The 126022-nt window shown below is 39.4% G+C and overlaps 3 protein-coding genes across 3 annotated transcripts; 2 read left to right on the top strand and 1 right to left on the bottom strand.

Moving 5' to 3' along the window:
- Nucleotides 1–13867: 13867 nt before the first annotated feature.
- On the top strand, nt 13868–36399 carry LOC139731026 (NAD-dependent protein deacetylase sirtuin-2-like). Its single transcript, XM_071641909.1, has 9 exons — nt 13868–14232; nt 22625–22871; nt 23260–23418; nt 24785–25020; nt 25907–26007; nt 26597–26647; nt 29513–29629; nt 31470–31709; nt 34473–36399. The coding sequence occupies exons 1-9, from the start codon at nt 14124–14126 to the stop codon at nt 34908–34910; spliced, it is 1698 nt and encodes a 565-aa protein (XP_071498010.1). The 5' UTR covers nt 13868–14123; the 3' UTR covers nt 34911–36399.
- A 4484-nt stretch (nt 36400–40883) lies between these two features.
- On the bottom strand, nt 40884–78662 carry LOC139731024 (chaperone Ric-8A-like). Its single transcript, XM_071641906.1, has 15 exons — nt 78484–78662; nt 65848–66011; nt 65007–65054; nt 63991–64183; nt 63078–63147; nt 61510–61638; nt 60260–60476; nt 59731–59825; nt 58864–59023; nt 57427–57543; nt 56168–56229; nt 54704–54786; nt 53155–53302; nt 52476–52595; nt 40884–51969 (listed from the first exon to the last, which is right to left on the bottom strand). Exons 2-15 carry the CDS (start codon nt 65935–65937, stop codon nt 51849–51851), a joined length of 1653 nt encoding a protein of 550 aa, XP_071498007.1. The 5' UTR covers nt 65938–66011; nt 78484–78662; the 3' UTR covers nt 40884–51848.
- A 311-nt stretch (nt 78663–78973) lies between these two features.
- Nucleotides 78974–121362, top strand: LOC139731023 (formin-binding protein 4-like). Its single transcript, XM_071641905.1, has 13 exons — nt 78974–79052; nt 88367–88541; nt 89222–89400; nt 91178–91373; nt 91604–92421; nt 93652–93763; nt 94291–94475; nt 100293–100397; nt 101412–101545; nt 104014–104228; nt 109078–109622; nt 111713–111879; nt 114582–121362. Exons 2-13 carry the CDS (start codon nt 88448–88450, stop codon nt 114664–114666), a joined length of 2835 nt encoding a protein of 944 aa, XP_071498006.1. The 5' UTR covers nt 78974–79052; nt 88367–88447; the 3' UTR covers nt 114667–121362.
- Nucleotides 121363–126022: the final 4660 nt, after the last annotated feature.

Below are 126022 nucleotides of genomic sequence, written 5' to 3'. Positions count from 1 at the left end.
AAGGAGGGTTAGGTCACATTTTATCAAAGGTAGCCAAATAAAGCAGATACCCTGGATCACACATAGAGTAAACCCCTTTGTTCTGTGATAGAGGGGGCTGCATGGTACATATGTATCATTGGTGTGTGTTAATAACTGAATGAAAGCATGATACATGTGTAAATATACCTTTGCTACAGTGGTTTAAACTGATGAACAAAATAATCATATTATAATTATTGTAAGAATGCAATGACGACATAAAATTCCATAGGCCTTGGCAAAATAGGCCTATACCCATACCATGAGTGGATTTAGTACTGATAACACAACACAGTGAAAATGATTGTCAGCGCAGCTCCAGATGTAGGCCTATAAAGCCTACAGTATGCGCTGCAGCTCGGTGTTTTAACCAGAGGATAGAACCTCTTTGGTTTTAACCGCGTGAGGTTTAATACGTCATTCTTCCCGCAAAAATTTTTTGCTTGCCAAGTTTAATAGGGTTACACACACGAGACATCCCTTGATTGAATACAGTCATATAATTTGTTGTTCGGGTCGTATTTCTACTGTAATCTTGCCTCCTATGTAAGCTAGGCTTAATCATCTTCCCTTTTCTTCCAGGGGTGATCGCCAGTTATGTCAAAATAGTAATAGTGTAATAGTAACAATGATTATGAAAGTAATAATGAGGATAGTGATGTAGTAATGATAGGCCCTAATAATGATAATAACAACAACAATAATAATGGCAATAATAAGAATGATAATGATAACAAGAATCATACTAATAACAATATTAAAAGGAAGAAGAAGAACATACTGGCCTAGTTAACAACGCTTAGAGAATAGCGCATGCACATGGTGTATAGGCCTGCCCCAATTTTGAATGCGCTTAGGAAAGACTAATTGCAATTTCTAATGGCACTGTACTGAGTTTCATTTGTTTGTTAGACTGTCATTATATTTCATCCCTTCTTGTTCTATAAATCGCAGACAAAAGCGGCTATTTCCTGTCATCAAACACTCCAAAATGTAAGAGACAATAGCCGCACCAACAATTTCAAAGTTCATCATACGAACTGACTTTTCAACATGCGGATCGCCCAAGTTTCCTCAAACTTCGCTCATGTGTTCAACTGATATTGCTGCATTCACTCAATCAGCACCGGTGGGTTTCATTCCCCTTTGAAGAAAAATCCAACTCCATAATTATATCAGTTTTATAAGAAAGAGAAAAATTCCCGCAGACAGCGCAAAAAATGATCAAAATCGGAAAAGAAATAAAGAAGTGTTTTTAATATTCTGAAATTCTGACATTCCAAAAATCTCATTTGAATTGAATTGAATGGAACTGAAATTTCAAAATTTTTCGAAAATCACTTCTTGACCATGCAGTCGTTGTGAATGTTTAAATCAGCAGGTTGATGATGTCATTCTCTCACAATGTCATATTCATTTCATATGCATGACAAAAATTTCATATTTCAGCTGTTATAGGCTTATAAAATCTAAAACTTTCTTACTCTCTAAAAAAATCGAAGGAAAATATTCACTCTTAAAGGAGTGAATACACAAAAGAGTGAATTTGGAGTGAAATTGGAGTGAATTTTCAGTGAAAATGTTCATTTTCACTCATTTTGGAGTGACCTCACTCGAAGATTTTGGAGTGATCCCTGAGGTCACTCCAAAACGAGTGAAAATGAACATTTTCACTCAAAATTCACTCCAATTTTACTCCAAATTCACTCTTTTGTGTATTCACTCCTTTAAGAGTGAATATCTTCACTAGAGTCTTTTTAGAGAGTAAGCTATGCACCCGAATTTTTTTAAAAAATCGTTAACTCTGATGTTAAATGTTACACATTTATTATATCTGAAAATAGCAGTTTTTCTGAATTTCATATATAACAACCATAAAAAATCATAGTGTGGGCATGACAACCTCAACTCGTTCATTGAAGTATCCAAGGACTGTTCAAGAAATGTTTTCCGAAAAAAAAACAGTGAAATTTCGAAATGTCATATCTTCCTTCCTTTTTATCCGATTTTTGTCATTTTTTAAACGTTCTGTAGGAATTTTTCTCTTTCTTTTGGATTATTAAATCATTTACCTTTGAGGTTGGTTTCCTCTTTAAATTCAATAATTTTATTCAGGCCTAATTCATCTTGGGCTCTCTTGGATCGCGATCGTACGGAGCCCGCCAGGTGACATGAGAAAAAAAAAAAATCTCAATGGATTATTGTGTTCCCTCGCAATAATTATTGCGTTCCCTCGCAATATTATTGCGTTCCCACGCAATATTATTGCGTTCCCTCGCAATAATATTGCGTTCCCTCGCAATATTATTGCGTTCCCTCGCAACAATTATTGCGTTCCCTCGCAATAACTATTGCGTTCCCTCGCAATAATTATTGCGTTCCCTCGCAATAATTATTGCGTTCCCTCGCAATAATTATTGCGTTCCCTCGCAATAATTATTGCGTTCCCTAGCAATATTATTGTGTTCCCTCGCAATATTATTGCCAGGGAAAGCAATAATTATTGCGAGGGAACGCAATATCATTGCGAGGGAACGCAATAATATTGTGTGGGAACGCAATAATTATTGCGAGGGAACGCAGTAATCCATTGAGTTTTTTTTTCCCCTCATGTCACCTGGCGGGCTCCGTATAAGAATATAATAGACTCTGAAATAATCGTTTGGAACGGCCGGGCCGTTTGCATTGCGATCACGTGATAGCACAAAGCCCAGGGATCACCTCAACCTTTCACGAACTCAAAAAAAGAAAAAACAACAAAAGCAAAAAACAAAAACAAAAACCCCAAACAGGGTATTAATGAGGGTCGTTTGGCACATAGGGACAGCTTGGGTATAGATGCAGGCCTACTGCGGCATGGGTAGTTGAATTTATGCCCGCGATTTCAGCCAACCAGAATCGAAGGGTTTTCAAATGGGATAGGACCTAAATACAACATAAGAGATGACTCCAATTAGTCCAAAATAGTATAGGACCCTGTAGGCCCTATATGGGTCGCAACCCCGAATGGGATAAGATATAGTACTCGCTTGGAGGCACCGAACCCCATATGTTATAGACATAATTTAGGGCCTATATACATAGGCTACTTGGAAAAAATTCTGGGGAAATGTCATAAAAAGTTATGTCATCTTTTTAATGATATATCATGCAGTGTTAAATAGGCCAACATAATAGATTATTCTGAAATACGTGTAGTTTGAATACATTATAGGCCATGCATAGAGGATAGTCCTAAATGTTTAATTGATCTCAGATGTAACGGCATCTATTCTATATTTTTTAAGATCGTGACCAGGTTGGTGCATGGAAAACCGTGTGAGGCCATTATACCATCATCTCGTCAAAAAGAGGAGAAAGTCGATTCATGTTGTCCATAAATATACAGTCTAGAACAGTGATACAAATACAACTATATGCAGATTTGATCAGATGATGATGTCGTCACCTTCCAACTCCCCTATTGTATGAATATTATTTCATGTCATATACAGAAGCTAAGATTTGTAAGGATTAAGGCAATGACATCACCTCGTCTAATTAGCAAACAATCTTTGCGACTGAAATTACTGTTCTGTGAAAGCATGTGGATCTAAAAAAAGATATTTTTTTCAGCTTTCGATGAAACTTTTGCCATTCTGTTTGAATTGACTTGATTATTGAAAGTCCAATCCAACTTGATTAATTTTACTTGAAGGTGTGAAATTGCACTGTATGTGAAGAAATGATGGGCAAATGTAATAGGTGATAATTTTGTATATACACCTTCATAAATTACACTGAACGTATTCAAGTAAATTGTATCACTTTGATATCGTGATATCAGTATCTTTCAGCAAACAGCTTGACAATTTTTAGTAATTTTAGATGCTATTCAGTTTCTGAATTCAGTTTGAATCATATCATTGATTATAAGTAATATTCAGCTTCTAAGTTTTTGCGAGATACTTAGAAAACACTTTATGAATGTTAAAGAGCATAATTATGATTCGTAAAGGAATTCAAAGTTTATTTGATGAAAATCGGGTTGAAATGGCTGAGATTTCCAAAAAGAAAGTACACATGTAAAGCAAAGTGATCCCAATACTATAGTAAAAGATGGATCCCAGTTTTTACTATAGGATTGCTTTGTTTTGAATTCCTCTTAGAATGATCTTTATGCTCTTTCACATTTCATGAGAGGTTTCCCATTTTCTCCAAAAAAAAAATTACCCTCAAAATTTAAAAACGTTGGAAACCTGAACCCCCTCTCAACCGAAACTGTGCCATCCCTTTAAATATACAGTCAAACCTGCCTTAGCGGCCACCTGCCTGTAGCGGCCACTGAAAAAAAAAAAATCCCCTCGAGAAAAAAGCCCTGCAGATCCTGTGTATAGCGGCGGGGCCAAAATTTTGTTTCCCGCGGTAGATTTTAACCTGTCTATATATAGCGGCCACAGACCCGATGGAGCTGTATAGCCGAGCCGATAATTCAACGTGTTTTTCTGCTTTGTAGCTGTGTCAGTAATTCATGGGCAACGTTCATCACTCATTTAGTCATAATAATGCACTGTATATAGTGTTAAGTTTTCTTCACGACTGCAGTACGCATGCTATACTCAGGGGCTGATCCAGGAATTCTGTAAAAGGGGGGGGGCGTGACTAATATTTCTGGTGCCACTTCCGGGTTTCATTTCATATTTTTCTTTTTATTTCTTTTGTTTTTAACGAAAAATAAAGAGGGGGGGCGTGCGCAGGTTGCGCCCGGCCCCTCTGGATCCGCCACTGATACTGTGCAACAATATTCATAAACACCGGCATTGTTCAATGCATGACAACACATGAATCTGTGTGCATAGGCTGCATATTAAACGTAAAACATTGTGTACATGACTGTAAGTACTAGTCTAGATGTCAAATCACAACGATGTTGTGTAATGTTATGTAAGCAATGCACACAAAGTTGGATTAGCTGTTTATAGCGGCCACCTGTCTATAACGGCAACTTTTTTCGTCTCCCTTGGGTGGCCGCTATAGACACTTTGACTGTAGATTAAAAAAAAAACAAGCATCTAATGGACACTGCATATATACATAATGTTGATTATTGGAGATCCTCCCTTGACAGACTGGGTGCACGTTACGAGACGGACATCCATACAACCTATGAGTTATACAGCCCACAAGTCATACAGCCCAGGAGTCATACAGCCCACTGGTTATAAAGCCCACGAGTTCGACACTAGGTGAAAAGGTCACGAGTTCGACACTAGGTTAACAAAGCCCACGAGTTCGACATCAAGTAAAATAATTATGTCCACGAGTTATGCAGCCCATGAGTTCGACACTATTTGGAGAGAGAAAAAAAAAAAGAGCTCACGAGACCGACACTACCTATGATACGCAAACAAAGCCCAAAAGACCGACAATACGCAAAGAAGGCCCATACACTCGGACCTACAGGATGAACAACGCCATCTGTATAAGCCAATGAAGAGTGCGTGATTGTATAGGGTGTCCCGACAGTGGCATAAGGAAGGAATGAGAGATGGAAAAGGGGAGTTGCTATAAAGGTGTTACGGCGTCAGGTTCCCTCACCGCCTAGAAATTTCAAGACCTTCCGGGCCTGTTTGTGTGTGCGTGTGTGAGTGCTGATGCAAAAATTAATGACATTCAGAGAATGTGTGCACCAGATATTTCCGCTTCAATCCCCCAAATGCAAAAGTACCATCTTTTCTGTATTAACTGACCTTTTAGGTATTCTTGCTCCCTCCTCCCCCCCCCTTAAAAAAAGGTCTGTGTATGGCCATGGTTATTACAGGCCCCACAGTCTACTGAGATCTCCGAAGAGAATATGATTGCTATGAATATCAAATTTCTTTAATATTGCCTCGATACAATAAATTTTGGTGTGCTGGTTTATAACAGTTCTTTATGAAAGAAAACAAAACTAGAGCACTCGCACAGGAGACCCGTTCGAACCCGTCTCCCATACCCCATCTGGATTACTTTTTAAGCCAGAATGTTGTATAATAGGCCTGTGGCAACTGTCGCAGGATACAATTAAGTCCGACGAGAAATGAGGCTGTAGCACGTACAGGGAATATTGACATGTCATCCTATAAAAGTTTGCACTTTGAATGAGAGCGCTGGCAGTGAAAACTTTTGTTACCTAGAATAACTCCCCATAAACCTCAATAGCAAGTTCGAATAAAATCCGACAAGTTGGAGCACTGAGGGCACCACCACCACCACAAACTGTTGTGTCCTCTATGTAAATGTAGAGTGACCATCCGTATAGCGAGTCTGAATAAAATCCGATGAGTGAGGTTACAATTAGTTAGTAGTATAGCACATACAAGAAATATGACATGGCAGCCTTAAAAGTCGGAACAATGAGGGCGCTGTCAATGGAAACTTTTGTTACCTAGAATAACCACCCACCAACCTCCATATATAGCAAGTTTGAATAAAATCCGACAAGAAATGTGGCTTACAGAGCATATCAGATAGTACAAGAAAGTAATGTGACATGGCCTCCAAGTCGGAACACTGAGGGCGCCGTCACCACAAACTGTTGTGTCCTTCATGTATAATGACCACCCATACACCTCCTTAGCAAGTCTGAGTAAAATCCATTGAGAACAATCAAGTTATTGCATAAATAAGCATTTTTGCAAATTTTGTCCTGATCAGGGTGACCTTTGACCCTGTAAAAGGTGGAACAGTGGGGCAGCAGTATCAATATGTAAAGGTGTCTAGATTTCACCATATATTATGTTTACATACCAAATTTGACCCAAAAAACAACAAACAAACAAGCAAATCAGTCAAGAAACACATGCCAGGATCGTACGCACAAGCAGACCCTGAAATATTTACCGCTTCGTGTATTTAAAAGATGAAAGTTAACGCGCAAATCGCGCATGTATCGCGGCACGTGATTCATGCGTTTACGCGACTTTTGGGCAGTGTGACCGGGCCTTTAGCAAATCTGAATAAAATCCGTTCAGTAAAATCTAGTTATTGCATAAATAGGCCCTAATAAGCACTTCTGCAAATTTTGACATGATCAGGGTGACCTTTGACCCTGTAAAAGGTGGAACAGTGAGGGCAGCATTATCAATAGGAATAGGTGTATAGATTCGTCTATGATACACATTAATGATGATACATGTACATTTACATACCAAATTTGAAAAAAAAAATCGGTCAAGAAACAAGGCTAGCGTCGGACACACAAGCAGACCCTGTTACCTTTTCATATATAAAGACGGAACAAGCGAGGGCGCCATCACCCAAAACAATAGGCGTCCTCGTTTTACTATAATTCTACACCTCCTCTTCATGCCAAATTTGAAGATGATCTAAAAAGAACTGCAGCCAGTAGAGCTCTTACAAGAAAATCTCTGCGGCGGACGCGGCGGCGCACAGTGGGCCAGGTGTGAATGAAAGTGCGCCAAAATAGGGATTTAGTCACTGGAAGAAAATTTTTTTTTTCATATCCTAGGCACAAATTACATCCTCCTGAACACCTCTGAATAATAGTTTTTCTTGAAATTAATTTTAAGTGGATTGTTTATCTACAAACAGACTCAAAATCTGTGAATACTGGGTAAAACACGTGTAAATGCAATATTGTGGTTCAGGCGCGCCGGAAGCAGTTTTGGATTGGGGGGGCAAACATTGGAGGGGGCTCAAGATTAGACCATGCATATGTTACACAATACACACACACACACACACACACACACACACACACACACACGCACACACATCTATTATATATATATATATATATATATATATACATATATATATATATATATATATATATATATATATGTAAAGTGGCGTACGGTGGGTCGAAACATGGGGGAACCATCAAGTAATTTTGACGGTCTGTATGCTTGTGCGTGTGTGCGTGAGCAATAATGGGACTACAATACATTACGGAATGTGAATACATTCAACAACGCAGTCATTGAGGAACATTGTAAGTTTTCCTTACATGGATTATGGAATGACGGTGTGAAACGATCGACAAATTATATACTGTCAGCAACATAAGGTGAATGGCTAACAATAAAATGCGAGCGAGCGAAGCGAGCGAGCTTGAAAATTTTGATATTCTACAGTTCCAAAACTGGAGTTTTAATTGTAGCTACATATTTCGCTTTGAAATAAATGGGGGCGCATCGGACGCAACTGCTGGCAATTACTGGCAGCAACATTAGGAGAATGGCATAACGATTCAATGCGAGCGAGCGAAGCGAGCAAGCTTGAAAATTTTGACATTCTACAGTCCCCAAACTGGGGTTTGTAGCTTTATCTTTCACTTTGGAAATTAATGGGGCGGCGCATCGGGCGCAACTGCTGGCAATTACTGGCAGCAACATTAGGAGAATGGCATAACGATTCAATGCGAGCGAGCAAAGCGAGCGAGCTTGAGAATTTTGACATTTTACAGTCCCAAAACTCCCGTTTGTAGCTATATCTTTCGCTTTGGAAATTAAGGGGGGGCATCGGACGCAACTGCTGGCAATTACTGTCAGCAACATTAGGAGAATGGCATAACGATTCAATGCGAGCGAGCGAAGCGAGCGAGCTTGAAAATGTTGACATTCTAGAGTCCAACAACTGCCGTCGTAGCTACGTTTTTCGCTTTAGAAATTAAGGGGGAGGCGCACCGGGCTCAACTGCTGGATGCGAGCGAGCGAAGCGAGCGAGCTTGAAAATTTTGACATTTTACAGTCCAAAAGCTGCCGTTTGTAGCCATATTTTTTCCCTTTTATTCATATATATATACATATTTATTTTATTTTCTTTGTTTATTCATTTATTTTCATTATCATTATCATTATTTCTTTTTTTTTCTTTTTTTTTTCTTTTTTTTTTTGGGGGGGGGGGCTTTTTGGGGGGGCAAAAATGCGTTTTGCCCCCCCCACTTTTTGGATTGGGGGGGGCGGCCGCCCCCCCTGCCCCCCCCCCCCCCACTTCCGGCGCCTATGTTGTGGTTTTCAAAAGGTTTCCGCCGAACGGGTCGTTTGACCCTCTTCAAATTTTCAACACATGTGTCAAATTAACTATTTTAAATGATCATAAACTCTACAGGCCAGATTTTATTCCCTCTGAAAGTAATTTGGGTCAAAACAAGGAAAATTTGGCTAAAAATAGCAAATTTCTTTTAATGCTAAAAAATGATCAACATTCCCACCGATTCCCGCGCTAAAAATATCACAGTCGCCTTTGCTGTAGTTTCTGCTTTACAATGATACCAAACTTGGCTGCAATCTTCCGCAATCTTGTGAAGAAAACCCAATTTTCCATCCGCATGTTTGCCCGTTTTTGGCCAAAATCTCGCGTGCGGTGGCAGCACGCATCCCATGGATCCCCATACGCCGGCAAGGCACACACAACAACAGAGACCACAGAGAGAGCAAGAGAGAGGGAGAGAGAGGGTGAGAGATGGGGGGGGGGGGGTCTGGGCCCTCTGGGGAGGGGCGGGGTGTCATGTTCATCATGATTGATAGGTGTACAATGTTCACATCAAACCAGCTAAATGACCATAAATGTCTCGATGGTCTATAACCCTATAATGCCTGTGTAGACAGTTACTTGCACTGATTAACAGCATGCCAACTACCCACATTCAAGAAACCTACAGATCTGACGTTCTCTTCCTGCACGATTCTTTCGACCTGTTTTTTCGTGGTACCACAATTATATTTTTATATCCTCTTATTATTGATAATCTTACAGTGTTGATAAACAGTTCATGATACTTTGTTTTAGCATGATGTTTTCGCAATACGTATACCATAGGCTTCTGCTTCTGTTATTGTGTAGGGTTATTGAGGTGTAAGGTTAGTTTCCAGTGTGGGTGTTAATGATCTTTTTTTTCCCTGTATTGAAATACCGAGTTCTTCATGCCTTATGCATGCCTGTAGACCACTGACTGGTCAAGTCAGTTGGAAGGCGGAGGAGAATCATTCGGTTTTTGTTTTTGTTTTTTCATTACGAAAATGTAGAGTATCTTTTCTCCAAAAATATATGTATGCCCTGAATGTAGAATAACCATTATTTTCTCCCCTTTATCAAATAAAGTAAATACTATTTTCAAAAGGAATGTTTTAACTGAATTCTTAGTTTATCATAATAATATCACCTCTCTGTCTCTCAGTCTACCTCCGTAAGCACATCTTCCTCCATCATTATGCGATTATATCTATAGTCTTGTAACATCCTACATACTTACCAAAAATTCTCATTAATTCATTTTGAAGAAGTATGAATACCTCTCTAAAACATTTTAAGGCTTTATATATTATGGCCTTAACGGGCTTAACATAATAACTTTATCAAATTTCCTTTTCAATTTGTGTATAATGTTTGCTTCTCACGTATCTCTTATTTGCAATGTTAACGCATGCATTTTCAAGAGGGGACATAATATAGCAAACTAATGATAAATAACAAAAAAGTCCTTAAGGGCGCCCCTCCAAGTGTGACCAAAGTCTGAACCTTTGACGTCTTTCTTTTATTTTTGTTTCTTTTATTTTGTTACTTTTCATGTTGTTTCAGCACACGCGTTATCCCACAGCTACAGTTCGCACTATCAATTTTCTGACATTGATTGGAAAAATATTGTAACGTGAGAAATATTATATTTCTCATTGGATGTTCACAGCCAATTAGAAATCCCTATATAAATGACGTCATATGTGTTTGAAAATATTTTCATTGCACTCTACGGGCCTGATTACCCCTAGATCGGTCAACGTTTTAAGTCGATCTCGGTGAATATGAATTTTGGCGCACTTTGCCATTCTGGCCCACTGTGCGGCGGCGGCGGCGGCGCAACGAGGCCAAAATAATGCATAACGCTCCTCCGAACTCTGTTCGGGGGATACAATTATCTTCGCCGTCGATTTTTATTCCCTTTTTTTAAAGGAGGTAGAGGAGTTTATCCCTCGAAGCCGTTCCGTTCCTTCCTGCAGAGCATAAATTCACTGAAAAAAAAAAGGAAAAAAAAAAGATGTGAAATATATGCATATTCAGGTCGGCCTATATTAGAAAAATATCCAGTCTTGAAATGGAGTTTACAAGGAAATATTTCACAAAATGGTCAATGCGCAGCGCACACCTGCTTTATTATGATCTTGAGGGGACGTATATTCATAAGCGAAGGTGTGGAATTAGTATGAATTCACGGGAAAAAAATAATTGTCTATCAAGGCATTTATTATGATTCAGAAAGGGGAGATGCATCTATGAAAACAGCTATTCATTCCTTTTTTTAGATACCATTTTGAGGGCAATTTATTGTAGTATGTACAACTAAACACAAGCCACAATAATCGAGGATGCATTGCTGCGATATAAAAAGTTTTCATTAGTCAAGTAGGAGGACAGGAGCGATGAAGAAAAGGGGGAAAATCTTACTCTCTGCCCATGTATCTTCTAGAAATGGAGGAAAGCCCATTAAAATCAGCCCGATGTCATTATGAAAGACCTGAACTTGAAGCCATAAACATCGTTCTTGTTATTTCCCCCTTTTTAAATAACTAAGTTGTTTGTAGTTGACAAATTAATAGATGGCGCTGTTCATCCGGTCCAGTGGGTCCAGTGCCGGATACGGCACTGTGTCGGTCTCGTGGGCCTTCTTTGCCGAGTGTCGGTCTCGTGATGAGCCTCTTTTGCGTCAAATATAAGTACTAGTTATAGCATCGGTCTCGTGGGCTTTGTTTGCGATGTATTGGTCTCATGAGTCTTCTTTGCCTATGTAGTGTTGATCTTATGAGTCGTTTTTTTTTTTTTTGGGGGGGGGGGTAGTGTCGAACTCACGAGCTTTATTTGCCTGTTGTGTCGAACTCATGCATGAAATGCATGGGCTATTATAACTCTTGGGCTGTATGACTCCCATTGGACATGTATTTTCAATGTCGGTCTCGTGGGCCGTATGACTCGTGGGTGTCGGTCTCATGGGATGTTCCCAAATATTCGATCAGTATTGTGTATACGTCTTTCGGAATTTAGATAAAATATGAGGAGTATGATTTTGGTTGAGATGGGCATTTAGGTTATTTTAACTCATGGCAAGATGATTAGAAACCACTTTGGCTCTTAAGAAATATTTAAGAGCATATAGGCCTACAATTCTAAGAGGACACAAACGTTTATTTGAGGGAAAAAATATTTTTAAATGGCCCAGCTATCCCCAAACAAACTGGGCCTAATGAATGGTGGGACCTGTCTTTTCTTAGGACCACTTTGTTTTATTTTGTTTTTTAATGTCTCATCCATTTCGAAACAAATTTCCATCAGAGATTTTTTAAATCCTCTTGGAGTTGTACGCTCTTTAATATTTCATACAAATGGTTTATAATCTCGCAAAAAGTTAAAACTTGAATCCAGCGATTCTATATTGGTATATAAACTACGCCATCCCCTTAATATTGACGTCTTCATTAGTTATGCATGGTTTATAGGCCCCAATTTATTTATTTATCTATCTATTTATTTCACATGTTTTGAAAGAATTGCTTGCTCAGCAAAGTCTGGTTTTCAGCAAGGCCCTTTTTACAAACGACACATAAAATATATGATACAGAACATTAAAATACGCAAAATTGCATTGATAATATGAAGAGTTTGTTTGCAAAAACTGATAAGTCCATATTTGCCAAATGGAGATATTTGCGATTAAAGGTCAAGAAAAATAAAGAGAATAATAAGAAATTTTTTGCTTCTTTTGACCATAACTTCAAAAATGTACCTATGTAGAGACCAATATATCGTTTAAAAGGTATTATTTTGTACTTTATGACAGAGACCGTACTTCAAAATCTTCAAAAATGGACTTATCAGTTTTTGCAAACAAAATCTTCGTATACACATTTAGCTGTAAAATGTTGCAGAATGTATAAATCATTAACAATTAAAACTGAATGCAACAATAAATGAACATTATTAGACATCGTAAATTAACTGTAAGATCATCAATATAGATAGATATTTAAATGCAATTAATAAAATAACACAATTTCAATTCAATTGAAAACAACTGAAATCACAGATCTGCCAATCCTATATGGTAATATACTGAAGAGTTATATGATTATGTAGATGTTTGTATATGTTTGTATGTGTGTGTATGTGTATATTATGTGTGTGATGAAGTATAAAAAGTATACAATCTTATGATTAATGTTTTATTTGGTATAAAAATCTTATGATTAATGTTTTATTTCATACCATGTCTTGGAAATTGTCTTATTCCCTGTCATTTCTTTACAAATGTTAAATTATCACAAATGTATAAAAATATTTTGAAATAAAACCGTGATTTGCGACTTCATTGACAAAGTATCGACTCGCGCGTATTGATAGGAAATAAATTGAACAATCTTCGTAAGATCTGCACGATCACAGCGCTGTTCCATGTTTTAACTTCTTTCCTCTTACCAAAAAGAGGTGCATTCACAATTATTCACAAAATGGTTTTATTGTACGTGGGTACTAGTAAATGCAAATCCATTGCCCTGTTGCATAAAACCCTTACCGCTGGACTTACCGCTCCTTTCTAGCGGTAAGTCTTCAAATTAGTGGTAAATTTTATAATCCTTGATGCTGATTGGCTGTGACGCCTAATTTTGACAGTAGTTACCATTGAAATTCAACGGTAAGTTTTATGCAACGGGCCACATAAATCATCAAAAAGGAGGTCGTCCGGAGACATAGAGATGTATATCTCTATGTCCGGAGAAAAATCTCTTTGGAAAAGTAAATCATACGCTGCAAAGATGCTGCCCTCAACGTCTGAGATATGAGGAATCTAGCTGAGTACTAGTCGGTCCTACTCGTATTCTATGGAGTATGGTGGCTAAGTTGATGAAGTAAGTTTGTTTTATTTTGTTTTTTCCTCTTGTTGATTATCGCTGAGATATCTGCATCGCGCTCTGATGAGTTGACTGAATTTGGGAATCATGCCAATCCCTTCCTACCGTAGGTTTTCCTTACTTTTACTAGAAGAGCAAGGACTACAGCTGTGAAAAGCTGGGACTCTGTGTAATGCCTGTTCGCGTAGGGACAACGCTCTGTGCGGATTTCTCGTGGCAAGTATGCTGTGGACATTGTGGTTGATGATGGCAACGCGAAGCCGAAACTTGCCGCGGAGCATGGCCAGAGAAACAAGATCTAAACTTCAAAATGAAGCGGCAGCATTACGAGGTAAGCTTGTGGGCGCTAATGTGCTTTCTGTATCCATGTTGATATGTCGAATTCTAGAAACCCAAATTGCACCAAAAAACCACAGGATTAGACTAACGTTAGTGTCTACACGTACAATTGTAGATCTGTCTAACGTTAACTCAGTTCGGGAAACCCACTCACAAGGGGGGCCCCTCCTTATAAGTAACCCGTCCCCCTTAGAGTCTATAAGTAACCCCGTCCCCCTTATAAGTAACCCCCGGGGCACCCCTTATAAGGAGTCTCCACGCTTTTTTGCAATGCAACGCGAAAATGAAAGGACTGCGGCAATTCGCTTGATTATGTCCATAAAGCTTCACAAGTTTCCTAGTTACTCACGAAATTTGAGCAAAATCGGTTTGAGGCATCATATCTAAAATCATGGATTTAAATGCGATGTCAAACGACCCATGCGAATGCTGAAATGCGAGCGATTACTGGCGTGAGTGTCGCCAGGCGCGGCGGCGCGGCAATGCTTGAGTGCAGACATGGCGACTGAGTAACCACTCAGTCGCCACGTCTGCACTCAAGCATTGCCGCGCCGCCGCGCCTGGCGACACTCACGCCAGTAATCGCTCGCATTTCAGCATTCGCATGGGTCGTTTGACATCGCATTTAAATCCATGATTTTAGATATGATGCCTCAAACCGATTTTGCTCAAATTTCGTGAGTAACTAGGAAACTTGTGAAGCTTTATGGACATAATCAAGCGAATTGCCGCAGTCCTTTCATTTTCGCGTTGCATTGCAAAAAAGCGTGGAGACTCCTTATAAGGGGTGCCCCGGGGGTTACTTATAAGGGGGACGGGGTTACTTACAGCTGTATAAGGGGGACGGGTTACTTATAAGGAGGGGCCCCCCTTGTGAGTGGGTTTCCCGAACTGAACTGGTTAAAGTGAAAACTACATTGTAAGTTTCGGTAAGTGCTTGAGAGCCCGTCTAGCACCATTTCATTTTTGCTTGCAATAGATCTAGACTATATCGAAAGAGTCCACTAAGAAACTTACCTGGCTGACGCGGTTTGCCGGAATGATGAGTCAGTTTGGAGTATTTTGAGAAAAATGATAATAGTAGGAAAACCGACTTTTATTCCAGAAGGCTCCAGACTAACTCGGTCTTGGGAAAAATTCGACCCTACTTCAGACAATTCACACGCAGTAATTGATCGCCACATTCTACTGGCCACTGCATAATACCAAATGAGGCCTAACTGAATGGACAGGAAAGTGCGTGCTAACGTAATCCTGTACAAACAAAACAAAAATGAAAGCGCGGTCCTCAGTTGCTGAGACGCGCAGTCTTTGGAGTTTTTGTTGTTGTTTATCAAGCGCCTTTGATTGTTTTAGAGGTGCTTGATAGGCGCACACTAATTTTGCATGCGCGCAAAAGAGGTTTTTGATGCACGCGTTGTAACAACTCGGACCATTATTGCGAGTAGCCAGAACACGAAGCGCTAGTTTATACAGGCCGCTCCCATAGGACAACACTGTACAATCAGAGGGACAACCATTACAACTCATCCCGCGTCAAAGCGAAGCCGAGTTATCCCCGAGACCGAGTTTAGCCTGACCCCGTTCGGGTAAGTACTGAGACTGAACCTTTTTGGTTAATATTTCCCATTTTCGTCGTTACCCATCGAATATCTTGTCATAACATCGTTATCCTGCACATTTCCTAAGCATACGTTCACATTTGGGAGCGAAATTTGACAACTTTTGCAGGCGTACCAGAACTTTGTTTGGGCTTTAAGTACATTGTGGGCCCTAGTGTAAATTACCGGTAATACTAGGCCTAGAGTAAAATATCCCGTTTGCGGCAGTTTAAGCATTGTTAAGGGTTTTTAGCTCACCTGAGCCAAAGGCTCAAGTGAGCTATTGCGATCGCCCTTCGTCCGGCGTCCGTCGTGCGTCGTGCGTCGTGCGTCGTCCGTCGTCCGTCGTCCGTCGTCCGTCGTGCGTCGTGCGTAAACTTTTTACATTTTCATCTTCTTCTTGAAAACCCCAAGACCGATTTTCATCAAACTTGGCAGGTAGCATCCCTAGGGGGTTAGGAACTCAATTTGTTAAAATGGGCACCATGCCCCACCCAGGGGGCCCCCAGGGGGGCCCAAACCCCCCAAAATTAAGGAATCTGTAAAAATCTTCTTCTCTAGAACCAGAAGTGATAGAGCTAAGTTAATACTATGAGTTAGTACATTGATGACTGTAGTTTCAAGTTTGTTCATGGCAGAATCAGGGGTGCCCCCCTTGGGACCCAGGGGAGGGGGGTGGGGAAGGGTTCTAATGGGGCCTAAATTGTACATTTTCATCGTCTTCTTGAGAACCCCATGACCCATTTTCACCAAACTTGGCAGGTAGCATCCCTAAGGGGTTAGGAAATCAATTTGTGAAAATGGGCACCATGCCCCACCCAGGGGGCCCCCACGGGGGCCCAAACCCCCCAAAATTAAGGAATATCCGCAAAAATCTTCTTCTCTAGAACCAGAAGTGATAGAGCTAAGTTAATACTATGAGTTAGTACATTGATGACTGTAGTTTCAAGTTTGTTCATGGCAGAATCAGGGGTGCCCCCCTTGGGAACCAGGGAGGGAGGGGGTGAGGAGGGGTCCTAATGGGGCCTAAATTGTACATTTTTATCTCCTTCTTGAGAACCCCATGACCTATTTTCACCAAACTTGGCAGGTAGCATCCCTAGGGGGTTAGGATCTCAATTTGTTAAAATGGGCACCATGACCCACCCAGGGGGCCCCCAGGGGTCCCAAATCCCCCAAATGAAGGAATCTTTATAAATCTTCTCTAGAATCAGAAGTTATATATAGAGCTGAGATAATACTATGAGTGAGTACATTAATGACTGTAGTTTCAAGTTTGTTCATAGGAGATCCAGGGGTGCCCCTCTTGGGTAGGGGGGGGGGGGGGGGGTGGTGGTTGGAAGGGTCCAAATGGGGGCCTGAATTGTACATTTTCATCTTCTTCCTGAAAACCTCATGATGGATTTTTGTCAAACTTGGCAGGTAGCATCCCTAGGGGGTCAGGATCTCAATTTATCAAAATGGGCACCATGCCCCACCCAGAGGGCCCCAGGGGGCCCCAATCCCCCCAAATTAAGGAATCTTAAAAAAATTGGGCCCTTATTGTACATTTTCATCTTCTACTTGAGAATGCCTGGTCAAATTTTGGTAGAGCTGTGAATAATTTAGATTAGTGACTGCGTGAAAGGTGAACTTGCGATACTCAGGTGAGCGCTAGACCCGCGGGTCTCTTGTTCCAACTTGTAAACAAATCAGGCAAATTATTTTCAACCATTTCATATATCATAGACAAGATTATTCATTAACGCAATTGTTTTCATGAAAGAAATGGTATCATTGACCAACGTAGTTTTCATGATTTATCAGGGCAAAACCCGGCACAATTTTCGCCGATAAGGGCGATATGCGACGTAGTATTTCTGCTTGCGGCACGATGTACAATCCCTATGCAATAGGCGCGTGCTCCGCGATCTTTAGCTGAACGCCTTCACATGTCTCGCGAACATTGCGTAAGCGCCAATTCCCATTGCGAAAGCACGTGAAAATAGCGTGCGCACATGCATTGGCCGCAAACAAGATCGCAATTCTGGCGGTGTTGTTGATGTCTTTCTCGTGTTTTTCTCATTTTTTTCGATGGTAACATTCACTTTCCGAAAAAAATGGCGGCCCACATCGGCTCGCGAAAATTCTATTTTACGTGAGGATATGTTTTCAAAATCCATGAACATCGAGAAAACGACAAAAAATGCAGTTTCTTGGACCATTGTTTCTTAACTGTTGTGTTAAGAAGTACCGAAAATTTCATGTTGGATGCGATATGTTGTCATTTAGGTGAGAAAATTTCACTTTCGTCAGAGATCGTGCCCATTTTATCGGTTGGTCTTTGTTGATTGCTAGTGTGTTAGTATATGTGTAGTGTGCATGTAACAGTGCAATGCTGTGTTTAGCTGTATATTACCGTGTGTGTTGTACCTGCCGCGAACGGCTGCACGGCCGCTTACTGACGCAGTTACTCTACTTGACAACTTTCCTTAAATTTATTTTCAATTTAACAAGTTAGTTGAACCAAGCAGTCGTCGGAAAGCATTTGATATTGACGTCGACTTTCATGTCATCGTTCAAAACAACTCGCTCCTCTTTAAGCCGAGTGATCGCTGCATATAATTAATACGTTGCCGGTGCAATCAGAATTTGACATTAGTCATCCGAACGTTAATTTTTTATGCGACGAATCTTGTAACTGGGAGCAAATTTGGAATCGCAATGTAGAGGTCTACAAAAATAATGATTAAAAATTTATATGGCAAGTTGTAAACTATATGATTCAAGTCAGATGAGAAATGCAGTTCCTAACTTTTGGGCTTTTGAATTTAAATTGCACAAGACCACAGTCACAGACAGACAGACAGAGTGATACAGACGGACAGATACACACACGCATGCATCTCAATAAATAACTTGACTGACTTACTTTAAACTTATTTCAACTTGCTACAATTATTTACTTTAACTTTACCTTATAATATATTTACCGAAGATATTGGAAGATTGCTGTGTAGCAGCAGTCGGGCTTCCAGGTCCATCCTCTTCTAACTAATCTCTATCATCAGCCCACTTATTGGTGGGTGGTTACCGTACTTGTCCAGTTCAAATGAAGGCAAGGCAGACAGGCTGTTTCTAATTATTGCTCATCACAGGTCAGAGTTGACCGACAGATCGGTCTGTATCTGTCCGTCGGGGAATGTTCCGCGGAGACTGCGTCTGGCTTCACGGATCCCCTCCGTATACAGACCGAAGTCAATGATGCCAGCTACTGTGTGGCAGTAGCGCACAGATAAAACGTTACGATAAACCAAATTACAGGCAGCTTTTTTACATTCAAACAAGTTTGACATGATATGACACATTATGCAGCAATATTTGGGGTTAATTTCTCACATTTTGCAATCGAAATACTCACAGTAACGCGGTTATAATGCAGAAATTTTATCCATATCGCAACATCGCCGTTCGCTAGCTGTAAGTCGCCATTTTGAATCTGTAAACCAATCACATGCGAGGTACTTTATTAAGTAAAAAAAACACGTAGAAACTACCTCGCATGTGATTGGCTAATAGATTCATACTGTATGTTTCTGCAGTTTAAACGTGACGACACGACGGGCTGGTTGATGTGTGTTTTGCGTTGAAAATTCGACCGAAATATTGGATTATTCATTAATCTGGTGAGTGTAGTCTGTTCTTGAATAGTTGATTTAACTATTCAAGCTTAAATTTGCCGACCTAGGGCCGTGAATTAGACGCAATTGAGAAGGGTGAGGTACCTCACCCAATTTTCCATAGAGACAGTGGTTAAGAACATCCACACAGCAATGGGTACTACAACCTTCCGTCTGTCTACGGAGGACGGCGTTAATGGCAAAATACAAAAGAGTCCTCCGGACAGACGGATCTTTCTGTCTAAGGTCAGAGATGACTATTAGGAATAGGGGGACAGGAATCGTTGGTCTTCCCAGTGCCGATCAAGCCTAGTCTTTAAAGGCATCGATAGATGGAGCTTCCACGACATCTTCCGGCAGGGAATTCCAGTCCTCTATTACTCGATTAGTGAATGTATCCCTCCTTTCATTTGTTCTGCATCTCGGCTTACAAAGTTTGTACCTGTGGCCCCGTTTAGTTGTGTCTGCCAGCACAAAGAAGTCAGCAGGGTTTTAATATTCTGTCATACTCATGTATGATCTTGTACACCTCTATCACATCTCCTCTCCCCTTCGGTATGCAAGGGATGGTAGGTTGAGGAGTTTAAGCCTTTCTGTATAAGGCAGGTGTCTGAGAGAGGGGATCATCCTGGTTGCTCTCTTCTGCACTCTCTCCACTGCCTTGATGTTTGAAGCGTAACGGGGAGACCAGATTGCATTTCCTTACTCAGGGAGGGGTTATAGTATACAAATATCGACTGCTGCAGAGGGAGATGGTAAAACTATTTGCACCGAGGTGATTTCTCAACAGTGCTATGTCCCGAGACGAAGTCGAGGGACATGGCACTGTTGAGAAATCACCGGGGTCAAATAGTTTTACCATGGCCCGAAAGAAAGCAGTTGATATTTGTTTTATATCCCTCTCGAGCATTACTAGAGTGATGATGGTTCCCTTTTGGAAAAATGTGCAGGTTTCCTGACGTTAAATCTAACCAGGCCGTAGCAGTGCAGCAGCAGTGCGTGCAGCGCGTAGCGAACGACACCGTTGGTTCCTACACACGAGCTACACTACAGCGTGCAAAACTCCGAAAGATCAAGGAGGTCCAGGACTACGTTAGAAGTAGGTCTAAAGCGGTTTGGTTACCCACATCATCTTCAAACTCGCTTTTAGTTTATTCCTAATTCGTACCTGATCTGATATGGTGTCCTTCTGCTGCAATCATTCCTCCGTTACTTGAAGCGCAGTCACTTTGTCAATAATGAGCTGAACCGCATTGATCACACCAACGAATACACACACACACACGCCATCGCACCACAGATTTCTGTAATGCCGTCGCGCAATTCCAAAGCGCTGCTAGCGCTAGCTACAAGCCACGCACAGGACTGTCGCTCAAAAGTATCGCTACTACGCGCACTGCGTACATTCTTAAGTGAGAAATGTCGATATCAATCACACGATCACGATTGGGTGCAGATCATGGATTCCCAAAGGTACTATATCCCGCTGGCTAGTAACCAATTGCACCGCATCGAGCTGCTCGTAGCTAGCTAGTAAAAGTACACCATGTTTGTGCTCTGTACAATCCTATGGCAAGAAGCTTTACATGAGGGATGTAATATCCTTTGTACAATCTGGGGATGGTGGACATGTTGTGATATTGATAAGTACGCCTGATACTTACAGTGTATGAGGACTTTGTTGGCCTTGTTTACTGCATTTTCATTGATATGCTACATGTTGATGGAATTTTAAGTTGGCATAGCTATGAGTACTCCCAGGTCCTTTTCCTCCTTTACTGCATTCGAGGCAGAAGAGGAAAATGCACCGTAGGAATTTTTGGCTTAAGCTCCTCCGTTGAATTCCTGTTTGCATAATGTTCAGACTAGAGGCTAACTTCAGTTCAGACTTCTAGATTGTTCAAGGAGCTCCATTTTCTGCTGCAATCACTCACGTGACGTGAAAGTTAACATCAATATTGACGCTTTCTGACAACTTATTTGGTTCAAATTTACATACATAATATTGGAAGTAAGCTAGTATATCTCATGAGTTTGGTCCAGTTTGGTTCAGTGGAACTTGAAGATATCTAAAGCAATCTACATGGATACAAAAGTACATTACTGCCAACTTCTGCATGGAAAATTTTATCAGCCTTTATCTTAGATATATGTGTGTGAACATTGTTTTCAAAAATTTCTGCATGTTTTTATACGGTCCAACTAAATAATACTAATAGTTGAAGAGTATGAGGTGGAACTTTGGGGTTCCTATAGATTTACAGTAATTTCAAGACATACATTTCATTTTTAATTTCCATGCTGATTAGGATCAAGTTATATAAGTCTAAAATGAACTTGTTCTAGCACTTGCACTCCTGGCATCAGTTTTCACCATTTTTTTTTTTTTTTTTTTTTTTTTTTTGGGGGGGGGGGGAGGGGGGACAGGGATGGGGTGCATGTGTTAGTTTTTTTGTTCGTTTTTAGATAAAAGCCACCAAAACTCCATGGCTGAGGCGATCAATTATAGTTTGAAAGGGCATTTCATGTGAGCAATGCAAAGGCGCATCTAACCACCTTGAAAATATATTGTACATGTACATTTATACAATGGCACAAGAAGACAGTTCGGAGTTACATTCTGCACATGAGCAGATAAAGGTTGTTTGAGAAAACTGATGAAATAAAACATCTTAGAGTTGTAATGAGCAATGTCATAGACAGCATCTGCACATATCTTTATGTTGGAGTGAACGAACATCTGAACATTCAAGGAGCATGTTAACATAAAAGTAGGAACACGGCTCCCGTAAGAGAGTGATATCTAGCTTTACAAAGGATTTAAAAAGAACAATAATACTTTTGCAAAAATGCATCGAAACCAAATGATGCGGGCGGGGTTGAAAAACACAAATTTGCCATTTATCATATTTTCGTGAAAAATAGTAAAAAGTTGAAATAATGATGCGGCATCCAAAATCAGGAGGGAAAGAAACTGCTTTCTTTTTGTGCTTTGCCTTCTATTTGTAATATTATCATTCCATCAAACTAATGAAATAAACCACTGATACAAAATTTGTCTATTTAGATGTTGTTTTGTTTTCTGACTCCCATTGCCCCACTTCTTTCACCCACTTTCAAACAGCTGGCATATCTTCGGCTCCAAACTCGACAGGAGGAAGGATTAGAGTCCGTGTTCACTCAACACTACCTCCTCCTGGCCTACCCAATCAGACTTCTCGTGCAGCACGGAAGTCAACTTCATCGAGTAGTGCGAGCAGTGTCAATGTGAATCGTAACATTCTCCGCACAGTAGGAAATGCTTCATCTACAAGAGGTCTAAACAAGGCATTTCAGAAACTTTCTATTGATGACAAGAAAAGTGCAAAGAGGTAAGATGGGCTTTATAACATACAATGTACTTCCTTTCACACATGGCATTGGCAATGAAATTATTGTATTTCTCTTATTGTATTTCTCTTGGGTCACTAGTGAATAAACTGGAACAAGGCTCACCATGTATCAAGTTGTCTTCCTAGATGTGTGTGAGATAAATTGTGCACGTATAATATGTGTTTGACAAAATTTTCACAAATTCAAGGTGTGGGTGGTTTATTACAGTGGAAGTTACTGTGCATAATTTAGGCAAAATATGAGGAATACACCTCTCTGTGCAAAGTGGAGAAATAATCAACTGGAATGTAACATATATGCTGCTTTGTATCAATATACTTTGTGGTGTCATCTGCCAGAACTCCCAATTTTCGTTGTCATACTTAGCACACCAGGCAGAAGAAGTCAGTCAACATCTGCAGGGAGTAGAGGTGCCTGTAAGAGCCTGGAGGATGTGGCAAGACGGATCCTCCTAAAGAAGAGTAGGAATGTAGTAGTGATGGCCGGAGCTGGCATCAGCACTCCAAGTGGCATTCCTGACTTCAGGTATAGGAGAGAAAGGGTGTGTTTTTATGTGTGGGGGTATTGACATGCAGACTCTAGTTGCTACCAAGTAGTAAATGCAAGTTTTTGAATGAGTGGGCTAGCTAGTGAGTCAACAAAGACATGCATGACAGTATACAAATTAGTGATTACCATTAGTGAGGCAAGGTTCGGCCAGTAAAAATCAACACACAGCTCTCAACCAATGAGATTGCAGGCTTTTCTTGACCCGTTCTATTAAACAAGTTTTTACATAGATGAATGAATGTGTAGCTGAGCATATATGGATGGAGTGTACATGAATGGAAGATTTTGATTTGCATATTTGAGGAAATGAATCTGCAAGATTCATTTCACATTTCATCTCAAGATCTCATATTAAAGGACAAGTCCACCTTCATTTTGTACATAAGGATTGAGAGAATGCAGCAATATTAGTAGAACACATCAGTGAAAGTTTGAGGAAAATTGTACAATCCGTTCAAAAGTTATGATTTTTTATAGTATCTGCGCAGTCACTGCTGGATGAGAAGACTACTACTGTGTATGATGTCACATGCGTACAACGATTATAAGGAAAATAAAAAGAGAATTTCACAAAACTTTACTTTTTGAATAAAGTGCACATTTCTTCAACTTGTTACTGATGTATGTTAAGGGTAATGTTATTCCCCCTGCCTTCTGAAAGAGAGAAGTTGAGTGTTCTTTTGTTATGTGAGAAAAATGGAAATGTGTTGATTTTTCTTTATTCTTTCTTTATATTGTTGTACACATGTGACGTCACAAGCTATAGTAGTCTTTTCATCCAGCCGTGACTGAGCAGAAACTTCAAAAATTCATACATTTTGAACGGATTGTCCGATTTTCCTCAAACTCTCACTAATGTCTTCTACTATTATTGCTGCATTCACTCAACCCACATGTCTATGAAGGTGAACTTGTCTTTTTAAAGTGGTATTCAGAATTCAGTATGTCATTGAATGAAGCGGTGCCTGAGTAATCAAACGAATGAACGTATGAAGTCTGTGCTCCTCAACCTTTATGATGCCCACTTTTGGCTCCCATAAATTTGTTGAGGCCCAGTTACATTTACATGTAGATTGAATACAAGTCTTATTTAATTTCATCTTAGGAAGACATCAGGGCCCACCTACAAGAGCTTCGCAGCCCTCTGGTTGAAAAGCACTGTATTATTGGACTATCAGTAAATGATTATTATGGAGGGACTGACTACGGGACCAATAGCAGTATATACATGTGTACTCTAAATAATGCCAAATACATGTACAGTGTAAGTGTCTGCAGGTTCATGGAATATCCAGCACCTGTGTTCTCATTATCAATGATTTTCTATATGCGTGTTCACCAGATCGCCTGGTTCAGGACTCTATGACAACCTGCAGCAATACCACATCCCATATCCAGAGGCTATTTTTGACATAGGCTTCTTCCGTAAGAACCCAAAGCCATTCTTTACACTAGCGAAGGAGCTCTACCCGTCTGGCAAGTACCGTCCGAACTACGTCCACTACTTTGTGCGTATGCTGCATGATCGAGGCATCCTGCTACGCATGTACACACAGAATATTGACGGACTAGAGAGATGTGAGTCCTTCAAAATGTGAACCACATTATATTTTGTCTGACTGTATTCCCAGAGTTTTGTAGCATGCATCCTACTTCCAAGATAAGCAGCAGTGGTCTTTGTGATATTTTTGTTTCTGTTCAAACTGGCTGCAGATATTTTGTCGTTTTTGCATGTACCGTAATCAAAATATGGGCATCTGTCATTGACTCTACAACTAGGTTGATCAGTTTATAATCTTGAATTTTTTTTTTCCTGTGATACAAAGAGGGCATTCAATCAGATAGAAAAGCAGCATAAGTGTTAGTCATATGTATAGGTTACAATCAAATTTTATTTGTCATACCAAATTGAAATGCTACATGTGTAATAATTTGTGTTGTTAATGTCTCACAATTTTTTGGTACATGATGGTCAGGGATTTTTCACGTGAAAAATACAGTAGTATGGTCCTCAAGACAATTTCTTTTACAAACATCACATTGTGTTGAAAATAATGTGTGAATTATGAAGCTCAAGCTAATATTCTGTTTCATTAGCAGTAACCTGCTTCTTCTGCCATGATGCTCCAAGTAATGTCCAAGTTTTTTTTTGTTTTTTGTTTAAATGTGAAGCTGTTTTTGGGTGTTGAATGGAGCACTCTTGGCTCTTAACTGCATGCAGTAATACATTCATCCTTTGAGATTGCATTATTAGCAACAGTTAACTTATTCGTTCTTTATTCATTTGAAGACTCTTTGATGATTTGCAAATGAAAACAATGTTCAAGCAGGCTAGAGGGCAGAGGATGTGCTCTCTTTAGTTCTGTTTTGGTAACATTGATGAATACGATAAAATCTTTTATGTATGCAGGGTCAGCTTCAAATGTGTTGTATTTTCAGTTGTGTGTATGTGGGTTGTTTTTAGTGGCGGGCATTCCAGGAGATAAACTGGTTGAAGCTCATGGGACTTTCACCTCCTGTACTTGCACCAAGTGCGGCTTTGAACACAATGGGGAAGAAGTGAAGGTAACCTCATTTATCGGTAGTATGATGTTTTGCTGTGTGTGTTCTCATGCCATCTCATTCATTTTGCTACACTGATACAACCAGTCTTTTATGATTGATATGTTATTTGTCCAAAAATGATGGAGACAGGGAGGAAGATAGTAATTATGATATTAGTGTTTGCAAAACTTTATTAGCATTGTTATTGTTGTTGTTCTGCTTATAATTATCAGTATCACTTTTTTGTCATTATTATTGTGTCAGTGTAATATGCTATTCTTTAGCTGTGTAATGAAGTGTATTGCAACAATTTGAGAGAACAAAAATCTACATTTTTGGTTGTAAAGAAATACATCATTATCACATAATTTATTTTTGTATGGAGAAAATTTGTTTTTGATGTGTATACCACCATCATCTGTAACTTAGCATAAAAACAGACTTGAACTGAAAAACAGTGAATTAGATCAGTGACAAATGTAAAAATACTGTGTGAATTTAGGATGTAATACTTTCCAAGAACATTTAGTGCATTAATGATGGTTTTGGCTGCTTTACTATGAATACAAGTAATATCCCTGTTTTTTGTTCTTTTTTTTTTTTTTTGCAGGACTTGATTTTTGCTGACAAAGTACCAAAGTGCAAAAGGCCAACCTGCATGGTGAGTAAACCTCAGTGAAAGCATAAAAAGACTAACAGAACAGTAAACTGTTTTGTGCTCTTTTTTTTTTTTATTAATACAACATATACTCAACCTACTGCTTAGAACAGAGGGAAATGAAAGAAGGAGAAAAAAAGTGGTAAGGTAATTGAAATCTATATACATCACACATGTGTCATAATGAAAAAATCATGAATACATGATTCTCCTTTAATTTGTTATATGAAATGCCAAATACCCCTCCCCCCACATTTGTCATTGAGCGTAGTCATTCTGATGTTCACAATTGTGCCCCAACCCATTCACCCCATCCACATGTTAGAAATTTAAAAAAAAACCCAAAAAACTGCTTATCAGATGGCTGAATCAAGGACATCACAGTATCAGTCATTTACAAAATACAGACAAAGTTTTCAGTGAGCACTCCATTCGGTAAATAAATTCCTGTGTATGGTAATTTTTTTTAGCTATTCCATGATGATAAGGTGCTTTATTTAGAGGCAACTTGATGATGGTACAAATATAACTTTAAGTTTAGAACAGGTTCTTAGAGACCGTTAGACAAAAAATATTAATAATGAGTCCTACACTGACATGGCTATTTTGTAAATAGCGAATAACAAGACTTGTAGTTTGCAAGTACTGATTATTATGCAGTAAACCTTGCTGAAAGACAACATAGCTGATTACACTGATACCATAAATTGTAGCAAAAAAAGCTGCTGAAAACTGCTTATCCAATAGTGGCGAGCCAATGGAGTAAAATAGAGTCAAAAGGGGCCTGAGCTTTCGATCCCAGCAGAATCTTCGTCAGAGGCAAAATGACAAACAGGCAGGGACAGCAATCACATATAAGGACTACACACAACAAGAACAGTAAGGGGAGGGCTAGGGACACAGAACAAGGAAAACAAAAGGGGAGAGTTGGAGGTCACAGGCAAGGAGACCCAACAGGTAAAGGGGGGGGGGGGGGGATTAAAGGAGGGTGGACAGACAAAAGGCAGAGGAGGGTCAGTGATGATCCAGAGGACCATGGGGGCAACCATTGAAGGAAAAGGATGAATAGGGAGGCAACATCAAACAAGATGAGGAACAGAGGGATAAAGAAAGGAAAAGAGTGAAATATCAACAGCAATAATGTATGTGTGTGTGTGTGTGTGTGGGGGGGGGGGGGGGGGGGCTGTGCAAGCAGCAAGCCCTAACCTGGTGTACCAAGAAGAGGTAACAGAATGAAAGTAAGAGTCAACCAACAAATGCAAGTTATCAAACATATCAAAGTGTATATAAAATAATAATGATAACAATAAAGATGATATTGTTAATAATAATGGTAAATATGATAATGATAATTATGAAAAAGGGGGAAAATCCCCCACAAAAACCAAAGGGAGAGAGATATATGCATATGTAGATATGCATGCATGTATATGCATATGTATGCACATATAAACACAAACAGATACAAGTGTATGCATGTGTAGGTGGAAAAGGCAGGGCTGCCAACTCTCACGCATTGAGCATGAGACTCGCGCATTTTGGTCCTTTCTCACTCTAAAACTTTATTTCATTTGCATGCATTTCTATTGATCTCACGCATTTTGACTCCTAAATTATAGCATTGGCCTATGGGAGTCTCACTCTCAACTAGTTTCCAGTGTTGGCAGCCCTGAAAAGGGCTGTATAAAAGAGACTCTGACAAGAGGAAGGAATCATTCGGGAATAAAAGGTGTGCAATAGGAAAAAGTGCAAAGAATGGGGGAAAAAATGTTAGTCATTTCCCTCCTGGATATTGAGGCCATGGGGTTGGATTGTGTGAAGTTGTTTCATCCAGAGCTTCTCTCTGCTGGTTCGGACAGTGTCTGGACGAGTGCCTAAAGATTCAATGCCCTGTAGAGTTATATCAGTGAAGGAGTGATTGGAGAGATTGAAATGATGACCTACTGGAGTACCAAGCTTGGCTGTGTTGACGGTAGACCCATAAGTGTGGCAGCTCACATAGGAAGCAATACTGGAATGATGGGTGAACTGAGCTGTCAGAAGGAGTGTCATAATGTGCAGAAATGGTGGTGGCCAGTCATAGCAGCTAGGTCAAGTGCAAATAAAAACCAATCCAATGTATTTAAATCATATGGGAGCCTGCTGGTGGCTGCATCACTCTGATGGAGGAGAGGGTAGCCCCCTTGAAACTAGATGTTCCTTTAGAGTTGACAGCTGAGCTGGGCAGGTTGATCCAAAGCCTTATCATTCCTGGGTAGAAAGAGAACTTGAAAGTGTCAGCAGTTGCTGCAGGAATTAATGTAATTGAAGTCAGGGTGAGAAAACTCCATTTGCATAGACTTTGTACACAAAATCACGTTTTTGAGCCATTTTTCGGTCTGAGAAGCATGTAGGCCTATAAAAGGTCGTGCAATGTGGTATCGATATGCCTGATTTTCGCAAAAATAGTGTCAAAAGATGTGCGAGACTTAAAAGTAAAAAGTCAGTGAGTTTCGTGATCAAAAAACTTTGCGTAGCAGAATAGTCGTGGAAAATGTCAAGGAGGGGTTGATTCAACCCTCCCCCCCCCCCCCCACACCGTTTTAGGGAAGTCTTGTAAATGAGAGGGCTGTTTACAGAGGTCATGATGACAATTTCAGTCCTTTAAAAATCTATCTAACAACTGAGTTCTGGATCATTTGATGAAGTGAAACAGGTGTAACTTTTAAATTGAATTTGTTTCTCTATGACCAGCTGCCATTGACACATTAAAAGTAGTCAGAGAAATGCACTCTGATGTTTTGAATTTTTTGCTTCCATCTGTTTTTTTCTGCTTCCACCTGTTGCAATAACTATTTGCCATTGTTCATCTTTTTCTCTATTCTGCAGGGTGTGGTCAAACCAAACATTGTCTTCTTTGGTGAGGATCTCCCCAAGCGTTTCTTCTACTACATGAAAGACATGCCCCAGTGTGATCTTCTCATCATCATGGGCACATCACTGGAGGTGAGATGTTAGCACGAAAACTCATAATAATAATAATAATAGCTGGTTTTTATATAGCACATTTCATACTTGTTAAGTATCTCAATGTGCTTTACAGACTATTATTACCCCGATCAATGGGGTACTCATTACCTCATTATCTCAAAAACATACTAAAAAGAGACCACCTAAATACAGAAATGGAAAATCATGACAGCCAAATTTACCTTGTTAAAAGCAGTACCTCACAGTTGTAAACGACCTTGTAAATAGCAAGATTTCCTCATATTATGCACAATTATTGTGATATTCAGTGTCTATGGCAACAGGTAAACACCTGCTGCAACACACAGAGACAAAATGGCAACTGAACAGCAAATGTTAAGACTCTGCAATTGGCAGTCTTTCAAGCTATCTGAGATGTGTTTGGAAAAAGCCATTATTTTCAGGAAATAAGATCTCATTGCTATAATTTGTCTTTATTAAGTAATACAGTGCTCATACGATAATCAGAATCACTTTAGCGGAAACCTTGCTTAGTGCGACAAAATTAAATGTAACAAACTTTTTACGTGTTATTGTGACCGTTTTATCACAACATATTTTGGCTGAAACACTTCCGTCGTCCATCCATTAATGTCTTAAAATGATATGTAAATCCTTTGAAAAAAATCACAGTGCTATCATTTCCCCACTAGAAGGGATATTTTCTCATTAATCCCAGATATATTCTGCCAACTGCACAGTATAAACATTTGCTGTTGCTCAGTAGGACGTAGTTGTGGCCGTCATAACGAGCGGCATCAGCTTCAATTCATGCACATACCACCCCTTCATTGAGTATGGAGAGTCGCCTTCCCCCAAGTGCGGCCTATACTGTCCCTTTTGTGCGTCTGAACGTGTAGTGTGTGTGTGTTTGTGGACATGTGTACACGCACACGTCCACAAACAGAGAAAGAAGGAAGGATGCTTGTGATATATGAGGAAAATGTGCTTGTCACTATTCAAGTGTCATAATGTGCATGTTGTTCACTCAAATAGTGTGATGGAAACACATTCAAGTTTCAGTAGCAGTGCTGCCTGATTCTCTGCATTGGCAGGGTCATAGACATCATTACTTGATTTGTACTGTGAACTCTGAAAAAGGTTATTTTGTTGATAAAATGAACAAAGGTTTATTCCAGTGATGCAGTTGCCCATAATACGAGACTGCTATACACTTAATGTCCTTTTTAGCTCCGTTCTGTTTCTGCATGTCATAGCATGTGTGTACTCGTTGCCATGAATATGAATGAATTTCATAACTGTGCATATGGTTTAGTGTGATGCCCGCATACTACAATGGTTTCATGTTGGATGGTTTGCACTGGCCAATACCAGCCACCGCTTATGTGGGGCTCCTACTTAAACGGGAGAAAAACTTGTCTCCCAGCCCCTCCTAATGTAGCAGTGACCACTGTGTCATTTATCTGACCCTAATGAGGAACAAACTATTACTGCAGTAAAAATATGGCCTGATGATGTGATGACAATATGTGATAAAGATTTGTAATAATCCGACCCCCCAAGAAAAGTAAATAAAGAAAATGAAATTAAAAAAATGATGTATAAAGAGGAGAAATGAAAGTAAATGATGGGTATAAAAGTAAAGGTTAAGAAATTAAAATTCATCGTCCGATGAAGTGAGGGTAAATGAAGCAAGATTAAGGAGGAGAAGGAGGAAGAAGTACAGATCAGGGTATGGCCTGTCCAAAGGAAAATCTGCAGACAAAATGGAATTCATGTGAAGAATGACATGGATGCTGTATGTATATTACAAGAAACTTACCCACTACCCAATATCTATTCTCTTCCTTGCCAGGTATATCCATTTGCAGGAATCATGGACTCAGTAAGGCCATTTATCCCCCGTGTGCTCATCAACCGGGAGGCTGTGGGGTCATTTGTGCGCCCTTCCTCTTCCTCATCTGCCATGAATGGCCGATTCACCAATGACTTGGCTGTCACAGGTGACCTCGTTGAGTGTGTGCAGAAGTTTGCCCGCATCCTTGGCTGGAAAAAGGCAATGGAGGACCTCATAAGAGAGAATGAAGCCGCACTGGTATGTCTCCAACAAAATGTTCTCAATGTCTGAGATAGATGTGGTGAAATAAGTTGCCACTATGGCAAGAAGCAGAGGCCATGGTGCATTAGAGTAAGCCAATATATGGCTTATTGGTGAATAGAATCTTTTTCTTTTGCATCAGGCTGTTGATAGTGGGACCACTTGAGTCAGCTACTTGTATGGCAACAAAATTTACTCTTCTCTAGTAGAGAGAATTAGTCACTAAGAAAGGATGACTTTGATAACTTATTTGATGAACAATATTTGTTTGTTGTGTAATTCATGGATTATTTGTACTAGTGGGTGTATATGTTCGTTTCTCTTGTTAATTGTGAAGGGCTATAGAGAAACATTTTGGTCATAAGCATTATATAAATTTTTCATATCATTGTTATCATAATGTCATGGTATTGAAGATGGTGATTTGTATGGTTGGGATTCAGAAAAGTCGGGATACTGAAACTATGTTGTCAGGAGTGATTGTAGAAGCTGTGAGGGTGATTTACTTATTTTGACTAGAGATTATGAAGGTGATGAAAACAAGTGAGGTTCTTATTAATGATGAGGATTATGATGTAATGTGTGATGATGACAACAGTGATGCATTATTGGTGACAATTGATAAAAATCAATTCTTTAAAGGAGAAATTAGTGGCATAGTTCAATGCTCTGATCAGGGTACTTGCATGGAATCATCATTAATGTTGATGATCTTTGGAAGAGCCTGTTTTAGTACAAGTACCATATGTACAGTACCAATGGTATGTCCCAAAAAAAATTACAACGGGGCCCTCTGCAATGATATCTTTCAAAATAGTGAATCAATCTAAATACAAATTCAGGGTATGAAACTATAACTCATTGCCCACATCTTACAGAAAACCCCATTCGATTTGCTTCAGTGGTCAAAGAGAAATACGGAATTTTGTAGAGGATGTTGGGAATCTCTTCTGTCCAAGTTCTGTCTATTATTTACACACAAGATCATCGAAGTGCTAAACTGGGAAGAATCCGACATGCTTAAGCTTTACAACAATCCACATTTCTCTGTGACCCGCTTAACCAAATCGAATGGGGATTTCTGCAAAATAGAGCGAAAATGTTATATTTTAAGACCCTGAAGTAGCATTTAAAAAATCTAATCATATTGGGCGTTATTAATGCAAAAATATGTGATTGTATACATGTATATTGTATATAGAGCTATTTATGGTACAGCACCAGTGTACATACAGGAACTTGTAGAGTTAAAAACATCATTTCAAACATTTTATCATCTTCGAAGTTCACGGGATCAAACATTATTGAAATATCCATCGGGGAAATCAAAAGTTACTCTTGGTGACAGGGCATTTTTGTACGCTGCACCAAAATTATGGAATAATCTCCCTTTGTTTGTAAGACAAGCAGTTACAATTAATGAGTTTAAGACCAGGTTAAAAAGTCATCTTTTGAAGTAGTGTATTTTCTGTTTGAATTTCTTGTATGCATGTCATTTTGTAATGCGCAGTAGAGTATATCATTATAGTAGCTGCGCAATATAAATGTCCTTTTATTATTATTACAGTACTCTCCGCATAATCGGGTTGGCTCGAGCAGAGCGTTTCTTACCCGATTAAGCGGAGTACCCGATTAACAGAAGAACACGTCTCATTCACAATTGACACACACAATGTGTTCGTACGTGCATTGTACACTGCACCAAACACCTACACTGTATGCTTACGGTAGCACACGTGCTTCCACGGCACATTATACATACCTTAAATTTGCTCAGTCACGAGCAATAATTTGCACTCTTTTTTTGGACAAATTATATGTCTTCAGAAAACTTTGTCTTTTGACTATAGACTACTATAGTCAAAATGATCGGTCTTCTCTGCAAATTAAGCAGAGAATGCGATTAGCCGTGTAAAATTGGACATTTATGATTTCTGAAGGGTTATATCTGCGATAAAATGTGGGTAGAAATTAGACAAGAAGAAAATTATTTACCCGTTTATGCGGAGAGGCAACCCGATTATCAGGTAATTTTAATGTGCATTGGAACTGTTTTTGACATTACTACCCAATTAAACGGAGTACCCGTTTAAGCGATACCCGATTACGCGGAGAGTACTGTATATTCTTATTGTATTGTTTGGGGGGACATACTGCAGTAAGTTGCCCCCCAAATTACAATCAGATCTTGGAATTGATAACACCCAATATGTTCAACCTGTCTAAGTACTACTTCAGGGTCTTCAAATATAACATCTTAGCTCTATTTTGCAGAAATCCCCATTCGATTTGGTTTAGCAGTCACAGAGAAATGTGGATTTTGTAAAGCATGTCATGAATTGGATTCTTCCGAGTTTAGCACTTCGATGATTTTGTGTGTGAATAATAGACAGAACTTGGGCAGAAGAGATTCCCGACATCCTCTACAAAATTCCGTATTTCTCTTTGACCACTGAAGCAAATCGAATGGGGTTTTCTGTAAGATGTGGGCAATGAGTTATAGATTCATACCCTGAATTTGTATTTAGATTGATTCACTATTTTGAAAGATATCATTGCGGAGGGCCCTGTTGTAATTTTTTTGGGGGACATACTGTAGAGTGAAAAGCATAGAAATACTAGTGGGTGGTGCATATGAAGCAAAATAGAATGCATTGATTGCTGTCTTATCAAGGCTTCAACCAAGTCACCTTATGCAATGATGATTATGATGATTTAGTATGCTATTTGCTGTCTGTTTGAATTCTGGACAACTCCTAGGATGAAATGATAGCTGCAGCTGAGGCTAGGAAGGAAAGGAGAGAGCAGGAGAGAAAGGAGTCATTACCACCCCAGACCGACAGCCTGAGTGGAAATGGGATCAGTGGTGGTAGTGTGAACTCAGGCCCACAGCGACTCACAAATCTACAGCGTGACCAAGACGGCAGCAACACACGCAGACTCCACACTGCTCCAGATGGTCTCAACCGTGCAAACTCAATGGTGCGATCCGCTTCTACTAGCAATGCCATCAAGGAACCAACCTTGCATCAGAGATCAAAATCTTCAGTAAGCCAGCGGTCCTCAGTTACGCTACCAACAATCAGCAGTAGAAATAGGAAAACAAGCAATGTGTATCGCACAAAGACAGTTGTGTCATCAGACAGTAGTGAGACGTCATATAGTGAAAGCTCAGAGGATGACTCATCAGACAGTTGATGCTGAGACATTGGCATTGCACACCTGAATGCATCAACTTGTATGCAGCTGAAATCACATGACTTTCAAGTAATCTAGAGTATTTTATTCTTCGCAAGGTATACACCAAAACAGACTTGCTGATTGGGAAGAGTTCTGTATTGTGAATATTTCTGTGGAGCATAGGAAGATGTAGAATTATTTTTCAGTGTGGAAAGAGGATTGAATATTTAACAGTGTGTATGCCTGTAATTGTGTTTTCTCTTATTATTTGTAAAGATGTCATCTGAACTATGCCTTTTATTCTGCCAGTGAAGGTGTGGAGTGATATCCAACAGAGCATGGTTAGGAAATGTGCAATCTGTGTTGTTGTTCCAGGAGTGTAAACTTTAGGTGGTGTGCTACAGCACAACTGATGTTTTATGCCGTGTTTCAAACATCACATGTGGGTTTGTAATAGTTGATTGAAGCTATAATAGAATTGTGTGGAGAATCAAATCTACTATGAAAACTATTTCACAAATCTAACGACTCTGTTGCTGCTGGCACATGATATGAAAGTACTTATAGTACTGTGGTTTGAAATTTGATGAGACCTAATGACACTTCTGTTTTTGTCCCTCATTTTTCATACGTTGGGTATGTTTCATGATGAAGTCATTCAATATATTACTGAACAGTAACCTCACACACACACTTTAATTGTGCCGACTCAGCCACCATCTCCACAGTCAATTATACTGGCAAGTTTTACATGCACATACACCACTGTGCATCATCCTGGTTTTGCACTTGCCCTAAAACATGGTGTACATTGAACTGATAAAACTGCTTGATGATGTTGATATTGTGATTTGGTGTCTGTTCATGTGATGCGAAGCAAATATACCGTATTCCAGAAATTCTCCATTTTAGAAATGAATGCAACTAATTGACAAATTGCACTACATTGACGTAAATAAGCACTGAATTGATCAGTGTTTTAGAAGTAGCCATGATAAAAAAATCATGGGCGTACATACTCGAGCAGGATTCGAATCTACAACCTCATGATCTCCAGACAGGCGTCATCTCCACTAGACCACCAAGCTTCCGCCCGACAGCAAGGGGTGGTTCTAATCCTTATACCGTGTAGCATGTAGCGGGTACTGTGTAATTATTCAAATTCATGAAAGGATTCAATATTGCTGTGTAAATAGATAAACCTTTTTTTTTGTGGAAAAGTGAGTAAAGAAAATGTAATTTCATGGGGTTTAGAACCCTAAATTTCCGGATTGCTATAGCGCGGCGCTCTACCGACTGAGCTATAGGAAGCCCCAGTAGTGTTCGGCCCAGAAACCCTTAATTCTCAATTAATGAACCTTATTTTAATTAACCTGTTCCATAAGGGAACCTGGTGGCCTGCGTATCAAGTCCATGGTCATTTCGAAATTTTATTGTGTTGTGCTGTTACAAGAATGTGAGGGTTATTAGCAGTCAAGTGTGTGTTTTCATCCATATGAATTTTATTCAAGCAGCTACATGCAAGGTTGAGAGTGCCTCCTGCCTTTCTTTTTGTTTGCTTTTTATTGTGTCTGTCCTAAAGTGTACTGCAGTGAAATTTTTCACATGTGAGAGACACATTTCTTTCATGATGCAACTTTGTTGAGTACCCAAACAAAAAATTTGTAGCAAGAGTAATGGTATTACACGTATGTTTCACGAGTGTCTGACAATAGGCAGTTGGGTGTTCAATGTACAGAAATGGAACATTGAGAACATTTTCAGTGTGAGTAGGTGAGAATCGGGTTAACACAAAGATTAGTGTTGGTAGGTTAGAATAGGATTAATGGATCAATTGTGTGTACTTTGTGTCTACACAAACATTGAATGGTACAGTTTCTTCCTCTTCCTTTTTTTGAAAGTGTTGGTCCAGATTCAGTCTTTGTAGCATGTACATTTTTTTGTTTTTTTGCAGATGGTACAGATGCACAGTTTTCTCTTGTGGAAAGATATAATACTACGCTTTTGTTGTTATGAGAAGAAAATGGGTGCTAATACATATTATTGTATGTATGATTCTATAAAATCATGGCAAAGATCTTGCACTGCCTTAATATTCATGTACATAAGAGTCCCCCTTGTAGATTATTTTGCGCTAATTTTGTGTACATGATAATCTTTACAGAATGCATCTTTACTGGCTGAAGGCATTTGACATTCATAACACCCTTTGGTCTGCACATGAAAGTGATCACAAAGTCTGTTGCAGCTTTGGGTAGTCAAAATTGCAGAAATATAATATAATCTGTTTCACAATATAGAGAAGAAACTCTACAAGGAGGTATTAATGGACTACCATCATAAATCTGAATTATGTACTGCTCTCACAAGCAGTAAGAGACAAACTTCATGTGGCAATTTGATTCACTGGCAGTAATCTACTCGGTGAAAGTTGTATTCAATGCATTGTTTGACAGTACAAAGTAGGTATACATTGCCATGTTCTGGCTATCTCAAGAAATACTGTAGTTGTGTACCATCATGTTGACATGACTGTCTTTGTATATATATGATATTCAATAAACTTTTGTTAGTCACATTATAGAGTATATTCATTCTGATTCATGCTAGGTACAGCTTTCACTCTGAATCTGCATCAGAATCATGAAGCTTTGAACAAAACAACAGGTTTTAATGGACTCTGTATATTCTATTGTGTGCATGTTTTGCTCATATATCTGTATTTGCTTTGGGTTGAGTTTGTTTGGAAATTGAGTCATATCGCCAACTGCCACACTACTAAACTGACAATATATAGACTCCATGTAAAATATCACTGTAAGTGTACATTGGTGCAAAAAGGTTTGGAAAACATTTAATTTTATTCTATGTGATGGTGTTATCAGCATAGCCCTCTGATACCTATGGCTGTAAGAATGTTATTCTTGATGCCATCGCCTTCATTTCTGAGATATTGTAGCAGTTTGGAATGGAATGATGACATCTGACCTCTTCAGGTGAAAGAAGTGATTTCTGAACATGTCACGACTTGTCATTGTGATAATGATGTGAATATGTACATGGAGATAGCAAGTGTTCAAAATTATCATTCAAATTAGAAAACTGATTTTACACATAAAATCAATATTGTTTGACGGACACCATGATTTCTTGTTGCTTACAATAGGCAGGGTTAGATATTTGGAGGATTAGAGGGCTTTGGATAAGGCTTCAACCAGTGGAAGGGGGGGGGGGGGGGGTGAAACTCCTATCAGTGTAGCATACACTGTATAAAATCTCACAATATGAGTGAATCCTCAAGTTTTGATCATTTTGAGGCCAGATGGTTGCTCGTGAACTCATAGTAATGCTGTATAAAAATAGATGACTACATGTAATAGTAGTAGCTTTAATTTCATCAAGCTCCCCAATTCAGGGAATTAAAAACTCAGTGCATACACACACCTCAACCTGGAAGCAGTGTACATTTGTATTATTGCTTTGCATTGGCTTTGTGTATTGATATATAAATTCTGTGATCATTAGTTGTGACTGAAATCTCATACAGACGTGGATTTGTAACAAGAGAGCCAGGAGTCTCGCACTCGCCCAAGTATCGTAAGTTCACCTTCCATGGATTTTTGCAGACTTTTACCTAAGAACATATCAAACATGGGAGGGAGGGCAGCTTTGAGGGCCTCCAGGGGGCATGGAGTCCATTTGTATATTCTACTACAGTGGCAAATATACAAAAGTCTGACCGTACATTTTCAAAAAGAAGATCAAAGTGTAAGAAGCATCCTCTCATTTGGTCCCAGTCCTTATAAGGCAACCCTTGGATCTACCAGAAATTAGGGGTTCTGGGGTCCCCTGGTGTGTGTGTGTGTGTGGGGGGGGGGGGGGGATATCCATTCATGCAAGAACAATGTATATACATTATGTATTTTGTCACCCTAGTGTTACTGCCTGCCAAGTTTGGTGACAAATTAAACATGCATTTAAAGAAGAAGATGAAATTGTGAAAATTGGGCCCCAGTGTGGTCCTCTCCCCACCCACATTCTGCTATGAACAAACTTGAAACTATAGACTAATCAACTTCCTTATAGCACTAACTTAGCTCATCACTTATGGCTCTAGAGAAGAAGTTTTGTAAAGGTTCCTTAAATTGGGGACTTTACACCACCCCGCATTGTGCCCCTGGGGTCCCCCATGGTGCCCATTTGTACAGATACGCATTCTTTCACCTTAGCGATAATACCTACCAAGTTTGGTGAAAATCTAACTGCATATTCCAGAAGAAATGTGAAAATTGGGCCCAAATTTTGTGCCCCTCGCCAACCTGGCACATCCCCTGATCTGTGTGACCAAACTTGAAAGTGCAATTGCCAATCTACTCACTTATAGCACTTACATTATCACTTAAGGTTTGAGAGATTTGTAAGATTTCTTCACTTTGGGGTTTTGTCTCCCTTCCCTCCTCCCCACACACACACATGGGGCATTTTGCCCCTGGGAACCCAAGTGGGAAGCAGTGCTCATTTGTACAAATATGATATATCACTCTAGTAACGATACTTGCCAAGTTTGGTGGAGATTTGACCAATCATCTTCAAGAAGATGAAAATGTAGAATTTGGGCCCCAAAGGGGGGGGGGGGGGGGGCACCCCCGGAACAGCCTTGAAACTAGTCACGAATGTACACACTAACACTTTTGGTTCTAGAGAAGATCTTTAAAGATTCCTTAATTTGGGGGTTTGCACCTCTCCCTAGGGCCCCCAGAAGAGCATGATACCCATTCAAATGAAATGAGATCCCATCCCCCTAGGGGTGCTTCCTGCTAAGTTTGGTGAAAATCCGTCATGGAGTTTTCACAAAAAATATGAAAATGTAAAAACTTTATGCCACTTGAGCATTTGACTCGGGTGAGCTTATAATACTTATCCCATAATGCACTGTGTATCACTGTAATTCCTCCTGCTGGCATTGTGCCAAGTTGTGAATCAGCTGTTTCTTTTTTTTTAACATGAAAAGAATTGCAGTTTCTCTTATTAGTACAGGTGGTAGTTGTACCACTCCATTGTCAAGCTGAGGCAATGGGTTTAGACAGTCATATATCTTGAGTTATTGAAGTGCCTTTGAGCAAAATTTTAGCTACACACATTTGCCAGTAGTTTACAGTGTGACAATAGTTGGAATAACTTGCTTGCTCAATGAAGTTAATACTGTGAGCTTTCTTCTGTCCAATACACACTGTTTCTTCAGATATGGAGGTTACTGCCATAAATATCCATGCCTGTCAGTCACTCAGCCTTAAGCTGAATACATGTACAGTACATGTGTATACTTTCAATGCCATTTGAATTTTCATATTATGAGTTACAGTAGAGTACAATTTGTTTATTTCTCGTAACATGATAAAATGTCATCCCTCTATTTTTGAATGTGCTCTAGGGAAAAAAGAAATGAGGAATAAAAGATGTGAATGTATTTGATTTTGTGAGCAGCTCTTTTATCTGCTTTATTTTGTGAGATGACTGCAAAGTGTAGAGATGTTTGTGTACCTTACAGAGGTCCATGTGTATCATCTCTTTAAGTAATACTATTCTGCATGACCAGCTACGAGGTATTTGACATTGGCATGACCAGGTTAAAAATTTGAGATCTGCCTATCAATCCACGTTCTCTCCAAGAATGCAGCAGACTTTTCATTAATCGCATACAATCTTGAACAGTCAATGTGTTAGATGCGGTAGTTGAACTGTTAAAGGGATGGTACAGTATTGGTGGAGATGAGAATTGGGCTTTTAACTTTTTGCGAGATACCAAGAAAACACTTATGAAATAGTACAGAGCATACCAATTTAAGAGGAATTCACATACCAATTTAAGAGGAATTAAAAGTTTATTTGAAGAAAATCGGGTTTGGAATGACTGAAACATCCAAAAACAAAGTAAAACAAAGCGATCGTAATAAATTGTGGGTCCCACACTTATTAGAATCGCTCTGTTTTGGATATCTCAGCCATTTCAAAACCAATTTTCATCAAATAAACGTTGAATTCCTCATGAAATTACATGCTCTTTCATATTTCATAAGAGGTTTCTCATTATCTCACCAAAAAATGTTAGAAACCTAAAATTAGGTCTCAACCAAAACTCTACCATCCCTATAAACTATCTGTCAACTGATTGATATCTATGACCTAAAAATACTGGGTGCCTGACATGACAAGGACTTCAGACCACAAAAGCACTTGCAGAGGGGCAGCTTACAGATGTGCAGAATTGTGAAAGTGTTTTTTATTCAACAGGCCTAAGTAAGTTGCATGTCTACACAATGTAATGTACAAACTGGACATTCATTACTCTCTATTGGTGATAGGCATTACAGTACACATTGAGCTCACATTCAGTATTACACATTTCATCCTCTAGAGGCTTTACTGCTAAGTGTTGCTCTCCTGCATTTTCACACTTTGTATATGTACACATGGCCAATATATATCCATTTGGATTCTTATGCACTAGCGAATGAAAAGAAGGCGCTGCAACTTTACACAGGCTGTGCATTCACCTATTCACCTTTAAGCTGTACAATGCTCTGCAGTGCACTTATTACAGACATGGTATTCCTCATGTGTAAGAATACAGGCTATCTTATAAGATTACTTTTGATCCTACATATACTTGTGCACAAATTATGCCTGATCTCCTCATGGTATAGTCTCAATAATGTGAAACCAAGTGGCACCAAAAGGCTTGCAGCCAATAAACCTGTGCATACTGGCTGTCCAGTGTCAATTGAATTACATCAGCAATATCGTGTGTGAAGGTATACCTTTATACAGTCGACCTTGATTAAGTCAACCTCACATACAGTAAGTCAAATAATCACCCAAGTCGAAGGTCTTTTCAAGTCCACTTCTCTTAATATTCTGTTGATTTTACTTCCTCATTAAAGTCAAATTTTCTCTATAAAGTGGAAGCTACTTCTTCAGTCCACATACATTTGACTTAGCAAGGATGACTGTACTTGTATGGGATCATATTACAAAATATTCTTTGAGTTCAAGAAATGTAGTGACAACTAGGTACGGAAGTGAACAATTTTCTAAACTTCTTGAAAAAAAAAAGATGGCTCTTTCAACGTTTGGGGTAATTTTCCTCATCTCGACTGAAAGAGACATGGAAGTAAGGAGGAAATACGAGATAGATGACCATTAATTACAAAATCTAAAGTGAACTAGAATCTTGGCAAAAAAAAAAAAATTTCTGTATAAACTTCATTTCTGTATTCACATCTGCATATTTTTACATGACAATTTGGAATGTTCAAAGTGGTCAGTTTCCTTTTCTTTTTGAAGAGGCATTCTTTACAATGGTCAGGAAGATCACCATCTAGACATGAGCAAATTATTGTTCATTAAAAAAAAATCTTATCATTCTCACGAAAGCTAACACTTGTAAATGTCATCTCATTGTCATACATCAGCCACAAGTATGACTACTCCATACGTGGCATAACAAGTTTGGTTTCACAGAACATGACTTTAAACTAGTAATATACCAAGGAGGGGCAAGAAAAAGACAGATATTGAGGAGAGAAATTAGCTACATGAAAAAAAAAAATTATGGGCAGCACATTTTTGTGTCATCAAAGAACTTTCTCTAACAAAAAAAAAAAAAATCATTTCTTATAAAAGAAGAAACTTCATATATTGTCATAATTAAAACAGTCGTTAACTGGTTTTATGATTAAAAGCAACAGAGTAGAGACTAACCAATGTATCTTAATCTTTATGTGGAAAAATACAGAGAAAACAGTCTCCACTTTTAATACAGTGATGCGTGTGATTTAAACATGAAAAGGAAGAGGGTTGCAAAAATCAAAGCATGGTTGCTACATTCACATACCTAAACTTGCGTCAACATGAGTTTAGTATCACCTTTTTTCATAATATAGAGTAGTTCCTACTTGCTGGAAAGTAAACTGATATTCAACCAATGGAAACTATGTACACACAAAAGGGAAGGGTAAAAAAACCCAACTCATAATCTTACGGTGATTGTCATCTTTGTCACTGTTCAAAGCTCTCATGAACAGAGTTGCTGAGACATGAAATGCCCAGTGGCTGCATGGTAATTCCACGTAAGTAGCATTCAGTATTGACATGTGTAACAGCCACAAATGGTTGACATAAAAAAACAACTCGAGCGGAAAGGGAATAAACATGAAACTGACGAAATGTCATTAATATGTATCTATACAGGTTATGTGATAAATGAAGTGAGAATAAATAGGCCAGTGCCTTAAATACCAGACATGTGTATACTAAGGCTAGAAATGGCCCAATGTATCCACATCACCTCTTGCCATGTTACAAGATTTGTGCAGGCATGAACCTCCCTCTCCTGTCAAGGATGACATTTGCTGGTAAAATCCAGATGGCAGGAATGAACAGAAATCTTGATATCCATTGGATATCTGTTAATGCTATTAGGCATTGTACAACACCTGCAAGTAAAAAGATTGTAGTAGCTATCCAATTTTGATTGCTCATCACACGACATACAGTTAAAAGTACAGTTGCACCACTGCATGCTGTTGCAAGCAGCCATGCAATTTTGTTTGAGCAATACAAGTTGTAATGGATATCACATGGCTGACAGCACCAATTTCCTTTGACTCCTGTGTTAAACTCACAATCAACTGAGAGTTTTTGTTCAATTGCACGGCTCTGATGTCACAATAAACAAACATTTGCCACATGCACTCAACATTTACAAGCATGCATCCTACCACTCATTTTACTGTAAACAACTTCAACCAATTGGCTTCGCATGTATTTGTAATGTGATTGTGCTTCTCATTCTGATGTCCAAGGTGTTGTATGAAACAAATAGTGTGTGATCTTTACTCACACAATGGAACCAGATTTCACACTCCGTGAAAGATGAGGTGCACTATTCAACTCGGCTTCACCTCGTTGAATAGAGTGCTTCTATCTTTCATGATGTGCGAAATCTTGTACCATCGCACTCATGACCATTCACTATTTGTATACCAGTGACTGCTGCCACAGAGATAGAAAGTCAAAACAGTGGTTTATTGCCACTTGGTCGAATGTCAGATGGTCTCCTTCCCAGTTTGTCTATCACCACTACAGCTAAACTCATTTGGTCTACGATCAATTTCGTCTAATGTCCCTTTTGTCTAATCCTCACTTGGTTTAATGTCCAGTCTGGCTAATAATCATTTCGTCTAATGTCCTGAAGATGGTCTAACTGCAATTTTTGTCTCATGGATTTTTTTCCATTTTGTCTAATAAACTGTGGGTATTAGACGAAATGGGCATAGCCCATCTGGAAGCAGACCAAATGGTAATGAGGCTAAATGGCAATTGGACTAAATGGTCATTAGACAAACTGGTTGTAGACGAAACAGGATTAGACAATGTGGGTTGAGACTAAATGGCTATTAGACAAAGTAGTAATAGACCAAGTCATAAGAAGAGCTTGTGCCTGGTAAAGCACCATACATTAACAGTGCAGCTTTGCAAGGCAGAAATTTCAGTGCATGTTCTGTGCCTACCATGCTGATCTATTTAAACACGACCCTAGAGCAGTTTGAATATCTCAGATCACTTCAATCACACATAATGTGAACTTCTAATGAGGAATCTCGTATATTTTCAATAAATTTGTGTGAAAAATTAAGTGTAGCTATATAAAGAGTCTGAATATTTAACTAGCATATCTGTGATACAAATTCCTTATCATGTGGATTTCAAACTTACAGCCTACACTGAAGATGCACAGCCACAGTATGAGCATTTTTTAATACATCAGCTCTGTGAATGCATGGGAACCACTAACTTTTCTAACTCCACCTTCCTAATTTGTAATCTACAGCAGCATGAGAATGAGAGAATAAATGGACAAGTTGTATTACAGGTTACTCCATCTGTCAGAATCTACACTAAAACATTTCCATCTGTGAACTGTTTCACTATCTACTACTTGACATTTACTGTAGAAGTGGACATTTTTGCGGTGTGGAAATTTTTGTGCATTTCACGAAACCAGAAACTAGCAAGAAAACAAAAGTATGCCAATAGTTTTGCTTGCAATATGTTCCAATTTTTAATGCCTTGTTACCATTGAATTAAAAACAAAAAATTCATGTTTCCTGACTGAGCGCAAAAAAAAAATACTTGTGCAGAAATATCCACTTTCATAATAGTTCATTTTACGGGGAAAAAATGAAATGACCAGCAATATAAGCATGTAACTATTCTACAAGACATTTGAAATAAGATGGTCTAATATTTACTCTCATCAACAGCTACTTCTGCACTTTTTAATAGCAAAGCCTCGCAAATTACCAACTGTATTACTATAAGTTTCCCCTCAATCACAAAAATACGCATGAAAAATAATATTCACTAGTGCACACATACTAATATTTTGGCATATTCTGGCATAGACTGAAAAAGAGCAGAACGGAAGAAACTGATAGTGAATGAGGTACACAACATCCCTACAGCTGCAATAAAGAGCAACAAATAGTAAACAAGTTCAAATATATTATATTCCATTCGCAAAAATATTGCACTAAACTCAGTACACATGGTGAGAACAATGTCAACAAAAGACAACCACTCTTAATTTGCATGGTGATTGAGAAGCCTAAAAATTGATAAACATTAAGTACTCAAATGCTTTTTTCATGTACAAACATAAGAGCTCAAATTAAGCCTTGCCTTGCATATCAAAAATACATTGTAAAACTAGTCATATGGTCTTTACTAGACACAAGTTATGATTTCTAATAAAACAATGTATTATACTAGCAAATATAACTTTCCATCTTTACATGCTGCATAAGAATGGCAGGTGAAACCAGCAGAATTTGAACTCGGCATAAATATAATGGAATGAAAGTCTTCCTGATGGCTGACACTGTGCACAAATCAAGTCAGTCTAGATGATATTCAAAACAAAATATAAATCAAGCTGAATTACCATGTATGTCATGTTACATATCACAACTTATTTGCTGCCCTTCTTTAAGCGACTCTCAAGAATCCTCGTGGGAATTAGCCTTTAATACCACTCCCACGCTTACAGATTCAGCATATTCACCAATTAGTATTTAGATTTCCCATTGAAACCCCCATCGTGGCAAAGGGCAATGGTATCTTACTTGTGTTAAAGAGGAGAGAAGTATTCAAGAATCCTTTGCTACTACATGTATTTCTTTTTAATTGGGGAGATGCATGACAGCTCAGAAGAAATTAAACATTAGCCTATTATCAGCTGCAAACCTTAAAAGGGCCAAATTATACACTGTGCTTTGTCACTAGAGACAATCAACCATTTGACCACAACTATACGGGAATAATGTTCACTTCAAATTTGGGTCACAGACATGAACTTCTTTCAAAAGTTAATTGTTGCTACTTCTTGTCAAAAAGTGATTACTTTGTTGTATGCCCCCATGATGTCATTCAGTTCTTCCAGGCGAGAGCTTGATCATCACTTATTTACAATATATCAGCTCATATCGTACAAATGTCTCATATCATTCCTCTTCCTCTCTCTCTCTCTCCATCTCTCTATATCTTCTCAATCTAACTAGAATTAGCACCTTCAATTATAGCCATGATTGTAAATGGTTATCTAAGTCTGGGATACAGCTTGGAAAATAAGAATTCCACAAGACATTAATAGGTGATTAATAGTTCTGCCCACGGTGAACATACCTCTTTCCTGCTAGAGCCCCTTGTGGTTGCCCCCTGAGGGTATATCAATGACTTCATTGTTTAGAACCTCTTCATGAGCCCTAAAATAACAATGTGTCACTCTTTACCTGAATAATCGAAGCTACACCCAGGCCACCTTTCCTGTTCTACTGGACACCTTACTGAAATATTGAGTGTTTTGGCACACAGCAAATTACCCCTAATCCCAATAGGGATCCACATGAACCTGTTGAATACAGTGTATCTGCATTTCTTACCCAGAGGAAAGCCTCTTGTCAAATCTGATCAGAATTCATTTTGAAGAAAAAAAGATGGAAAAAAGAAATGATAAAGGGTTCATATATCCTCAGGAGTCCCATAATGAAGTGCCTTAAGTTATCACTTCTCCTTAATTGGTATGGTTTGTATCTACAAACAATACCACTGCAAGGTACTACTTCATCTAGAGAAGGTGCTTGTTATCATAAGCACTTTAGGTCTGTGAGACATTACTTTGTGGCCCTGTTCCTGTGCTATTTCCAGAATTTGAACAAGTTTGTACACCCCAATGCTCATACAAAATTTGACTCCTCCAAGCACTGATCAACTACATTGTATGACCATGCCAGCATTTTTTTTTTTATAAATATTAAATATTGATGTTTTTTATAGAGATGAAACATGGATTTATCATTCAGCCCTCCCAATGTTACACCCCTTTTCCACATAAGGACAAGACCTCTGAAAGACCATAAAAATTGACATACCTCTCAATGATCTTTCAGTTGACTTTCAATTATCTCCAAGGTCTTTCCTGATTCCTAAGTGATCTTTCAGTGAATTTTATGGTCTCCAATTTCGTGAAATAGTGTAAAACAGTCTTTGGCAGTCTTTCATGAAGATGGTCCTTCAGTGGTCTTTCAGCAATTTTTCAGCAATCTCTCAATGAGCGCTCAAGGGTCTACTAGTCATTTAATTATCTTTTGGCAATCTCTCAAGAACTGCCACATTTTTTGAAGAAGATTACTGAAAAATTGTTGAGAGATCACTGAGGGACCATGGAAAGACTAGTCTCTCTGAGATCTTGATTGGTCTCTCAAAGATCCGAGGGAATATATCAAATGATCTTTCAGTGGTCTCTCAATAGTCTCATAGGTACTCTCCATGAACATTCAGCAATCTTCACTGTCCCACAGAGATCTCTGAGAAAAATCTTGCCAATTTTGGGGCCTCTCAGTGGTCTCTCAAGGCTCTCCGTTGTGTGGAATGGGGGCCTTACCTCCCTAGGGGATAAATTTGACCACCACTGCTATTGTCACAAACGATTTACAATTTGTACAATAATACATGATACTTAAACTTCTGGATCTGGAGAAGATCTTTTGACACACGTACAGGCCTTTTGGCCCTGCCTTTTGGTGAGCTAAAAGTTTGTTTCACTTTTCTTTTCTTTTCTTTTTTTTTTTTTTTTTTTTTTTTGGTTAGTAAGATAAAAAATACTTCAGCCTTTCAGCAATTTTCAGGTCAGAACCTAGTGTGGACTCCTTTCTTTCAGCATTAAACAAAGCAACTTTGCAACATCTTTTCTTGTGGTTTCCCAGAACTCCATGAGAGCTTTGAGCCCTGGGTCATAATGATATCTTTTAATCTTCCCTATAGTCTCAAGGCAACTGGGACTACTATCACCGTCTTATCAAGAACTGTTGCTAAGTGTATTGTTTGTGCATGGCATGTGTTGATCCCATACATATTTGACCTGGAAGAAGAAGTGGTGCTTAGCAATGTATTGCCATGCAGCACACTATATATCACTAACACTACTCTGTTTTACAGACAGTAATTGTTCACGCAACAATAAAAGGCCACAATTACAATCTATTGCAAAGCATTTCAAGTAATCTCACATGACATATTCTTTCCCTTCTAGAAACTGATGCATTAATCTATATTGAATTACAATGTACACAGTTTGACATGATGCTGTACAACATGAACAATTCTCTAGGAGTTTGTGTACAGCTATTACAATCTTATGATACACATGGATGCTGCACTGGATCGGAGCACAAGAAACTTCTTCTTCAAACTGACAAAGACAAAGCTTCCTCTACAAGAACAAATGACACCTGGATACACAGAATATTATGGCAAGGAATGAATCCAGAATTCACTATACACACTATGTCATGGCAGGGAATGGATCATGAAATTCACTTCCTGTCACACTGTCCCCTATAACTAACAACTGCTGAGCAACTAACATGCGGCCTGAAATTTTCAGACAATGTTTCATTTATCATTTCAAACCATCAAAAAAGAAAACAAAGTGACGTCACATGATTATGTATATAATGTACTTTGTAGTAAGAGAGATCATAAAGTGTATCATGGAGAACATTAGATTTTTAACTTTGTATAAATACATGTAAATTATGGTGTTGTAAGCAACTGCCTGCTTCTTTTTCCTGCAGCATGTCATTGAGGACTTTTCCTTAATATATCAGTTGTATATCAATACAAAAACTTTTTGCTTATTGCCATTGATCAAGGCAAAGTGTCAATTCTCACTGTTTGTTCATATACTATAAAATTGAACTTTATGGTGCTGACATAAGTGTATATGCCCCATAGTATTTTAATTAACTCCTTTTGACCTATCCAATCAGTTTCTCTACCATTTTCTCCTCATACATGTGCCTTCAGTAGATCTCCACAAATTCTTGCAAGGGCACTGTGTCACCACAGCTTTAAGCTGCACTAGATAATACTGAATATCATCCCATACTTCTGAATTGTATCAAGTTTTGTTCCAATTATTGTGAAGGCAAGAAGTAGTCAAGCTCAAACAGATACCAATCATCACACATCTGAAAGATATGTCTCTGGCAGAAATTCATGATGGAGGCACCATAACTATAATCTAGAGAGATAAAAATAAAAAATAAACCCTGCTGAAAATCAAATTCCAAGTTGTGAAACATAAGTTGACCTACAGCCACACACGTTGATTCCCTTTCAATGAAGATGACTATGGATATCTGGTATTGTTTATTGTTACACTGCCTTGAAAAAATGTAGAAACTGTTCATGGGAAAAGTTAGTAGCAAGTCATTTGGATGATATCCTGACATTGATGAAAATGGAGAAAATTATGTGAATGTTTTCTTAATCCACTTCAAGACAAATCTTTTAATTATAAAACTCTGATTTCTGTGAGAGTATCAACCAAGAGATCACAATAAAATTTACTTGCAGTCTTATGCTTAACAAAGGTTATATAAACTCTCCTTCAATATCCAATCTCCGTAGTATTACCCAGTGCAAAAAAAAATATAATAAAAAAAAATTATGATAAATTGATATATCAAATAAAAATGACCTTGTGTAAAAGACAATATTTCAAATGATAAACTTTGTATCTTACAAGATGTGTTGAAATATCGGACATATGATAATCTTGACTGATGACTGACATATGGGTAACCAATATGCCATGTGTACCACAAGTATATTTTGGCCTAATACTGATCAAATTACACTTTGCACAAATTCTGTATTAAATGTAATACAGTGCACTCCCGTTATAACGAAATGCTCGGGACCGGCAGTTTTCTTTCGTTATAACGAAATTTCGTTATAACCGAACAAATACAATATTTAACAAAAACAAGGAAACCACGCATATATCATATTCTGTTTGTTGAATACTCATCTTACACTGTGCAGATATGTTAAACGGAATGATACACTGTACCTTTTAAATTTCATTGGGATATTACATTAAAGAGAGCATAAAATTGACGGAAACTGTGCGTGACACACGGAGCGAACACACCGTGATGTGAAGCGTTCGCCCATGCTTGTTCCGCTACGAATTTTCGAAAGCGATCTGCATTTCGTTATAACGGAGCACATTTCTTTTGTTTTTTTTTGTCCGTGGGGCTCGGAAAAGACTTCGTTTTAACGAAAATTTCGCTATAACCGTGTTCGTTATAAGCGAATTTTGTACCATAGACATTAATGGCGATAATTTTGGGACCAGAAGTTTTACTTCGTTATAACGAAATTTCGTTATAACCGTGTTCGTTGTAACGGGAGTGCACTGTATTAGTATACAAACTTTAAAGAAGATGTTGAATATACCAAAGTGTAATTTGTCACTTTATAGGACTAATTGTGATATTCAGAATTTAGCCCTAAATGCTAATCACCAGACTGCCATAAAATTTTGTCCTAGCTACTAGCATACGTGTACACATGCCCTGTTATGTCACGTTTGATCCAACATTGTTGCATCAGCAGTGATTAACAGGATGTGATATTAAACCTTATCACCCTCAACAATTATACATATCATTATATGAATAATTACATTAAATCAAACCTTGATTGGTGCAGTCACAGTGAAATTGGAGCTTTTCACACAGAGCCCTTGACAAATATCATTTGGCTGTCTGGAGACAGTTACATTGTCAAGCTTAAATGCTAATGACATAATACATTTTACAGCATTTGTGGAACATCAACCCTAACCATTAAATCTACTGTTTTCTTTTTACTATTTCCTGGTGATCATCTAATATGCCTTTACAAATCCTTCCTTGTGCTACAATAACAAAGCATTTTGCTATTGAGTAGATTTGACTTTCAGACAGCTTACAGTGCTAACATTTTCTTATAAAAATCTAAGCAACATTTCATTTTCCATTGAAGTGTCTCAGATAATCTAGACTTGGGGCTTGTATTCTGGTCAATGTGACAGAACAGAACAACTAATTGTTTGTACCTGACTCAACTGCCTGTAATACTTTGCAAGGGATGATTACTCATCTGGGGGAAAAAAAAGGTACGCGGTCTAGTCCTACAAGTTCCTGGTATCCTGTCACCATAGAATATGTAGCTTTGGAGTACTGTATACGCCATATATTTAGGAAGTCTAATTGTTCTTAATCAGGACTTTCCAACATTTTTGCGAGTGGTTGAATTTGAGATCATGGAGTACAGCAATGGCTGAAGAAATGTACATGTGTAGGTCACATCATGACGGGGTCAGAGATAATACTTTTGCATGTTACCTAATCCATGAATAACACCCATTCCCATAATTCACAAAAATAAAAACCCAGCCAAATATATGGTGTATACAGCATTTGGAGACATGGAATAGGGAGTACTGCTTCATTGCCTCCTTTGGGGTGGGATGTTATTGATGCTGACCCCAAGAAGTCTGGCCTAGTCAGTATTGTCTGCTGCTGTGTCTCTGTGGTCACTGATCTGTGCCCGGTGCAGTATTTCCTCCATTGAGACAAGGCGGCCATCTTGTCCAACAGCCATTGGTGTAATCACTCCCTCACTGTTCACAGGCACACAGAAAAAGGCAGAAAGGGGAAAGGTCAGAGAAAACAACACTTGACAGACATCCTGACATCCAGACATACTGGACATCCCTTTGCTGAAATTTACAAAAGCCCAAACAAAGTGGTTCTCTTCAAAAGTAACTTAAAGTGACAACTCAACACTGCACAACAATCAGTCTATAGCTACAAAACTGACATCATATATGGTATACTTTGATTCGAAAACAAAGCAACACACACACACACACACGTTACAATGCGTAACCCCATTAAAAAAGTAACGTACTCCGTCACCACCACCCCCCCCCCCCCAAAAAAAAGTAAGGACTACACACTTTGTTTTATCTTAGTTTTCTACTGAACATCTTTGCAACAATGACAGTAAGAGGATATCTGTTCTAGGTATCATACACATTGAATACAGCTACTCTCAAAGAGAGAAAGGACAATTATCTGCCACATACACACTTCTACTAGACACAAGTAATTCCACAAGACTCACTTTGACATCTTTGTGATCATGGCTGCAAGTTCCTGGGCATGAAATTCTTTTTGTTCCTCAGACATTCCCTCCATGGGGTCTGGTTTGAATTCCTCTACTCGGCCTGTGATTGGGTTAATCCTGGGAGAGGAAAAGATGAAATGGGTACAGTTCGGATCTCACTCTTTTCAAGATAATAATCATAATATAAACTGATCCTTTCAATTTTTTTTTTCAAGGATTAACACACATGGTGCAGTGCGAAGAAGCAGTCTGGCATCCAGTGTACAAAGGCCTTTATGTCATTGCTTTCTAATTTTCAATTCATTAAGTAATGTGAGAAACGGCATTATCACAGATCTCTTCTTTTCAACATAAAAAGCCACAAATTGTATGGCCTTCAGCTTACTTGAAGTGAGTTACGCATATTCTCATTTCAACACAGAAACGAATCACTTCATTATAAATTAATCAATTCATCAAAAACAGTTCACTGTGCTACAGATGTTTGCCCGAAAAGCCATCAGCCATCAGCATCTGTTTTAAGACTTCTATCTTTAGCAACATGGCCTACTACCATTAATTTTTGTATCTTGTACACAGACGTCCCCTTTGCTTGATTAATTTAAGAAAGGGAAAGTGAGACAAGATTTTGTCACCTCTCACAGCAGTTATTGGAAGAGTGAAATGAGTTGCTTACCTATCTCGAACTTCACGGTACTCCTCAGTGTCACTGTCACCATCATCATCGCTGTAATCAGTGTTACCCCGCCCACCAGCCAGCAGGCCTCTCCTGGCCAACATCCCAGCTGCATTGCCATACCCAGTGTACTTGACTAGCCGATCAACTACACAGTAGATACACATACATGAATATAAAGATCGTGTACAAGTCAGGTAGGCAATGGGATTCACACAGTGTATGTGCAATAACATTCAGACTCCTGTTTAATCTTGATAGAGTATACTTGAGTGGGTGCTTAAATTAAGGATTGAATTTGGTGGTGTCAAAAGATACAAAAACTTCATGTTTTCTGATTCCCTATGAGTTTAATCACACAACCATAACATACACATGTTTTGATGGCAATTGGTACTCTTTGAGCCAACTAGGTCTTGGGAGCAGGTTCAATCATTGTCTTTCTGTGCGCCAGTAACATAGCTGGAAGTTGTGTAATGAATTGGTCACAAAAGCCAGAATGACCAATGTCTAGTAGTATATGCCTTGCTTTTCTTTGTGTTTCCGAATACTGGCAAATGTCATGATGCTATTCTCATCAAATGATTATCCACTGAGAGTTGACAGTTGACCTTGGTTCATGTATTCTGATCAAGACGATAGGATGCTGATGTAGTATATTACATACAAACGTTTGACAGCATATTGAGAGTAGTTTAGCAGGAATCCTAACTATGTTTGCCTCTCACATAAGTTCTCACAAGGGCTTTCCCCATACAATAACAGGCACAACATTTATGTGATACGCACAATGGTTCCTGACATTCCCTGCTATAAAAAACTTAAACATGCCTTTAACAAAATCAACGTCACTAATAAAAGTGGGAGCTTTCCCTTATAAGTCATGGGTAAATATCAAGTTGACTCCTGTGCTTGCCATCATTTATTAAGGCAAGCTATATCTCTCGGTCCAATCAATGGTGACATACTTAAGATTACCAGTGTGTTACCTAACTACAGTCTGCACTCCAGTTCTGTGCATGTTGTTTGATGTAGCTTGAGGAAGTGAGAGTACAGCAGTTCTATAATTATTCACTTCATCATTACACCGCAGTCTCCCACCTGAGTCACTGTCTCATCAGACACGTTTCACAAACCAAATTCAGACCTTGTCATCTTACAGGGCCATCAGGGTCAACAGAAAATGATTTTTTTTTTTTAATGTGCTGCCATGACTCACCAGTGAATCTACCATAGTGACATGTTACATAAACCACAATTCATTTGCTTTATCATCTTGGCTACATGGGATTTAAAAACCCTGACATGTTCGTAAAGCATTATTTTTCAATTATTAAAAAAAAAAAAAAAACTCTGAAACTTGAATGACATGTTGTCCACATCTTATTGGCCACAGACTTATCATGCTTTATTGTGAGATGATTTACTGAGAATTCCATGGATCTATCCTCAGTGCACAACTCACATGGAAGACAAACTGAACAACACGGAAACAGGCAAATAAGCAAACAATCAATACGGCTACTCCACATAGCTGCCAGTTACAAACCTGATTCTTTGCACAGAATGAATATGAAGTCTGCCACAGTCTCCTTGATATCAGTAGAGGGATTTGTCATCAGACGGACCAACCTGTAAAAGCAAGCATGCATTAAAACAAGTTGCTTACCTTGACATGTCTGCCTACCATTTACTAGATTTCATTGACAATTTTCCTTTGGGGCTTAATCTTACAGAAATTGGGGATTGTGGGATGTTTTGCTGGACGAGGCTCTATACATTCATACTGAAGGTCAGAGTTTGACTCATGTAGTGTTCTCCTCCTTGGGCAGGATGTGTTTACTTATACAGGGCGTATCAAAAAAAAAGTTACACTTTTGAAAAAATTGTCTAAATTACATTTCAAAATATTTGGAAGATTTTTTCATATTTATGGATACCCAGAAGTGCAATCAACAAAACAAATTTTTGTTCACGCTTGGCTGAACACTGACGCTCTTTGTCCAGAGTGTGAAAAATGGCTTGCGCCAAATTGAAAGAAGAAGGAAAATTCAGCCAGCAGTCCAAGTAAGTGTTCTCATTCAAAAAAATTACTCTTTTGCTCACAGTTTTGATTATGTTATGATAGTTTAGGAATTTTCTGGCGATTTTCTGTCACGTTTTAAATGATTTCATTGTGTTATGGAAGGTTGACTAACAGCATCAAGATCTTTTAAGCACAGTCATCACAAATCATGCACAGACATATCGAACCCACATTCAAGTCATTCAGTCAAGAAGAAAAGTACAGAATTAATGCATCCTCAGATCATTCAATGAATACAATCAATCTAATCAATCAATTAAATCAATCAATTAATCAATCAATCAATCAATCAATTAATCATTCATTTAATCAATTAATCAATCAATCAGTCAGTCACAATTGCGTTTCTTTCAAATGACCAGTAGTTACATTATTGAAGAGGCATAACTTTTGCACACAAAACAGCGGCAGAAGCTTGGAATTTACTCGCTAATCCAGTAAGGGACACCGCTTGATAGTCAATCACCACACAAAATGCAAGCTACATGTGACAGGAATGGAATCGCGAGAAATGCTTTCAATGTACTGTGGCATTTGGCGATATATCGATCGGATTAGGCGGGTTTGTGCGTTTAAGCAGAATATGCCAAGTTGGCACGCCGTCAACAGAGTGGGGCGTGTGAACGTGGCACATAAAGAGTTAAGGCAGGTGACTCAATTTGCTGCCGAGAATGTTGGGGCAGTGACAGGAGTATAAGAGACTTTGGGGAGTAAACAGTGCTAACACTGGAGAGGCTACCCTTGGTAGATAAGGCCACATCATCATCATTACTATCATCATTCCATTGAATTCAGAATAATGAATGACGGTATCAATTTAGGAAACTAGACCAAAAAAAGAATCGGTATTTGAATGGTGAGACTTGTCCAACTTAACAAAGGACTTGAGATCAATATGTAGCAAAGAGAGAGAGAAAACACACATACTTGTTTCTGAGTGATTCACCTTCCTCTGGCAGCTTTGTGGCATCTCGCAAAGGTGGTAAAACCTATGAATGTACAATTTATGTAGTACACATCCATGAAAATAAATGAGGACACACTATAAATCACTAAATAAAGAAAAATCCACATCACTAGTAGTCACAAATGATAATCACATCTCGGAAACATGTAATTTCTTTAAATTATTTTCCTACTGTACATGTGCATGTTCTTGATTGAAAGTCATCAAACACACAATTTGACAGAGTATCTTCCATTATATTGATGTATCATCATATCATTCACAGCAATCTTGGTTCTCTTCTGTAAGACACGAATTACACAGCAAAGATGAATTCTATCATCAAAATGAAGGAAGATATATTTGCTGCATAACTTTTATGACAATTCTCACATCTAGTTAAAGACAATCTAAAGATCTTCATTCAAATGGCACAGAAAGTGGGTACTTACAGAAAAGACTTTCCAACTGGCTTTTGGAGGATATATATGATCATCACACAATGATGAACATTAGTTCATTGGGAAAAGGATACTGTATAAGCTCTTATTTTCGTGAGGGTTTAATTTTCACGAATTTTGCGAATCACTGCTGTACCCTGAATTTACCAACATGAGAAAACGTCGCCATGCACTATGCTAATAGTGCACTTACGATAGCTGCAGTGCAAAATCGCAACAGCTTATACAGTAACAGTAACTTTTGCATTTTCATGGGACAATGTAAACTCATGGAGTCTGTTAAGGCATGGTGTTTGCAGTTCAAGCTATTTCTCTGTCAAGCAGAGTAATGTAATTGTCACATCATAACATAGCAATTTGGTGGAATATTACAGGAAAAACGATTTGACTTGAACAAGTGAAATGTACCATCTGGCACAAGCCCTACCAAGCTCACAGCCTTAATTCTAATCTCCTCATCAGGAGGTAAAAGGCTCCTCCAGGGATTAAAGTCATTCACTGGAAAATGTGCAATTTTTTTTCTGAATATCTACAATGCAGAACAGGATATATTACAGAAAATGCAGTGATGCAATGACACACCAATGGAGTAACAAGAGATGTACTAGAGAAGATTACTCTATAGAAGCCCCTCCACAGTTCATCTTTAGTCTGGACTAAATGAAGTAAATTATATCCATATCATCTATATGTTGAATAGAGTGCTTTAACCCATTAGAGGGTGGATGGAAAGCAAAGCTCTGATAGTACTAGCACAAAGGCATCCTTTAGTTACTGACCACTTCTTTGAGATGCTTCCTGATGAAGCGATTACTCCTGGCCAGCACACACAGAGCACTGATGCTAGGGTTCAGCTGCTCCACCAGTGACTGGTCCTTGGCATGTTTGGATGTACACTGTGGGATAAAAGATAGACAAGAGAGAACCCTCTAAGATTTCTATAACAAACTTTCATGGAGTATTCATCACAATGAAAACTTTCTACAAAGTATTGTATAATCACTTTCAGAGTTTTACTATTTATTGTACAAATCAAATTGAGATTGACAGGCCAAATAGCTAACATAATCTGAATTTCATACTGTAACAGGAAAACAAACATCACTTTTCCAGATGGCCAGATAATTGAGGTTGGATTGCAACTTGTATTATCTTTTATCAAAGGCAAACTACAGATTGAGAGCAGCAATTAAGAGTGGACACAAAGAAAGCCTCCACTGGTTAACTATGTGCAATGCTCGGCTCTCTGTGCATAGATGAAGATGAAATAGATTTTTTTTTTCTTTTTTTTTTTTTTGGGGGGGGGGGGGGGGTGGTACTTTTGTTGTATTTTGTTTAACCTGCACTGAAACATTATAGACACATAACAACAGTATTGCATTAATCACTCTCAGTGAAAAACGTAATGACATGAAAAAACAAACAAAACAACAGCACCAAATAATGACTATAAGCATAAGAAATTAAATTACCTTACATTAATATACACCAAGGTCGGAGCAACTGGGGGGGGGGGGGGGGCATTTTTTTTTTAAATAATACATAGGAATACATAGGCTCAAACCTCTTTGGGGCCCAAACTTTTTTTTAACCCCGGAAATGGCACAAAAAAAAAAAAAAAAAAAAAAAAAAAAAAAAAAAAAAAGGTGGTTAAGCTTTTTATGTGTTGTACCAGAGGGCTTAGAAGTGCAGATAAGGCCTTTTTTTTTGTCAGCTGAAGAAACCTAGAAGTGGCAGCAGGAAGTTGCGCTGGAGGCCTTTTTTTTTTTTTTTTTTTTTTCTTGGCTTGTTAGTTGATGGAACCCGGAAGTGGCACCAGAAATATAAACTGGGCCCCACCCCCACCCCCACATTAAAAAACGTGGCGCCGGCCGTGTATACTACTAGTATAGCTTAATTTTGCAAGAAAAGAGTTACTTTTACATTGCAACATTCCTTTCCTCCTCACTTCAAATGATTTTTGGAACTATTTCATGAATAAAAACAGGTCAATCCAAAGCAATTGATCTACCACAAAATTACAATAAAAAAGTTCATAAACACAACAAAAAGTTCATAAATTTAAACACATACAATTTAAACATCAATTCAGAATTACACTATTTTTCAATTCAGTCTCCATGTGTATAAATATTGTTTGTTCTTCTAAAACCAATGTGAGGAGAGGAAGGAGTGTGGTATAAGTCCCAAGCAAACACCCCTCAACTCCACTCTACCTTGTCTATTCTCTTTTCCAAAAATTTGAGGATGGCAGTGATGAAGTCCATGCTATGCCCTTGATATACCGCTGCCCCTCCACTGGCCCCTTTGGGTTCTGGAATGAGCTGAGTTACACAGGCCTTGGGTAATGTGCAAGTCAGCATGTTAATTGTGTGGCTGTGATGACCAGGTGGTTGCATGTGAAGATAGGAGAAAAATGAGGACAGGTTAAACAGAATCATTCGCATGAAGTGACTATATAAATTGAGTTGTCAGCATGAGAGTACATTTCTCAAGAAATGCACAGCAGCATTGTCCACCACTATAAACTGTTACCTTGCTAGTTAGAAGCAAGAAACCAGATACTGTTCTGCTTGATCAAAAGATAATTCTTTTTCAACCTTTGATCTTGGTTGACTTGTTGGAAAGGCAAAGGATTCCCTGGTTTCCACACCTCCTGATTACAATTTTTTTTTTAAAATCTTGACAAACACAAATTACAAGAACTGAGTGTACATGACCTATACATAGTATCTGGTGAAGGTTGGAAGAGAATCCTGTCCCCTATGACACCAATATCTGCAAGCAAATTAAGACAAATTATTTTCGTGATATACAAAGAATGAAAGATACTTCTCCTGAAAATTGAGGGAAACACTCCTTGAATTTTTCTCCCTTTATTACTGGTGTAAATAAAAAATATACATCAGTCATCTCTCCGTGCAATCAACATATCAATCTGCATCTCTCGAATGGATATACATATCGGCTTTACTTCCAGAAAGAGCACATTACCACTAGCAATGCATGGTAAGAAGTGATGAGCCTTGATGTCATTATCCCATTCACTTCCAAAGTCTACTTGGTAGATCACATACTCTCACCTATGGTACTCTTCTGTCTTCTCAGCATTCTCTGACTCAGAGAGGAGGAGGGCGCGAAAGACGATCCCTAAACGCTTCCACACCTTTTCATCATCCTGAGGAGAAAATGAGGTGTTTGCACTCATTCAGCATGACTAAATACTCTGCATACTATGATACTGATCTATGTATTACTCACTTGGTGGGATGACAATAACTTGGCTCAGTTGCATAAACTTAAAAATCAAACATACATCCAAAAATCAAACAAATAGGCAAGTTTGACAGCACCCGACAATTACAGAAGCAAATTATAACCTACTCTGAAATGGCATAAAGTTATCAAGTAAATCATTGAAAGGAAATTTTGCACATATTCATGGCAGCCTTTTAACTAAAACCAAAGATATTCTCTTGCAACACAGAGGAATACAAGTACTGTAGTGTATCAATATCTGTGTGCATTCACTCTCTTCCATATATGCTTCCACAGATGTTATTCTGTCTCATTTTTTAATTCAGCCAGCAAAGAGATGTTCCACAGACCCACCTTTTCAAGTTCTTCCAGCCTGACATGGACAATGACATTGAAGAAGGCCTTAAGTATCTCACAAGCAAGGTTCGCCTGGTCAACGGTGATGACTTCACGCTTGTCCGCTGCCCCCAGTGCCCCTATGCTCTCTTTATCGGTGATGTTGCAGAGAACCTGAGTCTCTAGGAGACCTGTCAAAATGGCCACGCCAGAGTGATCCTTCCTTACCTGCGCTCTAGTAAAGCATGCAATGGTACAAGACAAAATATGACAACTCGTCATGGTCATGAGAGATGGAAAGTCAAGATAAACAAGACAGATTAAGTGCAAAGAAAATAAAGGAAGCAGGAGAGGGGGGAGTGGAAGACTAAGAAATTTAATCACCTTGTCTTAAAAAAAGGAAGAGAAAATCGGGATGAAATTCTAAGAAATGTGTCAACGTATCATAACATTCCCATCACCAGGTTCTGAAGAGCACACTGTAAGACATGTCAGTTTGGATTATTCCACCTTCTCACTCATGTAATCACTATTCTGCCAAATGTCTGGCCCTTCATTTACAAAAAGTTCATTGATCATGACCATTAACCTTAAGGACCGATGTTTTATCCGCATTGGACAACAAAGATACTAACAATTTATTTCTATTTATCACATCAAATTACATTCTCACTGGACTTCACCATGAAAAGTCATTGTGGGAAAATGCTATTTCAGTGACAGTTCAGTGACCTTTGGCCAAGACTTTTGACCCTTTAATGTCATCCACATAATTGTCCAGTTATTTCTATCCTTCTACCAAATTACATTACATTGTACTACTGGACATTCCTAGCTGGAATAATGGCTAGAAACTGACATATTTATTCAAAGCAAATTGACTTCAACTTTAGAGGGGGTAAAGATGGGATTTTGCCCAAAATCTAATCAGTGCATCAATATCTCATATAACCAAGGATCAAGAAAATCCACCTTTTTTTTTCAACATTACAATATCATTGTTCTGTGTTCCTAGCCCTCCTTAGACTGTGCTTGTCGTGTGTAGTCCTTACAGATTGCTTTCCCTACTTGTTTGTCACGGAAAACCGAAATACATAATGCCTTTGTGCTAACAATGTATAAAAACAACGCCAGTACATATACATGGTATTGTAAATATAAAAGCACTGATATCAATAAGTAAATAGCTAAAGGTTGAAAATGTAGTATCAACTGACTCTAATGTTTCTTGCACTTATCCTGTTAGTCACCACCCGAGAGGAACTCACCTGAGATCAGGTATTAATGCTGTCAGGAGAAAGAGGAGTCGCATGTCATAGAACATCATGTCCCACGTTACTGACTTGTCCCCATAGTTTTTTGTCCGAGCTATAATCTGCCGTACACACGCACTCTCACTGCAAGATAGGGCCAGATATGAAACAAATAAAGATTCCTCCAAGGACAATTCATTATCATAAATCACGCAGATTCAAACTGTCAGACTGCAGGTTTTCTCAGTCCTTCTCTATGTAGCTAGTATCCAGCAAACAACTGATCTGCCATACCTGTCAAAGGACAAGGCAGAGGGCTGCCAATCTTTTTTTTTTTTTTTTGGGGGGGGGGGGGGGGTGTCAGCGCTCAAGGTTAGTTCAGTCAAGGTTTAATGCTTCCTCCCCATCTCCCCTTATTCAGAAATAATCTGTAGGTGGAGACCTCTAAAGTCATAGCTTTTGTTCTTTTTCATTGCCAAGAAGGGGGTGGGTTGCTGAAAGTTTCTGTAATATCATATTTTTTGTAATCCTTCCTGGGGTGGATCCAGGAAAGAGGGGGCACCTTTACAAAATCAAAGGGGTGCGCATGCACCCCTCCCCCATTTTTTTATATTTTTTGTTTCAACAAAAAATAAAGGGGGCACGTGCCTGTTGAACCTCCCCCCCCCCCCCCCCCTGGATCCGCCACTGCCTTCAGATGTCTGTTCATGGATATGTGTGACCGCCAAAATAAATACATATATCCATAATTATAAAAAACAATGATGATGGTGATAATTATGGCAATACTAATACCAATAATAATGATAATAATCATCATCATCATCATCATCATCATCACAATAATAACAATACTAACAATAATGATAATGATATTATTTAATATTATTTACGATGATTGAAACGACAAAGATAATATACTGCAATAGTTATAGGTATGTTTTATACATATACAATACAAACTTCACAACCATCATTCCTACAGGGCATGATTACGGCATGGAAGGGAGCTAAGGGTTTTACTTGAAACAATGTGTTGGGACTACCACAAATGATTTGACAACTTTAGCCCTTTTTACACTTGTTTTTCTTAACCCCGTACTTTCTCTGACCCAGGACTTTCATTAATCCCATGCCAATTTTTTCAGCTTTATACACTCGCCAATAAATAAATCTTGTCCCAGGCTAAAGAGAAAACTGACATTTTTTACACTCGTATTTCTTTCTAGTCTCGTACTTTGTGGGGTTTGGCTTCATTTCCGTCGCTTACCTCAGATTATTTCTTCGTTCTGTTTACACTCGCTTGCTTGGCAATTGCGGTGCTAACCCTACTTTTTTGCAGGGCCAGATAGTATAGGATTATCGGTGGGGCTAGCCCACTTTGGCAAAAACATGTGTAAACAGAAAGTGGGCTAAGGAAAGTCCAGTACCAACAGTGGGGCTAAGCCCCCCCCCCCCCCCCCACACACCCCCCCCCCCCCCTAGCCCCACCATTAATTCCGTACTAAGCAAAAATTTGCAAGTGTAAAAAGCGCTTTTTGGGCCTAAACTGAGAAATGAAAAAGAGCCAATTATGTACATACCTGCATACCGAACGTACTTTGGAGTTATTGTAGATGAGATTACATAGGCACTTTTGAGCTTCTGTAATGACTGCATTCAACAAAGAGACAGACAATAAGTAAAACACACAGAAAGATCTATTATAGACCATTGCAAATATTCCCAGACAAAAATGTTCAATAAGATTCAGCCGAGAACATGCCTCCACATACTAGACTGTTTTCATGGGCTTTGGGTATATTTTACAGAAAAAGTGAGGGTGCATGAAAACAATTATTGTTTTGTATTATTTGCAGACAATTTTCATTTCTGAAATCATAGTAACTCCATACTTTTTATCCTTGCATTAAGTGTGATACATCTATATTTATGTGAATATATTCTTACCTTATTAACACAAATTCCAGTACAGACCTCTAACCCTTCATTTTGGTCACATAATGCTATAGATTCTGTCAATGAATTACACTGTCACAAAACTTTATCAGTTTTTCACATTCACTTAATAACAAATTCCTGTTTCAGATTAAGAAATCTCCCCCCTTCAAAAAAATAAATAAATAAATAAAAACATACATACATAAATAAATTAAGAAATGTTACAGCAAAATATTGCCTTTGATTTTGATCTTTCCAAATTACATACTATGAAGCGCTTGGATGCGGTTCATATCTGCACAATATTGCAAGGTTCCTCCACGACATCTACAATTGCAATACTTGTCAAATAATCAGAGTTCTACCATATTATTGAATTGTTTAGACAATATCAAAGACCTACACTGTTATATTGTGGCCTGAAAATAGCCACAGCTGAGAATAGATGAAAGTGAAATGCATCTTGAATTATTATCACATGAAAGGAAAAATGAGGCCTTGGACTTAATAGAACTTTGATGAGTGGTGTGAATCTTGGCAAGAATTACAGTGTACCTTTGACATTGAGCTGGTAGGCCTCCTCACTAAGGCCAGCAACCTGGAGGAGTAGATGGATACACTCTCTCTGCTCCAGCTGTAACATGTTGCGTTTATCTCTGCTGAAAATCTTGAGGGACTCCAGGCACAGCAGCCGACACTCTGGGCTGCTGGTGTTACTCAGGGTCTGCACAACATCTCCCATGAATTTCTGTCCCATGAATAACACACAAATCAAACCAAGAGTATTGATATTTCAGGACGGAATGCCACTTCTACAAGCCTTCCACACATCCATGACTTTTTGTCTCAACAAGCCACTTGGTATTGCAACAGAATGAGTGATAGAGTTGTTTTAAAAGTCAATGACATGTGAAGTCATATCTCTACCTCTAGGGGAAAAAATTAATACGGTAATTAATAACAGCTACAAATACAATGGATTAAAACTGAAGAGTAAAATGGCTATTCTTTGGTGAGCAGAATTGCAGTATGTGTACCAGTAAGTTATTCTTATGGCACACTCTAGTGAATATCCTTCAGATAAAGTAACTCTCTTTTGCAATGACATTGGAGGTGGGTTGGGGAAACTTTCACTGTGAATCAAAATTCTCAATCTAAATGAAAGACACATACAATGCATACCATGATATCAATTTTATAACATTGCAACACTCAAATTAGACTGCTTTCTATCTTTGTGACTTGGTTTGTATTACCTGTACGGAGAAAATGATGTACAATTCAACCAATATTTACACTACAAACCACAAGCAGGAGGTATTTTAGCTATAACTTGACATGAATCATTACGGCAACATATGCAATCTTCAAAAGTTGATTTTGTGATAATTCAAAGGTCTACAATAGTGGCATAAGGTTTTTTCTGGCTGATATCGACTCATTGCAGTTATTCACAATCTGAATGCAGGATATAGATGTCATGTATATATGTGTATGAATGTATATCGTACTTCATTGAAATTTCGCTATAAATGAGACTTTGAGGATACCTGTATTTTTTCTAACCTTACCTTCTTGGTTTCTACTCTGACATCAGTGAAGGAGAAAGTATGTGCATTCTATAAAAAGAAAACACACACAGAAGGCATATAACTAAACAGAAATGTTACTGCATCTAATACCTTATACATAATCATAATCCTGACAAACTTTACAAATTCACAACTTTTGAACAAATTGTTTCATTGATGTGCAGTCACTCAAGCCACATGTGTATCAAGGTGAACTTGTCCTTATGAGGAAATAGCCTCTTTGTCAGGTAAATACTACACTACAATGAAATACAGTGGACTCCCGTTATAACGAAGTCCTCGGAACCGGCAGTTTTCTTTCATTATCGGAATTTCGTCATAACCGAACAAACAAACAACAGAAATACATAGAGTGGATAAAGTTGTGGCCTGAATTTTGACTTCACTGTAACCAGAATTTTGTTATAACCCTGTTGGTTATAACGGGAGTGCCCTGTATCTTGATGTTGATATTTGAGAGAAATCTTGCTTTGGTCATTTTCAAACAGCTTGAGCAAGAGATGTCTCAGTCACATACTCAAGACTGTCATTATGAACAATCAACCAACAACACTGTGTAAAATGATACACTGACAATTACACAGTCAGATGCTGAGATTTTCAATTCTGCTAAAATTTAAAAAAAATATATGGAAAATTCTGATCCAACATCTAAGGAGTGCAGGAAAAAAACAAATATTTAAGAAAATGGCCTATAAAATATCTTTCACCTTCTAGAGAACAATTTTAAACCTTTTTATGCAAAAAAAAATAAATAAAAAATGTCCCTCATCCACTCTGTAAAAAGCTGGAATTTTCAGGACTTTACCTTACCCCTTACCTCTTTTGTGAATTCCTGCAGCTTGCTACATATTTCTTTCTCATTTCCAGACTCAAATGCTGGCACTGCTGACACAAGCAGTGTGTTCATGACAGCTTTACAAGATGCAGACGTCTAGTTCACAATGAGACAGGTAGCCAGCACAATAAAGGGCCTACTTCTCCCTGTATGTGGATGAACAGCAAAACAATCAGAAAACCCTTAAAGGTCCTGCTTACCTTTTGGAACAGTGATTTAAAAAATATTCAAGATATGACATTTAATGCATAAGATATGTGTAGGCCTGTTGTACCACAAAACATCCTACATATAGAATTTTCGCGATAAAGCCTAAAATATAAGGAGATATCTATATTTTTCTTAATAAACCGTAACTGTAAACGATTTAGTGTGGGAACATAAATTTATAACGATTGTTTACATTTTGTATTTAACAACACTTAACATCGATTTTACTGATTTAAATTTTTACAGTGGTTGTTTCTATCCCTAACTCACATTTTAGAAGTATTTTAAACCACTAATGCTGGGTTTTTGTTGCATGTGCAAATGGTAAATTATGCCGTTAAGTTTTGTGGGTTCCTCCACAAGATTATTTCTGCTGGGGAGGTGAAAGGGGACCATGTTTTTGACTTGAAAAACAAACAAACAATCAAATAAAACATGCTGATGCTTAAGAAAGCACATTCTTTTACATTTCTTGAGAATTCCTCCTAAAGATTCTTCCAGTTGGGCTGTTTGGTTGAAGGGAGTATCATCCCTAAACGTAACCACAAGGACTACCCTTTACAGCCCCTCAGTATAATCTCAGCAGTAATGTTGGCAAATATCACCTTTTTGATCTACAAATGTACAGTATGATAAAATTAGCTAAGAAAAATATGTATTGATGTTTTCTGCTGATATCAGCTGCATCCAGTGCAACTGACACTATCATACTTTACCTCTGCCTCTCAATGGTTCAACAAAGGGGAATTAATTGCAAAGTTGTAAAATGTTTTGAATATCATTGACAGGAGGTAAAATGTAGACAAGGAATTAATCGATACCTGTATGTCAGCAAAAAATTTGACTTTAAAAAAAAAAAAAAAAGCAGCCAAAAACTGTTTAGAAGCTGATGGTCTAATCAGAACTTGGTCGGCAGATGAGTTCCTTTAGACATACCGGTATTCATAATCTAAGTCCACTGGATGAATAATTGTCCACATTACTAGCAACAAGTCAAAATATCAAACTTTTATATGCTAGTCTGCAGAACATTTGTGGGGCCCACATTATTCCAAGCTACTCAGAAGTGAACACTCAGATGGGATGAGGATAACCATCTCCTTGTACACTGACTGTCATTGCCTTCAGTCACTTTCCTGCATGACAGAATGCAAATTTTACTAGTCAGCAAATGGGGGATACACTTTATCAGATTGTGATGACTCCAAATGACCCTATATACTGCAGACAGTGGACCCTGTCTTCTCTATTGCTACTGGATACAGAAATGATGTAAGCATTGGTAAAACCAAGTGTAGTGACAAGATAGAATTTAAGCATTATAGAATTTGACTTAAGCAAGGTAGAATTTTAAGGATTACTTTTTCTATAGTGCAAGATATCGTTGCTGGGGTCACGACCTCGTATCTATGAAATGTCAAATGTTCAGGAGATCAACAAAAAAACAAAAAAAAAACAACAACAAAACATGGCAGCCAAAGCACTGTATCAAATGGGATAGTCTTTCCTTTGACATGCCATGGTGGCTTTATTTTGGGAGTAAGACAGCTAGGATTTGGTTAGGACATCACTTCGAAGAAGAAAGAAAAAAGAAAAAGGAAAAAGAAGAAGTAGTAGAAGAAGAAGAAACAAGTCACCGGAAGGAGTGGGGGGGAAGAATGGTGGGGGGGGGGGCAGAAAACCAAATAAAAAAAGACAAAAACAAAACATAATGATGACTCGGACAAAATGACAATGTTTATTGTTTTCACACAAGAATTCCATGTTATGTAAGCTGAAATACAACAATTTTCGGCTCGCTCGCTGCGCTCGCTCTCTAAATTTTATATAGAAGAAGAAGGTGAGAACAAAATGTGATGATGGCGCGGACAAAATGACAATGTCTATTGTGTTCACACATGTCATTTTATGTTTAACAGGCAAAATGTTTCACGGAGCAGCGGGTGCAATTTCTTTCGTTCTGAAGCGATCGCCAATTGGATCAAAAGAAGGCGCCAACGGTTTCGAAAATACGGGGGGGGGGCGCCAAAAAATCAAACAAGATAAGAACGAAACGTAATAATGACGTGGAAATATACAAATTTCGGCTCAATCGCTCGTACTAATTTAGAGTATTTCTTCAAGTCCTCAGTTTGTCAGTAAAAATCGTTATCTATAAGGCCGTCACTATATCTTGATTAGAATTGTAAGATTTGATAAGCAAAAAATGACAAGAGTTCCATGTTTTGTAAGCTGAAATACAAACATTTTCGGCTCGCTCGCTGCGCTCGCTCGCCAAAATTTATCAAACCAAAAGGGAGATAAGAACAAAACGTCATTATGACGCGGAAATATACAAATTCATGACGCAAATCTCTCGTTTGAAGAGGCTACACCCCAGTAAATAATTCCAGTGCATATCTTGGCAATCAATGACTTAAAGTCAAAGATATAAAACACCTGTTTCTTGACCCTGGCCTAATCTAAGCATCAGTCATCGCCACAGCGCCACAGGAGGGGGGGGGGGCACCGCGAGAGGAGGAGATTGTTTTGGTTTTGGCATGGGCCGTGTAGCTCCATGGTGCGTGTGTATGTGTGTGTACGTGTGTGTGTGTGTGTGAGTGTAGACATTCAGCGTATGCAGACAGAGCATGCCTGTACTGTAGTGACCGGAACTATTGCCATTCCATTTTGCTCTCCCCTTCTCCCTCCCCCATCTCTCCCCCCTCTCCCTCCCTCTCTCCCCCTCGCTCTCCCTCTCTCTCTCTCTCTCTCTCTCCCTCTCTCTCTCTTTCTCAATGATCCAGTCAGCAGGCTGATTGTAACCAGGGAGGTAGTCTCACCTCCCCGTTGTAACTCACTGCCAAATAGCACATTGTCAGCACCGGCAAACTGGCAATGCTCTCCTTCTTATTCCTGTATTTTCGTTATTTACGGGTCGATTTTTTTCGTTCGAAATGTAAAATGGATGACCATAGAATTTCTCAATAGAATATAAAATTGAAAACTTTAGAAAGGATAGAGAAAATTGAGTTCACTTTGAATGGTCTGCCACAGGCAGATATCCTTATCATGCTCTTACGTAATACGACAGCTGCTTTCTCAACGATCCAGTCAGCAGGCTGATTGTAACCAGGGAGCAGTCTCACCTCCCCGTTGTAACTCACTGCCAAATAGCACCGGCAAACTGGCAATGCTCTCCTTCTTATTCCTGTATTTTCGTTATTTACGGGTCAATTTTTTTCGTTCGAAATGTAAAATGGATGACCATAGAATTTCTCAATAGAATATAAAATTGAAAACTTTAAAAAGGATAGAGAAAATTGAGTTCACTTTGAATGGTCTGCCACAAGCAGATGTCCTTATCATGCTCTTACGTAATACGACAGCTGCTGGAGTCATCAAACCCTGGCTTGGCCTCCAGGTTTGTCACGCCTGAGCAGAAAGTTTATTTGCAATGAACAAGTACTTCGACTCCCAACTCCCAAACGACAAATATACGCACCCCACTTTGGGTAACCTCAGTTGAGGACTCGCCTCAAACGAGGGATTGACGGCATGTTCTGCTCACTCACTCGTACTAATTTAGATTATTTTTTCAAACCTTCAGTTTGTTGGTAAAAATCGTTATCTATAAGGCCGTCACTATATCTTGATTAGAATTGTAAGATTTGATAAGCAAAAAATGACAAGAGTTCCATGTTTTGTAAGCTGAAGTACAAAAATTTTCGGCTCGCTCGCTGCGCTCGCTCGCCAAAATTTATCAAAACAAAAAGGAGATAAGAACAAAACGTCATGATGACGCGGAAAATATACAAATTTTGGCTCACTCGCGCGTACATGGGGGGCATTTCATGAAGCAATTTGTCAGATATCTCGTCTGACAAACTGTTAAAAGCTACTGAAATCCTTGCTTCTGATTGGCTGAGAGCAAATTTTGTCCGACAAGTTGTCGGACAAAATGCTTCATGAAATGCCCCCCTGATTTAGAATATTTTTTAAAGTACTCAGTTTCTTGGTATAGATAAATCGTTATCTATAAGGCCGTCACTATCTTGATTAGAATTGTAAGATTTGATAAGCAAAAATGACAAGAATTCCATGTTTTGTCAGCTGAAATACAAAAATTTTCGGCTCGCTCGCTGCGCTCGCTCGCCAGAATTTATCAAAATTCATTACATTTAAATCACTTTCAAAAGACACCTTTTAAGGGTTTGAAAAGCATATCATGCGGACTTTGCTTAAAGTCCCTACTGGGATCGGGTTGGGGTTGAACACTAGTCTTTTTCAGAAATTAGGGACGCAATTTTCGCGCTTGCCCCGGGCGCCGTTTTCCCTAGATACGCCACTGATCACTTCTGACCATTAACCCTACAGAAATCCAGAGTGGAGTCCCTAAGGCATTTGGGCAACGTATTGCGTTACCTTCCAGCAACTCCTGCAGCTGCGCTGGTGCCAAATTGTATTGGTTCATCCTTTCCTTTGGACTACATCAGCAATGCCGAGAGGGGGAACTTGATGTATGGGCAGCACAAGTTCTCCATACCCCATCAGCCCAGGCTCGAAGGATATCCACAAAAAAAAAAAAGTCATTTTCACCAAAATCTGAGATACAAGGTCTTGTCACCCCAGCCACGATCATATGAAATAATGAATCTACAGTGAACTATATTATTCAACCAATCTGTAATCCTCTGGGGCCATACTTCTCAACCTTTTTTAAACCCATGACACACTTTGGCTCCTGCAATCTTTTTTAAAGGGGATGGCTAGTAACTGATCAGTTGGAATCAGTGGGAATGCTGGGGGATGATTGTTCCAATCCTTGTCGGATTCATTTAAGAGTACATGTTATTTCTATTGTTGTGTGAAAATTATTTGCTTCAGAATGGTCTCATATTCAAGTAATGTACAGTTCAATGTTTTCAAGTTAGCATGCCTGTACACTGTACTGGTCATCGGGGATATGTTCCACAGAGACTTCGTCTGGCTTCATGGATCCCCTACGGAGGAGAGTGATAATGTCCCAAAAAAAAATAAGACTCCCCTGGACTGATGGATTTTTTTTGTCTAGCATGCGCACTAAACTATAATGTACAACCGGGACTGTGTTCAGTATGCTTGAAACTTTGCAGGGTTATCACTAGTCCGACCAGACAGGCTGGGCCTCGCCATCACATTGGGAAACCACAACACAACTATACACTTATAAAAATTCATACGTTTCTTATGAAAATTTATATACATGTTACTCACGTAAAGTGCATGCTTATACAAATTGTAGTTATACTACAGAAGGTACATAAGTCCATAGAGAGCCCTCGTGATAAGTCCATGGAACAAAAAAAGGCGCACTCCCCGACCATCGGGGTTCATCGTTGCAGAATTCACAATGGCGTGTTGACCACTCTGCAAATTATGTGCGCGCATGCCACAGCGTGGCTGGAAGTGCAGTGATCTATTGCGTGCGTGCACTCTTTGGTAGCAGCACGGTCGACAGCGTGACCTTTAAAAGTGCATTCAGATCGCGTGAACTCCCAATAAAGATGTACTGTTTGCACATGCTGCATATAATCTTCATTTTCAGTAAGTTGTCAAATGTGTATGTCAATATTGATAACATAGCTTTGTAGTGTCATTAATGAAGATTACATTTAATGAGTTTGAGGTGACAAAAAATGATGTCAAGTATCAAAACTCAAAGCTATCGTAAAGCGATCGCTGAGCTTGCTTTGTTGTGTTGTGGGCTGCTCCGATACAGCTCTGTCGCTTTTTATACAGCGACTGGGCTGTGTATAGTTAGTTATCACAACCAAGCAAACTGAGGTGAAAGCCGAGCAGTTTTTCCTGAAAATCTTAAATTTATACACACTTATGGAATACGTGTGTGGTAATATCAGCATCACTGTCACCCATGTGATGTCTTTTATGTGCTTTAGGTATTTCTATATGATACTGGAGCGCAGGGCGGCGAGGTGCGGCCCCTTCCTTAGTGCACAACTATTCTGCATCATTCGTGTTTGAAGATGATAGCTGCAAATTTCCAGATCGATCATTGAACTTTGTCTCTAGTTCCACTAGAATCTTTAGCATTTTTCCTTTATGTGAGTGGGATTTCATACTAAATTGTTAGAATTTCAGTGATGTAGAGCTAATGTTAGTGTGATCTAAAGTTAGAACTAACGTTAGAAGTCTCAATTCTAAACATGCATAAAATTCAAACATTAATTTATTGTAGATCTAGACAATAGACGTCTAGAGTCTATGACTGTAGATACCGAGGTGCGGGTCACTCACAAAGTACAGTCAGTAGGTCGCCCTACGGCCTACTCTAGATCTAGTACTAGACTAGATCTAGATCCTCTACAGTTAGTATGGTAAGTCATACCAAGATTAGAAAGAGAGATCCGTCTGTCCGGAGGAGTCTTTTATTTTATTTTATTACATTTTCTATATAATATCTTATTTTCATTTTTTCTATTTTTATTTTCATTTTTTTTTTACGTTATCGCTTTCCGTGAAGCCAGACGCAGTCGCGGAACATGATAAGTTACGTTAGCCTAACGCTAATGTCAGAATAGAATCTAACGTTAGAGTAGAATCTGTCCCCGACGACCAGATACAGACCGATCTTTCAGTCAAACTAACAGTTACAGTACTAGACGAGGCCTAGCCCTAGGTTAAAATATTAGTAGATCTAACGTTAGGCCTAAAGTAGGCACCTACACTAGACGTGATCGTGACATCTCTAACATTAACTAGTAAATTTATTGTCATTGTAGTAACACCTTTTAAAGGGGCATAGTCCCGGTAGTGTAGAGGGCACTGTTGATGATACTGCTGATCACCATTAAGCATTGATACGAAGATTACCGAAGTTGAGCTGTCATCAAGAGTAAAGTGCGTAGGTGTTGCTAAGTATAAAACGTTGCCTTCATTGTCTTCTCTGTGCATCGCGCAGTCTGTAGTAATGCCAGGGTGCGTGCATATGTGCTTGTTGATATAACATCACAAAAGAAATTTGCTAAAGCTGTCATCTCCTCTGCCGAATCATGACATGAGCCGAACTGTGATCGGACCACTGACTACAGACAGTGGATTGGACTTCTTCGGACTCGGGGAAGTGGGCCAAAGCGTAAGCGCTAAAGTCTAGCTAGTGTAGTAAAGAGGAGTAGTCGATAGTGTACAATTGTAGGTCTCTATTGAGTATAGGAAACTCGCGCCATGCATTTGACTAAAAGTACACCGGGACCATGCACCTTTAATAAAGTCTAACACGTTAGAATCTACAACATGCAGAAACATGCCCAGGCCGGCATGGCATTCATGCGTCATGCCTTACTCATGTCATGGCATTCATGAATCATGGTTTAATTCTCAGAAAGAGGAGTGAGACTGCCTGCACGCACCTTGTCCTTGAATAGATCTAACGTTATAGGCCTAACACTAAAGGCGGTGTCACACCTGTCCAGGCAAGCTACGCGGGCTTGTGGCTTGCGTGCATTCCGTGTGACTCGCGTGAGAGCTTTGAAACCGATCCATTTTCTGTTACGAGCGACTTACGGGGATTGCGAAGTACCTGCTTTGGAGTTGCCTGTGAGACCTGTGCTACCGGTAAGGGTTTCCTACTTGTGTTCTGCGCGTACCTCTACGGGCAACTCCAGTGACTCTTCCGGAACAAGTTTTGAGCATGCTCAAGGCCTTGTCATACCGTATCTGGGGAAGTTTTGCGGCTTGACTTGCGGGGAAACAAATTTGCTACCCGGAGCTCTCCGCAGTTGGCCCGAACTTGACAGTACCTAGCACTTATCTCGTCCTTAGTTGCCCGAAGGTGCGCACGCTAGTCCAATTTTCCCGCAGCAAAGTTTTTAGCATGACCAAAACTATTTCCGGATGAGTCGCGAGGATTGCCCGAAGAGTTCCACGCAGAACACCCGTAGGACAAGGGCCGTAGCCGCCGCAATTCACAGGCATTTGACCCACTTGAAGTAGGTAAGTTGCCCGCTGATCTATGCCTATGTGAAGGGAGTGCGTGCCATTTGTGGGCTCATTCTCTTCTTTGTCCTCTGTCCTCTGTGGCGTCGAGGACTACCTGGTCCCTTTCGGATAGGACTTCATCCGCCGAATGGACTTCAGCAGCAATTTGATGCATTTGCTGTTAATCTTCCGGGCTTTGTGGCTGTCCATCCACTGGACGTTCTCTGCCCTTGTGCACTTTCCGTCTACGGGGCATCTTCACTTCTTGAAAGCTAGTTGACAAATGATTGTTTGCCCATCCACTCGAACCAGCCTATTGTTCAGGCTAGCACTCACCTCGCAGGCGACTAGTACGCAGATAACACGCAGTTGAGGCGCAGGTACTTCGCAGAGCCTGTATGTCGCCCGTAACTGACATAAAAGAAGCTATCACGTGACACCCACGCGCCTAACATGCAGTTCAACGGAATACACGCGTTTATCATGTAATACCCACGCCAAACTCGCCCTAAACCTTGTCCGGCCGCAAAAATTATTCTGCGTGCTGAAAAATCCCCATACGCAATAAGCCCGCTTAGCTGGTGTGACAGGGCCTTTTTTGGCAGCGGGTAAATAGAGCCAGCGTGCGCACCTCCGGGTAACTACTTTTGAGATACATGCTAGGTAGGGTGGTACATCCTATTACCGGACGCTTTTTTTCGTGGCTTTGAATTCTGTACTCAGAGGATGAAATTTCGGCTAAAAATAACACTACAGGTACTTATTCACAGACTCCTGGAAATTACGAATTCAGCCAACTTATGTCAATTCTTCGTTCCAGTTTTTAGAAAATATGCTTCAAACGTTACCCCTCTTAAAATAGATGTTTTTTTGCGCGGTGCTAAATCGCATTGTATTACCGGACGTGATTTTCGTAATCGAGGTCTTTCGCACCTAGCAAGTTAGTCCTTGCACGAGAATCACAATTCATCCCCAAAATCACCGTACACATTCTCATCGAGTGGATGACAAAGAAAAAATCAGCAAATGAGGCTCAAATTTCGTATTTTACGGTAAAATGTCTGTCTCGAACATTTCGAACAGTTCACGCAATATAACCTTGTAAGAAAATCGACAACTGGTTATAGACTCTACTTCAGTTTACGTGCTTTGTCTATGGGAGTTGCACGCGCGGGTGATGAATTGCAGGCCCCTTTAGCGCACAACTATTCCGCATCATTCGCGTTTGAGGACGAATTTCCGATATCGATCAGTGAAATTTTGGTTCTATTGGAATCCTGTATGTGAGTGGGATTTCATAGAATTTCAGTCGTGAAATGTGATTCAAGTATGCATGAATATTATATACGAGGTGCGGGTCACTCAACTATAAATTTGAGGTAAAATGTGATTTTTTTCGTGTTTTCACATTTTTATGTGGTGTTTTTTTGCGATTTCGGTCCACACAAAGTTCTGTGAGGCTACTCTACGAAGTCTCGCGCGTACAGAATGTCATTAGTACGCAAACATGTGCGTGTCCGGTAATACCATGCGTCCGGTAATACCATGCTTGCCCCTAGTATACTTGGGTGACCCGCACCTCGTCATAGTTAATGTTTGCGCATATTTGAATCACATTTCGCCACTGAAATTCTTTGAAATCCAACTCACATACATGAAAAATGCTGAAAATTCCAGTGGAATCACAAGTTCACTGATCGATACCGAAAATTTGCAGCTATCGTCGTCAAACACGAATGATGCGAAAAAGTTGCGCGCTAAGGAAGGGGCCCGCAACTCGTCACCCGCGCTCCCATAGACAAAGCACGTAAAAGACGTGTGCGGGTGACCGTGATGCTCCCATAGACATACACGTAAAAGATGCGTGCGGGGACAGTGGTGATACCTATAACACGTATTCCGATTAAATTTCAGATTTTCGCGAAAAACTGTTCGGTTTTCACCACAATTTGCTTGGTTGTGGTAGCCCCGCCAAGTTTCAAGCGTGCTGAACACAGTCCCGGGCATAAATTATTGTTTAGTGCGCTTAAAACAATTTTAAGCGGGGTGACGGTATTCGGGCCCCTGACGAGGTGCGGGCACCTCACTATACTGTCATGTGCGGGTCATCTGCGGGGACCTCCGGATAGCAAAAATGTTCTTCGGAAGTCGCACGCAAGGCTGGTGTGACACTAGACAGAAAGATCCGTCTGTCCGGAGGACTCTTTTTATATTTTGCCATTAACGCTATCCTCCGTAGACAGACGGAAGGTTGCAGTACCCATTGCTGTGTGGATGTTCTTAACCACTGTCTCTATGGAAAATTGGGTGAGGTACCTCACCCTTCTCGATTGCGTCTAATTCACGGCCCTAGGTCAGCAAATTTAAGCTTGTATAGTGAAATTAGCTTTTTAAGAATACATTAAACTCACCAGATTAATGAATAATCCAAAATTTTAGTAGAATTTTCAACGTAAAACACAGCCTGTCGCGTCGTCACGTTCAAACTGCAGAAACATACAGTATGAATCTATTAGCCAATCACATGCCAGGTAGTTTAGGGTCTATACGTGTTTGTTTTACTAAAACACGTACCTCGCATGTGATTGGCTTACAGATTCAAAATCAGTTCGGGAAACCCACTCACAAGGGGGGCCCCTCCTTATAAGTAACCCGTCCCCCTTATAAGTAACCCCCGGGGCACCCCTTATAAGGAGTCTCCACGCTTTTTTGCAATGCAACGCGAAAATGAAAGGACTGCGGCAATTCGCTTGATTATGTCCATAAAGCTTCACAAGTTTCCTAGTTACTCACGAAATTTGAGCAAAATTGGTTTGAGGCATCATATCTAAAATAATGGATTTAAATGCGATGTCAAACGACCCATGCGAATGCTGAAATGCGAGCGATTACTGGCGTGTCGCCAGGCGCGGTGGCGCGGCAATGCTTGAGTGCAGACGTGGCGACTGAGTACGAAAGTCTCCGTACTCAGTCGCCACGTCTGCACTCAAGCATTGCCGCGCCGCCGCGCCTGGCGACACTCACGCCAGTAATCGCTCGCATTTCAGCATTCGCATGGGTAGTTTGACATCGCATTTAAATCCATGATTTTAGATATGATGCCTCAAACCGATTTTGCTCAAATTTCGTGAGTAACTAGGAAACTTGTGAAGCTTTATGGACATAATCAAGCGAATTGCCGCAGTCCTTTCATTTTCGCGTTGCATTGCAAAAAAGCGTGGAGACTCCTCATAAGGGGTGCCCCGGGGGTTAGGGCCTACTTATAAGGGGGACGGGGTTACTTATATAGGGGGACGGGTTACTTATAAGGAGGGGCCCCCCTTGTGAGTGGGTTTCCCGAACTGAAATGGCGACTTACAGCTTGCGAACGGCGATGTTGCGATATCGATAAAATGTCTGCGTTATAACCGAGTTTATGTGAGTATTTCAATTGCACAATTGAGAAATTTATCCCAAATATTGCTGCATATAATGTGTCATGTCATGTCAAACTTGTTTGAATGTAAAAAAGCTGTCTGAAATTTGGTTTATCGTAACGTTTGATCTGTGCGCGACTGCTCCACACAGGAGCCGCAATCATTGACTTTGGTCTGTATACGGAGGGGATCCGTGAAGCCAGACGCAGTCTCCGCGGAACATTCCCCGACGGACAGATACAGACCGATCTTTCGGTCAAGTGTGACACGGCCTTATAGTGTACGTTAGACGTGATCTGGTGACATCTTAACCGCAGCAGCGACCCCATACGGACGCTACTGTGTTACAGCGCCCCGCGACGGGGTTAGTGACATCTCTAAATCTTGAATCTTGAAATGATAATCCCTGTAGCAGCTCATCGAAGCTAAACTGGGATGGGCTGTGCGATGACGACGTTGGCCGACGGTGCTTGAAGTGCTATTATGCAGATTTAACTATTTACAATAAAATGTCATGTGCGTGCAAATAAAAATCAGGCTGCCAGGCTTACAGCATTTTGGACCCTACGGGAGGCTGCAACCTTCTGATAATTGGTAGGGCAGCCTTCCGGAAGGTGTCAACAGTAGGTGCAGTGACAGCGTTGCTTGGTAGGTGGTTCCAGATCCATACAGTACGTGGATAGAAGGAATATTTGTATGGGTCAATTGAGGCATCTGGTATCATGTATTTGAGCTGGTGGTCATGTCTGCCAATGTAAGGGGCTGGAAAGATGGAGGGCGGAAACTAGTCTAACTAACGTTATTATTGTAATAACACCTTGGTCCTTGTTAAGACAATAATAGAATCTACAACATGCAGAACCATCATGGCGTTCATGGTTTAATTCTCAGAAAGATGAGTGAGACTGCAGTCTGCACGCACCAGGCCTTGACCTTGTCCTTGCGAACAACGTACCGAAAGGGTATCCTAAATGAATTTTAATTAGATCTAGACTAGTCTAGACCTAAGTTTATTTAGAAATCTAACTAAATTTACACTTGCGGTCTTGAGTGCTCTCGCTGGCTCCCAGCTCCAATGACGATAAAAAGACTTGCTAGACGTCTAGATTTCTGCTGCTGCTTTTCTTCCTAAAGCATCACTTGCATATTTACGATGAAAAGAAAGCCGAAAAGATCCTTTTTAGTCTGGAATTCTGCAAGCAGCACATATGAATACTAGCTATCTAGCTACGTACTGATCCTCTTTAGGCTCGGATCCCCACTGAAAACAATCCGGGAATTTACACAGCAGCTGATTCGTTCACATACCAACTCTCACGACATAACGACCAATCATAACAATACTCTTTTCTCGCGGAAGGAGCTCTCGCTAGGTTGTGTCCATTTGTCTTGCAAGTGCGCTCAGCATTGCATGCATGTAACCTACGAAAGATGATAGAGCGCCGCACAGCCGTACGGGGCGCTGTATTAAAGATGATACAGCGCCGCTGGGGCGCTGCACGGCGCTCTATTATCTTTGGCTGTATCATCTTTGGGCATACCCAACGAACGTTCATTTCACGTTCACCGGAGAGGAAACCCTTACAAATGTGGACATTTCTCGACGTAAGTATCAGTGGATAGCGGATGATTACTGTTTTCCGGTTGTGTGTTATATGCATTTGTACGTAAGTTTCAATAAACTATCATATTTGAATTTAAAACGTCTGTTTAATTCGGGTTTATTGTTGGATCCTGTCGTGTCATGTCGCACTAAACATACATTGACACAACACAACCTAACGTTACACTCACAGTGTAGTTTCCTAGGCTAACTAGATTCTAGACACTGGTGTATAGTGTACACAGCCATGGACAGCCCAGCGTCTGGTCGGGCCAAGTTTAGGCTAGCTAGGGCCACCGAACTAAAACATAGTGGAATGCGTGTTCACCCAGGAAATACGCAGCCACCAAAACTTGCTACCACCGCCATTTTGTTAGGTCAATTTTTCCTTATATGGAGTGCGGGCTGTGTCTCCGAAGCGCAAGACCATTCATGTACAAACGTGCATTGTTACGTCATAATCACCAGCCACTGGACGGCGTACTCTTGCTTGCGCGCGTACCAGTGGCCCAGTCTGACCGCGCCTAAGCGTGCACTCCATATAAGGAAAAATTGACCGAACAAGATGGCGACGCAACACGGTCTCGTGTATGTTGGGAATAGGGACACGCATTCCACTAGGGTTTCTATATGTTTTAGTTCGGTGGCTCGGGCACGGTTGGCGTTACTGTATACTGCAGAATGCATGCAGACGCAGTTGTATCCTATTAACAGTAACACTATACACTAACACTAACAATTAGGCATAACGTTAGAAAACCTATAGAGGGTCTACAAATGATGCACAGGATAGAGTGCGTTAGTCATGTTAGTGGAGGCGTAAATTTATAGCGCACTCGAGGGTATTTAACGCTAGAGTAAAATATCCCGTTTGCGGCAGTTTAAGCATTGTTAAGGGTTTTTCCAACTTGTAAACAAATCAGGCAAATTATCCATTTCATATATCATAGACAAGATTATTCATTAACGAAATTGTTTTCATGAAAGAAATTTATCACTGACCAACGCAGTTTTCATGATTTACCAGGGCAAAACCTGGCACAATTTTTGCCGATTAAGGGCGATATGCGACGTAGTATTTCTGCTTGCGGCACGATGTACAATCCCTATGCAATACGCGCGTGCTCCGCGATCTTTAGCTGAACGCCTTCACATGTCTCGCGAACATTGCGTAAGCGCCAATTCCCATTGCGAAAGCACGTGAAAATAGCTGGCGCACATGCATTGGCCGCAAACAAGATCGCAATTCTGGCGGTGTTGTTGATGTCTTTCTCGTGTTTTTCTGAATTTTTTCGATGCTAACATCCACTTTCCAAACAAAAATGGCGGCCCACATCGGCTCGCGAAAGTTCTATTTTATGTGAGGATATGTTTTCAAAATCCATGAGCATCGGGAAAACGACAAAAAATCAAGTTTCTTGGACCATTATTTCTTAATTGTTATGTTAAGAAGTACCGAAAATTTTATTTTGGATGCGATATGTTGTCATTTAGGTGAGAAAATTTCACTTTCGTCAGAGATCGTGCCCATTTTATCGGTTGGTTTTTGTTGATTGTTAGTGTGTTAGTATATATGTAGTGTGCATGTAACAGTGCAATGCTGTGTTTAGCTGTATATTACCGTGTATGTTGTACCTGCCGCGAATGGCTGCACAGCCGCTTACTGACGCAGTTACTCTAGATCTACAATTGTGAAACATGCACGAGGCGAAGCCGAGTGCATGTCAGTCCGGGAAACCCGCTCATGAGGACCGCTCCCGCGTACGAGGACTGCCCCGCCTCATGAGGACCGCCCCCACGCCTCATGAGGCCTGGGGGGGAACGCCTCATGAAGCGGCCTCATCCGACTAGTCGGATCAGGCCGCTAGGTGCGGCAGTCTTGCATTGTGCGAACACGCTGGCGCCCATGTTTTGATGGGCGCTCTGCATCGGTTGATTAAAACTCGATTTTTGAAGAAAAAAAACAGACAGGATTTTTTCTTCTTTTCATCATGGATAGTGGACATGTGTGTGTAACAAAAAATCACCGTGCAAAGTTGCAACAATTTATACGTCAGATGTGAGATGAATAGAAGTGAATAGGGGGCCTCATGAGGCGTTTCCCCCCCCCCCCCCCCCCCCCCCCCGGGCCTCATGAGGCGTGGGGGCGGTCCTTATGAGCGGGTTTCCCGGACTGATGTTGCACTACATTGTAAATACCTGAGAGTGAGCTGCATCTCCACTAATGCCACGAAATAATCCTGTGCATCATTTGTTTTATAAAATGGGTTGAAAATTCGAAAACTAACAGCATTTTTCAGCGTTTTTCACGTACCTTTGTGGGTCAAGACATCCGAAGATGTTCGCCCCAAACATTTACGCACGTCGCACTCGGAAATCCCGCACATATGATGGGGGATTGGGTTTCCGGACACTTAAGTTCCCGCATGAAAACTTACTTATTTTACATAGAATATGCACCCTTTACCTTAAAGACTTGGTATAGACTCCTCATATAGGCCTACTAGACAACATACTCTGAAAACGGCGTGAGAATTAACCTGCTAAATTGTTGGATTTGCCCTTCAAAGTGACTCCATGTACGCCTCTGGTCCCACAACGCTTGGTCTACTGTACTGTACGTATATGAGTATACGTACGCCACACATGTTATGCACAAGGGAAGAAAGGCCGGCCGGCCGGCAGCCCGAACTAGAAGTTGTTTACAGGATTGACAGCTCTACAGCGCGTATGCATACGCATGCAATTCAAAGGAGCCGCCGCGCGCACAGACGATCGGCAATAGGATTTAACACACAGTGCAATGGGACTAGAATAACCAAAGCACACGTGACTCATTTCAGTGCTTCCTATTGGCTACATTCTTGAACCCATTTTATAATAGTATTTGACATGCACTGGACTATTACGTTACGCACTGCTAGCTGCTACAGTACATGCTACACAATCTCATACTTTATGTCCCCACCTCAAACTCACCACAGCAAAAAAGTACCCTATCCTCGCGACATGATTGATTGTGAGAAAGTAGTTCTGGCACGCACCACAATCTGCCACAGGGAGGAGGGGGGACCTAACAGTTAAAGTATGAGTATAATAAGAGCTATCAGGGTTAAATTTACTATAGCTATCAAGGTTGAATGCGCGGAACGCGCATCAGCTTGCTTTGTTGATGTGCTGGGGGGGGGGACCTAAAGTATGAGTATAGAGAGTTGAGGCTGTAGCTATCAAGGTTACTTAGCTATCAAGGTTAAATGCGCGGAACGCACATCAGCTTGCTTTGTTGATGTGACTGGGGGGTGGGGACCTAAAGTATGAGTATAATACAGTCCGGGAAACCCGCTCATCCGCTGATCCGAGCTGTCGGATCAGGCCGCTAGGTGCGGCAGTCTTGCATTGTGCGAACACGCTGGCGCCCGTGTTTTGATGGGCGCTCTGCATCGGTTGATTAAAACTCGATTTTTGAAAAAAAAACAGGATTTTTTCTTCTTTTCATCACGGATATTGGACATGTGTGTGTAACAAAAAATCACAGTGCAAAGTTGCGACAATTTATACGTCAGATGTGAGATGAATAAGAAGTGAATAGGGAGCCTCATGAGGCGGGGCAGTCCTCGTACGCGGGAGCGGTCCTCATGAGCGGGTTTCCCGGACTGTAATAAGAGAGTCGAGGTTGTAGCTATCGAGGTTACTTAGCTATCAATAGGGTGTCTGGTAGATTTTTGCAACTGGAGAAATACACGTCATTTCACACAAAAACATGTCCATGATGTCCATAGTTAACATAATACATAATGTGCAAAATTTCTCACCATAATCATAAATAACGGTGAAGTTATGAGCAAATAAAAACAGGGTATTTTTCATCCTCACGCTGTTATAACCTTGGCGAAAAAGTGGGTCGCGAGTGTAATGAAAATTCACTGTCAAGCGCACTCCAGTGGGCAGTGCTATTCACTGCGTTTATCACATTCAAAGCGCGCGTGTTTCTAAGGTTAAGCGCGCATCCTTGTCAACTACACCTACCCAGCTAGCTGCGAGGCCCGCTTCGATCCCGCGGCACGCACTTGCACTCGCACGCGCTGGTTTTCTCTGTGATGTCATAATATATATCGTGTATATGCATGCCAGCATGCAATACATGCATGGTACTGCATGCACTTAGGTTGAATACTAGCAGCTGGGCAAATACAACACGGAAAGTGAGCAACCGAGGTCACATACAGAAAAATATTCTTGGTCCGGAGGAATTTTTACTCATTTTTGACATTCACGGTTCTCTTCCATGAGAAAGGATTCCGTGAAGCTAGACGTACAGTGTGGTCTCCGCGGAACATATTTCTGGCCACAGACCGATTTGTACACGGGTTTACGAGACCGATGACCCAGTATGCAGTACGTATATAAATGTAGGTCTAACAGCGCGGCGGAGTAATAGCGCAAACAGTAGTCAGTGGTGCATGTGTCTACAGATTACGTGGAGACGCGCACATGTACTCATGTTACGTACCGGCGGTGCGCTGTTCAGTTTGATAGCTAAGCTCGACTCTCTTATTATACTCATACTTTAAGTCCCCCCCCCCCCCCCCCCCCCCCGCAATCGGTGGTGCGGTAATCAGCACGTATAATTCATAAACCCCGTTTTCCCCTCTTTTTCAATTCAAGCCGAACTAACTGTCTTCCTATCAGCTATTAGCTATCAAGCTGAATTTGTATTAGGAAGACGATTAGTGCGGCTTGAATTGAAAAACGGGGTTTATGAATATACGTGCTGATTACCGCACTACTATATATTACGGGGGGGGGGGGGGGGACCTAAAGTATGAGTATAATAAGAGAGTCAAGGCTGTAGCTATCGAGGTTTCTTAGCTATCAAGGTTAAATGCGCGTGCTTTGTTGATGTGACTGGGGGGTGGGGACATAAAGTATGAGTATAATAAGAGAGTTGACTTTAGCTATCAAGGTTAAATGCGCGGAACGCGCCATCGAGTTGTTGGTGCTACGCGATCAAAGGCCTAAAATCCCTAACTGACCCTGCAATGGCCGTTGCGTTTGTATGGCGATCAAGATGCGTTCTTTTAGGTGGCTGCGCGCTCATCCAGACCACGCGCTTTTGTTTGGCTTGCGCCCTACAAACGCGGGTTTCATTGTCCTTTGGTGGGGGGGGGGGGAGACCTAAAGTATGAGTATAATAAGTGAGACAAGGATAGCTATCAAGGTTAATAAGAGATTTAAAACAAATTAAGCCATCAAGCTAAATTAGTATTAGGAAGATGGTTAGTGCGGCTTGAACTGAAAGACAGGGGGAAATAATATGAAATACGTGCTGATTATGACTACAAAGAATTTACAAGGGTGGGACATACAGTATGAGTATAATAAGAGAGGCGAGGATATAGCTATCAAGGTTTAAAAATGATCGAGGGTCTCACAATTTTAAGAACGCAGTGATAAAAATGTAGTTCCGCGGATGAATATTACTATAGCGGAGGAATACGTTTGTGATGAGGACCAGCGACACTGTCTTATCTGAAATGGTAAGAAATTGTTACCTAGTTTGAGGTGGGGACATAAAGTATGAGAATGCCCTTCCAGTTTCACGTTACCACTCCCGCAGTGCCACTACGACTATATTTATAATAGATAAATTTACTGGTGACAGTAATTATTTGACCAAAAGATCGGTCTGTATCTAATCTGGTCATCGGGGAATGTTCCGCGGAGACTGCATCTGAACTCTGGCTTCACGGATCCCCTCCTTAACAGACCAAAGTCAATGATTCCGGCTCCTGTGTGGAGCAGTCACGCACAGATCAAACGTTACGATAAACCAAATTTCAGACAGCTTTTTTACATTCAAACAAGTTTGACATGGCATGACAGTAAAGACACATTATGCAGCAATATTTGGGGTAAATTTCTCACATTGTGCAATCGAAATACTCACACACAGTAACTAACGCCCGGGTTAGGTTATAACACAGAAATTTTATCAATACCTCAATCCTGGAACAGTCTCCCTACAAATGTCCAATCAGCAGTTAACACAGCTCAATTTAAAAAACTGTTGAAAACTTATTTGTTCCAGAAGTAAGGCCTCCACTGCTAGTGATCTGACAAGTGTAAAGTCATTGTTTATTTGTTTTGCTTTGTACTTTCTCTGTTTTGTTTTGTAAATACTGTTGATTTTTTTCTTTGTATTTTGTTACAATTGTTGAAGCGCTTTGTGTCTGTTTAGAAAAAGCGCTATATAAATATTGGTTATTATTATTATTATTATTATTATTAATATCGCAACATCACCATTCGCTAGCTGTAGCCTGTAGTGTAAGTCGCCATTTTGAATCTGTAAGCCAATCACATGCGAGGTACTTGTTTTAGTAAAAAAACACGTAGAAACTACCTCGCATGTGATTGGCTAACGGATTCATACTGGTTTGTTTCTACAGTTTGAACGTGACAACTCAACGGGCTGGTTGATGTGTGTTTTACGTTAAAAATTCTACCAAAATGTTGGATTATTCATTAATCTGGTGAGTGTAGTGCATTCTTGAAATGTTGATTTTGCTATACAAGCTTAAAGGGATAGTACAGTTTTGGTGGAGATGAGAATTGGGTTTTTAACTTTTTGCGAGATACCAAGAAAACACTTATAATATAGTACAGAACATACCATTTTAAGAGGAATTCAAAGTTTATTTGACGAAGATCGGGTTTGGAATGACTGAAACATCAAAAAACAAAGTAAAACAAAGCGATCGTAGTAAAGTGTGGGTCCCACACTTTATTAGAATCGCTCTTTTTTGATATCTCAGCCATTTCAAAACCAATTTTCATCAAATAAACGTTGAATTCCTCATAGAATTACATGCTCTTTCACATTTTATAAGAGGTTTCTCATTATCTCACCAAAAAATGTTAGAAACCTGAAATTAGGTCTCAACCAAAACTGTACGATCCCTTTAAATTTGCTGACCTAGGGCCGTGAATTAGACGCAATCGAGAAGGGTGAGGTACCTCACCCAATTTTCCATAGAGACAGTGGTTAAGAACATCCACACAGCGATGGGTACTAATACCTTCCGTCTGTCTACGGAGGAGAGTGATAACGTCAAAAATAAAAAAGACTCCGGAGGACAGACAGATCTTTCTGTCTAAGTAATTATGAGTCCTCAGCATGAAACATTGTAAAAATTTAAACAGCTTGTCAGTGTTTCTGTTTAATAAACAGAAGGAAGGGGAGGATTTTTTTTTTCTTTCTTTCTTTTTAAAGGTTTTATGGCTCTCCTCAGGGTCAGGCCTAAGTATCATCATAGTCACCTGCACGCATCTTTTACGTGCTTGTGTATGGGAGCTTCACGGTCACCCGCAGACGTCTTTTACGTGCTTTGTCTATGGGAGCGCAAGTGGCGAGTTGCGGGCCCCTTCCTTAGCGCGCAACTTTTTCGTATCGTTCGCGCTTTGAGGACAATAGCTGCAAATTTCCGGTATCGAACAGTGAATTTGTGGTTCCATTGGAATCTTCAGCATTTTTCCAGTTTGTAAATGGGATTTCGTAAAATTTCAGTGACGAAATGTGATTCAAATATGCATAAACATTAACTATGGCGAGGTGCGGGTCACCCAAGTATACTCGGTAGGGGATGCCGTGTTGACCAGTGTATCTGGTCCTCGGGGATATGTTCCCCGGAGACTGCGTCTGGCTTCACGATGTCTCTGGAGGAGAGTGATGACGTCAAAAAAATTAAAAGACTCCTTCGGACAGACGGATCTTTCTGTCTAATGCTGGGAAGCCAGACGTAGTCTCCGCAGAACATTTTCCCGACGACCAGTAAGCCGCAGTAGATACAAAGAACGATCTTACGGTGTTTAAAAACAGCTCGGCCTTCATAACATGCATGTACCATGCCCATGGCCAACTGCGACCAGCAGCCCCATACGCATAGCGTAATGGGGCTGCGGACTGTAGCATTCAGGATCATGACAGGGTGGTATCGCGGATAAATATCAACTTAAAATCGAAAAATTTCTTCAATTTGAAGACATACCAGTGAAGTGGAAGTATTGACAACAGGCTTCGGGCAACGTTTGGTTCTGCCATTAGTCCCTTTCTGTTCGAATTGATGACTTAATGTGACTCGGTCGAGAGGAACCTGGGAGAGCTACGTTGTACACTGAATTGACGGCCAGTGCATGCGCACACAGACATCTTATCCAGTCAATGGATTTGAAATTTGTGCGCATGTGATGTGTGCGCATGCTACAACCACATGCATGTGGCTGGATGGTGGAAACACACACATGTAGTTGTATTCTCATTTTCTTTTTTCGTTGCTTGTATGGTCTTGTCACATGTAAACATCTCAACAATATGCCAATACAAACCATCTGTGAGACAAATAGTATAGAAAGGGCAAGTCTTTGCATGTAAATAGTAAAAACAAATTATTACACAAAGGCCAAGACAGCCTAAACTTCACATATAATCTGTTTACTACAGATTAATACAAATACCTACCTGAAATGTTTTGTTTGGAAAAGGCACATGATCTGCTGGCCTGAATAAGGTCAGTGTAACTGCTAACTGTTAAGCAGTATGATGGGGTACAAAGAAAATTGAATTGTGCTGCATGGTGTTAAATATGTTTTGCCATCTGTGTGAGCCAGAACCTAAAGCTACATGGACTTTAAATGTAGTTGCTGTTAAAGCTTAAAGTAGAATGATTGCAAATATTATACTGTGTGTGTGTAGAGTGAATGAATGCAGCAATATCAGTGGAGCTTATGTATACAAAAGACAAGTGAAGTTGAGGTAAACTGGACAATCTGTTCAAAAGTACTGCATGTTTAAGGTGTAAGTTCTGTCGCTGAATGATAATACTACATTACAGTGTGTAAAGTCACTGCAAAACAATGATACTATAAAGAAAATATAAAGAGAATTCCACAGAATTTTACTTTAAATTATGAGAACACATTCCCTTGATCTATTTATCAACTACAGATTACTCTATAAGGCGGCTAATATCCCCCCCCCCTTTCTGAAAGAGGTACATGTAATTCAAGTGCCCTTATTGTGCTACAAAAATGAAAATATGGTGGATTTTTATTTTGTGTATATGAAGGGTTATATTATTCTCCCTTCTCTTTGAAAGAGGTACTGTACATGTACACTGTATGTTGTGCTCTTTCATTATGTTACAGAAATGAAAATATGTTGAATTCTCTTAATATTTCTTATGTCGGTGTGCAGCGATGAATGACAATAACTCTAATTTTGTCAATGTCTGCTTTAATCACTGATCTTTGGCTGCAGGAACCATCAGATACAATGGTAATGACGGTGTTCTGAAAGAGAGTGCACATTCGTCACTTGAGATTTAAAGGAGGAGATACCATGGGGAAAAAGAAGGATCGAGCAGTGCCTGGAATGGGAAAGAGGCGGACTGTCCTACAAATAGATGGTGGTTCATCTATGAGTAGTAAGAAAGGTGAGAGTGGGATGAGATTATCATACCCTGAATCTGGCATGTAGTCACAAGTTCCACAAAGTGGATTGTGATTATGTTCATAGAGAAGGGAAAAAACATCTCTCTGTAAATATTTCAATGTGGTCACAAAGCAATTCATCAGCCATCATGCAATCAACCACAAATGGAACTTCATGAATCTTACGGTATAGGACATTTCTAAAATGCTGACTTCATCTCCATAGTCGAATGTATTGACTTTGGAGGGCAGAGCTATTGGGGATTCATGATGGCTGAAAGGTTTAGTTGAAGTAAATCTTATGTTGTCTCCATTATGCCTGTGTTATCCCCTTTGGAAAGATAAATGTTCAAAAGTATTACCGGTATAAGGTAAACGGTATACACTTACTGGTTAATCCTGCAGAACTTATCTTAGGATACATGTATGTAATTGACTGGTTCTTGCTTATGATTCAGTCATTTGGAAAGGATAGTGCCAATTTTGTATCTGCTTCAGATATTTTGTGTCAAAAATGACAGAAATAGAAGCAGGAAATGAAATTGAATTAATTCTTACTTTTCTTCTGCCATCATGATACATTTTACTCTTTATTCTGCATTTTACCTACCCAGGTAGTTGCTTCTTGCTCAGGCTTTATGATTGCAATCAGTCTATTCTCCCTTACCATATATGTGTTCAGGTTATGGCCAGAATTCAGGAGGAAATGCACTAAGAGGTTTGATGGCCAACTATGGAGACAGTGATGATGAGCAGGAGGCTGCCCCACCACAGTATGTTGACTTCCGCCAGGTGGAGGCAGGAGAACCAGAAAGAAAGCCCAAGACAGAGATGGATGCCAAGCTTGCTGACTTCATGGCTGTGAGTCTGTGTGCTCTTTTAAGATCAAAACAAACAAATGAACACAGGCACCTGTTCTACAATAATCAGTAATAAGGAAGCACATTTTTCCTCTTTGCCAGTCCATTTTCTTTGAAGCAATGGTTGTACAGGTAAACCAAACCTGTCTTAGCGACCACCTGTCTATAGCGGCCACCTGCCATATATGACCACTGAAAATAATTCCCTCCAAGAGAAAAAAAAAAGCATGTTAAAGAACCTGTCTATAGCGGCCACCTGTCTATAATAGCTACTTTTTACGTCTCCCTTGGGTGGCTGCTTCTAGGCGTTTTCACATCAGCCCGATAAAAATCCAAGCTCGAGATATTTTTCGCGATTGCGAATTAGAGTGCTATTTCATTTCTTATTCACATCAGCCCGAAGAGAATTAGCCCGCATTTTTTCGAGCTAATTCGACAGCTGAGTATGTGCAAACGGCATTAGTAATGTGTGTACCCTCTCAAAAATTCCTCATGATTTGTGTGCAGTTTGCCTCGATCGATCGGGTCACACACGCTAGGCATGATGGGATGCATCGCGCTAATTTCTCAAGTCGTTTTCACATTATCAAATAGTGCGCTACTATCCCGCTATTTCAGAAATTTCCCGAGTTGGACTCTAGAAATTTTCTTGATCAGAGCGATACAATTAGCGCGCTAAATTGTGTTCACATTATCAAATAGCGCGCTATTTCGTGATTGGGTTAATTTCCCAAGTCAGAAAATAGTGCGCTATTTCGAAACATCGGGCTGATGTGAAAACACCTATAGACAACTTTGACTGTATGTACCAAGAATTATTTCAAAGATCTCTTTTATAGTGCAAATCAAACTGTCGACTCAGGATTACAGATACCCAAGGTATTGTATGCTCAATTTATGAGCATGACTTGACATTCACATTTCACACAGCTGAAAAAAAAATCTGCAAAAGTAATGATGTGAATTATGTCTGGGAGTAGGTCATGGTTTTTTGCTGTATTCAAAGTGGATGTAATAATTTGAATGCATGCAGATAAGGAATTCCATCTTTCATTATCAGACATATCTGCATACATATTTACTCTTGCAAATTACGGTAGATATGACAAGAAGTCTAAAGTAGATGTTTTCAGCCGGGCAGACTTCAGAAAAATCATAGTTCAATTTGACTTTTCAGCTTACATGAGCTAAAGACCCTAAATGGTCACATCCATGTGAAATTCAAAGATATATTCCAGATCCAGAAGTGGTACAACCAAGTCATTTCATTACCCTTGTATATGAAGAACATTGTTCGTGACAGGGGCACTCTTGACTTAATGGAGCATCCATGAGAAAACAATTTTGGGAGGGGCACAGTGATTACAATTAGAATATGAATGTTCTCCCTTTAAATGTTTGATCACATTAAGATATAATTTAGTTAGAATAATTGGTAAAAATAGGAGTTTGGTCATATTGTATGCACCCTCCTTTAATTCTGTACCATGTTGTAGGTCTTATTTTGATGAAACCCTCTCCATTCTGTTCATCTGATTTTGATTTACTGACTGTATACATTGAAACCAAATTGAACAGGATGTACATTTGCTCTTCTAGGGTTGTTAGGGAATGCAGAATCATTCTAAAGGTTCATTGTATTAAACCCCGGAAGGACTTTGAGGCAGGACTGCTTAGAACCAAAACAATACTAGTTTTTGATACTGGTATTTCAGTTTGACTGTTCTATAAGTTCTTCTCAATTTATTACTGGAAAATCATTTTCTTGAAATGCACAGGAGATTGATGCCATGGACACTGCTTCCAACAGTCCAAACCAGGATGTCAGAGAAGGCAAGCCCCTGGAGGAGGAAGCCATTGATGGCAAACCAGTTGACTCCAAGGAGACAGTGAGTGTGTCTGAGGGACCAGAGGTAGGAGCAGGAGACTCTGCCCACGTAGAATCAAGTCTGATACCTAACACCGAGCTCACAGGTGGGTTGCTGGAAAGATGAAATCCTTGCCATAAGATTGGCAATTGATAAGTGTTCTAAGTGCAATCAGATAAATTATTGTACTTGTAGATAGTATGTGGTTGCTTTTTTCAATATATAAACAGCATGAGTCATAGTGATAGTGTGAGACCTCCTCCCCTGATGTATTTAATGAGTGTTCTGCTTATAATAGTTCTCGGTGTGTCCTTTCATCTCTCCCTACCTCAACAGCTGTTGGTGAATGGCAAGAACTGCTCGATGAAAACACTAACTGCGTGTACTACTGGAACATGTACACTAATGAAGTGACATGGGAGATGCCCGATGCTTTCAGACTACAGCTACAGCAGCAGCAGCAATCAGCTGGTGCCATCTCTACCCCCATGACAGAAGACAAAACTACAGCAGAAATTGATGGGACAGAGATTGCACTGCAACCGTCAACAGATGGAGATGTGGCTGCCGATTCCATGAATGGAGATATTGATGGAATTGAAATCCCAAATGGAAAATTGGAGGATAATGCTGTGCAGGAATGGGCCCTTGAACCTGAGGCTGTGAAAGAGGAGATGGAAAAACTGCCAGTATATGGAGCAGCAAAAGTGAGGTACACATTGGACCCTGTGCCAGATGAGCTAGCAGATATTGTCAAGGATGATCTTAGGGATGAAAGTGAGGACAACCAGGTTGAGGAGGAGAAAACAAAAAAGGTGGATGCAGCCCCAGGTTCAAAGGACTCAAAACTAAGCTACCTCTCTGCTTTTTCAAAGAGTGAAACCTTGCCAGGGTCCATTAGCCAAGCGGAGCTTAAGACTGAGACTCAATCAGATGATGAAAAAGGAAATGGAGAGGGTGAGGATGAGGATGAAGAGTCTGATGATGGAAGATATGATCTGTGCCTTGAGCCAGTCCAGCCAGCCAAGGAAGTCAAGAAGGAAATCAAAAAAGAGATGAAGAAGGAGAGCAGTGAACCCTACTCAGTTGACATGTTTGCAGACGACATGGATGACATTGACAAACAACTTGAGATGGCCTTAGAAAAGAAAAAGGTATGTCACGATGAAAACTTCATGTGCTGTGCCTGTGATTAAGTCATTAATTCAGAGTGAGGATATCATAGAATATCAGCGTAATGGCAGAAGACAGCCTAAATTTAGTGCTGGGCTCCTGTGAACTTCTGTGAAAGGAACCTAGCACACATTAACTTATACCTTTGAAACAGGCTGCAAACATATGAAAATTTACAAGTTGCTAAAAGCAGACAGGAAAAATGTGGATATGTCATCTGCAAGCTGCAAAAGGCAAGTAGAGTAAAGAATGCTAAGACTATAAACCTGCCACTAGTCCTTTAATACTAGGTGGTGTTGCACCGCCCCCAAATAATGTGATAATGATTATCATCATATTTTGCATTGAAGCACCAAAAATTGTGTGATATAGCATGATCACGATCATAATCTGAATCCTACTCTGAAGCAAGATTTTTTCATCCGAACTTGTTATTTCTCTCAATTCGTGGAAGTCAAGCACCACATATAAGAACAGCACAATAATTTCTTGACTTGCGTTAATTTCTCAAACATGCAGCAATTCTCACACGCATTGCTTGCCCTCTTGATATGTACTCATGCATGACTTTCAAATTACTTCTCAAAATTTTCAAAAAATTGACATTATTAATGTCAGCTTTTCCAAGACCTACCATGGACATTAGAATTGTGTGCTAGAGTCTTAGAGAATTCAAATTTTTCAATGATTTTTTGTTGAGATACTACAAGATTTTGAGCAAAATCGGTACCCCTAACAAGAAAAACAAGAGAGTGTACTAGGACAGGTCATGTTGTGTGAAGATTGCTTATGGTTAGGAGCTTCACACTAAAGGTTTGCTAACTGCAAGTTCTGTTCACATTGTCCCTAATGTTTAAAGTGAGAGGCCTTTGAGGCACTGCCATCATAAAACTAATACAAGTGCACTTCAAGTTAGGGCACCTTCATTTGAACCTAACTGTAGCTCTGTAGGCTGGATACAAATATAATCAGTGAAGACATATTGAAAAAAAAAATGTGAAAGAGATGTGCCACTTTCATAAATTTGCAGTGTTTTGAACTGTAGTAGCTTGATTGTACTGCTTGAAGTTGTAATAAGGTAGATCTTTACTAATGAATTTATTGGTGTCATGAATTTAACAGTACTTGTATCAGGCTAACACTTGCCTTGACAGAATGACTGAATACTTAGCCAGCACATGTTTTGTCATCTTTTTCCCTATGTATTGCAGGCTGAACTGAAAAAACTTGAAGATGCTGAAAGTAAGAAATCCCCAGAAGGAGAAGACAAGGAGAAGGGAAAGAAGAGGAAATCTGACACAGCTGATATGTCCAGTATCTATGGTATGTTTACTGGTAGTTGATGCCTTATATTATTCAGTCACAATATTTGAGGCCTCAGAAAGATATTAGATGGCATGAGATTGTATAATTTTGCACAATTTTCCTATTCACAGCTCTTGCATCACCAATTTGACAGTAATAATTGCTAATAAAATCACTTCCAAGTGGATTAATATGTAAGTGCCAGATTAATTTTTAAGGAAATAATAATGGACTGGCCATGTTAAGTACAAAGCAAAGAAATAGTGCTATGCAGTACAGGTCATGTTCCTGTGACTGCTCAGCTGTTTTTAACAGCTCACATAGAATGCAGTATCCTGATATAAACCAAAACTCTGATAGTCATTACTCAGAGTACTAGTTGCAGCTATGATGATAATACTGTTCTTTTTTTTTTTCTTTCTTTTTTTTTTTTTTTTGGGGGGGGGGGGGAGGGGGGAATCCTTTCTCCTACAAGTACATACAGTTTTAGAGCTTACCAGAAAATGATGTACAAGAGATGTCCCTTTGTGTCATTTGTACTTTAGATGAGAGTGGAGGAGTAGACCTCTCACGCTTTAAAAGGAAGCGGCTGGAGAACCTTGCAGGGCGGCAAAAGTCATCTGGGAGACATGAGATTGGGACCCAGTGTAACCTGGATGATGAGATCAGTCCAGAGGACAAGGAAAAAATCAAACAGAAACAAAAAGCCAAAGAGGAAGCAGAACAGAAGGTAAGCACATCATCAACCTCCATTATTAGGGAGCTTTAGATTTTAGACGCGCGGACGTTCAAAGGGAAAAAAACATGTTCTGAGCGTGCGCAGAAGCGCGGGTCAAGTTGACACACGCTTCTGCGCACGCTCAGAACATGTTTTTTTCCCTCTGAACGTCCGCGCGTCTAAAATCTAAAGCTCCCTATTGATGGCATGAACTCTTTGATGGAGAATGGCAGTCTGTAAAGAAAATTGTATCACATCAACTTTTTCCATTACTGTAATGTGCAGTGCATCTGTGTTACATCGTCACATTATTTTCACATGTGAAGTTTGTGATGCCAAGTTGCAATTGCAACTTGTGTGGTTAAAAGGGTAAATCCGAATTGTTTACCTGTCAGGAAGCATTGCATGTTTTATGAATGCAGTGGGACAAGCAGTAGGTGAGTGGATGCTTGTTGTTTGAAGATATAGATATTAAAAAAACAAACACTATAGTCTTTAAAGCAGGGCTCGAAATTAGCGGTTGCCCAGGTGCCAATGGCAACCTAAAATGCCAGCGGGCAACCAAAAATATTAGCAATATAATCTAATGAAGTCTTCTTTATGACTTAACAAGTCATCAATGATATGCTGCCAACAAAAATGATTTCACAAGTCCAGTGTTTTGGAACAGAAGTAAAAAATGCTTGCCCGAATGGGGCTAGCAAAAATTTCGAAGCCACCTTTTTTCCCTGTATTTTCCCTCCAACAAACCAATGAAATCACGCATAGGCAAGCCTAAAACTAACGACTGTCTAGAGATGTCACGATTTCAACAACTGTCGAGCACTTACGCAATGCAACACCGACACTCATATAGAAGAAAGTCCATTTATATTCCAATACACAACATGTGTCTCGCTGAATAACTGGTAATGTGTGGTGACAAAGCCGAGTATTTCGGCAGTAAAAGTAGTGGCAACAGAAGAAACTGTCTGCCATTTTCTGCTCGCGGTAAGCTGCCATTGCAGCAGGTGAGTCGAGTTGTGACTTGCTGTGCGTGCTCCACATGTGCAGAGCACAGTGCATGATTCAGATAAAAATAGAACAAATCAATTATGCGCAGTCAAGAGTGAACACCAAGTTTACCCAGAAACAAGAAAAATCCCACGATGCCAAGGTGCCACACTGGGGAATGGGGAGGGGTGGAGAGAGAGAGACCATTCAAAAGAAGAATCCGCGCGTACTGGCGCATTCTTGGAGGTCATGAACAGTCTGGGGTCTTGGAGATGAACAGGAGAAGAATGTTTAATTAGAGATACAATTGTAGCTCAAGTCGAAGACCGAGGATTACAAATGTAATGATTCTTTTATTTCTTTCATTTAACATGCCTTCACGTTTAGAAGTGGTTGAGCTCCTTAAAATCACTCTCCTGCGATTTTTGAGGAGCTTAATGTAGGTGTTAGAATGTCAAATTTTTCATGAATGTGTAATTACGTGTGATACAATACCTATTGATTTAATTATCTGTAAAACACAAATTAGACTACCAGTGACAATAAAAAAAGACTTGTATTTGTTTTGTGCAGAGATTTTTTTGTCTTTATCCTGACTAGTTCATATAAAATTTCTGATGTTGTTACTGCAGCATCGACAGCCTAAAATAAATTACTGAAAGATTGTCTAATGCATTTGAAATATCAAATTTAGAGGATGCATATCTATGTGGATGATCATTGGATGTGGATGATGATCATCCACATTGATTTGTACCCTCTAAATTTGACATTTCAAATGAATATGATAGGCAATGTTTCAGTAAATTCTGAAGCTTTGTGAATCATGAAATTTTTGGCAACCATCCATTTGAACTTCAGGCATGAAAAGCTCCTAAGATTCAGCAAAAACAACTCAACAGATCAGAGATAAAGTTCCTTCGAATTGTGAGAAGTAGCACGCAGATTTTCTGGGCGTGAGACCATAATAAGCTTCAGCTTTGCTTTGAGCGTGGTGGGGTCCATGCTTTGAGATTGTCACAATCGTGTTGTCACTGAGTATCGGGAAGTTCTCACAAACTCCCAAGATCACCCCTCCCTGCCAACTCCAACATGTTGCTTCCCAACGTGCATGGTAAATGCATGGCGTCTCGATGTTACCGTCTAGGTACCCGAGGCTGCTTTTATTTGTCGTGGAATATTGATTCATTTCTTGTCATGACGTGAGTGTAGTAATCTTTTTGCATGGCTATGTAAGGCTATGTAAAAATTTGTGATACTCAGCTCGTCTTTTTGATGTTTTTCTTTCTGTCCAAAAAGAAAGACAAAATAGTATAATGACGTTTGCAAAATTGTTCAAAAGTCTGGCTTTGATAACTCACAGACTAATCACCTACTAGGTGTTTCAAAAAACATTTCCCACTTTTGATCATTGATTGCTCAAAAACTATTCATTCGATAAAACTGTCATTGATATAAATAATAGCTGAATAGTGTACAGTTTGGTTGAAGGTAATTTAAATGTGAAAGCATAAATCAGTTTCATTAAATCTAAGATTGATTTTGAAGTAAGGTTTCAGATTTTGATCAAATTTTAACCCTCTGTACAAAAATGAACTTTGCACAGGAACCAATGATGTGTATGTGAGTGTGTGCTGACAATGGCCCTGAACAATAGACATGCCTGAACCACCTGTTGACTAGGCGTCAGTCTCGTGCTCCCTGGCACATGAATGCTTAATCAATAATTCATGTGGATTGCCCTGGGCACTGCTAGTCTGGATTCATGCACGGTAAAGGGTAAACTGCATGCACATGGAAAAAGGAAGCACACGTTTCCATGTGCTTCCAAACACCACAATCCGTTCCAGCTGGCAATCATTTTCAATTTTTGCTTCACATATCACTAAATTTGGGATATAAATAAGCATGAATGATCTAAAGTTCCTCATTTTAATACAACTGTCTACTAATTAAATAGTCAGACAAATTTTTTCGCTTTTTGATAAAAAGAAATCATTTTTGATAAAGAGTTCAGCAGCATTTATCATTGGGGCGATATGTTTCACAGTAGATTTATTTAAGGCTCCATTTACACAAGTGTATACTCTAATTGATTTTCTTTGCTTCCTGTCACCATGTTTACGATAGAACAGAAGGTATTCATTGTAATTTCGTTTTTCAGAAGTAGGGAGAGCACCTATCGAGACCCAACGACAGTATCGGCAGGCGTTTGACTTTACACAGATACTGCCAGAGGCTGAATAAACACTAGTTGTGATAATGGAATTTCTCATGAATAAATAATGAAGCATTCAAACTCTAACCATTGTTTAGGACCATTGTCAGGGTGTTAACCACACACTCCCATACACACCCATTGACCCCTGTGCAAAGTGAAATTTTGTACAGAGGGTTGAAAATAGAGCAAAATCTGGAACCTAACTGTGAAATTAATCATGGATTTCATGAAACTGATTTATGTTTTCATATCCAAACCACCTTCAACCAAATTGTACACTATTCAGCTATTACTCATATCAATGACAGTGTTATCTGATATATAGTTTATGAATTATTAAGAATCAAAAGTGGGAAATGTTTTTTGAAACACCTAGTAGTTGTGTGCCTGTGACAAGGCATGTGTTACACTCTTCATCATTGATTCTTTGATTCAAATTGCATCTGATGGAAAAAACTCAGTGTGATCTGGGCCCTGTTGCATAAAGCCTTAACCAGAGTTTTTTTCCTGGTTAAATCCAGAAACTCTGGTGAAGAATTTATAACCAGAGTTTTTCTATTGCATAAAGCCTAACCATAGTTTTTTTCTCAGGTTAATGTTCCAGAAACTCAGGTTATTTAACCTTAGCTCTCTGACCAAAGGTTAAATCTAAATTTCTCTGGTTAGCCCCACTTAGAGCTACCAAGGCTGCCATTCTGGAAACAATTCAGCTAGGAATTGGACTAGGAGAACTGCTACGCACTGTTTGTTCATTCATTTCTGGGAAGATTTCGGTGCAGGAGTCGGAAACGCAGTAGAACAGCTAGTAGACTCTACTAGATCTAGGCCTAACAGTTAGTTAGATCTAGTTCTCTAATTATAAATTAGTTCTATCTATAGTATCACCTCTATCAATGTACTAATCAATCTAACGTTAGATCCAGCTAGGTTCGTTAGTTAGAATCAACTCTGAATTAGACACTTTTACTAATGACGTATACCCGTATTACTTGAACAAGATCTAACGTTAGACTCTAGAACAATCTACGTAGTTCTAAATTCTAGAAGGCCTGACTTTAGAGCCCTAGATACGTGAATGAAGGTAGAATCAAAGAGGTAGATTCAATAGTATTTAGAGGTAGACCTACTGCAAGTAGCTGTAATATAGACTAGTAATAGTGTAGACTACAAACTGCGACCATCGCGCAGCCGGCCCGAACGAAGCTAACGTTGCATTGGTACAGTATTGTGTGAAGAGCGCCACGGGGTTAGATGTAGCCGTAACAGTTGAGTTTAGATCTACAAACTGACTGTGCCTGTAGATGTGTAGGGCGTTTGCACTTTCGTATCCATGTCGATATCTCAGCTTCTATAATGCCGTATTGCACAAGAATCACAGATAAATCCCTATAACTCATAACTTATTTCCGAAAATTTATTTGAACCAGATTGGCTATCGGTAAGCTTGTAGCAGGCTCGCTGGCGGACATACCGCTACTCGTACTACATGTTTGTGTGGCCGGCAGTGTTACAGCATGCAGCGCGATACTGTCATGTACTACAGTACATTGTACATTTAGACAGCGCGTAGCGGTGATCGCTAGCTGCGCGCGGAGCATAAAACTGAGAAAATCACTAGCACTTCCGCATTTCATGACGCAAATCTCTCGTTTGAAGAGGCTACACCCCTGTAAATAATGCCAGTGTATATTTGGCAATCAATGACTTAAAAACCAAAGATATAAAACACCTGTTTCTTGAACCTGGCCTAATCTAAGCATCAGTCATCGCCACAGCGCCACGGGGGGGGGGCACTGCGAGAGGAGGAGATTGTTTTGGTTTTGGCGTGGGTGGATGTATGTAGCTCCATGGTGCGTGTGTGTGTACGTGTGTGTACGTGTGCATTACACATTGTCAGCACCGGCAAACTGGCAATGCTCTCCTTCTTATTCCTGTATTTTCGTTATTTACGGGTCAATTTTTTTCGTTTGAAATGTAAAATGGACGACCATAGAATTTCTCAATAGAATATAAAATTGAAAACTTTAGAAAGGATAGAGAAAATTGAGTTCACTTTGAATGGTCTGCCACAGGCAGATATCCTTATCATGCTCTTACGTAATACGACAGCTGCTGTAGTCGTTAAACCCTGGCTTGGCCTCCAGGTTTGTCACGCCTGAGCAGAAAGTTGATTTGCAATGGACAAATACTTCGACTCCCAACTCCCAAACGAAAAATCTTTAGCGAGGTATAGCACCCCATCAGCTTCGTGGAAGTGGGGTCTCGCCTCAAACGAGGGATTGACGGCATGTATCCTCATCCAAGTTTATTTGATTAAAAGAAAGCCGATAAACCGTAAACTTAGTTTTTTTAACCAGAGAAATTGACTAACCATGAAACTCAGGTAGGCACCCTCCTCAAACCCGAGTTTTTCTCAGGTTATTTATGCAACAGGGCCCTGGTGTAGCATTTTTTTTTCAGGTTGCACTTCTTCATTGTTAGGCTGTTTAACAGTTTACTTCCATTCTGCCAATAGAATCAGTGCAGAGTAGGTCACTGTGAATTAGCCCCAATGCCATGTAAAACAGATTTGTTCATTGTTTTTGGTATTTTCACTTTACTCTGTCATCACACAGGACCAAATTGTGGAGCTGGTATCAACAATGATGAACAAACTGGAGTTCTTGGGCATCTCCAACAAGGGCCTCAATAAGTTCCAGGTCATGTTGATTGAGATGGAGGTACGTCTATTTTCATCATGTGTTTGACTATTAACTCTGAATATCAAACTAATAACTCTTGCAAGATCTGAGCATTACATAGAACTTCAACTGCTGGACCCATGATTAATTGGGGAGGGGGTGAGAGGCAAAGTTGATTGTCAATGGGCCTTACATGTTTATGATTGATCAGTTGTTTAGAAAGAAAGAAAGAAAACATCATCTAAGCTGTTTTGTGGGTGCTTGGTAAATTACATACATGTGTACAACATAGAGAACATGGTCAGAATTGACTGGAATAAGCAAAAATGCACTGTAACGGATATTAGCATCCAGCTAGACAGGACTAGATTATTTAGTTTACTGAGATATGATGGAATCAGAAAGTTATGAATCAAGAGCAAAAATTACCTTTTGCCTTTTACCATTTAGCTTTGTTTGTCAATAGTGTAGTAGTGTGTTTTTGGTTCGGGTCCATGTGGTGTCTGATTGGTGAGTATAGGGTTTATCATTCAGATGTGGACTTGATGTTTGCTGATGTACACCATTGAAGGAAGGGGATATTCAATGTGCTAATTAGGCCATATTTTCTTTGGAGGGTAGGCAAGAAGTCAATATTTGATATAAGATATTATTCAATAAATTTTATTTAATATTTGCATGAATTGTTTGGACATTCTGATATTAGAGTTCCATGCTGACCATGAAAGTTGTTCAAAGAATACTTTGACCCATGCTGCTTAAACTAACAAATATCTCAGATGAAAGTTTGAAATAAAGAGTGTAGTGGAAAGGGTCTTGTATAGGAAAATATAATGAAAATGCTGGGACATATCATTTTTCTCTGTTTCAAAGATATCACAAATATGTTTGCAGAACTTATACATGAAAGTCAGACACAATTTTAAAGGGTCATTTTGATGATGTATGGAGTAAGAAATACCAGTCAGTGGCTTTTCTCCAGTGTGATACCATTCATCCAAAGTTTCATGTTTACTGTGTATGACCATTAAATTCTGAATCCTGAACTTCCAGACTCGGATCCAAGACTGGCGAGAAGGCCTCCTGGACAGTAAGCATCTCCTGCAGAGACTAGAGTTATCAGACTGGGAGCTCCAGCGCTATGAGACTGAGGCGGCTCCCAGTGGCTGGCTGTGCTCGTGGGACAGGTACGCACAAAAGACTTCTGCATTTCAACAGTGCCCTTTGTTGTTGGCGGCAGGATGAATTAATAGATAACAAGAGACAAAGAGTATTGTGCCAACTTTTTTTTTCTCCTCGAAAAGAGACAGAACCAAAGAAAGGGTCCGAAGTGTCAACACAAGAACACTAGGAATTCTTTAAGCCAGAGAAATGGTTGCATCAACATCTTTGGGTTTCTGCTCATGGGTGGAAATGGACCTGGACTGGCTGTGACCAAGACGCAACGGACTGTTTCGTTTTTTTTTTTTTTTTTGTCTTTTGTCTGTTGTCATAGTGACTGCTTGTTGCTATGACATACTGCTAACACATCTCTTCAACCCTGAACACTCTTTTCTCCAGACCCAATCCATGTCCTATCACCTTCTCTTTATCTTTTCCCACAATCTATCTAGTTTTTGGAGGGCGGTTTTCTTGACTTTCAGACAAAATAAAAATTAGATGCCCTTTCAGAAGCAAAACCCTATTAGTAGGTGAATTCAGTATCAAAACACAAATGTCTTCCCACCACAAAAGTGATCAGAAAATTTTTTACAAATCACCGCTAGAAAAAGCAATTACGGCATTCAAATTTTACTCAGTGCGTAAACTACTGAAAAAGAAGTCTTTTGGTCAGATATGGACAAGAGAGAAAGTTCATTGTCCATGATATATTGACAGTGCAAAGATACATCACCAGATGCACTTGTCTTGATAAGACTCTCATTTTTCCAGTTACTTACATATTGCCAGTGGTGGTAATCTTCAAGTGAGAAAGACAGTGCTAACATACATCATGGTAGATTACTGAGCTGTTACACAGCCACAAAAGTGCATCAGTGTAGACAGCCTGTCATAATTCATGTTGCCTCCCTCAATAACCCCCTCCCCCATACTATCCCCTCCCCCCTCCTTTTCCTTCTCTCATCTTTCAACACCTATGAAACAGGACTCTTCTTTTTCCCAAACAATAAGAAAAAGAAAATGTGTATTTGTGGAAAAAAAAAAGAGTTTCTAAGACACCTCCATGGTGCAACAGGAGACACCGATCTGAGAAGTGATGCTGCTGTCTTTCCCAGTGGAACCACTGCACGGCAGATTCTGGGAGGAAGATGAAGATACCGGTCTGGTCAGTCAAAACAAAACTCTTCTACCAATTTTCAGTATTCATCTACATTTGTCGTATTGTATTTTATATGTTCTGATTTATCTATAGTGGTGTGAAAATGCTGCACTTTCCTGGTAACATTCTCCCCTCTGTGTCCATTTTATGGTCAGCTGGTCATGTTTATGTTTTCTTCTGTTAACAGAGCCAGGTATATAGCAGTGAAATATACAACTGGTTCAGAGAGTATTCTGTTGACAGAAGTATGCTAGTATGTTAGCTCTGCATGGTTTGGTTATCAGACAAAATTGTTAGCTAACAAATAGAGGCCTTTATAAAAGACTGCTGATTCATAGTATCAAATGCCAAGCACCAAAGTAACTGGATGTAAACTTAGGCCAATAGGTTGTCAAAAGTAAAGTAAATTAGCAAAGAGAAACAAAATCAGTGCAAGATATGTAAAACAAGGGAAGTAATTCAAGGGAATGAGAGAAAGAGAGAGACGGAGATAGAAAGTGCAGTTAAAATTTTGGGGGACAGTGCAGGCATACATGTATCATGCAGAGGAAGGAATGGATAGAAACAGGGATGGAGGAGATTTTCTACATAGCCAGCAAGGCAGACATGGATACAGACTAAGGGGAAACACCCACCTGACCTAAGGAGCCTATCACAACAAACCAGAAAGTGCAGCATTTGAATATTTTCTTGTTTTTTGTGGTATTGACAAGATGTTTGGATGTGCATTTGATCCAAGCATTAGTCAGTATAGGCAATATTGTGAACGTAGGCACTTCAATCTAATGTATCATTTGCCATTATGCCTTTCCTGTGAAATTTAAAGGAGAGTAAAATTCCAAAAGAGCGCTTACATTAATCAGCAGAGGTGTGTAAACACTGGACATTTCAATTTCAGGTCAATATATTGCTCCATATCATCAGTGGGGCTGTTGTCAAAAATGTTCACAACGAAAATATATAGATGTGCATAGTTGGCAGTGAAGACCCCAAGTTTTGAAAATACAGTTTAAAGTCAAAATTGAAGTGCCTAGACTTTTATGTTCACAATGTTCTCTGGCAGAATCTAGTGCTGGATAAGATTGTTTCAATTACCTTCTTATCCACTGACTTTCCTTGTCACTTCTGTCTTTCATATTGTATATGCTTTATTGCTGTTCATCACTATATATGCACAAAGTTACATTGTATACCTATCACCATGTCCAGACATTAATTCCAAATGTCCTTCTTTCCCCCATCTCTTCTTTCTCTCTCATTCTCTCTCCATTCGGCAACTTGGGTTTTTTCCTCTTCACCGGATGTTATGCTGTACCTGGGATCGGGGATGATTAGAACACACAAGCAGTACTACTACACCAACATGTCTACAAATGAGTCACAGTGGGAGTACCCAGTCGAGGCTGCCGCAGCAGATGCACAGACAACTTCCACAACAAGCAACACTAAAGAGACTCGCAGTGCTTTTAGCAGTGCAGCTGACCGTGGGATGTCAGGGGACAGAGAGGCAAGCAGTGGAGAAGAGTCCATGGATGAAAGAGATAGTCTAGGTAAGGCTGTTCATTTTTCCGTAGGAGCCTTCTTTGTCTCCTTTTTGTCGAGCCCACTGGAGGTGAGGGCTCGGTCACACTGCCCAAAAGTCACGTTAACGCATGAATCGCGCAAGAAATTTGCTTGTGTGTGCTTGTCCGTTGAGAATTTTCGCTAATTTATGCGATGAAAATCACTGATGAATCGCACAAGAACTACGGAAAGATCCCGCAAAAATCACTAACAAACCACGCACTTTCAGTGCATAGGCACGCCAAGGTCCCAAATAGGGCGAATATGTGGTTGTGCGCGACGACTGAGGTCCACGGTAAACCACGCATAATCTACGCATTATCACTTATGAATTGCGTATGAATCACGCTTTATTTGCGCATGAACGCGATAGAGGCAACATTTTCCCGAATGATCACTGATATTTCACGCATATTTCGCACATTGTCCGCGTAAGAACGACGCAAACTACGCAAAAATTACGTAAAACAGCGCAATACTGTGTAAACTTTTACGCGAAGCCGAGTTTTGAGCTGCTCAAAACCTGGCCAAGGCCCGGTCACACTGCCCAAAAGTCGTGTAAACGCATGAACCATGTAAACAATTTTAGCCTTACACGATACATGCGCGATTTGCGCAATTCATGAGTTTGTCTGACGTGGAACTGTCAGCCAATGTGCGCCGGATCGGCGCTTTGCGCAATTGCGAGTTTTGAGCAGCTCAAAACTCAGCTTCGCGTAAAAGTTTACGCAGTATTGCTCTGTTTTACATAATTTTTTCGTAGTTTGCGTAGTTCTTTCGCGAACAATGCGCGAAATATGCGTTGAATATCAGTGATCGTTCGCGAAAATGTTGCCACTATCGCGTTCATCGGCTACTTTCCACTGATTATTAGCAGACGTATTATGACGCATGTTTCGCGCTTGTAACACCTACGTATCACTGAAAATTACTGAAAAAAAAAATTATTGGCGTATGTATCTCTAACAGAACCCGTAAATAAGCGCATGTAATACTTAAGAAATGAATCACTGATGTATCACTAACAACTGACATATGATTGGTGCTATATTAAAACAGCCATTTTATCATATCCCGTCAAGCCAATTCCTACTGCCAAGGGGTGCACATCAAACCCGTAAATCAGCGAAAATGGTCTAATTCTCGACGGACAAGCACGCAAAACCAAATTTCTTATGTGATTCATGCGATTATGCGACTTTTGGGCAGTGTGACCGAGCCCCCATGGAATCGCATAAAGCGCCAATCTGGCGCACATCGGTGGACAACTACAAAGGTTCCACGTCAGACAAACTCATGAAATGCGCAAATTGCGCATGTATCGCATAAGGTTCGAATTTCTTACGTGATTCATGCGTTGACGCGACTTTTGGGCAGTGTGACCAGGCCCTTAGGGGAGACGAAGGAATCGCCTGCGGCGTCTGTCCATCCGTCGTCCATCTGTCCATCCGTCGTCCGTATGTGACGCTACAAAAACTTAGATTACTTTGTACTGAGTGCTTCAATGTCAATCAAACTTGGGAGTGAAGAGTGCTTACGCAAAGTTACACATGTTACCAAACAGGAAGTTAAGGTCAAAGGTCATAGGCAGGGGGTCAACGAACTTTAAGGGGCCAAGGTTAAGTTTTTACGGCGTGTTTCGATTACGGCTCATAACTTCTGATTGGTGTGTCTATTTGTGACCAAACTTGGATGGTAGGTGTCCCTTGAGAAGTTGAAGGTCACCACAAGGTCGAAGGTCACAGTATTGGGTCAACGAGCATTTAGGGGCCAATGTTAAGTTTTTACGGTGCATTTTGATTATGGCTCATAACTTTTGACTGGTATGTCCGTTTGTGACCAAACTTAAATGGTAGGTGTCCCTTGGGGAGTTGAAGGTCACCACAAGGTTAAAGGTCACAAACAGGCTTCAATGAAGTTTTAGGGCCCAATGTTAAGTTTTTACGGCACGTTTCGATTATGGCTCATAACTTTTGCTCGGTAAGACCGTTTGCGACCAAACTTTGGTGGTAGATGTCTCTTGGGGAGTTAAAGATCACCACATGGTCAAAGGTCACAAACAGGGGTCAAGAAACTTTTATGGGCTAATGTTAAGTTACAAAGCTCTTGTTGTACTGACACTTTGCCTTGATTCCACTTTATAACAATCAAAGTTAGATTTTTACAAATGTGTTGTGGTACATTTGTGGGGAGACACATTTCGGCACTTGCCTTGGTTTAGGATTATTGGACCAGCTGTGAGATTTTGATTTCCTACCTTGACACCATTGCATGTTCACTCATGTTGTGACATTCTCCCCAAATTGGCTTGCAGCATACAAGTTTGTTATTTTCTGAATGTCACAAAGTGCCATGAAGTCATTTCTGTGAGTTATCATATCTCCTGGAAGACAAAGTGTGTACACTACCACATTACTTTTGTAAAAGCCCCTATTCGAAAGGAATCTGTAAAAACCTTCTCGAGAACCAGTTAAGAAGTAATAGAGATAAGGTAGTGCTAAGAGTAAAGCCAGGCTGACACTTGCAAGACTTTTGGCCACGATTTTTGTCCATTTTGTCTTGGCAAGTCGTGACCAAAATTTTGAACATTTCAAAATTCACGTCCCGACATGGCATGCAGTCACGACGGGTCTACGCTTACTTCACACCAGTTTACGACTAGTTTGCGCACTGGCACGATTCGAGTCGTGCCAATGCGTGCCACAGAATCGTGCAAGTGTCAGCCTGGCTTTAGTACATTTAGGAACCACGCCCTGTAATTTCAAGTTTGTTCTTGCAGGATCCAGGGATGCCCCCCTCAGGGCTAGAGGGCCACATTGGGGTCCAATTTAAGCATTTTCAGTTTCTTCAGGAAAACCCCCATGATGGGTTTTCACCAAACTTAATAAATGTAATCACTAAGTTAACAAGATCTTAATTTTTCAAAGGAGTACCATGCCCCCACCCCAACCCACCCCACCCCACCCCCAATTAAAAGAAGCTTTAAGAATCTTCTTATCTTGAACCAGAAGTGATATATTTTAGTGCTATGAGTAAATATTTTGCTGACTAGTTTCAAGTTTGTTATGCCTCCTCCACGAAGTGGTGCTGGAGGCATTATGTTTTCGGGTTGTCCGTCCGTCCGTCCGTCCGTAATGAATATTGTGGACAGGGTAACTATCAAAACCTTTTGAGATATCCTAGTGAAACTTGGCATGTATGTGTATTAGGGGGTGAAGTTGTGCCTATCAACTTTTGGGTGCACATGCTCAAGGTCAAAGGTCAAGGTCAAATACTTAAAATTTTACTATTTCCACCATATCTATGCAATGCCTGAAGATATTTTCTTGAAACTTAGTGTATACATGTATTACCCAATTAAGATTCTCTGGTGAAAGTTTGGACCATGAGGTCAAAGGCCAGAGGTCAAAAGGTCAAGTAAAAATATTAAAACTTCACCTTTTTTCTCTGAACCTTGGAAATTGTTCAAGGTTTCTTCATGGAACACAGTATATATACATGTACTGACTGGCAGTGATTATCTAGAAAAGTTAGGGTTCATGGGGGTCAAAGGTCGGGTCAAAGGTCAAGGGCAACACTTCAAAATATTACTATTTTCCTCATGTTTATGCAATGCCAGCAAGATTTTTTTTTTTTTTTACACTTGGTGTATGCATGTTTAACCTAATAGAGATTCTCTTGAAAGTTTTTTTTTCTTTTGTTTTTGCCTCAAAGGTCAAAAAGTCAAAGATCAAGTGAAAGTGCTGAACTACCTTTTCCTCCATATCTCAGAAGTGGCTCAAGTTATCTTGAAACGTACTACATATTTATGCATGTTCTGCCTGACAGTGATTATCTTATGAATTTTGGGGTCAAAGTCCAGATGAAAATGGTAACAATTTACTATTCAATACAGAAATTGCACTTTTTCTCCATACCTTGAAAATTACTCCATGCATAAACGTATGAATGGGTCAAAGTCAAGTTAAAGTCCTTAAATCCCAAATACATGCTCTCCTATTCATCCAATTAAACCTAGGTCATGGAAGATGAACATTCAACACATTTGTGATAAACTTGTCATTTTGATATTTTGCCAATTTTGTGAAAATGTAAGCACACATTGTCCACATGTACTATCTAGACCTATTAGGAGAATCATGTATTATGGCGGAGGCATACCAGTCGCCATAGCGACATTTCTAGTTTTGTTTTGTTTTGTTTTTTTACTTTGTTGTTGCTGTTGTTTGGGTTTTTTGGGGGCGGGGGTGGGCAAATTGTGGCCAAATTTCCATATTTTTATCGTCTCGTCTCTTTTCATCTTCCGTGTTTTCATCTTCTTGAAAGGTCAAGTTTTCACAAAACTTGGTAAATATTTTCACTAGGGTGCTAAAATATATATTTACACAAATGAGCACCATTCCCCACATGGGGGGGGGGGGGCGCAAATCCCCTCAAATAAGGAATCTTACATATCTATTTACGAGTGAATTATTGACTATAGTTTCAAGTTTGTTCATGGTAGATCTGGGGGGTAGACCAAAGTTTTTTATCTTCTTCGTGGAAGAGCGAAGGTCAAAATTGTTACCAAACTTGGTAGGAATTGTCACTAGGGTGATAGAATATAAATTTGCAGGATGTATTATTATATATATATATATTTCTGGGATCAATTTACATATCTTGATCTCCTTTTTGCAAATGCATGGTCTAATTAAATACTAAAGTTGTGGAAGGTATTAATGCCAGTGTGCTAAAATCTGCAAATACACACCATGTGTGAATAGGGCTCATTTGTCATTTGTTCCTGAATAAGTGATGTGACGCTTATCTTCTTTTTCAATGTTTATTATGCAGACACTGCAGAAGCGGTCCCCAAACCATCAGAAATCCAGCTCCCAGAGTTGCCTCCTGATCAGCCCCCTCCACCACCAATGCCTTCTGATGATAGACAATCACCACTCCCTCCCCCTCCTTTGCCAGATGGCCCACCTCCACCCCCACCACCAGGTGAAGAACCTCCCCTCCCTCCCTTACCTCCTAGTCCCCCACCAAGCACTCCACCAGCTCCACCTCCAGATGATACAGACCCGTCCCGCCCTCTCACCCCTCCACCCTTCCTTGCCCCCTTACCCGGCATGGACCTCCCCACTCAACCTCCACTTCCACCACCCACTGTGGCCAAGGAGAATGCTGGCACTGTTATTGGCAAACCTCAGGTGTTATACTCAGCGCCAGCAGCCACTCGGAGCGGACCGGTGATTGCCAGTGCAGCCATCCTCTCTGCACCGCCTACCAGGGCCACTCTAACATCAGATGCCACACTGCAAGCCTCAAAGGTTATGCCAGCAGCACCTCCATCCAAATCCAAGGTCAAAAAGAAGCGAAAGAAGGAAAAAGAGGTACCTTCCCATGATTTCTTACTTATTCTTTCTTTCTTGATCAGAATACATATTTAGGTGTTTTTTTAGATGTGCAAGAATCAGTGCAGGGAAAACATTAAATCTGGGGGTAAAGGAAAGAATATATAAATTTGTTTTAAATGTTTCTTGCCATGGGAGCTCATAGTTGATTATTCTAATGGAATAATTCTGATTGGGAAAGTATTATAAGGGCATTATTTCCACTTAAACAAAAATTTGGAGCAGAAATAGGGTCATGGGCAAATTCAGACAGTCATGGGAAATTCTTGTAATAACTCTGTTCATAACAAGACAAAAATAATAAAAGTAAATTGATCAATTTGGTGCTTGTTAAGGCAGTCAATGGAATAGACTGGGACAAACTTGAGAGTGGGCAGGTGTTCATAGATTAAAGGCATAATTTACCATTTGCAGATGAAAAAAAAAACAGCATTAGTGCTTTAAAATGGTTCAAAAAAGTGAGTTAGGGATAAAAAACAACCACTGTAAAAATTTGAATTCGTGTAATTAGTGTTAATTATTGTTGAATACACAAAATCTCTACAATAGTTACAGTAAAATTGTTGCCCGACTAAGTCATCTGCAGTTATGGTTTAATGAGAGAAAAAAAATGATATCTCAGTATATTTTAGGCTTTATTGCAAAAATTTTATGTGGTGGGATGTTTTGTGATACAACAGACCTACACATATGCATCAAATGTGATATCTCAAACATTTTTTAAATCACTGTTCTCAAAGGTAAACTGTACCTTTAAGTTCGGTTTTTTATGGCTTTGCCACGAAGTGGCGCCGGAAGCATTATGTTTTCAGGTTGTCCGTCTGTCCGTCCATCCGTCCGTAATCAATTTTGTGGACAGCGTTAATAAAAAACCGTTGGAGTTATCCTAATGAAACTTGGCATGTATGTGTATGAGTGGGCAAAGTTGTGCCTCTTAACTTTTGGGTGCACATACTCAAGGTCAAGGTTAAATGCTCAAAATTTCACTATTTCCCCCATATCTATGCAATACCTGGGGGTATTTTCTTGAAACTTAGTGTATTAGTATGTAATACATGTACTACCCAATAAAGATTCTCCAGAGAGAGTTTTGGGTCATGAGATCAAAATGTCAAGTGAAAATGCTAAAATTTCACTTTTTTTTTCATATCTCACAAATGGTTTAAGGTATTTTCATGGAACTTAATACATATGCATGTACTGACTGGCAGTGATTAGCTAGGGAATTTAGGGGTCATGGATCATAGGTTAAAGTCAACTCCTCTAAATTTCACTTTTTCCCTCATGTTTATGCACCGCCTGCAGGATTTGTTTTTGAAACTTAATGTATACATGTATGTAATGCCCAATAGAGATTCTCTGGGAAGTTTCTTGCCAAAAGGTTAAAAGGTCAAGTGGAAGTGCTAAATTTCAGTTCTTCCTCCATGTCTCGAAAGTGACTCAATGTATCATCATGAAACTTAGTACATATTTGTGTATGTTCTACCTGACAATGATTCTCTTGGGAATTTTAGGGTTATAGGTCAAAGGTCAAGGGTCAAAGGCCAGGTTAAAATGCTAATGTTTTACTATTTAATACTGAAATCACGCTTTTTCTCTATACCTAAAAAATGACTCAATGCATAAACTTATGAAAGGATCAAAAGTCAAGTAAAATACCTCAAATCCCCAAATGCCTGCACTCTTAGACAATATAGCCATTCATCCAATTAAATCTTGTACAAAGAAAGTGAACAGTCAACACATTTGTGTCAAACCTGTCATTTTAATATTTTGCCAGTTATGTGAAACTGGCATCACACATTGTCAAGACATTGTACTACAGACATATTAGGAAAACCATGTATTATGGCGGAGGCATACCAGTCGCCGTAGCGATATTTCAAGTTAAATTATGACATGCAATACACTGTAGAGGTGCACATATCTGATAGTAGTGTGAGTACATTGAGGGTGGATTGATTGTAGTTTGGATAAGGTTGACTGACGCTTAGTGAATCACTCACCTGAAGAAAGTCATAGTTATTGGTTGACATCATGATCTTGTTTTGTGAAATGACTGTTAATAGAGCAAGTCAGTGAAGAGTAAGCTGCCACACTCATTGGTCTCCAAGTGGGCTCAGATCAAGGAGGAACAAGAGAAGGAGATGGAGGAGAGTGAATCAGAAGAAGAGGAAGATGTGGAGATCAGGAACCAGAAGATGATTGCAGAGTGGAAGAAGGAACAACTCTTAAAGTAAGAGACAACTCCTTCATTACCTTATTGCCATCTTACAATTATTGTCAGTTTATCAGCTGAAATTTCATTCTGAGTGAGGATAATGGTGTGGGGTATCCTGCCTATCAGGGCAATTACCCCCCCCCCCCCCCCCCCCCCCCCCCCCGGCTAAATACTGGTCAGTGATAAGGTTAGAGTAAAGATTAGGGTTAGAGTTTGGGTTAGGGCTAGGAATAGGTTCAGGATTAGGATTAGGGCCAGGGGAAGCGTCTTGGGGTAATTGTCCAGTGGGTAATTGCCCTAGACCCAGTGCCTGTGTATGGCATAGTCAAGATTGCTTAACCCTAACCAGGCGGGGGGGGCTCTGAGGTGGCCTCCCCCCCCCCCCCCGACGTTCCGCGCGATGTACACATGTATCACTAACGTGAAAAGCTATCGCCGCGACGTTTCATGGCTTTGTCTCCCGTATCTTTTGACACCAAATTTGCAATGCCCGGGCGCGCGGTTCCGAAGTTGCGCATAAATATGTACGTGCGTGTCAGACCAAAAATTGCTCAAAAACGTGAATTTGTGTACCATTTCAATGCAAACCGTGCTTACAGGCAAATTTCATAAAAGCATGATTATTTGGGGGTTTTATTGATGAAAATCAATTAATAGCATATTTTCTTGTTCGGAACAATGTCGCGGACAAATTCCATCGAAAAAACAGTGAAAAACATAAAGTCAAAAAACAAAGAAATACATAAAAAATTTAAAAAACAATAAAATACTTAAGAAATTTTTTCTGATGCCGCAATTTTCTGTCAAGCCCACCGGAGGTGTGGGGAGACTAAGGGATCGCCTGCGGCGTCCATCCGTCGTCTGTCCGTAACGCTACAAAAACTTGAATAACTCTCTACTGAGGATTTCAATTTCAATCAAACCTGGAGGGAAAGAGTGGTTATACAAAGTTACACATTTTACCAAACATGAAGGGCACCTCAAGGTCAAAGGTCACAGGCAGAGGTCAATGAACTTTAGGGCCCAATGTTAAGTTTTTAGGGCGTGTTTCGTTTATGGCTCGTAAATTTTGATGTATCTGTCTGTTTGTGACCAAACTTAGATGGTAGATGTCCCTTGGGAAGTTGAAGGTTACCACAAGGTCAAAGGTCACAGACAGGGGTCAACAAACTTTTAGGGCCCCAATGTTAAGTTTTTATGGTGCGTTTTGATTATGGCTCAAAACTTTTGATCCCTTTGTCCGTTTGTGACCAAACTTGGATGGTAGATGTCCCTGGGGGAGGTGAAGGTCATCACAAGGTCAAAGGTCACAGACATGGGTCAACAAACTTTTAGGGCCCAATGTTAAGTTTTTGGGGCGAGTTTCGATTGTGGCTCATAACTTTTGATCCCTTTGTCCATTTGTGACCAATCTTGGATGGTAGATGTCCCTTGAAGGTGAAGGTCATCACAAGGTCAAAGGTCACAGAAAGGGGTCAGCAAATTTTTAGGGCCCATTAAGTTTTCATGGCGCATTTTGATTATGGCGCATAACTTTGATCCCTTTGTCCGTTTGTGACCAAACTTGGTTGGTAAATGTCCCTTGGGGAGTTGAAGGTCACCACAAGGTCAAAGGTCATAGGCGGGTCAATGAACTTCTGGGAGTTAGAATAATATCAATTTCTTGTATGCGAATGGGCGAGACACAATTTGGCACTTGCCTTGTTTCTCTTATATTTGTTCAGGACACTAAAAAGAATATTTACACAAAAAATGTGCCCATTTTGAGCTGTATTCATTGATTAATTCCAAATTGTCTGATTTCATGCATCATTATGCATAAATTAGTATAATTTAGCATAAATAATAATTTTTTAAAAATTTAACTTCGTGGTACCGTAGATTACGTCATAGGCAATGTGTGTGCCAATTTTCGTCGCGATCGCGTGGTCGATGGCCGTACGTAAGTATGCCAATGATATTCAATCATGGCTACTATGACTCTATGGCTCTATGATCTACCTAAATAGCCCGGCCTAGTTAGGGTTAAAACAAGTCAAATTTCAAGAACAGTTATGAAAGGGTGGAGGCATAGAAGATGGTAAGTTGTACCATGGAAACATAACTTGGAAGGCAGCATCTCTTAGTTTCATAACTTCTGTGAATGTCCATTGGTGAGTCGACAGTAGTTAGGTGATGATATTGTCAAGCTTTTGCCTGAAAAGATTTTTGTGTTGATTAACCATTGTTATGCTTCCTAAGCTTTTTACTTTTATTTTTCTCCTTCTTACTGGCTTTAATCATTGCCTCAATTTTGTTTGATACATGAAGAAGACTCGGTTATAAGCAGTCATCAGGTTATAAGGTATTCACAAGATGATATCTATAATCTCTGAAAGACTTTGTTCAAACTTTGCAGTAATGCACTCAGACACACTAATAAGATTATTTAAAAATGTACCCTTAAGATTGAAAGAGCACTTTACTTCAGAAAGCAACAACAGATATTTAATTGTAATTTTTTTTTTTTTTTTTAAGTACACCCGTAAGCCATTATTTCATAGGACATTTGAACATTATTGTGGTGCAAATCTTTTTTGTAGAGACACTCGAATACAACCAAGCTTACCCAAGACTTGGAAACCAAGAAGCTCAGTTTGGAAAGAAATCATTGATGGTTTTTGATTACTTTTATTGAAAAAGAATATTTCCTCCTTTGTACATCGTTCTCGTTACAGGGGCAAGACGAAATTCAATGCCAACTTTGAGGAAATTCAGGGTGACTGGAGAGAGAGACTGAAGAGGAAATCCAATGTTCAGTAGGAGACACATGTGAATTAGAAGTTCCAGCTGTAAGCTTACAGAGCATCGGAATAGACTGTCTTCCGTTATTGCTTTTCTTTCTAGTACTCAGCCCAAACTCACCAGCTCAAGATCAACAAGTATGGATTCATCACATTGAATATTCATGCTTTTGTTGTGAGAAGGGACATTTCAAGAACATTTTGTTTTTATTCACATCTTTTATTCAGACTGCAACATTGATGGAGTATGAACCATGTTCAGAAGCTTGTTGCTTGTCAATATGTAGTCAATATTTTAAAATCAGTGTAAATTCTGTTTGCTTGGTTTTTTTTTCTTGTAATGTGGAAATACTTTACTGTGCCAATGTAATGTTTCTGATGGCTATATTCAGAGATGCCAGCTGTTACTTTTTTGCAGTATTCTGTACTGTTGCTGTTATTGTTTTCTGCCAAAATACTGTTATTCCCAAATTTTATTAGTAAACATTGCAAGAAAGGTGAAAATACTTCATTTTTAACCAAAAATATACCTTTTCAGCCCTCAAAATCCTGCAATGCAGGTACATGGTGTGCATCCCTGTACAGGGGAAACTCGGTATAACGAACACTGCTATAACGAGATATCGGTTATTACGAGGAAATTTTACCGGTCCCAAATTTCCTTCCACACAAATCTATGTAAAATGCTACTCTTACAGCGAGATCGGCTATAACGAAATAACTGCTATAACGAGATAAATTTTGTGATTTCCAAACGAAGAGAAACATAGTAAATCAAACCTGTTATAGCGAGATAAAGCAAAATGTCTTCGGGTAAAGCTTTACTTCGCCTGTGCTTTCATGTTCTGAGATTATAAAGCTCGATGCGCCAAAAACTGTCTTGTACACACATATGTGACCCGCTACAACAAAAGGATCCAAAAGTCGGGAGGACAATTTTCTGAAAATGGCATGACATTATGCCCTTACTATTCTACTTTAATTTCATATATAGCACAACTCATAAAAGTACTCGGTTGCGGAGATATCGATGATTTATAAGTGCATGTCTAGTGGTTCTTTAAATCAGAGTTTCGAGAAAAACGCCTTCAAAGTTTCCTTCCAACGCAATCATGATCAAGGGGAGGCAAGACAGTTTTCACCACTTGACAATAGAAGGTATGCTCCTAGCGACGTCCCCGATGTTCATTCAAGCTTAGCGCTAGCGGGCTACGCACAACCAATCAGTAATCAGGATGCCACGCCCTGACCAATAAGATCACTCCCTCGTTGCTACGGGCGGAGTCTAGCTGCGGCGCTAAATCCAAATCTTCCGACACGTTTCTGTTACGTTGAAAGTCGGAAAATCATGGCCCAGAAAAACGTTGATTTCTTGCCTTCCCTTTGATCATTTAGCTTCGAAATTTTGGCAGATGATAGAGAAAACATTTCTTGAAGACATACATATGGTCAGCTATGACATACGGCGCCGAGACATGGACAGTTAATAAGCCGATGAGACACAGAATAGAAAGTTTCGAGATGTGGTGCTACAGGCGAATGTTGAAAATATCATGGACGGAAAGAAAATCAAACACAGAAGTACTAGAAATGGTGTCGGCTGAACGTGAGCTGCTCTCGACCATCAGGAAACGCCAGATGCAGTTTTTGGGCCATGTCGTGAGGAAGAGGCAAACTGAACATCTAGTCCTGTCTGGATTTGTGAATGGGAAGAGATCACGTGGATGACAGCGACTCACTTTCCTTTCTGCAATGGCTGGATTAGTCGGCGAGAGAGGATCTACATTGCTGCATTCGTGCGATGATAGAGGGAGATGGCGGAAACATACTGCATCAGTGATCACCAACGGGCAGTGACGTCCATGGCAGAACAGAGAGAGAGAAAACATTAGACTACAAAATTATGCCAAAAACAGAAATCAGATTGTTTTGACCAATTTTGATGATGTGACTTCAAACTCGATTTTCTCGGCTCAGCCGTCAGCGACTTTAGGATCCTTTTGTTGTAGTGGGTCACATATTTTCTTCAGTGCACTCCAGCTAGCACCGCATGTTGTATGTGAATGTGTGTGTGTATGCGCACTGATACATGCAGAAAATGTGGTGGGACGGCCGTATGTATACATGACATCATGACCTTTAGGAGGTGTGAGGCAATCTGATGCTGTGATTGGCTTTCTACGTAGGGAATTCCCCATCTTCACACACGCAGGCATAATGTACATAAATACAGAATGTGTCGCATACACACACAGCATTGTGCAGACCATATTCAAGCTTTCCACACACAACACACACCCATGCCATAACCACATACCAATCCACAGACGATCTTGACACAATCGCAAGCTATGTAAATTTACAAATTCAAACATCTACCATTAATAAGAAACACATTCTTGATATTGGATTTCATTGGCGAAAAACATCTTCTTACACATAAAGGTGAGTAATTCCCTCACACACATTACCAAGTTATCAGTATTGATTGAAAGATGATGATTAGTCCCACATGTGCAAATTAATGTCTTTATGCTATGCTTTCTTTTATGCCTACTGATATAACGAGATATCGGCTATAACGAGGAAAACGACTCAGTCCCGTCCATCTCGTTATATCGAGTTTCCCCTGTATTTATGTAAGTGCTATAGTTTTTCAAGAAGAGTACAAGTTTGTCACTAAAATCTTCATGATGGATGGTTTTACGTTTCTTCACTTGGGGACTCCTACTTGCAATGTCCTCTCAATTTTTGGAATGAAATAAAGTGTGTCAGTGTCAGGTCATATTTTCATCTTATGTTTGGATGAAAAATGAAATGAACTCCTGTATTTCTATGTGAAATGTCAATGTTTTAAGGATAAATGATTCAGTTAATGTGTCACCCCAATGTAGTTACATTTAGCTACACAAATCTGGGCAAATGTAGATCATGTGATTCTGGCCATTAAAAAGAAAAGACTCTTAGCAAAATTAACATCCAAGAAAAATAAGTCAGAAGAGAGAGAAAACTGAAATCTAGGATGAAGCCTCAGCTGTGTTGTTCGTCTTGTGTACAATGAAGTTTGCAAAAGAACTTGGTCTTCATGATGCCTTAGCTAGACTGACATGGGCATGAAGCAGAATCAATAGGACTATGTGTTTGGTTTACAATCCCGCTTGAAATCATGGAAATAAATGTAACCTTAGAATTTAAGGGGGAAAAAACATAACAAGAGAAAATAAACAAATAAGAAGGGATCTGACTTTATAAAGATAGCGCTTTGAACTCTCCATTAGCTCCATATCAAGCAGATGTTTGATGTGATGCACTAAGTGACCATGTCATGTGAGTTTCTTGTTGAAAGGCATGAAGATGGAGACACCTGTCAGGCTAGAATCTCTACTCATTATCATGGGAGGTAGCATACAAAACCATGCCTAGGTACTGGTCTTTATTAACAATGGTGATGCTGGATTGATTGATAAATATTGTTTTGTGTGTCAAGACATTGAATATTTTGTTTAATTACTGCATTCACATATTTTGTGTGTACGATAGTTTGCTAATTAAGGTTTTGTAGAGCGATCTTGGTGGTTAAATTCAAGATCAAGAACTACATCCATGGAATGAGAAATCAGTATCATCCCTTTTCAAGTAGTTAGGTAGCAATTTCTTACCTTGGAGATGGTGTACATTACATTTCTGTTCCAGGAGGCAATGTGTTTGTGTGTTGTTAATTTATGAACATCAGTCTGTTCTGAAAATGTGAAAAAATACATAGTATCTACATGCGGTATGCTGGAGCCCTTCTTAACAGTACAAAGCAGTTATTCTTGAATGCTTATTTGAAAGTATTCTATGGGCATAGTTCTGTTTTGAGGGGAAAGAAGTGATTTCTCTGAAAGTGGTTGACTGAACCAGGACATTCTTTCCAACCTGCCTTGCTTGAAATCACTAGATCATGTGTCAGTCTGAGACTCCATACTTAATTGTTTGATTGAAGGTGAATGATATCTTGTTACATCATAGGAATGCTGTAAGCATGTCATGTCAAATTAACTTTATTTTATATCATTGCTTTTTCTAAAGTCAACTGGATTTAAAAGTGTGGGCTAGTACAGTAAGAGTTTTTCCTCTTCTACGTTTCTGTGAAATATGACCATATTTTTTATATATACATAACTGTATTTCTCTTTTTTTATAGGAGCTTGTGAAATAATAGCATGATTATTCAGGAACAGAAAGTTTGCTAAAATGCAGTATTCTTACAACCAAGCTACCAGACTTTTCACCTAAAAAAAGGTGCTACTCTTTAATGTAAAGTAGTTACCACACATTATAGGCCTATGGTCAAATGACTCCAACACCAGAAGCAGTTTGTTTGTACAGTGCATCTGTTGCTTCATTTGTGGTACCCAAAGAAAGCTGCAACTGAACTTACACTCTTTTAGATTTTTGTCAAGTTTGTAGCTTTTCCATTTAGGGCGATTCTGTTGTGAAGCATCTTGAGAGACATGATTTCAGTCAACCTGGCATTAGTTAAATCCCTAGGGAAGAGGTAAGATCATTTTTTTTCAAGAGGAAAACATCAAGACTTTAACAGAGCATCAATTCTGGTAGGTTTTTATGTGTTGTGTGTTCAACCTCGATGTGGGGTTATGAAATCATGTGAGCAAACTTGGATTGGCACTAAAAGCCTTCATTTCCAGGGACCATTGACAATGCAAGAAGGATAGACTCATTGTTATGAGAAACAATGACTCAACAAATGTCTGTTATACATATGATGGCCAATTTCTTGCATTTACATGAAAAAGTTATGGTCAAAGTTGAGTGAAAAAAGCCAAACGCATTCAAGAAAAAAAAAATGAGTAAAGTGTGTGTTTATTTGTCACCGTTGTATCAATTGTTGTGTTTAACAGAGCTCGGTAATGAGAATGAAAAAAGACATACAAATTCATGATGACGTTGCCATCAAATATATGGTTGGAAGTGATTATCTCATAATCAGAGGTAACAAGTCATAGTTTATAAATTGAAAGTTTATACTTCAGTTGCAGAGTAAAATGTGTCTTGTTATTTACCCTGAAGCATTTTTTTCTTTTTTAGTTATTTTCCTACTTTTTGAGGGGAAATTGAGACACATGTTGTTCAAAATTACCAACTACACAGTCTCTTTTTTCTCATGAAAGGCACTTTTCAGTAGCAAAATACAAATATTGATGTCTTAATTTTTTCCCCTGTGAGTGTAAGGACTAGGGGTTCCTTTCAGCTTGTGTCTGATTTCACAAACTACTCTTACTGAAAAGATATTGACATACTGTATTATATATAGAAACATTGAACTGCTTTATACATAGTTAGGGCAGATTTCATTTGAGAAGGCAACTCATTGTAAATAGCCAAGAACTTCTCAAATTGTATGACAAATTTCTGTAAATTATATTTCTTTGCTTAATGTTGGATAATGAATAAATCTGCATTGCACTTATTCTTTGTTTTCAAAGCAGTACAGTTATTCAAGTCTCTTCTGCAGTGTGAGTGAGGTCACTTTTGAAGTTACAAACCGGAGTTTTACTGAAGTTTAAGATCTCATGGAAGTCCTGAATACAGGATTTTGATTGATTGGGTGTAAATTTTATTTGAAATAGAATGTATTTCATTTCAACAGATTCTACCTTTTTTTTCATTTCTTAGACAGCCATTGAAAATACCTGGTATTAATGCTGCTTGCATTGAAGAAAGTGTTGTTAGACAAATGAAAAGCTATATGTACTGCCACGAGCCTTGTGATTTGTCATTTTCAGTGACAGTTTTGAAATATTACATGTGCAGAAAACAAAACAAAACAACCAATTGAACATATCTCATGTACTGACAAATTATACTGTGTATTGTTAACTCTAAATTGTACAAGGCTTCTTCAAAATCAATGGAAAGAGAGAGGAAAGCAAGAGAGATGAAAAGCAATTTACAGAGATACCATTTAGTATTGCTGAACATGTATTTTGTTTTGTTTTGTTTTGTTTTTGTTGCCAAAAGTACTACAATGTACAGGCTTCATGAGAAATACTGTTTTCCCAGATCGTATTAACTACACAGGTCTGTAGCAGGAAATATGGAAATATTGTTTTTCCACCAAAAATACACCTTTTCAGCCCTCAAACACTGCATTATTGATGACAATCTCTGAATTTAGTCACATACCACTCTGCAATGAAACAATAGTGATCACGTGATAGCTGACCATTTGTAAGCATGGTACAACATTTTCAAGTAAACAAATGGCAAATGGTACCAAATGCTAGAACAATTGTATTTGAATCTACAAAGCAAAAACCCCTGAGTGTCTGATAATTTGTGGAAACATATATTTGTGATTTAAAGAAGGAGTGTAAAAGGTTCACAACTTTTGGTACTCGGTGAGGTGCAAATCTGTAAACAACAGAAGCTGCATTTTATATACCGAGGTATTGTTGATGCTGTGAAAATGGCTATCACAGAAAATTACTGGGAAAAGTATACTTTACACACTTAAAAGTACATTTTCTAGGAAATATAGAGATAATGGATTTGTCATTGGGCAAATGTTTAGTGTTGGTAACATATTCTGACATCAGAGCTTTCTGTTATATGAATGATCGAATTCCAGAGACAAAGTTGAAGGACTTTAATATGAACCTTCCTCAATAGCATTTCTAAATCTTCAGACTGGCCTTCTCTGTGTGTTCCTTCCAATACCAGTCAACATATGTAAAATACACATTATCTCTAAGAAAAGGAGAAAATATGTGTACATGTACTGTATCTGTTGCAATGTAACAGTATATGGGACAGTGGCAGTTGCTTGGGGTTTGTGATTGTAATGGAATAATTGTGTGCATATATGTGTGTGTTTGTGTGTTTGCATGTTTGTGTTTGTATGTAAAAATCCCTTCATACACAGACTATAACCTTGTCTCACCTGCTCAAGCTACAGATCACCAGTTGTCAGGAATATTTAAAATGTCTGGATTTTTATACAAGTTGCACTTGCAACAGGCTTTAATATGGGATAGAGCAGTCTGTACACTGTCCATGTTCATGAGTACAGTACCTTTATACTAGGATGGGAAGAGTTTTTTTAGTAAAAATACTTCCACCTAACATGACTGTGTTAGTTGCATATGCATATTTATGTGAAAGAAAAACAAAAATTGGAGGAAAGATACCGTAAAAGGTGGAAATTTTATGCATTTTGCCCAACCAGAAACTATCACAGTGATAAAAGCATGCAAATGCTTGTTATATCTACCACCATACAATATCTTGCTTCTGCAGAATGAAGAATACACAAAGTTTATCTTACTTGGCCAAGCAAGAAATACAACAAATCACAAAACAATACCAGCAACATCAATTGCAAGGAGCAGTTGTCTCCCATTGCTGGATCCATTTTTTTCTTAGACTACATGTATTTATTTTATGTAACCACTGAAAGAAACACTCAATATTTGTGTGCACATTACCAAGGGATCAACAGCTTGAAGTCCCAGCAGAAGCACTAGGCAATGAGAACAAAATGCCTTGCATAGGGCACAGGCAAACTTGAACCATGGACTTCAATATTGAGAACCCAGGCTTATTCACTAAGCCACAAGGGCTTCTCTTGATGGCCACCATATTGACACAGGCCCGTAGCCAGGGGGGGTGCGTCGGGTGCGTACGCACCCCCCCCCCCCCCCCCAAATTCTGAAAGGTCCACTTTTTCATAATAACGGTTTTTAGCAATTCTCAAGATAACAATCCAAATAAATATGAAGACACATTATATGCTACGTAAATGTGGAAGAGTACGTTTAACAATGTTAAAAATAATTGTACGAAACCCTTTTGTTGTATGAACCATCGGATCGTCCCCATGCACACAAACACAAATGTTATGTATCAATACTTGTGCGAGCTATTATTATATTGGCACTGCATGCCATGGCCCTTGGCGCGTGTGACCGGTGTTTTTTTTTTTTCCACTGGCCGCCCGAGTACGTGCGATTCGTGGATGACATTGAGGTTGACACTTGCATTTTTTCACAGGAACAGAGGTAAGTGGATGAAAATCTAATAGCCTCAAACGATTTCTTGAGCCTGCACCGTTTCAGGCTCTGTTCTGGATACGGCGGTAGAAACTCATTCTTTTTTGTTGTTTATTTTATCATTATTTACTAATCTCTTTTCTAACTTACAGGTAGCGGATTTCTTTGCAGGCCAAATTCGGAAATGTAGTGTTGATTATTACTTATACATTTTCTCATGTTGTGACAGTTCTATTGGTTCTCAATTTTCACTTATAATTTCCAAAGAGTATATTGTTATGCAGGCACGCAAACTCATTTTAGTTGTATTTCATTTAAATGTAATGGGTAAGAGGGTATAGAGAGAGAATGGAAAGTGCTGAGCTATGAAGTAAAATGGTAAAGTAAAAAGTTTGTCAGATAGTATTACAAAAGAAACTCATTCTTTTTTGTTTGTTTATTTTATCATTATTTACTTATCTCTCTTCTAACTTAAAGGTAGTGGATCTCTTTGCAGCCCAAATTCGAAAATGCCTATACAGCTAGTAACCAAATATGCTACTATAATTTAATAAATAAGAAATAACCATTCCAGTATGTATCTTAGTGTGCACAGTAAGACAGATCAAATCAAATAGGAAAACATCTGAGCACTAAGCCTGAGGTCTGAATTTGCACTCAACTTCTTCCAATGGCTAACGGATGTTTAATTTTTGAATTTCACTGACCTCCAAATTTCACAAAGAAAACCTTCTTAGCATGATGGTTAATATGACATTTGACTGATATTGGAGATGTTTGCGAATCGGATCTACTACCTTTAATATTATTACATCTAAAATGACATTTTGAAAGTTCGGAAATGCTGGAAATATCCTACCACAAGGAGGCAAAATATAAATGGTTCACATTTACAATTCATTTTGTTTTAAAAATTTTCTTATTTATTTTCGTTTCTGACAAACTCGCATACCAACGGCTGATATACTGTATAGTAAAGTGAATGTTTCATCTTCCAAACAGCATCCAATGGGATGGAAAACTCCAACTGAAAGGTGGACACCGCGACCATACTCGCTAAAGAAAACGCGTAATAGGGGTCGTTTTTTCTCACGGATTAGATGGAAAGTGTGATGTACGAGCGTATATAATCAAAGGGTATCAAAAAGGCCGAAATTTGGGAAAATGGTATATTGTTCAATCATGATGAAGTACTTCTTTAGGGTGCAGGAAACATTTAAGGAATACTTGTTTTTAAGGCCCGAAAAAATCGTATGATCATTACTCGTTTAGGGGCCATTTTGAAAGTCCATGTATGAGCATGGTGTCCACCTTTTAATTGTCGCTACCCCTCCCGGGACAGTATCAAAGGACCGTTTTGTTAACTAACGCAATCCCCCCTTCCTTTAAAAATCCTGGCTTCAGGCCTGCTAACGCGGGTATACAATAGAAAAAATAAAAGTTAAAACAACACCAGGAAAATCACTATTCTCAATTTTGCGGCGCGCTAAGCGCGCAGAGTCTCGAACACAATTAAACTTTGCAACTTCCTGGCAAAATGAGTTTTTACTACATTGTATTTCCTAGATGAAATACCGTAACGCGATTGCATGCAACAGACAAAAATACAAATTTCCTCGAGACTTTAAAACGTCATTAAAACAGTCAAAATTCACAATTTGCGGCGCGCTTCGCGCGCAAATTCTTATACAACTTTTGTAGTTCGGTCGTCCAAAGAATATATATATATATATATATATATAATTGTGTGTGTGAGTGTGTGTGTGTGTGTGTGTGTGTCATCATTGGTATTGGTACCGAAGGTCCGTTTTTTTAGTGACCGCACCCCCCGTTGAAAAATCCTGGCTACGGGCCTGTTGACAGCCATCTTGCCACTGAAATTTTCCTTAGTCACTCACTGTAATACAGGGAGCATATATAGAGAGTAGAATTTAGAATAAGAGTACATGTATTCATGAGCTTTGGGGACATGTGTAGAATTTGCATTGCCACTGCAGCTCACTACAAGGGTTACTGTAATATTGTACCCAAGTAATTAGTTTCATATGGCTGTTGTGTGGACACATCATTGAAAGAGTGAATGATGCAGCAATATAACAACCCCCTCTGTAATAACGAGGGAGGTTTATATATATATGTATATATACAGCAAAACAGGAAAGTAAACACTTTTTCGAGTTCATATTTTTCATAGAAGATTTCAATGAAAATCAATGTATCATATAACATATTAAAGGTTACTTAATTGGCTATAAACCTTGTAAATCAATTTAACAGGAAACTTCACACATTAGTAAACACATTTGTTTGTTTTTTGTCCTCCAAGGCCCGAAAGTAAAAATTGCAAAAATTGATGTTGTCTTTTATTTGCAAATGCTTTTTAAGATAACAATGACAACAAAACACCAGCTTAACACAGTGAGAGACATGAATGAAATAGCAAAAATAGGTTTTTGTTCTCTTCATCTCTTTATAACCTCAAACAAAATCAAAGTGTTAAACCAGAGGGGGGGAAATAAGAATTCTCTGTCAACTCTAACTTCAAATGACATAGGGAGTGAGGGCACAAAGATGATTAAATGAGCAGCATATCTTTATTTTATTTGTTTAATTTAGTAACTAAAATATCATGAAACAAATTTAAGGACCAAATATTATTTACAATTTTCCTAATTTGAGAAATAAATTCAAATTCTTACCATTTTTGTTAATATTGCTTCTCTCAGTTCATTTCAATTTGGATTTGACAGAAGATTCTTCATTTCCTTCCATTATTTTGAGCCTTTTACTGATCTTTTGGGCTTCAAAGATATAAAGATCATAGGTTTATTTTTGCAACTATTATATCATTGTGTTAAATTTGTCTTTTGTTCTTATTGTTACTTAAGAAAGTACTTATGCATGAATGACAACTTGTTCATATTTGCAATTTTTACTTTTGTGCCTTGGAAGAGAAAAACAAAGGTGTTCACTTATGTGTAAAGTTTCCATTTTTTATTGAACTACCAGGTTGATAGCCAATTAAATTACTTTTCATGAGGTAGATATAATACATTAACTTTTAGCCAAATATTCTATGAGTGATATAAACTTGAAAACGTGTTTACTTCTTTTTTTTCTTCTTTTTTTTTTGCTGAGTGTATATATATATATATATATATATATATATATATATATTTATGAGATTTTTGGTACGGTAGATTTTAAAGGAATAACTAGCTATTTACATGGACACATCTTATTTTCCTGAATCACATATATCTTGATAGACGCTTTCGTTATTTGCGGCGAATTTCATATTAAATCCACACCTTCGTTAAT

This window comes from Diadema antillarum, unplaced genomic scaffold (genome assembly GCF_040938485.1).
Source record: "Diadema antillarum isolate AM-2024a unplaced genomic scaffold, OU_Dant_1.0 seq00000348_RagTag, whole genome shotgun sequence".
Lineage (NCBI taxonomy): Eukaryota > Metazoa > Echinodermata > Echinoidea > Diadematoida > Diadematidae > Diadema > Diadema antillarum.
Note: the sequence above shows the minus strand (reverse complement) of the source record. Positions and strands in the feature narration are given on the sequence as shown.

Excerpts from the sequence above, each read along its gene's own strand:
- LOC139731026 (XM_071641909.1), top strand. The coding sequence starts at position 14,124 with ATGCTGTGGACATTGTGGTTGATGATGGCAACGCGAAGCCGAAACTTG. Across the intron at positions 14,233-22,624 it reads TGAAGCGGCAGCATTACGAG|CTGGCATATCTTCGGCTCCA; the intron begins GTAAGCTTGTGG and ends ACTTTCAAACAG. Across the intron at positions 29,630-31,469 it reads TCATGGGCACATCACTGGAG|GTATATCCATTTGCAGGAAT; the intron begins GTGAGATGTTAG and ends CTTCCTTGCCAG.
- LOC139731024 (XM_071641906.1), bottom strand. The coding sequence starts at position 65,937 with ATGAACACACTGCTTGTGTCAGCAGTGCCAGCATTTGAGTCTGGAAAT. Across the intron at positions 53,303-54,703 it reads CATTCTGTGCAAAGAATCAG|TTGATCGGCTAGTCAAGTAC; the intron begins GTTTGTAACTGG and ends TCTACTGTGTAG. Across the intron at positions 52,596-53,154 it reads TACCGTGAAGTTCGAGATAG|GATTAACCCAATCACAGGCC; the intron begins GTAAGCAACTCA and ends TTCCTCTCCCAG.
- LOC139731023 (XM_071641905.1), top strand. The coding sequence starts at position 88,448 with ATGGGGAAAAAGAAGGATCGAGCAGTGCCTGGAATGGGAAAGAGGCGG. Across the intron at positions 93,764-94,290 it reads TGATATGTCCAGTATCTATG|ATGAGAGTGGAGGAGTAGAC; the intron begins GTATGTTTACTG and ends TTTGTACTTTAG. Across the intron at positions 104,229-109,077 it reads GGATGAAAGAGATAGTCTAG|ACACTGCAGAAGCGGTCCCC; the intron begins GTAAGGCTGTTC and ends TTTATTATGCAG.